The 121,896-nt window shown below is 36.3% G+C and overlaps 5 protein-coding genes across 5 annotated transcripts in view; 2 read left to right on the top strand and 3 right to left on the bottom strand.

Annotated features, from left to right (window-relative positions):
- Positions 1-850: 850 nt before the first annotated feature.
- Positions 851-16,819, top strand: ninaC (STKc_myosinIII_N_like and MYSc_Myo21 domain-containing protein ninaC). Its single transcript, XM_066281937.1, has 24 exons — positions 851-973; positions 6,340-6,472; positions 6,590-6,776; positions 6,830-6,934; positions 6,986-7,212; positions 7,262-7,429; positions 7,482-7,572; positions 7,630-7,908; positions 7,959-8,079; positions 8,144-8,306; positions 9,795-9,899; positions 10,620-10,888; positions 10,990-11,272; positions 12,491-12,783; positions 12,837-13,108; positions 13,160-13,284; positions 13,736-13,885; positions 14,085-14,344; positions 14,406-14,477; positions 14,522-14,700; positions 14,751-14,950; positions 15,006-15,341; positions 15,399-15,530; positions 15,594-16,819. Exons 2-24 carry the CDS (start codon positions 6,384-6,386, stop codon positions 15,871-15,873), a joined length of 4,386 nt encoding a protein of 1,461 aa, XP_066138034.1. The 5' UTR covers positions 851-973; positions 6,340-6,383; the 3' UTR covers positions 15,874-16,819.
- Positions 16,820-16,927: 108 nt separating this feature from the next.
- On the bottom strand, positions 16,928-35,408 carry LOC136339031 (protein Wnt-10b-like). The gene is made up of 7 exons (XM_066281940.1): positions 34,914-35,408; positions 31,658-31,827; positions 31,483-31,596; positions 19,884-20,350; positions 18,705-18,913; positions 17,626-17,811; positions 16,928-17,461 (listed from the first exon to the last, which is right to left on the bottom strand). The coding sequence occupies exons 1-7, from the start codon at positions 34,970-34,972 to the stop codon at positions 17,296-17,298; spliced, it is 1,371 nt and encodes a 456-aa protein (XP_066138037.1). The 5' UTR covers positions 34,973-35,408; the 3' UTR covers positions 16,928-17,295.
- Positions 35,409-40,294: 4,886 nt separating this feature from the next.
- On the top strand, positions 40,295-42,202 carry LOC136339203 (phosphatidate cytidylyltransferase, photoreceptor-specific-like). The gene is made up of 2 exons (XM_066282251.1): positions 40,295-40,422; positions 40,904-42,202. The coding sequence occupies exon 2, from the start codon at positions 40,921-40,923 to the stop codon at positions 42,052-42,054; it is 1,134 nt and encodes a 377-aa protein (XP_066138348.1). The 5' UTR covers positions 40,295-40,422; positions 40,904-40,920; the 3' UTR covers positions 42,055-42,202.
- A 12,641-nt stretch (positions 42,203-54,843) lies between these two features.
- Wnt6 (Wnt oncogene analog 6) lies at positions 54,844-74,334 on the bottom strand. Its single transcript, XM_066282247.1, has 5 exons — positions 74,132-74,334; positions 58,377-58,600; positions 56,239-56,359; positions 55,581-55,758; positions 54,844-55,415 (listed from the first exon to the last, which is right to left on the bottom strand). Exons 1-5 carry the CDS (start codon positions 74,179-74,181, stop codon positions 54,954-54,956), a joined length of 1,035 nt encoding a protein of 344 aa, XP_066138344.1. The 5' UTR covers positions 74,182-74,334; the 3' UTR covers positions 54,844-54,953.
- A 29,886-nt stretch (positions 74,335-104,220) lies between these two features.
- wg (wingless) overlaps positions 104,221-121,896 on the bottom strand; it is a 22,423-nt gene continuing 4,747 nt past the window's right edge. The window contains exons 2-6 of the mRNA XM_066282893.1: positions 119,519-119,781; positions 114,518-114,819; positions 107,945-108,138; positions 107,506-107,702; positions 104,221-105,215 (exon numbers count right to left, since the gene is read on the bottom strand). Of these exons, the coding sequence (XP_066138990.1) occupies positions 105,028-105,215; positions 107,506-107,702; positions 107,945-108,138; positions 114,518-114,819; positions 119,519-119,781 (1,144 nt within the window). The 3' untranslated portion in view covers positions 104,221-105,027. The remainder of the gene's footprint in view (positions 105,216-107,505; positions 107,703-107,944; positions 108,139-114,517; positions 114,820-119,518; positions 119,782-121,896) is intronic.

The raw sequence follows: 121,896 nt of genomic DNA, 5'->3' as shown, positions 1-121,896 counted from the left end.
GGCAAATTTCTCAGATTAGGCAATACTTAGTTTTATCATTCACGTTTAGATGACGCTACCAGAAATTACAGATTTATTTATATTGAAAGGCATTTAATTAACCTAGCGGTGTATAGATAGCGCCACGCCTAACAATTTTTCTTCGGCTAAATCTGAACTAAGTATTTATTAAAAGTTCTGTGTGCAATTTAGAAACTTGTTTATTCAAATTCAAACGATAAAGTGAGCCGGCAATATATTTTAACTGTGTCGGATGGCACTAACTTTGGAGTTTTTAGAAATCGATAGTAAACAGAAGGATTTTGATTATGTAGTAACTTTTTGCGATAACACTGGGTTTTATAGATTTATTGAATATTTTTCTATTAAATTTCACAAGTATCATATACTTCGAACACAAGTTCTAACTTTGAGGATATTACGCCGATCAATAGAAAAACCGACCCTATATTAAGGTGTCAAAAGATTTGCACTCATTGCTTTAATTAACGATTAATAATTAAGGAGCATAAGTAAAAACTGAGATAAATAAAATTTTGACACATTTTCTTGCGAAATCTATAGACATTATACTGCCTATGTTGAGGTGATTATAATATCATCCTGGTTATCTGTCTCTTTCCATTTGTATATCGTTAAAAGACCGAAGTGTGTATAAAACAAGAAAGTTCTCACCGCAAAAACTTAATTACCCTATTTAACGTTAGTGTAATGTTTCAATAAAAAGCTGATATATCTTCTTCATACAGAAACACGGGAGGTTAATTCAAATCCCATTTAAAAAGCCTTAAACGGCTTCTATATAATTAGCTTAGACCTGTTACAAAAACGCTCTTGCAGTAAATTTCTTTACCTTCTGCGAATTAGGTGTGTAATTGATATGGGAAGTAAAAAGTCACGACGTATCGTGGATTTTTAGACGAGAAAGAAGGAATCGAGTGGAATTGAGGAAATAGTTTGTGTTGCTTTATTGGTAAGACAATTTTCAAGAGTTCTTCAAGAGAGTCTTTTTTCAGTTTTTATTGGCGTCTTGTATGTCCTTAATTCATTTTCTACCACATATAAAAATATACATGGTGTCCCTAAAAGGTCTCCACAAAATTCTATTACAGATTTCTGAGACGAAAACATTACGATTTCACCTAATTTATCTTTGTTTAAAAGTGGACGTTTTCAAAACAAAGGATGTCAAAGTGAAGATTAAAAAGAAAAAAAATTAATTAATTGATGCTACAATGCTACCAATTGAAAAAAATGTCGCTTTTAAGTGTTTTTAGGGGCGGAAAATGAAAATCTATTTACGTTTTCGACGTAGATTGTAGAGGGCGCTGTCGGTGCTAGGTGAACTCTAAGGAGGTACAACTTTTTATCATGCGGTATAAAATTTATTTGCAGTTAAATTTTTGTTTTTCTACATATTTCATGAAAAAATGATATTTTTGTATAAGTCTCTCTTGAGATATGTGAAATTTAATGTTCGTCGCATGCTTCAAAAATAACTTTAAAGTACTTATTATTTACTCGCATAGTACAGCAAAATAAATATTTAATAAAAAGTTGGTATTGTTAAGTAAAAACATGAATATATATTTTTTAAATACAAGAATCGAAGATTAATTGAATGTTTTCATTTTTTTCGTTTTATCTGTATGTATAAATATGTACTTTAGAATTATTTTTCAAAACACGCAGCGTATTTTAAACTTCAAATATCTCAAGAAGGAATGTCCATAGAGACTCGTATCAAGATACTGTTTCTCATGAAATATGTTGGTAAATACAAATTTAGCACAAAAAAAATTTATGTCAGCTGATAAAAAGTTGTACACCTTTAATGAGAAATCACTTAGCGCTGACAGCGCCTTCTTCAAGGTACGTCAAAAATATAAACTGATTCAGATTTCTCGTCCTTAAAAACCACCTGATGCGACATTTTGTTCAAATAATGGGATTAACAAAGAAGTAATTAATTAAAAAAAAATTTTAAATCGTCACTTTGACGTCATCTATTTTGAAAACCGTCAACTTTTGGACTTAGGTTAATTGGATTAAAAAGTCATGTTTTCGACTTAGAAATCTGTGGTAGAATTTTTTACAGACCTTTTACAGACACCCTGTATATTTGTGGCGAGGTACCTGACAACATTAAATTTTATAAAATAAATATGAGAATATATATAATATCCGTTAAAAATATGTGCGTAACCACGTTTAGCCATCTTTCTTGGAAACCTGAAAAACATGATATTGTGCGTTATAATGGACATATCGAATTTAATTTTTTATCCTTATATTTTTGATACAGCTAAATGCGGAAATGCTGATTCCCGACTTGTTATCTACATCATAACTATTTAGTTAAATTTTTTCTATGAAAATCATTATAATGTCCTATTATGGTGTATGAGAAGAAAACAACTTACGATAGTTTCATTTGTTCTCAAAATGTAAAGTGAAAGTAGTTTAGATAGATTATTTTGATCGGAGGTGACCACTAAAGGTCAGCTGGGTACTATTACATTGAATGGAACAATGTAAAATCATGTACAAATTAGTCAATTAGCTGTAAAAGCATGCCGATTAATTCGATCTATCTGTGTTAACGACAGAAATGCAACATTCAACATTTTTCAATATGAAAAAGGCTATGGCTAATTGACCGGCCATGTTTTAAATAATTGCGCTGTTTTCCTTTAATTAGCAAATTGTTCAGAAGATAATTGAGACGATTTTTCCATTAATGGACCAACTATGTCGATTTATCGGGAACCGCGGATTGCGGCGCAAATGGAGTAGTTATCTCGTTATGTAATTTGCGGGAATTTTATACCTTCTAGACGGCACAGATGACATGGAGACATATGGGGCTAAACATTCCCTGCGATTGGATTATACAGGGTGTCTCAAAAGGAATAGAACAAAAAGCAACGGCATATTCCTGCCATCCAGATATTAAGATACGGAGCAATTGTTCTATTCCGAAACTTCATATGTATGAACAAAGATACAGGGCGTTAAAGTTAAAATTTTATTTTGACTTATGGTACTGAAATTTGGTGTATGGGTATTTCGGGACGTGGCAAACAGGCTAGTGTTGGCTGCTTTATTGTAGGTAATAGGGGGCACCACTTGAAACCGTCTTGGCTAGGTAAAAGGGCTCTAATTTTTTTAACGCGGGTCTAGTAGTCCTATTCATAAAAAATATTATTTTGTGGAAAATTCTAGATAAAAAAGGTATACCTATTAGCCGCCGTGAAACTGGACCGTTTTCGATATCAGTCGTAAGTTTAATGTCTCATTAATGTTTAAAATTTAATATGCTAATAACGTATAAAAATACAGGGTGTCCTCGAATTACGTGGCCAAAATAATACCGCAGATTGTTTGAGTGAAAATAAGTCGATTTAACTAAACTTCCCTCAGTCCAAAAGTTGATAATTATGGAGCTACAGGGTGTTAAAGTTGAAAAAAAAATCACATTTTCTTTAATATCTTTCGATTTCTTTGATTTAATTTCACGAAATTTCATATTTGACGGTGTTTTAGGATACGAAATTCAAATTTATTAACGATTTAGTTGTTTCTTCTAGGGGGCGCCACAAGCGACCATTAGGATACATTTAAATCTCTGTAACTTTTTCGTGCCACGGTGTATATTATTTTGGTATTTAAAAACCTTTTTCCCTACCTTTTATACTTAGAAAAGGTATACTTTATTGACGTCGCTAGAAGCAACGGTTTTGGAGAAAAACGCATCTAAGCCTGATGATGCATGCAAATTACCTTAAAATTATTTTCCGTTAAAAAAAATTAAGTTTTTCAAAAATAATTATTAGTAAAAGTATAACAATAAGTTTTCAAAATCAGATATTATTAAATAGAAAACAAAAATAATAATTAACAAAGAAACAACAACAAGCGAGAATAACACTTACTAATTAATTAAATTATTATTGGCCATACTTATGGATATTTACAGGAACAAGAAGCGAAACTGACAAGAAAAACTGAGGGCTAAATAAAAAAACTGACATTTGAAAAACAAATTCAAGTGTTAAAATGTCAATTAAAAACATAGCCAACTGAGTTATTTACTTAAAAGCGCTAACGCAAATATGCAGCGCATTAGAATTATGCGTTTTTCGACGTCAATAAAGTATACCTTTTCTAAGTATAAAAGGTAGGGAAAAAGGTTTTTAAATACCAAAATAATATACACCGTGGCACGAAAAAGTTACAGAGATTTAAATGTATTCTAATGGTCGCTTGTGGCGCCCCCTAGAAGAAACAACTAAATCGTTAATAAATTTGAATTTCGTATCCTAAAACACCCTCAAATATGAAATTTCGTGAAATTAACTCAAAGAAATCGAAAGATATTAAAGAAAATGTGATTTTTTTTTCAACTTTAACACCCTGTAGCTCCATAATTATCAACTTTTGGACTGAGGGAAGTTTAGTTAAATCGACTTATTTTCACTCAAACAATCTGCGGTATTATTTTGGCCACGTAATTCGAGGACACCCTGTATATTTCAATGTCTACACTTCACCCTATTTTTTTGCACGGTTGCCGATTAATTTTTTGACATTTGGTTTAATTTGACGTTTTAAGCCGTAGCATTCTATATTCATCAATTTTTGCCGTAATAATTGTACTTTTGGGAACTAAAATAGCGTTTCTGGTCATTTATTAGCGATATTGTTATTGTTGGTATAATGTCCAAATTCTTAAACAGTTGGTGTAAGAAGATTGTATATATTAATTTTGAAAAGATGTGGCATCACTGCTGATACGAAACTTGTGACATGCATAAAAACTTACTTGATTTGAACCATATGTACGTATTTTCGAATAGAGCCGAGAGCTGGCGAAGTTAAACGAAGTTAGTAGGTGTTTGTACTCTGACGGAGTGGTAGGTTGTCAAAGTCACTATTAATTTTTCCTTAAAACGGGTTGAAATTGAAGTTTTTCTGTATTATATGCATTGTACATTATATAAATATCTCAAAAATACTCAAGTTTTGAAATTGTTAAGAATTATACAAATATCCCTGAAATTAATATCTGAGGACAATCGATCTATTCAAACATGATTTAGTTAAGGATAATTTAAGAATTCTGGAATGTATTTAGTTAGCCAGTCGTAGTATAATCAATTTTGTTTAGGTTTAGTCTAGGCGATACCCTGAGACTCTAATTTATTACTCTGGGAATATTTAGAACCCTTTGTTAGTTTTTCGCCAAGGAACGACGTGAATGGACTTTGAAAGGACAGTTAGTTAGGTTTGAGACTTGAACACGAAGATCACGCATCGCAGCTCAGATGCTAACTCACAAATTATACCTGTCATTATATTGTAATCAATAAAGTTAAGTGCAATAGTAAAGGTTACCATCACAAACAGTTTCTCTGAGATTACAAAACTCAGAGTGGTCCTCCCGTATTAATCCAGTTAGCTACCAGCAAGGTGGTCAAGAATTCTGCACCTTAAAGGACCAAAACAGAAATTACTGACAGGTTATACACCTTCTTTGTCTAAAATATTAAATAATCTACAAAAAATTGGGTCTTTTTAACTTGCGAAGCCGGATTCAAGTGACACTCTTTATTAGCTGCAATAGAATTGATAGTACTAGCCTGTTTGCCACGTCCGAAAACCCCCGGATACCAAATATCAGCATCACAAGTCAAAACGCTGTGAAGTTTTTAAACAAAATTTGAACTTTAAAACCCTGTATCTTTGTTAATATTAACTTATGAAATACAACTGTGTTCGATCTTAATATTTTGATGGCCGGAATCTGCCGTTGGTATTTTTCGCATTACTTTTGGAACACCCTGTACCTATATTTATTGTACTGGACCACATTCCTTTGCGCTGATACAATTATTTATTGTGATTTTTAAGTTGGGAATTTCCTTCTACTAAGAAATATAACTAATAAATGAACATTTTTTTCTCTTGGCAACATCTACAGACCAATACTTTTTTCTGTAAGAATTTTTAAACTTTTTTTTTTGGTAACTGAAAATAGTTGTTTTTTAATTGAAAAATACCTATGAACTGCTATTAAAAAACAGGTTCAAATATAATTTCAGACAGCAAAAAGGTATTGGAACTCCATTTGTGTAGACTGACATAGGTTGAGGTACCCTATACGTTTCTTTGCGTATGCCAATTATCTTTTAAAAACTTTCGGCTTTAGAAATTTCAAAGTTCGTCAGTAGGAAAATTGTAAAAAAAATTCCTAAGCATAACAGATGAAATTGGGATTAATTAACTAAACCACTTTTGAATGTTAGATTGATCAACTGAGTTAATTAAGTCTTTCAGGATACTATATCAACACAGACATTCTTAAATTTAAATTCAATAAAATGCAAAATACCTTATTGGCCACAATACCGGATGTCGGCGACCGATATTCACTGGGTGACCTGTTGGGCCAAGGGGTTTTTGGCAATGTGTAAGTCAATAATTTTTAAACGTAAATGCCTTTCACAACTGCTTTAATTTCAACAACTTTGAGTTTTATCTTAGTAACTTAAACTGGAGCTTTAACTTAAATTTTAACAACCTTAAGGTACAACGCCACTGACACGAAAGCTTCATGTAAGAAGGTGGCAATAAAAATTCAAAAATATGACAAAGATGCGGCAGCTTTTGTTGATGAGGAGTATGAAATTCTCAAAGAATTGGGAAGTTGTATGTACATTGTGGGATTTTATGGCATTTTTAAAAAAAACAATGAAGTGTGGCTTGTGCTAGAGGTAGGACTAAGATTTATAGCTAGTAAAGCTGTTTAAATTCAGTTTTCTGGCAGAATTGTGAAGGTAACAATGCGTTGGATTTGGCTATTGGGTTGATAAGAAAGAACAAAAGATTGTCGGAGGAACATATTGCTTACATTTTAAAAGAAGTTGTGAAGGTAATAAACACTTTAGAACTTCAAAACACACCAAAAAACCGAAACTTTTAGGCCCTCATTTACTTACACGAGCATAAAATAATTCACAGAGATGTCAAAGCTTCTAATATTTTGTTGACTAAAGAAGGAGAAGTGAAACTATGCGATTTTGGCCTTTCTAAGAAACTTATAACAGCAACCGGAGTTCTATGTGAGACTGTAGGATCTCCATGTTGGATGGCACCAGAGGTAGTGACAACCAATTCTAAAGATAACCAAAAGGGCTTCTATGATAACCGGTTAGGGACAATTTTATCATAGTTTTTTTTGTGAATATACTGTTAACAGGGTTGATGTCTGGAGCTTAGGAATAACTGCAATCGAATTAGCTGAAGGGAGGGCGCCCCTTCAGAATATGCACCCTTCAAGGGTTCTTATTCAAGTCGCCAAAAATCCCCCTCCTACTCTGGAGAAGCTCGGGAATTGCTCAGAGCAGTTTCACGATTTTATTACCGAGTGAGTTGCTCCTAATAAGAATCCAGAATGATCTGATTGAAGAACTTTGCAGATGTCTAGTGAAAAATTTTGAACATAGACCCTACATCGTCGAAATAATCGAACATCCATTTTTCGGACAGATTCCGGAGAATAACTATCATGTATTAGAGGGAATGGTGATAGATAAGACGCATCTACTAATGAAAAATTCGTTATAGTTAAGCTTAGAAGTAAAATCCTTGATCCAGAACAATAGAGTCAGTATTTGTGATAGACAGTCAGATGTTGCAGTAGTCGGGAAATATTTAAAACGTTCAGTAAATGGAAATCTGGAAAAAATCCTCGAGGAAGATTTAGCGGATTTAGACACTATCACAGAGAAAACCGTTCTAAACTTACTGGAAGAACGATTTAAAAATAAAGAGTTTTATACCTTCATTGGAGACATTTTGTTAAGTTTCAACCCTTATCAAAAGCTCCACAATTACGGAACAGAGGTAGGTATTGTTTACAACTTTAAGCATTTGATGAATTTTGCCATTTTCAGTACCATAAAAAATATGTCCAGAAATCTCGATCAGACAATCCCCCTCATATTTACGCAATTGCTGACACAGCTTATCAGAATGTTTTGCATCATAAAATTCCCCAACAGATAGTCCTTACAGGTGTTCTTTGGCAACTCAGTAATTATTTTCTCATGGTATATTTGATTGTTTGTTGCTGTTTCAGGTGAAAGTGCCTCCGGAAAGACGACAAACTACCTTCATATTATAGATCATTTATTTTATATTGCGGGGCAGATGCCCGTAAATGTATTTAGAATCAGACATGGGGTGAAACTGATTCATGCTTTAACCCACGCGAGTACTCCTACTAATGATTATTCTACAAGGTGATGAAGGGCTGGAGCTGCGTTAAATATATGATGAAAAGTTTGCTGGGAAAAATGAGAAAAAATGGAAAAATTGTTAGATTGGGAGTGAAATTCTGAACATAAACTAGTTTAAACGAATTAAGGACCACTTTTATAAATGATCCTAAAATTAATTTTATATATATTTTTTTAAGTTAGCAAATGGGTTACTTAGGAAACCATCAGGCTTAAAAAAAACGTTTGGTTCGTAAAAATTGAGCAAAAAATGATAAACACATTAAAGAATTGCTGCAAGAATTGAATTATTTACCAAGTTCTATTGTTGAAATAAACTTAACAAATGCAATAAACAAAGAAAATTAATAATGAGTGCGCCTGTCTTGGGCTAATCAGACTTCTTGGCACCGTTTGGGCATAGAGTTTAGGTTTCCTATCATTTCCCTTGGAATATTGTTCCATTCTTCCTGGAGCATTTCTGCCAGGTATTCTGCCAAATGTTCTGTAGTTGGACGATTTCTCAATTTTCTCTGAAGAGCATCTGAAAGATGTTCCATGGAGTTCAGGTCTGGAGAATTGGCTGGCCACTCCAAAACTTTGAGATTATGGTCCTGAAGGTATTGCGTTCCTAATCGGGCGGTATGGGGAGCCGCATTATTGTAGTGAAGAACACGGTTTTGACCTTCTGCTGCAAATGGGATGATGTAAGGTTTTACAATGTCCTCTAGGTTCCGACGCCCATTTACAATGCCATCTAGAATGTGTCCTCATTGATCAAATTTCCAATCAAAACGGTTTCTGGAAAATTTAATCGTCCTCTCAGATATTCACGGGTTAACTGGGACCTCACAGCTTTGATCCTGGACCACATGTTGGCATCGTAAAGCCTACTTCTTAGAGTCAGGGCGGATATTCACCTTCCAGTAGCGCCGAAATTAATGTCAGCAATGCTTTTTGCTGTTCTTGATATATTTTGGAGAGCGGATTTTATCACATTGCGTTTTTCACGAGGTGTTGTTATCATTTCTCGAGCAGGTTACGGTCTTCTGGCGATTGCACCAAAGTTCCTATGCCGGCTAAGAAATCTAGAAATTACCGAGTGGCTTTTTTGAAGTTTTCGATCAATACTCGAAACGGAGTAAACTTTTTCAAACAGAGTAACTGCCCGGATCACTTTATTTCGATTTAAAAGTGTTCTTCCGGCAATAGACCTAGCTTTAGCATCAGAATCATCAAAGAAGAGAATGCAATGCACTGCACTGCTATGAACATTGCAAAGCAAATAAATTATTATTTTGAATATTTTTTAAAATGAGATTTTGTCGCCTTGTTAGGAAACCATGCCAACACAAAATTATCATTTTTGATATTCCTTAATTTTATTATTGAGAAGGTACCAATAAATAGAATTATACGGAACCTGTATAAAAGGGCACTAAATCGCAAGCGTAATTAAAACTGGTCCTTAATTCATTTTGACTAGTTTACAATAAGATTAAAATATTTTAGATGTGTCTTCAAGACCGATATATCCTTCGGTCAATCAGGAAAGTTAACTGCAGCAAAGTTTAAAATTTTATCTTTGGAGAAGTGGAGGATATCATCGACTGATTTGTAAGTTTAATTAATTTTTGCTTCTTAGGATTTCCCTTTTTAACGTTAAAGATGGCCTACACCTATAGCCTGTCATTAACCCTCAGTAGAATTGGTCCAAGTGAGTGTTACTCGGTCAGAAATAGTGAGTAAAACTTATCGTATTTTTTACTCTAATCCTGACCATTGCTCCATTTTGACTGTCACTGAGGCTCAATAAAAAGAGAAATCACGAGAAAGAAATTTGAACTTCTCGTGAGGTTCGTGTGTACTCAATTCGACAAGGGGGCCACATTGGTCACGGAAAATTTCCAAGCGTGCATTGTCCATCAAATTTCGTTTCGGTTCTGGAATGCCACAAGCCGCAAATATTTAATTAATATTAATTATTAAATAAATAATAATCGCGACGAAGCTTGGAAGATCAAGAGACCGCGGGGGCCTGCAGCGTGGTACTTTTTCAGTAATACCGAGTTTCAAATTAAAAGGAAAGTATTTCTGATTAAAAAGAAAATTCTACGAGGAAAATGTAGGAGTGTTATTGATTTCAAGGCCTAAGCTCATAATGGTTCGTTCCACGAATTAGACCGCTCCCCTCTTGTCCATGGTAATTTTTAAAAATTTTTGGGACGGAAATTACTAATTAAAACGGAGTCTTTCCATAGTAGAAATGTAATTGTAAAAGCAAAAAGTTAATAAAAAATGACTTATACGTACTAAAAAGCGCACGATTGGTTTCAGGTCTCAATGCAATTTTCACATTCTCTACTATATTTACGATGGAATTGTGCACAGCGATGCAACTGAGAAGTACAAGTTATGTAATAACAGAGACTACAAGTATTTGCGTATACTTGCTGATGGCAAACAACTTGTGAAGAAGCCAAGAGATGACATTGAGGGGAATATTATTAAATATAAGAAAATATTCAGCTATTTAGAAGAATTTGAGTTTACGGAAGAGCAGATAACAACTTTCTTCTCTGTGATATCTGCAATTTTAAATTTAGGTATGGAAGAAATGGAAACATTTCAAAGCCTCGTTTATTTAGATTGAAAGGGAGAATTCGTTTGAAATAGTAATCGTCAAGCGCGCTCAACTTAATTTCAGGAGAAATAAAATTTACTGAAGACGATGAAGACGGTTCAGCAATTTTGGAAAATAAGTGTTATGCAGCGAATTTCTCAGAATTATTGGGATTGGACGAAAGGAAATTTATTTGGTCATTAACCAACTACTGCTTAATTAAAAAGAGAAGCGCTATTAGAAAGAGAAACTCTTGGAATGAAGCCACAAGTATCAGGGACGCGTTGGTCAATAATTTATACAACAGATTTATTGATTATGTTGTTGGATTGATTAATGAAAAGTTAGAAATTGGAAAAGCAATTTTGTAAGTTAATGCAAATAAGAAACCTCCTAACCTAAATCACTTTGTTGTATACGGAGGCGATATTATAATTACACTCTTGACCATAAAAAACCGGACAACATAACTCAATTTAAATCTTGCATAGTTTTTTTAGTTTTATATCCATTTTGATAAATTGTAGGAGTTTTCATTTTATTCATGGCTGCATATTAATTTCATCAAAAGATGTAATTAATTTGTCATTATACAGGGTGAAAGAACTTCAAGATGCTATAATATATCTTTCCATGCAATTGTAAAGCGTTATGTTGCCTTAACCTTCCCTTTTTTGATTCATAGCAATACATCCATTTTGAAAAGGGTTGCAATGTTTTTAACAAAAAGATACTATTTATTAAAAAAAATCTAAATATGTCAAACAAACAAACAATACTAAAGAAACATTTTCATCAAGAAACGTTAGTTGTTGGCAATTACCTAAATCAGATGGAAATGCAAAGGTTAAGTTAGCCTCTTCGTAGTCCAGGCCTAAACCCAGTTGAACATCTATCGGACATGCTAGGGAAACGTATGCATAACCCAGAGCTAGAAACCTGAAATTGTGAACCTTCGAGTAGCTCTTCTTGACGAGTAGAAAAGTATTCCGCAAAGATTAATTGTTAATTGTGTCTTAAACTCACCTCCCCGTATAGCAGCTGTTAGAGCACAAGAAGATTAGAGGACAAGAAGAAAATACACGGTATTAGCTTTGATTTATCTTTAACTTGAATATTGATTTATGTTGTTTATTATCGCTTATTTGTTCGACATGTTTTGATTTTTTTTTGGTAAATCGCATCTTTTTCTTAAAAAAGTTGTAATTCCTTTTAGAATGGATGTATTGTGATCAATCAAAAAAAGGAAAGTTAAGGAAACATAAAATTTTACAACTGGATACAAAGACATCTCATATTGTCTTCAGATTCTTCCACAGGGTGTTCAAAAATCTAGGTCAAAAAGCATCTATTGGTTTGATCCTGTGTAATGATAAATCAATTGCAATCTTAGGCGAAATAAATATTCCGAAATGAGTAAAACGAACACGTCTACAATTTTCCAAAAAAACTTTTAAGTCGATATAAAACGAAAAAATCCATTTAAGATTCAAATTGAATAATATTTACGTTGCCCGATTTTTTCTCTAAGAGTTTATCTCGCCCTGATTTCTGGTAGAAACCAACAAAATTCTCTTTTTTTTAGCGGTAGCAAATATTCCATCCACTTACTAGACTTCCCGGGGTTTGAATGTTTCAAACAAAATCATTTGCCTCAGCTCTTCATAAATATTTTCAACGAACAACTGCAATTCCATTTTTTACAAAGAATTTTTGCTTGGGAAATGCAGGATGCTCAGGAAGAAGGAATCGATTTGCAGCCTTTCAGTTTTTTCAACAACAGAGCCACCCTTAACCAGTTACTTAACAAGCCCGAGGGCGTTTTGTCTATTATCGATGATGCTGCAAAACGAAATTTGGGAGGACAATATATCATAGGTAAAATCACCTACTTATCACCTGCAAGAATAACCTTGTCTTTAATTCTTTAGATAACTTACAAAACCAAGAATCCTGCAGGGTAATGATAACAAAGCCGATGGAGTTTGCTGTTGCCCATTATACAGGAATCGTCTCATATAACGTCAGAGATATGACTGAAAAGAACCGCGATTTTCTTCCCCCAGAGATAATTGAAGTACTGAGAGGTTCGGATAATTCGATCATAAAAGCGCTTTTTACAAAGAAATTAGATAGGACAGGGTGTTTAGTCACAAATTCAGCAGATAACAATACCTGTAGAACTAGGTCAGGATGCAAAAAGGTAGTTAATGGAATAATCCGTTTTTTTTTTTAGTATGATGATTTTTTGTAGATAGCTGATCAATATTCTCAAATTCGTAATATGAGGACCTCAGGAGCTATTTTTAAAGCCGTGTGCTTGGATTTGCTTAAGGAGCTGTCAGTTGGAGGTGGTTCTGGAGGTACACACTTCGTGAGGTATGTACACATGACCTCAAATTTTTAGCTTGCAAATACGGAACAATCGTGGAAGTAAATGAACATTAATCAGATCATATCTCAAAATTTGAAAGAATATTCTTCGACAGGTAGGTATTCATTTCTGTCCATTAGGATGATGGCACGGAAGCGATTTTTAACTTTCACTTGTACTTGCCAGGTGGCCCCCATCAGGTCCCTATACCCAACCAAGCCCGAAATCGGGTTCAGGTCTGGTAGTAGTCTTTCCGTGCGCAGGTTCAAATTATTTGAGAAAATTAATCATGAAAATTTTCAATAAAACGATGGCGGTGATTGAAAACTAATGAAAATGTCGGTTTTTAGATATTAGGGAAAAAAATTACCAAGAACTTAAGTAACTTTGTAATTGCTTGTTTGGGAGTATGTATTTCGTTGAAGATTAATTAATGCTCATTGGGTTCATTTACAGGTGCATACGATCCAACCTAAAGGACAAACCCCAAACTTTCGACAGGGAATTAGTCAAACACCAAATCCGCCCATTGACTGTTGTAGAAACAGCCAAAATCCGACAGGAAGGCTTTCCTCATCGAATATCTTTTCCAGAGTTTTTAAGACGGTACCAAATCCTTCAAAAAATTTATTTCAAAATTACTATATCATACTTCCCTATTTGCGTGCACTAAAGTTTACTTTTCCGCACGCATTTGGGTACAGGTGCACGGCGGATCTCTTCGCGTTGCTCGGACAATTTACAATAGCGTGCGGAAAAGTATTGCTTTCCGTACTTGTTAGAAAAATGCTTATTTTTATACTAGATATAAATTCCTGGCATTTGATTTCGATGAATGCGTGGACATCAACAAGGACAACTGTCGTCTGTTGTTGATCAGATTGAAAATGGAAGAATGGGCCATTGGAAAGTCCAAAGTGTTCCTGAAGTATTACAACGAAGAGTACCTATCGAGACTTTACGAGACGCAAGTGAGGAAAATAGTGAAAATTCAAAGCATAATGAGGGGGTTTCTTGTTAAGTGCAAGATAAATAAACAAAATAAAGAGCAAGAATCAGAGTGTAGTAAGTAGAACTACGGGTGCAGTTAGAATGAAATTTTATTGGTACTTATTGATTAATTCAGTTGAAGAGATCAGGAAAAGGCGTCGAAGCAGTGTTATGACACCTGAAGAAGCAGCAGAAGTTATTCAAAAGGGTACAGAACGTGTTCTTGTCTGATAAAAAAAAATTTTGGTTTAGCTTACAGAAAGTCAGCTCAGAAACATAATCAGGTACCAGACTTTTACGAACCTTTAGGCGATAACGACCGAAAATTCATTTTACCGTTTGCCAAAAAGTGGAAATCCCATAGTATTTTCCACGTTTTGATGAGGTATCGAGCAATGAAACTTTACGATTTGTTCAACTTTTCTCAGCAGGTGCGCCATTTTGGCATGAAAATTTTCTACCACAATGCAAATTGTTTTAGGTTCATTTTTATAATCAAAATGCCTTCTATCACGTTCAAAAAATTCAGAACTCTGTCGATTTCAATAGAATTGATAGAAAAGCTCAGGTTGCGGGTTGGATAGGTGAAGTGAAACCTATTGTGATGAAAATGAAATTCAGATTGAATGAGATCCCTTTTCTTGATACGGCAATACTACAAGACCCTTTGACGAATGTTAGGTACGTCAAAAAGAGGAGAAAATAATTTTCGAATGTTGATTTTATCGATTTTTAGAGGAGGATTGGCGAATGAATCTTGGGATACTCCATACAAGTGGCGCAACCATGATCCAAAATCCTCGTGTTCTTCGGGTAACGAAGAGTTAAACACTGATCTGATGTCAATCCCATATACGAGAGATCCAAAGCATTCCTTGACTGTGTTGTCAACGAATAGCAGTGTCCCGAAGAATGAGGAGAAATTTAAAGTTAAAAAGTTTGAAATCACCGATGGTAGCACTGATGATAATCGGCGAGGATATAAAACTGGAACAGAATTTAGGAGCAACGATAATTTCAAAGAGAAACAGGAGAGGTTTGGTTCGGTTCAATTGAAGAAGGTCGACTTTAAGTAAGTAAAAATGGTATATAAAAATATCATAATGATACAAAATATATATTTATGTAGAATGGAGTCGAAGGAGAACACCTACAACTCAACTCCAGCTAACAGCGATTTTCACTTTATCAAATCCAGCAACATAACCTCCAAGCCGAGAAATGTCGATCCTATTGCAGAGCTACGGACTATAGCTCAAAGGTATGATTCACTGCAAAACGAGTTATTATCACAGTTTCGTCTATTTTGAACTAAATGTTTCAGAAGAGACTCCGCCAGTGAAGATGATCCTCCTTTTAACTTCCAGGGAATGCTGAGGAAGACTAATTTTCAGAAGGACAACGAATGCTATTCCTCGAGTAGACGTGATTCATTGAAGCAAGTTTTAAGGGCTGTGAGAAGGTTTTCGATACCTACACCTCAAGAAAATGCTGAGAATAGTTCGGCGAATAGTGACGTGAAATCACCTACGTCAAGTTCGAATCCGGTCCATATGGAGCTGGTGCCTGGGCTCATTTTAGAGGGTGTTGAAGTTGAGCTATAAAGTATCTAAACCGAAGTTTGTCGACTTATACTTCTATATGTAACTGGATCATTATAGGGAAAATATGGAATTTAAGATGGTTTTTAGCTGAATTTCGTTAAGTCGGCAGTCGATCGGTTTACTATTTAAAGACAAATGTCGAAAAGGTTATAAATAAGAGAGAAAGATAGGGTGGGGGTAGCTCAGAAAGAGACAGGTAGAGGGGAGGGGGGCAATTAATATATGAAAAAAAACTACGAATCCTTAATGTTTGAGCCACCATGTACGGTAATAATGTCTTCATGCCCCGTATTAACATTATTAGCAGGCGGTAATTTACGCTACTCAGTGGTTTCCAGAAATTTATACTCTACATCTATCTGACATCGGTCCTCTGGGGATCTGAAGAAGCCATCAGTGCAATAATAATGCGCTGATTCATCTTAAGAGAGAAGTGTTAAAGAAGTGTGAGAAATTCAATCAAATATTTATTTTCAAATTTAATTAAAAAATAATAAGGGAATAATAAATATAGATACATAAACAAGTGTGCTAATGTTGGCAGTTATCGAAATTATACTTCATGCTGTTCTCTAACAATTCGATACCTGAAACTGTGTACATTAGATATTCGAATGGCCATTTGAAATCATTAACACAATCTACAAATTATCTAACAATAATAATTATAAATAATATTTTACAATAATTCAAATAAATAGTTAAATATTTATATTTAACAACTATACAGGGTATACACCTTGTATAATAGATCGATAATTTAAAGGTAAAAAGATAAATTATTATTATTATACGGGATCAGTAAAAAGAACCAGAACAATTTTCTTAGAGGTTCCTTGATATGATCTACCTTCTGAAAAATATTGTCATAAGTCCGGCTTTGCCGGTTTCACGTGAAACTTATGGCAGCATGTGAATTTTACATTAAACACATGGTGTAGTATAACATTTTTAATTTACCTTGGAATTCAAAGGCCGTATAGTGTTGTAACATTAAAATTTCTTTCTAAATACATCTGATTGGAACGCAGACCTTTTGTTGGGTGCTTCAGTTGCCGTACTAAACGGTTTGAGTTAGAGAAAAATAGACTGAACTATGCTTACTCCTTCTGGAGCGACATCTGGAGTGACTTCGACATAAACGACTTCTTCGGTTTTTCCTAGGTCTAGAGCGACTCCCCATGGACGGTACTACCCAGTAGGCATACCGAGTGGTCCATTAAAAATTTGCATGTCTCTTTTCAATTGGATAATTAAAAAAATATATTTGGTTCTAGTTCATTTTTCTAATCCTGTATACGCGTAAATAAACACAGTTGTGCGTTCGTAAATATTTCCAAATAAGAAAAAAAAAGAATTCGCTATTTGAATGAATCACATTCATATCCCTCTCGTCAAATAGATATATAAATAAATTATTGATCATTTGCACACATTTATCCATTTTGTTTCACTGCATATGTCGCACTTTACTTCACAACACCAGACAAATTCACAATGGCACCTTTCCAATTTGGTACGTTTGACTGAATTGTATCCTCTTCCACAGCAAAGAGACGTACAACTATTGGGACCCATCTTAATCGTGCTGAAGTAAAAAAGATTTGGTACAGTTCCAAAGAATTATTGCGTTTTTCAGCGACATGAAATCAAAGAAAAATACTTTAAAAAATCAATAGAAATTGATATATACTTGGTTCGGTTAGAATTCTCATTACCCTGATCCACTCGCCCTTAATTCCCTAGTCTTACCTATTACAAGCTCGTCCAGTAGTACCAGGTATATCCAACGAAGTAATGTTATCACAAAAGTTCGGTGATCTTTCATAGTAGAGAAGATCAAAGGTCAAATCCTGTTTTCTTTTGTTTCCTTTGAATTTCTTCCGTTTGGCTTGGGGTTGAATTGTTACCTTCTTGTATGGATTGTTTGAATTCACCCTATCGATATCAAATCGAAGCAGATGATATATGATTAAACAAAACCATCATATACCATGACCAACATGTTTTTTTATACAAGTTTTCTGGTCAGTGTATAACGTAAAATGAAAATGTGTGTGGCGGTGATTCAACTTATCATTTTATGGAACTCAATTGGTCCTACTATAACAAAATTAATAAAAATATCCTTTGAGTTTTTTCGATTATCCCTATGATGGTCTCTAGGTTTTAATTGACCCTACAGAACACGACGGGCCATTTTAGGCACATAAGTTTATAACTATGGAACTTTTATGGAACTAAATATGGAATACGGACCCGAACTCCGCAACCGAACACGATCCCCCAACTCGGAACACGAGCCGAACTCCCAAATAGAAATTCGAACTCCAAACCAAAAATGGATCCTTAAGTCGCAACACGAACCAAATTGGGAGAAAAAGAAAATTGAAAAGCCGCCAAGAACATAAACAAGAAGTAAACCGGTAAGCGATAAAAAGGAACTATGAAGCAAATGAAAACTAAATATACAGGGTGTTTCGAAAATGTCTATACAAAATTCTACCACAGATTTCTGAGGCGAAAACATGATTTTAACCCAATTTATCTCAGTCCAAAAGTGGATGGTTTTCAAAATACACGATGTCGTGTTTTACCTCAGAAATTTGGCGTAGAATTTTGTCCGGGCCTTTTAGCGAAACCCTGTATATTCAAAAACAATGCATTGCATAAAATTACTTCATCAACCGAATGCAAGGGAATGACAACGATAATTAAAATAATAATAACGTGATTAAAGGTTAAAGTTAAAGGGCAATTACAGGCACATTTTCCCTACATAACGGTATTTACCATTATGGTAGCTTGGAGTGAAGACCTTTTAAACTTACATATTAAATTTTCTCGAGTTTTTCCTTCCGAGATTTAAATCAAGACTTGGATTTTGGTTTGGATCGATCAGAATGGCTGATCCATACTTCTCCATTAACAGACGCCCTATTGATCTGAGATCGGGTGTAGCTCTCCAACACGTTTTCAGTTGACAACTTCCGGAAACTCCATGGCACTTACACCTCACGTCCATGTTATGTTTTACCATCTAAAAAAAAAAATATAATTAACCTTGCATACAGAATGGTAATGGCACAGGCGTACACTCAATAATTTCGTTTTCTTATCGTTAAAGTTCTAATATGACCACCGAAAATATTTAACCATAGAAAGTTCACTCAGTGGTAGCACTATGATTTAGTCAAAAGAAAGCATAACGACGGTAGAACCCCAAGGGGCCAAGTATTTGCAATTTACTCGCTTATCTTGACTCACTCTTATAAGCCGATAAAACGCTAAAGTTAATGAAGCTACTTCTCTCGCAGCTTTTTGCGAGTTGGCGAGGTAAGAGGTATGTTTCTGAAACACGCTGTATGTATAACATATTTCAAATTAATAGTGTCATAATTAGAGGCATGAAATTTGCGAGTCTTCTTTGAGAAGAACTGAGGACTTACTTTACGTTTTCTGATGTGAATTCTGATGTTTTTCCTGAGAAGAATTTGGAAATTTGTTTTTCCTCTTTTTTAAGTTTGTTATAATTCGGAAATTAAGTTATACTACTGACACGAACCCGTCTGAATATGGCACTCCTGCCTTCTTCAGATCAAAACCGACTTTCACCCAATACATATTTCTTAGGTTTTGCCAGTTTATAGACATGTGAAATTTGAAATTAATTTACCATACTGAATTTCCATAGGAATAAAATCAATTGAGTCCCACTCTGCACCGCTCTCACCTCGAGGATTCAAAAACAATGGTAATATCTCGCGTGTGGTCTTCATAATAATCTTGTAATAATAACCGATGTCCGAAATGCGATGGCCGAAGAAAGGGGCGGAGCCCCCGGATACCTTTTGTGTGAAAATATTTCGGTTTGTAAAGGTGGACCGCACCGCCGGTAGTAGAAAATAAATCATCCGACTGTTTGGTGGGAATAAGACACTTTCATATTATGCAGATGGGAAAGGTTGAATTCGAGTTTAATTAACTCCTTTATAAGCCTGTTAACTTACCATTCTTCCTACTTGATTATTGTGCAAATTGGTCTTGGAATGAATGTCGTCGGCCTTTTCCCTCGAGTCCAGGAACATCTTGGAGAATCTAAGACCATACTTCAAATTATGGGAGCACCCTCCCCATTTCCAAAAGGTTGGCGCTTCTTTATTTGCGGAATCTACCATCTTATTCGGAATATCGTTTGCACTACTAGACGACATTTTCCTTTCCTCCGAGTAGTATAAAAATGGGTTTGAGATTGTGTATGTACCATTGGCTTTCACCAATTCGCTCGATACGGGCCGTAGTTTCGTTTTAATGTTATAAACAATGTTTTCTTTTTGGATTTGCCGCGGTTTCTTCATTTTGTACATTTTTTCATCACATCCGCAATTGCGAAGAGATGCTGAGCTGCAGGCTCGGGCGACAGCGATTACTACTCCGGCCGATGCGAGGGCATAAGAGAAGGCGGTTTCTTTGTAACCTAGAAATAATGATAATAATAAAGGTACTAAATACAGAGTAATTGAGTTTCTTGTAATAATTAAGTCTTCGGCTATCGAGGTCCGACCGGGAAACCCCGGCCGCGACGCGGCATATTAAAGAGTACGCAAAACGAGAATTTTCCTGAGAAATTCCAAAACAGGTGTGAGCCCTAATATTTGTCAATTTTCAAACTTTAATCGTCAATATCTCGGGAACCCGTAGAGCAGTTGCCTCAAATAGTACCTCAAATTAAGCGTCACGGTGCGCTCTATGAGCGCACACAAACGGAGTCGCAAAACGTCCTTGATTTTTGAGATACGGGTAAGGGACGCTGATGGACTTTTTGTATATGTAACCTTAATGATCGTTCACTATGTAAAAGAGTGGTAGAAGCTGCGTGCAAGAAAGAAAAGTGTTAAATCTTAACTTATAACTGTATTGGCATTACTTGCACCACTTTTAACTTTTTCATGAGACAGTTTTTTTTGCTTCGTTTGAAACAACCAGAAGTACCAGAAAAATAAATCAAGCCCCGTCAACTCACAATAGCACAATAATTTCTCACTGCGTCATGTGCCCCATAATTAGACTCAATTCGCCAATGGCACCGTTGGCTTTTGAATTGCGCGAAAAAATCTCAACTGCAGCTTCTACGAAAAATAAAACAGCTCATTATTATTTGCAATTATCGACGCCCCAACTTATAGAATCACTATTATTAGTTCTTGTTGAAGCACTAAGTAGCACTCTATTTGCAAACAATACCTTTTTTCAGTTCCATTCAATGGCCAGGTGCGACCATTTAATTTGCCAGTGGCGGCGATTATTTGAGAAACTAAAATTAGGGAACACTAAAAATTTTAAGGGCAAAAAACATAAAAAGTAGTAGCGGATAATTCAAAATTAATCCGCATCGCCAGGAATGATAGAAATAAAAGGTCTCAATACAATCATATTAGGTGATTCTGGTTCGCTGGGCCCCCGTCACTGGCAGATCTGATGACAGCATACAAATCAATTAGGTGTGTCAAATGGTGTTTATGTCACCTCTGCTGTCTGGGATTTTGTATTGCGGCGTGAAATACACACAAGGGATAGAATATTGTCATATTTGTCCTATTATTGTGCCCTCGATTGTTGTGGTTACGTTGTTAGTAACTTTATTTTTTTAGAAAAACGTTACATTGTAATGTATAAAAATGTGCTTAGACTAAAATTCATAGGAGATTATCAGAGGGCAATGAATAAATTCGAACATAAAAAAACAATTTTTAATTTATCGTAATTAAAGGCTCATCACGGGATCAAAGGTGCCATTACACATGATGATGAATGGCATTCATTCACTGCATGTTTTAAAAAAATTAGCACCTCGACTATTAAAAATTATGTCGCTTTTACATTACTTGTTAGCTAAGTTTTCAGTCTCTTAATAAACATGAAAGCTTTTAGCACCGCATAATTTTACATTAATTACTTTTCAATTCCTCTTGCTGCATTTAGTTATCTTCGGTTTTGTCTATGGTTAGATGAGCAGGAACGACATATCGTAAAAAGAGAATTTCCTTTAGCTGAATTTATATGAAGTTGTAATAGCCATAGAGCCGGTCATAACCATTAATTTTTAAAACAACGAATTTATTTTTTCCACGGTTCCAGGTTTGTGCGACAAACATTCAAATTCTGTGATTGTCTGGAAAAAGCGGTAGGTGAGAATTCCAACACATTTCGCACACACGTTACGTTATGGACAGTAATTTTTTTTTGGAAAACGCTAGATATCTCGAAAACCGTAAAATTAAGGCATGCATTATATTTGGAAAATGTCGAATCGAAATTTGATATAATATACAGGGTGTTCCGTTTAAAATCCGTGAGTTGACACTCATTTACGGTGCAACCGCAAGCGGTATGTCCATAAAAATATTTTTAATCAAAAGACCACTTCCACTTCAGTATGATGTCCAAGTTACAACATTTTCCTAGTTATACTTTTAGGACGTAGGTGCGGACCCATATTCGCGGGACATCCTGCACCTCATTTGTTAAAAACACCACCGCACTCCCCGGACCTAAATCCGATTGAGCACTCATGGGAAGATTCGGCAAGACAGACAAGGAAAGGAGAAAATTTCGAGGAAAGTACAACTAAGCAACGTTATTTTAGACGAATGGCTCAAAATACGTGAATATATTATCTGTAATTTAGTTGAATCAATGATTCGTTGTTTGTAGGCTGCGATCGAGCCTAAGGAGCATCCCACCAAATATCAGTGACTAAACTTCATTGTTATTTAGAGTCGTAAAAGTTTGGTTTTCGCGCTGCATGAATCCTTTTTTGGCCATACTTAAAGACATTATTCTTTATTTTCTTTATACAAGGAGAGTTTCCCGGTTACATTTTTCATAAATCTGCGCAATGATGTCTTATTTGTGCAAAATTCATCGAACTCGAATGATTAAAATTGCTTTTGAGCTGCGAAAATTGCGGGAGAAACGCTACTAGCCTGGGCGCACGAATACTTTCTTGAGCTGCTGTGGTAGTGAGGCAGAGAGAGAAAATGTTATTAATAAAAATCTTTGATATCCTCAGATTTTGATTATGTGCGTATATCGCAGGATGTAGTGTAACATATCTCAATGAATGACAGGGCCGAGCAGAACAAAGACAGATGTCGCAAATAGGCCGAGGAAACAAGAGAGATAAATCTCGACCCTCGGCTACAAACAAGGTATGAAGGAGAGATAAAAATTTTGAAGACAAGACCTATATAGGGTATTGAATGGCTACTGGGGAATTGTAAAGAGCGAAGACTACACACCGATGCGCTGCCGCTGTAAATCGTCCGATGGACGGTCAAATACCATCCTCTTTCGTTTACTTGTTTATTATTATCGAAACTTACTCTCTTCGTTTTACCCGCAAAGATTCAATCTCGTACTTTAATCAGCATTATTGCCTGCTAATTTAATTTACTTTTACCGACCTGCGCAGGTGATTTCGTAAATCTGTCCTGTCATAAATGCGACCGCGGCGTATAATGAGCAATTCTTAGTCAATCACCACGTACGCGGTGCCGTGCTGCGCAGTTTTTTCTCGAACTGCGAGTGGTCGCATTTGCTGCATCTAAATTGCGCATATCGATGTTAATCGGAACGATATCGTTTCTGGCTTGTCGTTGTTGACAGCGACCACCAGCACAGATTGCGAAATCAAGACCATGATTGGAAACACTTGACATGTCCGGGAATCCGCCGTTTTAATGTCCTCCCTCCCCCCTGCGCTTTCGCTCTTGTAAAGACCGTCCATTAGCTGCGTTGATCATTAAGGGTGTTGCAATAAGAACGCGAGATTTGAATAGCTCGTCATTTTGGCTGTACTCTTTTGATAAGCGAACCGGCGTGCCAGATCGAAGGAAGACAGATGGAAGTTGGTAAACATGGAGCGATATACCGCGAAGCAGCGCGTCCTTTCTGTCAAGTCTCACTATCACAATAGTAGAAGCTCGGTTGGTAGAATTCGGTCGTACCGGTTCAGCTATCGATCCGAGAGGCACAGAACGACCTCGCAGCGGTCCTTTGGTGGCAAACGTCACGGCAGTTCGCCAGAGTGCGGGTGAGAATCCAGGGACCTCGACTCGTCGACGTGCTCAAGACTTGAACGTTTCAACAGATACCCTTCGTCGTAGATTTACGTTGCCATCTTTACAAAATCGACCTGAACCAACAACTTTTGCCCGCAGACCGTGCAGAGCGAAGAAGACAGTTCACCTGTTGGATCGTTGAACGGAACTGGTCGGGCCATCTCCCGTCATGGTGACAGGAATTGGCCTCCACGTTCGTCCGACCTGGCACCTATCGACTTTTTCCTTTGGGGTTTTTGCGAAATCTCATGTATACGCCAACAAATCTAAGACCACCCAAGCATTAAAGGCCGAAATTGTATCTGCTGTATCAAACAAATGCGGCCAGATTTATACAAAACAGTTGTTCGAAATTTCGAGAGAAGAGTGCATTTGTGCTACCGAAGCCGCGGCGGCCATTTATCGAATGGGTTATTTCGCATTTAATACCTGAACGTCTATATCTCAAATCAATAAAGAATTCAGCATTCTGCTGCAAAAAACGGTGTTTTCCTTAAAATTTAAATGTTGCGTTCTCGTTGCAACACCCCGTAGTAAGTCAATCGAGACACATAAAAAATACTCTCATCGGAAAAGTTCAAAGATATTTTTTTAAAATCATATGACCGAAAACAGATGATTTCAATTGTAATGGGTTGATGCATAGATAACGACGATTTTTTCAACAAATTTTATTCAATAAAACGAATAAAAAAAGTTAACAAAAACATGTTTAAATAGTTATTCCTGAGCGTATTCACCGTGGACTTCAATAACTGCTTGTTGGAGGCGACCCACCCTTTGACAATGACCACCAAGTCAACAAAATCTTCTTAAATTTTGATTGTTTGACAGTTTTTCATTAACTGACTGACGTGGTAGTCTATATGAGCTTCGGTCGGCGATTAGGGCTGTCGAGGGAGCAAATCCTACTCCTCATCGACGATCGATCCGACGACGTGTTGTTCGCCATGAGGACGTGCATCATCTCGATAGAAGACGATATGGTCTTTTTGGGCGGCTGTTCTTTCTCGATGGCAATGTGAAGGCGGTCAAGTTGACCCATGTAGACGCAGCTGTTGATGTTGAATTTCCGCTTTTTGTCCAGAGATCGCCACTCTTAGGCGGTCATACTACTCAGCCCACCAATACTGAGTGCCGTTCGAAATGATCTCCCAGGAGATGATTCCACTTCTGTCCTACCAGACACGCCACATAACATTTGTACAGGCTAGGTTCTTGCGGCATTCCTTTAGGTGAAGCACCTGGCGATACGCAAACCATCTTTTTCTTAACGTTTTTGACCAGCAACAATGATTCATCACAAGTGACGATGTTCTTTAGAAATGGAGTTTGTTCATTTCGTTGCAGCAAATCGGTAAAAATACGGATCCGTTCGGCTTTGTTGTTGTCGGAGAGTTCATTCATGTCCCGTCCAGTCAATTTCCACACTTTTTCGAGCTTTTCGAGACGGCGCACGTGGACATTGAAGTCTTCGGCCAGCATCTTGCTGGCTAGGTTTTCGTCTCGTTCAAAGTCCGTCTAACGTCTCGAAATCCGATGATCGTCCTCTTCCGTCTTCATCAGCGAGGTTTACGTCACCCAATTTAGACTTATTGAACCATATTTCCACTTGCTTTTGACCGAGTATTCCTTTGCCAAAAAATTCGTTGAGATCGCGAAATGACAGTACTTTCTTCCATCCCCCGTCGAAAGGACACAGCATAGCATTGCAAATATGCAGATAATTTTCAATATGAATTTGTATTGTCGACAAAGGGAAATTTTTCAAAAATAAAGCAAACCAAACGCCATTTTTTGCAAGAAAAAGCATTTTAAAAAAATCGTCGTTAATTTCGTATCAACCTAATAGTTTATACTATACCATATTAGCACTAGTCCTTACTGTGAATATAAATTTGAATTCATTGAAAAAATTTAAAAGTAAGTAAACAATTTCCTTGCAGATATGGAAAAGTTAGAATTTTGTACTCTGCAAAATTATCGCTCGATTTCATTCTCTTGATACTAGTTGGTGCTTAGCAGGTGCTTTGAAAGTACTGTGTTTTATCACGGAACGACAACATTTAACTCTGGATGAGACGAATGGAGTGATAGGCCTTCTTCAAGCTGGTTTAAGACAAGTTGAAGTAGCTGAGCGCATGCGTGTATCTCCAAAGTATTATTAGTCGATTATGGGGGCACATTAGGAAAACTGGGACTCCGGCTGAACAACATTCCGGACGTGGATGCATTACAACCGCAGCTCAAGATCGATTTGATTGGACTACAGTTTTATTCACTGATGAATCCAGAGCCGGATTTCACGCAGATTCTAATCAAACAAGAATGTAAAGACAGTCTGGAAATGTTGAAAGTTTACGACATGTTCAGAAAGCCTATTCGTATAGAGGTGGTACAATAGTAGTATGGGATGGAATAGTGATTGGCGGTCGAACCGACCTCGTTTTTTCGAATCAATTTCTAACAGTTCGATAGTACGTCAATACCATTCTTGACCTTACAGTCCCACTGTGCGCTGGCACTGTTGGCCAAAACTTTCGGCTCATGTATGACAATGCTCGTCTACAGGTCGACGAAGGAATCCGATGACCGATGAAAGATTCGTTACATTGCCTTGGCCAGCACAATCGTCAGATCTGAATCCAGTTGAGCGTGTCTGGGACATATTTCAAAGAAAAGTTTGGCCACATATGGCCAACATTCGCGCTGGCTTTAAATTCCGGGAGCTATTGTCAGAGGAACAGGAAAAATACCACAAACGGAAATCAACAATATAATTTTGGATTTGGACAATAGAATTAGGGCTGTAATTGATAACCGTGGAGGCCAAACTTTGCATTAGACTCATATTTTTTGATTGCTGAGAATGTTTCGTCAAGTTAAAGGAAGGGCATTTTCAGTTTTGTTCACAACTTGTGAATAAATGAATATAATTTAGAAATATATCAAACAAAAGCTTAGTTTCGTTCAATTTTGAACACTTTTTAATACTATAAAGGCATAACTTTATTTTTTAATTAATTTCAGAAGAACTTCAATCTATTTATAAAAAGAGCCTTAGACGTTTCCGATGTGTGCATTCATTTCCATAGGGAAAACCTTTTTCAATGACGGCAGTGTGCATTTTCTTCTGTTTCAAGCGTTGGTTGAGGGAGTGCGACGTAAAGTCGTAATGATGCTATTGAACACGGTCTGCCATTGTTCATGCTCGCATAATTTGGACGCCTGAGTGGTCAGTTGCGATCCGTCGGACATCGGTTCCTATTGAGGAAGAGAAAACCAGGAAGACACGGTAGTGGATAAAGAGGGGAAGAACAAGAAGATTCCTTATGATGAATGCCTCAGGCTGAGGATAGGTCTTCGAGAGCGTGGAGACGCACGTATAGAGGGCTTGAAACGGGCTCTGAAGGCGACTCTCGAAGAGTCTGGATCCAAATAGGGATGAAAAAAACTTGAGCTCAGAAGAGTCTCGGATCCTTAGAAGATGCAGTCAAAAGCTCGACTGAGACTAAATTAATATCAAAAGTTCTTAGAAAATCAGCAACTGGGTTTTAAACGAACAAAAGTCCCCATCTCGTTCTTCGGACATTGCGTCGTTGGATTTTCTCTTTTTTGTGGCTGAAAAATACATGGAGAAATGCCGCTATAACCCAGTGAAACAAAATTGCTTTCATCCACTGTGAGTGAGAATAAAGCAGAACTATTGCAATTGCATTATTGCCTCCTTCAAACCGAAAATAGATGGTATTGTTGGCATTTAACTTTTTCCAACAATTTCCATCTAAATAATATATTACCATATGTCCTAGATTCTACCGTCGAATTATCTTTGATTAATGTTTCAGCAGTCACACAAATTACGTCGATTACTTTCCAAACCTCACACGATATCAATCTTGAACCACTAATTATGTTTCGATCTTTACTTGATGATGGTTAAATGATTACATGCCATTATGGTTGCTTACGGGTACCACTGAGATAAAATATACAAACGTTTGATTTATGTATCCTTATTCGCTATTGATTAATTGATGAACCTTGTTGAACCCTTTGGAGCAAAAATTGGTCAGATTCGAGAGGTACTCGAACCTGATGAAATTTGATTATGCGTATTAAGTACGGAACCAAAAGTGAGTTGGCGATATTGGAATTTGTTTTATGCTGTCCTGATTGATTCCACCAGTGGTCATTATGCGTGTACCAATACCCAAATGGGGTACGAAATCCCATTATGCAGACCATTACAAATTCTAATTACCAAATGCCGTGTATATTCACATGGAGACACTTTCGATGCAAAACAGCGTCGTTTGTTCACGGGGACCTCGTCGGGTATCTCGCCATGCCTAATAAAGTAGTCACTTTTTCCCTTGACAGACCCGCTAAAAACATTCTCATTCTCTGGCCTGAACAATTAAAAAGCCACTGCCAAGTTAACAAAGGTTTGCTAATTAATTGACGTACCGATTTGGTAACAATCAGGTTCGAAAACGGCCTCACTTTTGAGAAAAAATGCAAATGAAAATGCCAATCTGAATGTTTGTGCGCTGCAAATGTGATTTTCAGATTATTCAAGTTCTTTTTCGGGGGTAATTATTATTTATTGCTGTGGTGATATTTTCTGCACGGCAAAATGTTTCTTTAGAGGTTTAGGCGACATTCGTGGTTGCAGGTAATTAAAATCAATAAAACATTTAAGGGAGCCGAGCAAGATTCGTTATGCGAAAGATTAATTAGGAGTAGTTTCGCGAACGAAAGAGCGAATGATCCACATCCAGGAACATCTCGATAACTTAAGAAAATCCTCTTTGTTGTTGACGATACACCCAACTCCAAAAGTCTTGTACTACCTTATACCTGACAGTACGAAATTAAAGTTCGTACCAAAAATAAAAATAAACAATATAATTCCTTCTTAAATAAGAAGAGGCTATCGGCCTACGTGGCCTTTCTGCCCATGTTGGTATTCACAAGTGTTATAATGATAGTAATCGTAGTCTCAACAACAGTATCATCCACAACAATCACCCCAAAACCACCAGCATATCAGGCACATCAAACATCCCACATCTAGTCTATGTCTTGGTAGTGTTCAATCAGAGTTGTGCCCGGTGTGAGGTAACGTGAGTTTTTAGTCTGTCGGTCAATGCACAGTCCAACAACGATGACCCAGTTTTTCTCTTTGTCTTTCCACTTTTTTTGTATTTGTAATAGTCTGTCTGAAAGTTCGTACCATTTAACGGGGGATGCTTAGCTGGCCGCGATAATTATTTCTGGAAAATATCTCTATATAAAAAAAATGGAACACTTTTCCAGAAGGTTTGCGGAAAATTCCTCAGGGAAAGGTGAATTCTTGGCCATTACGTAATGGCTCAATTGAGTTCATTCTGGCACGCTTTCAACTCCACAAAACTGTACGGGATGAGAAAGGCAATCTACGCCAATGTGTGCGCCTCCGCACTTTTGGGTTGGAGAAATGTTTGTTTTTTATTCTTTCTCCGAATTCTTGTTGGCAACTCTTTGTCGTATCATCAGTATACCGGGTGATTCTAGGTAAATGGGACAAGCAAAATCTTGAAGAAAACCTTTTTTATTATCCGGGAATCAACCTTTAATACTGTGAATTTTTTTTTGAAGATTCGAATTCCTTTCTGACAGCAAAAATGTTTTTACGTTATACATTTTCGACTGAAAGCAACAATAATAATAATAATAAAATAACAATAATAATACATGCATACAAAATAAACTCTTGCATTTAGCCTCGCTAAATTTCTCATAACAGTTGTATCAACAAGTTCTCGATCTTATTAAACTGCAATGCATCCTTATGCCAAACTCATGAACTCCATTATTTTTTAGCCATGCGCCCGACATGGCCAGATTATAGTATCCATTATTCTCCAAAACATTTTTTTCCTAGATTTGCCAGACCTTCTTGAAGAAGTTGATAGAGAGCGAAGGTTCACGATGCGGTTTCAAGATGATCGCTGCCCTGCTCATTGTGCCACATGTGTCAGAGAAGCTTGAAATGGACGTTTTCCATAAAAGTGGATTGGGCATGACAGTGCAGTTGGCTGACCGGCCCGATAACCAGATTTTTTTTGCAGGATCATTTGAAACATATCGTTTACGATCGAGTGCCAACCACTGCCGAAGACATGAAAATTCGAACCAGAAACGGTTGTCGAAACGTCACACCTGAAACGTTAGCAAATACCACACAATCATTTCCTAACAGAATTCTCAAGTGCCTCGAACAGTTGCGGCACCGTTTCGCACATTTTTTTTTTAATATAATAAAGAAAATGTATCACATAGCAAATAAAATTGCTCAAATACCTTAATAGAGTTCCATAAAGCGTTCGTTTTGTATCTAGTATTATCTTGAATTTGATTACTTTCGTCTAAGCATGTTTCAAATAAAACCATTTTTAGAGTGAACAAGGAATTTGAATCTCCAAAAAAATGGGTCCATTCGAAAAAACGAAGTTGGCCCTAAACGACAGGACAAGGTGACTTTGGGAAAAAATTGAAATCATAAAAAGTTGAGCACCCGGAAATGAAAAAAAAAATTATTTGAATTTTTTTTTACAGATTTTCTCGATTTCAAGACATTTTTGCGTTGAGAGACCGAGAAACACCAAACACCTGGTTGAATAAGCGATAAAGAACAGGGTCGCATAAGAAGTAGATTGCAAAGGAGAGAGGAAAGTAGTGCAAGGAACAGTTAAGAAAATTGATATGCTAATGCAAAGAAAATTAAAAGAATCGTGGAAGAATTTTAGTTTATGGGGCTTGGAGCCATACAAACCATTGCTGCGTTAGAATCGTTAAAAATGATCTGTTCAGGACATGGTTAATCAATTGTAAAACAATTCTTATACCATTTCTTGAGATAGCCTTGAGACAATCTACACATAATAATTTCAAAGTATTTTTACTTCTTTAAAACTGCTATTAGGTAACGAAGTATAAGCTGAAGCGCGTAATATTAACTTTATGGGAAAGATCGCTTTAAGCTTTTTAGAATAATTGGAAGCTATTGTAATGGGTCATTTACCATAAATTGACGCTTTTGGTTATCACGAGACCCTTGTTGGCATAACGGTTATTAATAAATTATTATACGAAACATGATTTAGCTAATTTTAAAATCAATTGATTAATGCGTTTTCAGGAAAGAGAGACTAGCGGGGAAATAGTAATTGGTGAAGTTGGAACACTACCATTTGACAAATAAATTATCTAAAGCACAAACTACTTAAAAAATATAATTTGGGATGAGACATGCATTGAGATCAAAAGGAATTTGAGACATTCTAATCTAAAGGTTATATATAAGAATTAGTTGATGCATAAAGGTCGAATTGTTACTGCATAGATTAGTTCCGGCGAGTCTAGCAGGAACATGTTTCAATCGTAGCTCAAATCTCGACTCATGAAGAAGTTACTATTAATTATTATAGTATCAACTTACCTTGTTGTAATATGGCACTTATGTAGGGATTCTTTCCCCTGGTTCGTAGTGCAGAACAGTTCCATCTGTAACCATCAAATTGATTCTGGCATTCTTTGACTGCAAGATTCAAGCCTGAGAAAGTTCAATGTTGTTTTTAGTTCCCTCATGAAAAAACAACAAAATCTATAAATACCTTCTAGGGCGACCACAATGGTATCCGGTTGGTGCCTGCACAACTCGATTTGGAACTTGGTTAATCCAGGGATTGTTCTACAGAAGTCTGTATCCATCTGTGGTGAAGTATAAATATCCACTTCCTTCTTGGATTGAATTCCTTGTGGAGATATCCTTTGAGATGTCAATCTGGAAACAGCACAAAATTTTAATTGAACAATTATAATAGAGGAAGGGAGGAGGAAATTTATTGATAAACTCATGGTAGGGTTTAGTTGCAAGTTAATGACAAGTTCGCAAATGGAATGAAAAACTAAACGCAAAGCTGAAGGTTAGGACCTTTAGAAGAAATATGCATAGAGATTACATTGGAAAAGGTCGTCTGATTTCGTTCCTGATTTATTTCTTCAAACTGGTCGACTGGTTAAGAGCAGAATGATGGTTTTTTCATAGCCCTACGCATTCGGTTGGGTTGTTCATATGTTGGTCTCAATGAGCTCTACTTTGCAGTTTGACTGTTTTGTAAAATCGTGTTAATGGAAGTTGTCTTGAAGAGGATGTTTAAGAGTGTACCAGAGATTCGTTTCGGTCATACCTCTTTGGTAAAAATGTTTAAAAGATTCTGCGTGATTTGGGGCAATATATGGGTGCGATTTCTGGGCTCCTTCTGTTTCGGAGCTTCATATTCAATTCCGCTCAACTGAATACACTTATTGTTAGATTGCGTACCTTGTTTGTTGATGGTGTAATTCAAATCAGAATTCGTTTTTCTCTATTTTCTTTCATATTTTCAACTTTTTCGTCTCTTTTGGAAGCCGAAGTCTTTTGAAAAAACAGCAAATTTTTACCAGATAGTAGCATTCTCGGGAAATCCAAATAACGACAAGGAATACTTTGCGCAGTAGTATGATGGTCTGTCCACGCAGAGGTATCATTTATCATTACAACATGCTTCAAGATATTCTTCTATGTAGCTGCTGAACGTGTAATATTTGTAATATGCGTCCGCGATCCAGAAATGACTGAAAAGAAAGTTAAGAATTTCTGGACACAAGACACGATAGGATTATTTTAAGGAAAATATGGAATTATTCAACCGTGCATTCGTATAGAGGATGTTACAAATTCGACCCATTACTATTTTGGAAATTGTGCGAGATCAAAAAAAAGTTAACCTGAGGAAAAGCTGCGCATTTTAATGCTGAAAAATTCATTAAAAAGGGAAAAATCAAATGTTGTTTTTTCCTTATCTACGGCTCTATTACTAATTGTGTTCAAAAATTGTTTTCCGGAAACAACTTTATTTGCACTTTTCACCTACGAAGCATTACAGTGTTGCATCGAAGAGTGAATATTGATCCTTGTCTTTTTTGCAACGTTGAGCACCTCTCAAGGTCATCATGCTTACTCTTTATGTTTTTAATGAGAGTCACAAAAAACTTATCGAAAATCAGGTTCGACTTAAACAGATAATAACATTTAGTCATTAGTTAACAAACAGGGTTTGTTTCTCGAAGGATATAAAAAAAACCTTACCGAGAAACATTAAATAAGAAATTGAAATTTTAACGTTGATTTCCGTACATTATTACCAAGCTGTGTGAGCAGTATTGTTGACTTATACATTGGTAAACAGATAGAGTTTTGCCTCATGTCAAGACCATCATTATAGGTAATTAATAACTATCTCCTCAAACGATTTGTTTATACAGTTAGGAAAACACAGCGAAGGGAGTGGAATATTGTGCTTTACAGGAAATATATTAATAAATCCATATTTTGTGAAGGCAAATACAGTCACCTATGACAACACTATTTTCCATGAGCAGTGAAATATTAGTACAGAGAGATATTTGTTCCTTATTTGACGCAACATTTACTTAAGGCAAGCTTAAGCTGCTTCTAATGAACTTACCGCAGGTAAATGTTTTTTTATCGAAAACTTTTATAAGCAGGTATTCAATATCTCAATCTTATTTCGTCCTAAATATCTTTAATGGATGTAGACAACCAATGATTTGTTAGGATGACGTTGTGGGTTCCCACGTTGGTTTTTGATTCAGCTAATGCCTGGTATTCTGGTTAGCTATACTGAGGCATTTAAGCAATGTATGAATAATGATGCTACTGATGCTTTCAAATGATAATTTGGTTATTTGTGAAATTACTTATCTACGGTCTGATTATTTAGCATATTTTTTACTCAAAAATTGAGAATCTTCCGCTCTCTCAAAGCTTCTAAGGATAAGCGATTTTTAGTCGAGGCTATCATCTTCCCTTCAGTCAAAGATTTGAAGTTTGCTTTTACCTTATTATTAAAATATACTGGAGATTTTTTGAGACTTCTATAGATGTTTCGAAGATTTTATTTGTTGTTCGTGAAACTTTTCGGCTCTAAAAGCTCTAAAAAGGCTTTCAGAGCCGAAAAATTTTTCAAAAACCAAGGAAACAATTTAAATTTTTCTAATTTTTCATTTGAAAAATTAAATTTTTTTTTTTTTATTTTCATTTGAAAAATGCAGCCTGATGTATCTAACTTACTTACACCAACAAAAACCTTCCAAATACTTTTACGTGGAACGTCGAATTGAAGCCACACGTTATATTATCTCTATGGGAGCATTTTTTGCTTTTTAAAGGGCATCTCCAATAGCAAAAAAATCCTAATCGCTCTGCTCCATAATTTATTTTCATAATCTTAAAATAAGAGACTTCAATGGTGCAGTATGAAAATAATCCTGTTTTAGCAATAAATTTTATATATTATCTAATCAAATTAATTGTTTGCCCAGAGGCCAAACGTGGATGATGTATTATGATTTTACTTACATATGTTGATGGTGGCTTAAAATATAGAAGCTGAGATGTATACAAAGAAACCAATGTAGTTCCTGTTTGATCTTAGTCTTACAACACCTCGATTTACCTACAGATTTGAAGGAAAGTTTCGTATTTTTTGCATTAAGAACACTTGATTAATACCAACAAAAGGAGGACCTAAATAGCCGTTGCCAGTTTTGTCACGCAGTTAGCGGCCTCCGGCACATGCAAAGGGGTGTGATTACTAATTAAATTTGCATAACTCATACCAAGAAAAGGTTTTGAGAGTATAATTTACTGGGTAATTTGCGGTCATTGTTATGGAAATTCTAGAAAACTATCGTTCTAATAAACACCTATAGATAAAGTGTATCTATTTGTACAGTGCTTTTAACTTTATTTTTCATGTCGAAAGTGTGTGAAAAAATAGAAAAAATACGGATATTCCCTCTTACCTCACAGCTAATACAATAATCAAAACTACCACGTGCGTTCGAATTTTTCGCAGTCCCATACTTATGCACTATTCACTTAACAAAATGTTTGCCAGTCCTCATACTTTCCAAAAGCGCAGAGCTCATCAATTGAGACATCGGAATTCATTACTAAAAAATTTATGAAAATTGTTTAAAATTTTATAATATATTTTTTTTTAAAGAAAAACCTAAATATCTCAAGAGCTTTAATGTTAAACGGAAAGCGACATGAGCGAGTCCGGAGCCCGGAAAGCGAATCGAGACGCACTTCACCCAGCTCTATGAATCGGATACCCGGAAATAGACACGAATCCGTTCACGATAATAAGAAATCGTGACTCTGGAGGATCATCGTGAAAGACACACGAGAATTATGGAATCGGTGTTGTCGGTGCGCTTTGAAGAAGACCGATGGGTTTGCCTCGGGCACGTGCAGAATCGGGGAGGAAGAGACGCTTCGTGGTGGGGGGGCGGGCAACCACTGATAGATAGAGAAGGGATCCTCCCTAAGGGGTGAAATTGCACGTGCGGTTTAGGACTGAAGGAAGGAGAGGCCTGTTACGGAATAAATAGTTATTATTGTTATGTATATGAAATGAATTTAATTTATGTACTTACAGACATGAACGTAATGGAATTTCTCATTTTTCTCAGTGGAAACGTTCTGATACCTCACTGTCAATTTCCAGCCCGATCGTCGTTGCTTCGTACCTTGGTAAATGCAAAACGATACCTCAAAGGTGCAACAAATTGCAGCAATAAATAAACCGACGGAACAAGTGTTGAAAAAACTTCTTTATACCATTTCCTGCAAGACTTTGTACCTTCACGACTATTATCATTTATTTGTAAATGTTCATTCATTAAAATGCAAAGAAAATAAACAATTTACATTTGGAAGTTCTGCAATAGAGTGGTCGAAGCGAGAAGGAAGCGGGATTACCCTTTTTATTCTTGAAATTCTAAGTATTTTCTGTGAAGAATAGTTTATTGAAATTTCCACGTATTGACCTATAAATTTAAAATTTCTTACATTTTTATGCTCTCAATTTAGCGGAAATTAATCAAAAGATTTCAGAGAAAAAACGTGATTTGTGGCGCTCATCTCAGTTTTCAAAGATCTATGAAAAGCATTTTTTTAATGTCTCTCGTAGCCGTTATTATTAATTCGGTCACTGTTTTTTTGATTAAAAAGATTATTAATCTTCAACGTTAAAATTTTATTCAAAAATTCTCAAGTTTCATTAAACTTCTAAAACTATTTCATTTTTTAGGCTTTTCAAACCCAAGATGGAGCCGTGGAAATCGTATTATCACATTATTAAATTCTTCCTGAAAACAACTATTTACGAGTCTCTGTCTTTTTTTTTTGGTCATATCTAAATTACACATCGCCGATCTGTTGATGTAAGTAAACTGTAATTCACATTGTTATACAAAGCTGCTCACGAATTGAACAGACGTTAAATTAGCCTGATGATTGAAAACGGTTTAAGTTCCTGTATAGTTGGAAAATAGCTATTGATTGTTGGAAAAATTTTTTATCTAAAACCATTTCAGTTGAAATGAATTTTTCTCTAATCACTTGCTCTCAGGGTACATTCTTCAACATAACTGCTTATTAACGTTCATTCCGATCAGTTATTTCTGTGAAGCTAAAATAAATTATACAGGGTGAATCACTTTATACTTGCAGGGCGCTGGCATTCGATGGAGAAGCTCATTCTAAGTCGAGAATATTTATAGAAGGTGGAAGTGTGATCGGTAATTCCCGATGTTGCTTTTAAATTATAAAGAATGAAGAAAAATCAATAAATCATTTCGCTTTTCAAAGAAATAATAACTATATTTATTTTTTCCCTGAGAATGTTTAAGAATTTTTTTATGGTTTTTACAATTTACTACAAGTCATGAAACACCATTTGAAGAACTAAATATGAATAGGTACTTCTAGAGATACGGAATTTTGACCTTAATTTCTGTAATACGTACATTGTTCGACAAGTTGATTTCAGAGCGAGAAGGAACTTGTTGCCATTAAGAAAATTCGTAAAAAATGATTAAATAAAAATGGAACTTTATTTCTCTTTTTTGCTCAAGAGCGCCCATCTTGCCTTAATTTGATTAGGAAAGAGTATTGAGAAAAATTTGAAACATTTTTTCCTTTTTTTAATGCAGTTTGGCAAAGCATGTTCTATGTAAAAATTATCCGGAAATGCTAACTATAATTGGTTTTTTTACACACGTCAAAAACGAGGAAAAAATAGTCGCATGAAAAAATTGTATCTGAAGACAGTCTTCATGGGACGCTATTTTTGAAAGTTTCTTTTCTCTTTCGTAGTTAAACCTTCTTTAAAGTTCACCTATGTGTAAGTTACACCTGGTACAAATTCTTAAGCTATAAAACACGATTTTCCATTCTTAAACAATAATTCCAACCAAAATCCCATTTAAACGTCAGCTTTGTGAGCTTAATTTGGGCCATGAAAATCTCGATTCGCTTCGCCGATGATTTTTCATACGGGAGTCAACCTAACGGACCCCACAGAATCGACAGGACGCTTTTAATCGCCTCACTTTTGTTGCATTTTCGTATTATCCCATTTGACCGTTTATTGTATTTGTATTTATTATATTACAGGGTGCACATTGTTCCGGCATCTCCCTTTTGTACCAACGAACCAAGAGCCCTTTTGTGAACCGAAATGGATTTACACGGTTTTCACTTTGATACTCTAAACTCAATTTGACGAGCTCTCTGAATGTGTCTGTTAATTTATGTAAACCATGAATTCTGAAATGGATCAATGGAGCAACACTCTTAGGAAAAGTGTCTCGCACCTCATTGAATTAATTGAAGATTTAAGATATTCACAAGCACGATTAACTTGCTTGCACCAGGCACCTTGTAACTCTGCCTAGATGGATCGGCAAATCTATACAAAGGTTCTAATAAGGATAAGTGGGTTTAAAAAAGCTCTAAAAAGCATACTCGAGGGTAGCTCCGGGGTGACGACAATTCTGTTTAATCAATGTGAGGGTAATTAGAGGGAGCAACCACTTGCTTTGTCGGTGTTAATTCCGAGGGAGAATAGAATTTGATTTCACGTTGTCGCTGGTGCAATTTGACCTTTCTAGGCATACATGATGCTAAAAATGGTTATTGCTAAATCCAATTAAATAAAAGCTTATCGCCCTTAGAGTGAAATGTCGCAGTTGAAGACCTTGGTGGTTAATGATTGTAATCGTGCAACGCCATATGTGAGCATCTCGTATCGTTTTTGCGATGCGGTGTCGGCTCATTAAAAATCAAGCACGTTAGCACTCTCCAGACCGAAGAAAAACAAACATAAGCTAATTGCTCTTCGACTTTTTCAATCATTAATCGATGTCAACCAATTAATTACTATTATTATTTGCCATTAGTTTTCAGCCAACGAAGTTATCTTACCACCATTACCACTGCCATGGACGCAAATGACTAATAATTAGGAAAATAGAAGAGAAACCTTTTCAATAAAAGTTAAGGCTTCTTAAGAGCAAAAAATTATAATGCGGATATATAGGGTTGTCCAAAGAAAGCTGGCCAGAAGCCAGATCCCTAATTTTAAACGCCGCTCAGTAAATTAGCTAATTTTTGGATATTAGATTTTACCACCAAAATACGTCATTGTATTGCTAAGTTGAGCAGGCGAATTTTTTTATTGAAGTTTGCGAAAAGTTATTTTTTTCGTCTCCGTGGTTTTACGACATACATTAGCTGGCAGAAGCAAAATAACCGAAATTGGAAAATGGTTTTACCGATCCCTTAAATAAGTAGAGGATTGCGGCTACAAAAAGCGAAAAACGCAATTCGTAAAATAATAATTAAAAAAAAATTTTTTTTAAAGAAGTAATCGCAGATCTTCTGGATAATGTAGGGAATAATAGGAATAATGCTAGAAAAGTTCCTGAGTAAAAAAACATTAACTACTTGGAAAACCTGGGTAAATCCGAATTACCTTGTTTCCCTGTGACAACTTTCATAGTTCTGAAAGATGAATCAAAGTCAAATATAAATTAAAACTTTATTATTCAAATCTAGATAGAAAAGGGGCACCGACGCATCAAGCGCACTTACGCATGTACGAAAAGCGATTCTATCGTCACTCTGTACAAAAATGAGTAAGTTTTCCATCCATTCATTCCATATGTTGAGCTTGACTCATATTTCAGATCCAAATCGCGTTTTTCGCACGGTTTCTTCAATTATCTGCTTCATTTTATGGCTATTTATGCTCAATTTCATTCTCTATATGTGTGTAATGTTGAATTGCAACTGATTGAATGGTCGTGAAGCAGATTTGCTTCCAGTTGACCTACTTTGTGCATATTTTGCACTAAGATTTATTAATTAAGCCACAAATATTGTGGTCAGTATTGGGTCAGTAATTCTGGTTTACTGTTTCCTGAAAGAACTAAATCGGCTTAAAATTTTACATAATATTTGCTGCAAGGATAATATTTCTAATTAAATTTGTAAATCCATCCCTGCCTAGTAATTCTCCCAGTAAAGCCTGCATTCATGGGCAGAATTCTTGAAAAATTTCCTTGCCTTTTTGCTACATCCGCAAAGGTATAAATTACAATGTTGGCATACTTGGACCTGAACGTCAATAATGATGGCGATTAACGGATTGCAATCAAAGGAAGAGAGAAAAGATGATTGTTTCTGGGCGGATGATCATTTGAGATATTCTAAATGGAAAAAAACGCTTTCCGTAAACGGGAGAAGCTCGAAGATGGCTCGAAGTTGCATAAGGGTGAAAGAGTACATTACATACCGAGGTGGAAAACGTCTCATTCTTGGCAATTGACAGTAGCTATATCTGCTAATGCTAATGATGGCCGTGTGAAATTACCTTTCGCACGCCCACAGGCTCTTAAACGACGACCATGTTATAAGAGCCTTTTGCGCGTGCGAAAAGACAATTTATTGCGTTCGATATATGAAACTGTCTCGATCAATAGGGCTTAAGTGTGATTTGTATCGATTAATATCACAAGGCCAATTACGCATTATTTCGAAATATCATTTAAATGAAGAAGTCCGGACTTAGCTTAAATCCTAATCTGACTTAAAGATTTGCAACGCATTAAAAATATGTATTTTACGGTTGTTAAGAACCTCCTGCCATTTGACAGGTGCTGGACAAGAACAATTATTATCAAACGCAATAACAAAGCAGTGCGGTAGTCAATTAAATCAATATTAACTCCTAAGCCTGACGCAAACGTTGTTACGTCCGCTTATGGCATTTATCGCCGCTATCTCTGGAAAGATAAAAGTTGAATGTGTTTACATCCGAAACTATTACGAAAGTTGTGTGCATGTATCAGTACTACCTTAGGATATTTCCACTTTTCCCTGAATTGTTCTTTTGATCTCGAAATAATTTTTTTTTTATTGAGACTGTAGGATGTGAGCTGTGGATATTTTAGCAAATAGGTAAGAACCAATTTAATATTATTAATATACACTTGGAGCGTTACATATTCAGCTGGTTGAGTTATATTTGAAAATTCACGACTAACGATAAGAAACAGATATCTCTACAGGTTAATCCTTACTTCGGTAATATTATTAAAAATAAATAACTACAGGTTCAACCTTTGCTGTATCTATTTTAATCGCTCGGGTTAGGAAATTTAAAGATATACTATATGGTTGTATTATTTACGAAGATATTAAAGATACAAGGTCTTTACACGGTATAAGTGTTTGTTATTCTTTTTCAGACTACCTAACAAATAAGAATAACCAAATATTCTCTAATAGTAAAAGTCTTTGGCTATTCTCGCTGAAGTAACCTATCTTAACAGCACATCACCTTATGACGTTTGTGTGGCAGTACAACATTTATATTTTATTTCAAATTACTCCACAACTTTCTAGCAAATGTGTTATGATCTTCCATTTTTTCTGGCAGGCTCCAAAGACTTTAACATGGCCTCAGAACCAGACCAACCTGCAATCAAGAAAAATTGGGTTCAACGCTCTTTGACAGCAACCTTCCTAATCCTCTACTTCATAGGGATAACCTACATCGGCCTAACGCCAATATGGCTCACAAGCCTCGTCATTCAAATCAAATGCTTCCAGGAAATCATCACGATCGCCTATAACTACAAGAAACTTCCAGAAATACCCTTATTTAGAACCCTTAACTGGTACTTCCTGTTCGTGGCCAACTATTTCTTCTGCGGTGCCACTTTTGCCCAATACTTAAAGGTTTTTGCTGCAAAGTACCTTGTGGTTAACTTGCTCTTTAAATATCATAAGTTCCTGTCTTTTTGCTTGTATATGACAGGTATGATTTGGTTCTTAAGCTTGCTAAGGAGGAAGGTTATTAGGCAGCAATTTAGCCTCCTAGCTTGGGTCCATTTCTTGTGTATCATAATAGTGCTGCAAAGTTACATGATCATTCAGAACCTGTTCGAAGGGCTCGTATGGGTAGTAATTCCGGTAACTTTAGTGTTCGTGAACGACATTTTTGCATATATTTTTGGCCGATTCTATGGGAAAACTCCATTGATCAAGGTATCTCCGAAAAAAACCCTTGAAGGCTTCTTGGGAGGGGGATTGGGTGCTTTGACGTTAGGAATTCTCATATCCTGGGCGGTTTGTCATATTGACCATATGGTGTGCCCCACTAAATTTATTCCTGTGGAAGATTCCATTAAGATGACCACTGAGTGTACCAGGAGCTTCATTTTTCAACCAATCAGCTACAGCTTAGGGCTGTTCTCCGTAAACTATTATCCTTTTCTTTTTCATATTATCATCTTGACTCTCTTTGCCTCTCTAATAGCCCCTTTTGGCGGCTTTTGTGCGTCAGGGTTTAAAAGAGCTTTTAACACCAAAGACTTCGGCGATTTGATTCCTGGCCATGGCGGAATGATGGATAGGTTTGATTGTCAGTATTTAATGGCAACTTTTGTTAATGTTTATATTATAAGTTTTGTTAGAAATTACAGCGTTGAGAGGATTTTCGTTCGAGTGCTTTATTTAGAGGAAGACAACCAAGTAAAATTTTATAATTTGTTAAAGAACAGTTTGACGTCACAAGGAATTTTATAGGGTTTTGAACTGTATATTTAGATTGTCAGGGATATCAAATCGCACCTGTAATTGTTTGTATCCGACAATGTAATAAAGTAGTAAGAACGCATTAATTTTAATTTAAGAAATATTTTTAGAGAATTGCTAATAAAATATTTTAAATACTTTTAATTAATTTATTTAATGGAAATGTTAAAGAGTGGTACCGGCTATTTAGCACAGCTTGTCGTTCATCGTAAATCTTGGCCCTGATTTCATCCGTGCATGCTCACCACGACCGGCCGCAATAAAAATCGTGGTGATTTGTAAATATACGGGGTCCCGGAAAGGTCATGTTATAAATTCTAGGGGTTATAAAGAACGCTAACGTAACGCTAGTATCGCATATAAAAAAAAAACCTAGCGGCCTTTGTTACTAAGTAATTCGTTCTTAAAATAAGAATTTGACAGAAATATTGTTGCTGTAACTTTCAAATAATTGTCATGGTAACAACAAAAGTTGGACGGTTTCAATAGCTCATAGCCGAGCGTATTTTCATATGTCAACAGATGTTTCATGTGTCGTCCTTCTACAGGGGAAGTTAAAATTTCTCATTTAAGCATTCATTTTTTTTAGCGAGTTTGAGAGAATCAGTTTTTTTTCGTAGCTTGACTTTTTCACCATTTTTCTACAAGAAAGGTATACCTTGCCCTAATCGATATCTCGTACCGTTATTGAGAAAGTCGCATTTTATCATCAACGTGCACCATACACGTCAACAATTTTGAAATCAATTGAATTACGAGTTTATTATAAAAAATGGTATGTTTTACAGTTGAAGGTACCAAGAACGTTTAATATGAACACCTTGAGCTGCAACAGAAGAGCTTCGACATCACCTTCGGCATATCAGAAAATTAGATGCATATCTGCATACTCCTCGATGCTAAGCTTCAAGATATTATCGAAATACTTCATGTTGATGACATTGAATGTTGGCATGAACTTTTTTGATAACTTTACTTGTAATACATACCATTTTTTTTTATAATAAATTACTATTCAATTTGATTTTCAATTATTGGCCTGTATGGTGTATGTCGATAATAAAATCTGCTTTGCTCAAAAACGATACAAGATATCGATTAAAGTGAGCTATCATTTTTTGTAGGAAAATTACGAAAGAATCAAGCTATGAAAAAATATTGATGCCTTTCACTCACTAAAAAAATTAATGAGTCTAAATGAGAAATTTTGATTTCCCCTGTGTTTGGAAAGACATATGAAACCTCTGTTTACATATGAAAACCAACACGATCATGAGTCATTTAAACCGCCCAACTTTTTTGATTAAAAAAAACACTGATTTGTGTACGCTTTCAGTAGATTCTAAAAATCATGTGTTCACCATGTATCATATATTTCACTGAATTACCCTGCACTGGGTAAGCTAGCGGTTGCTATGCTTAGTTACGACATGGGTTGGCACAAAACCTTACATTTACCCTTGTCCATGAACCAACGGTGAATGTTTAACGAATTTATTCGTTTTCATCGTTCGTTACACTAACCCATGGGAAAATGAAAATTTAGTTTACTTAACTAGTAATAAATACAAAATAAATACTTGAGGTTCATCGAACTTTCATTGATTCAACCTTGTGCGCAAACTTCCCATACACCATTGACTTCTTCAACTGGTATCTGCAGGAGGTAAAAAGAAAGCTCAAGCTTTGATCATCGACTGCTTGATATCTGAGTCATTTCAAACAATATCCGCTAATAACATCGCTAATCCCGAGCTAATTAGCTTCAGGTAGGATTCCTGCAGGCCGATCGGCTAATTTTCAGTGTTGGATGTTGGTATATGATCGAGCCATAAGGTCTCACGTATGGAGACAGCTCTTTGCACCATTCAACTTCGAAGCATTTTATATTTTATGAGGTAACTATCTGGTGAGCTCTCGAAATAGAAATGTAGCAATTTTCTGCTGAAATTAGTTATTGAATTAAAAAAAAAACGAAAATAGCTTGGTTATGCAGCTGAGCCTCTAGAAAACGGAACTCAAGAGACCCGATCACTAATTTGACCATAATCGAGACCACGAGTATTACCCCGATTGAATTCCGATGTTGGAGAGACATTTGCGCGAGTTTTTCACCGATTACTAATCGGTTATTTATTGGTCATGAATTCCGCACGCCACTGAATTATTTATGGTCTCAGCGGCAGTCTAAGCAATTTTATTCTCGGGGAGAAATTCAATGAGGATTTCGTGGGAATTTCCATAATCGCAAATATAGTATGGATCTAGTATGGATCGAATATAAGGAATCCCCGTTCTTCAATGTTAAGCAACAATTGTAACCATAACAAAATTTATGTCGTTAAATTTCATTTCAAAAGTTCACAATCAACAGGGAACACTCTATTGCACCTGAACGGACGCGGTTCACCAAGACTACCGTGAGTGTGGGCGGTAAGAAAATATTAGAGAGATAGAAATTATCTAATGTAATAAATGATCCAATAACAACCACATTTACGAACTAATTGTAATGTACGAAATACAAAGATGTAAATTATGTGAAACGCTCCGAAAATTCCTCGTCTAAATCGCTGAGGACTGAAAGACCAAGACGGAAACTTCAGTCATTCCTCAGCGATTAAGGCGAGGAATTTTCAGGGTCTCTCAGAGTTTGGCACATCATGATTTCTTTTAACCTGGACTGGACAACAACATGGCGCAACCAGTTAAGAAATGCGGCAAGTGTGCTCAAACTCCCTTCGAACCGTTAAAAGTTCCTGTTTGCCCCTGGACCAAGAAGTCTCGGCCCCTTGCCTAAAAAGGATTTGCCCTAAGTCACGACCTGAGACCAAGAACTCTTGGTCAAGAGTATTCTTTGGAAGAAAAATTGGAACTCCATTGAATTTAGTCGATCCTACTCATTCGGCTAACACATTGTTCGATCAAACCCAGACTGCTATGAAGATCCAGCTCCATTCAAATCGTGGTACTTGAAAATGTCGTTTTCAAGTTGAGGATTAAGTAACAAGCTAACTGCAGAATAGCGAACGTGTCAAGGGCGAATCTCCATACGAACAGATTCCGGTAAGAAATGATGTTCATCGCCTGCATTCAACCAAATCTAGAAGAGTCACGTTAACACTGAAACACCAATCCGTAGATCTATTTAGTTTCTGCGAAACATTGCTGGATCGTCATCAGCCGGTGAATCATTTAAAATGACGAAATTTACATAAAACTTGGATAAATCACTTAGAATTCTTTAATTGTCGAAACAACTTTTGTGAGAGCCCCTTCAGGTACACGAGGAACGCAAGTGCGGTATTGAAAATGAAGGAAATATCTAATGTAGAATCGACAAAGAGAAGAATTGTGATCTTTCTTAAAGACTTTTTAATAGATACATTCACCTTAATGGTCTAGCTTTTTCAGGTTCTATCTGTATGATATACCAAAACTCAACTTATCTACCTATGAATACAAAAAGGGCAACACCGATTACCCTGTATATTGGTAGCAGTTACACGATCTCATCTCCTAATCAAACTTAATTGCTTTCGGGTCATAAGATTTCATAAGAAATACTAATTGACTCTTCCTGTGACTTACATACGTATATACAGGGTGTCCCACAAGTGTTTCATTATATTTCAGTGGGTAATAGTACATTGAAAAATAATATGACTCCCTATATAAACCATATTCCAATAATGCTTCATTAAGAAGATACAGGGTGTTAAACTTTACTTAAAAAATCTAACTTTTATTGATATATTCAAAACCGTTTGAGATATGTAAGTGAAATTTGGCATGTTTTGAGAGTTAATGTAGACGCATTTATTTATGCAAAAGGGCTATTTTTCGTTTCGCTAGTGACGTGCGTGCGGACACCTCTCAGCACATTTTTAAAGAAAAACATAGTGCGCCACTGCTTTTTATCAAAATAAAAATTATTTTTAGAAGTTTAATTTCATTTAGAAGAAAAATTCTCACTTGATTCTTTTTCGTCCGACGTATCGTTTGCCAGTAAAAAATTGAATACCGTCTATATGCACGATATTCTCTAAATGGTTTTAATAATATTAAGTTTGTTTTAAATATTATTAATTTGCTATAACATTATAGAAATTGTTCAAATTGGTGGCCATTTTGTTCAATACATAATTGAGTTCGCCCGTTCATTGATACTCTCATACGTTGAAATATTCCAGGTGTGTTTTAAGTTTAACACCCTGTATCTTCTTAATGAAGCATTATTGGAATATGGTTTATATAGGGAGTCATATTATTTTGCAATGTACTATTACCCTCTGAAATATAATGAAACACTTGTGGGATACCCTGTATATGGTATATAAACAGGGTGTTACAAACCCCGTAGGCCAATCCGTTAATCACAGATTCTCTGAGGAAATATAATGGGACTTTTGTTGTCCTATTTTTCATTTTGAAGTCTCGTGCTTGCTATACAGGGTGCCAAAGTTGTAACTTTTAAAACGTTTTAATTTGATAACTCACGTATTTTTCGAAGAATGAATTCCATATTTTGGTAAACGTGTTTGGCTTAAGAACCCTGTATAGTACGAAAAAAAAAGAAGTTTTATGTTAATTGCAAGATAACAAAACTAAGGGGGTTAAGGCAAATTTCGTAACTGAACTTGATTGGTTTTACGCTAATGGCTTCCAATCAAGATTTATTTTTCACAATTTTCTGCTCTTATAAAATTTTTATATAGTTCTTTATTTGAGAGTAAAGTTGAAATTAATGCTCGTCTGCTTGTAAAAAGAGATTTTTATAAAATATTCGAAAGATATTTCACTGCAAACGATAAAATTGATAAAACTAGATTTGCATTTAAACGAAATATTTTTATTATATGGTATGCACATATACTTATATATATATGTATATAAATATATATGTATATATGCATACCAGAAGGTTTAATTTGTAGTTTCTTCTAGACATATTTAGCACTCTGGACTAACTAGAAATTCTTAAGTTATAGCTATGCGATTTCATGTAATTTTCAGTCGATAAAGTTGTTCCTGCTGTTTGCAGTATGTGTTATGTATCCTCATGATAACATGTTCTCCAACATTCGAACAAGGTTTGCGGGTATTGCTTTAGTAGCAATAAATTTGTTATATGAGAGTAAATTAAATCGGTGCATACAGGACATCAAGAGTGGTCTAAGTTGACTCATATAATAATTAATTGTCCAGAAGCACTCCATGCGGAAGGGTATGGCCTTTCGTTTAACTGGGCCGAATACGAAATTATCATAGACAGATTAATCTAAAAAAAAACTTAATGAACAAATTAGAAATCTTGAAAAATCTAGAGAAGTTCCAAAGGAATTAGTGGAAGAAGAGCGTGACTCAGAAACAAATATTTCCTCATTTTAGTCGAGAATAGAAAACTGAGATGAGCAGGACAGGACGGAACCTATTCGACACATTGGAAAGAAACATAAAGTAAGCACAGATTGGAACGCATGACAACTTCGAAAAGAGTAATAAAAGGGAAAAAACTAGTGCGCCTTTCTTTCTCATATCGCCATAAACTTTTATTCTGTTTCTTCAGCAGGAATAACTGCTTACAAAGATTGAACACCCGACAAGAAAAAGGAGTTTTAATGTTTCTGCAGATATTGAAACACAGCAGGAAAATTTGAAGAGTAACCGTAGTCATTTTGCATTTTCTGATGATTAACTCCGGTAGGTTGAGGAGGCTCTGGTAGGGTTGAACAAAAATTTTAATGTTTACTGTTTGAAAAAAGTGCCTACAGGAAATAATTCATTATTGACTCTCGACAACACACTCACAAACTCTAAGATCACAGAGATACTTGGGATATGGGATACGGAGAAAATTATTGCAATCGTTCCTCGGCAATTTCGTTGGTTGCGTTCCTCAACACATTCTTGTGAGATGATTTAATTCGCATGAAGCTGTATACATTCTGGGTGGCAGACTAAAAAGCGTCAGTATGGGGCGGGCCGGCCGCGTAGGCCTATAATCATCAAACCGGCCCTTTAGCCAGGTATAGCCCGCACAGATTCTCCTATTTCCTCGCAAATTGCACTGAATGCAGGGGCAATTAAAACAGCATCGGATTTAAAATTGAGTAATCCAAAACATATCCAATATACAGGGTCGGCCAATGAAAATAAAACAAGGCCGATTGCTGGTATTTAACGGTTGTAAAAAAAATTGCTGGGACCCATCGATGTTTGTTTAGGGGAGGGAAGTCTTTTGCTCATATTTTCAACTTTTCCACTTCCACTCCTTGAAAGGTTAAGATGCGCCACTTAAATCTTGAATAGGATTACGGTTCAAGTGATAATTTATTTTAAAAGTCATCGAATTCTCTTTTCGAGGCTTTCGAGTTATCTGAATTTCATGTAGTAGTTTTCAACAAAACACGTTTTAAATGGTACGCTGGCCAACGTTGAAGAAGTAATAATGCCTTTTCAATACGTAACGTACATTTTTTTTAAATTATATTTTTTGTTGATTTTGAAAAAGTGAAACTGTAAACAAGCCACTGAAAATTTATAATAATTTCACAACTTTAACGCGTAAAATAAACTTTTCTTTTAAACATATCAAAATAGGCTATAGGTACATTTCATTAAGTGATAAGGAAAATCGACATTAAATACTTCCTTGCTGCGAATTGGTTCAAGTGGGATAAAAAAACGCATTACACACTTCTTACCTAAAAATCACGCTAATTGCAAAGACGACAAAAACGTCACTTTCTTTTGTTGACCGATTTTTTACAAATGCGTTTGCTCGAAAACTACTGCAGGAAATTCAAAGGACTTGGAAGCGTTGAAAAAAGAATTCGATGACTTTTAAAGTGAGGTATCACTCGACTTCTAATTCCATTTAAGATTTAAGTGCTGTATCTTACCGTCCCGAGAGACTGGCAAAGTTGAAAATATGCACAAAATTTTACCTCCTTCCCAAATAAAAATTGACGGATTTCAGCGATTTTTTTTTCAAGCGATAAATATGAGAAATCGGCCTTGTTTCGTTTTCATTAACCCACCCTGTAAATATGTTTCCTATAGACGATCGGTAAAGTGCTTTTACGGCATTTATTCGCGAGCTGAAATTACCAGCTTATCGCACGTTATCTCCCAACGACGAAATAACGAACGAAGCGAAGTGATGTTCAGTCAGGGATTGAGTGCGGTAAAAACACGTTCGCACGTGTTAGGTATAATATTTTTCGCACGACTCCCTACGAAAGCAACAATAACCAAAGTAAGTATTAGTCGCGAAAATAAATTATGTTACAAGTGTTTGTTAAAAAAAAGTGGCTGATGGAACGTGTATGTGTTAATTTTAGGGTTATTGTTATTTTAGGGTTTATGACAACACCTCTACACGAGCATGTGGGTTGCTTGGTCCTACCACACGCATGTCAATAGCTACAAAGATTTTTGACATCGACACTTCGCGTGCGTTCTGCGGGACCATTTTGCCTTGCGTGCGCTTCGTCGTAAAGTGCTATTTTTAGCTTGCAATCGCGGGAGGGAATGCCGCTTTACGGCATTGCTTTAAAAAATTTTATCCCACGTCAAATGTAGCGGCGTGCTTCAGTGTAAATAATATTTGTCGGCGAAAACACAAATTCGCGGCTCTAGCTTCATACATATCAGTGTGGCGATATTTTGCAACTTTTTTAACTTGTCTAACAAATATATATATATTTATATGCGTACGACTCAGTGCTTTTACGTCATGCTGATCGCATCATCCATTTTCTTAACTATCCAATCTAATCAAGGAATGAACCTCTGATCATTTGTTGTCGACCGCGCAGTCGATAGCGCAGATCCAACGCAATGTACCACGCGTTGCTGGATCTGCGCTAGGCCGACAACAAACGTAAATTTTGGAAATTTTGAATGTTGCGAAACACCTTTTTCGAGGGTAAAGCGCCTGTAGCATTCTTGATTTCATAAGTTTACTCGCATTTTACATGAACCATATTTTAATAAAAACAAACTCGAAATCCGGGCATCCAAACAATTCAACACGGGCACATAATCGGCCTTTTCCCCGGACGCATCTCTCAAGAATGTCGGGAATTCCCCGCTTCTCGTCGGAATGCCGTAACGAACTAATTTAATTTTTGTGATATTGCGCCTGAATATTTCACTCGACGGTTTATATCTTTCGGAAACATCGACAACGCGCCGTTTCCCCATTTAAAATGCTCTCTTAAAATGCCCGGAATTCTTTCAGATTATGAAAAGTGATGATATAAAAATGATCTACCGGGTCTAGACTTGATGATTATATCGATTGTCAATGGTTCCATTGCGGACTGGTACTACAACTTTGATTTATTCTGGATTAACAACTGAACTAATTTGCACGTGGATGTAAATCCTTTAAACCATAATGAAATTATCGATTATATCTCTAAAAGTATTCAAATTCTAACGTCAAATTAGTAAGGAAGCATTTCCTACTTAGTTTCTGTCATTATCATTATCGTTGTTGAAGACGTGCCCAGCTTGTTTACCTGGGATCTAAAAAAATGGATTGTTGCGTAAATTTTTGACATAGTGAGGTTAAAATTTCAGAACTTGTCTATTGAAATTTGACATTTGTGAGATTTCTAACCTCATTTGTACGTCAAAATCGGCTACTCCCGCTGGCATTCATACAGGGACAAAAAAATTGACCGTCCAATTTTTAATAGGTTAGAATGGCATTGTAAGTCCAATCGTTACCCTCAATGAGCCTCTAACAGTGGAGATTGAAATTCTCCACTCATTGCGTTAGCTCGTTACATTCGTTTGGTTGATGGAGTTGTAACCAAGCGGGAATATTTGAACAGATGTGTTTGATGGAGTCGTTCATCTTGGGGCGAATACGATTTAATCTCTTCCGGACGATCATTTAGATAAAGTTACAGGGCCAACTTTACATTAATTTAATTTAGGGTCGTTGTTCTTAGGCGTTGCATAAGTATAAGTTCGCTTTATTTTATACTACAATAGGTGGAGAGAAATCCTTCGCTAAGAAATAATTTTTTCGATATGGTTTTCGTTGTTATTGGATCGATGAATTATCTCAGGACATGCCCTTTGGACGTAAAAACAAGTTCTTCAAGTATATCGGGGTCCGAAACAGACAGTTCCCCTCTGGTTTTGCTGTGCAGTCTGGAGAGGAAGGGGGGCTATTGTTACTTATGGTGCCATTGTTTGGTGACCCTCTGTAATATGCAGCAATGTGAAGTAAGCTCCAACCCCCAAGGATACCGAATACGACCGAGGAAAATAGTTTTGTCTAGTTTTGTAGGGAGAAAAGGTCACCTTATTCAGGAGGCTGTCGCAGAACGATCTAGAAACAGTGGACACAGCATTGTGTTTTCTAGTCCTGTCCGCCCTTTTTGGCAAATTAGGCATTATGTCACATTTTACATATTCGCATAATGCCGAAAGTTGCTTGTTACCTTCAATCGTCTAAACTCGTTGTTGCGTCCACTATGTTCTATGTGAGTTTGATATTTTGTAAACTGGAATTTTCTCCCAAAAAAGGCACAAAGGAACAAGGCAAAATTAACAAAAATCATGTTTTGATAGTGGAGGCGCCGTTCTTGGAGATTGGTGTGGAGGAGATATGCGCGAAATCAGTATTGCAGTTCAAATAGATCGCGGCACTCTCTTTGATCTGACCGCAACAATAAGATCCGCCCCATGCGAGCATCGAAAAACTGAAGCGCTTAGTGGCCTTTGTGAGGATCCCCAATGCCACGATGGCCCCAAAAACCTGAGGACAATCGTCTAACCCAGTTTTTTGGCCGCCAATGTTTCACACTCACCAACAATGTCTGAAGGGAATTAATGAGAGTTCTGAATTTAGATTATAGTCATCCGATGATGAAATGCCGAGACACAAACAAGTGCAACACCTGGAAGAGCGATCCCTTTTCGCACTGCAAGATGGAGAACTTACCCTCTGGTAGCTCCACAGCCTTTAGGTGTGGTGAGGTGTAATGATCCGAGTGATATTTTTGAGCTCCGTGAGTCCATGAAGTGAAAGGGAGTTGTTATACTTACATAATTGGGTTGCAAAGTGTGTGGATTGTCTAGATTCATTAAAATGGTGACGCTGATACGAAAACTGATAGATTGAAAGTCGTTTGGACATAGTCGGGAAAAAGGGCAGAAAAACTATACAATTGTGGACGTCTAGTGGTCCTCTACTTACACGACGTTTAAGTGCTAAAAACTACATTGATTTTTTGTTAATGCTCTATAGTTTAAAACAAAAACGTTTCTGAAGGCATTGTGTCCGCTTCTAGGTACAGTAATTATTTCAACTAAAACGAAAAATGCATACTTAAGTGAACTTAGGGTCACCATTTTTAATCCTGTCATAATGTCAATAAACTTTTCTTATTTATTAAACTCATTTGAAATAATTATCGTGTATAAAGACCACCCAATTTTGACTGGTTCACCACTTCCCAGGGGGCATGTTCGGACATCTTCATAGGCCGAGGACATAAATTTTGGATCAGAAATAAAAATCGTACCTTGCCGCAGGCGTTGTTGCCAAACTATTGTTGTTTCAATCTCAATCAATAAACATCGATATGATGCAATAAAAATTGGAGTTAATAATTTTCTCAATTGTGCATTTGTTTAACTATAAAGTTCTCTTTAATATAATGACGTGAGGATGTTCGTTCGTTTAAACCAACGTGCGCCTCGATGTCGACACAAAGAACATTCTACGGGTATGTTTTGGCGGTATCGGCAATCATGCCGACCAACTGGCACTTTATATTGATTAAATCGGTCGAAATTCAGACCCACGGTCACATTATGTTTATGAACATTAACGGTCGACTTTTTAATAACTTCATATTATACAACAGTTAAATCAACACGGACCTTTTAAAAGCTCTTAATATGCGTTCGCGTGACAAGCATTCACAACTAAAAGAAAGTTGGAATTGTTACGTGGGTGGTCTCAGAGATTTTTTTAATACGGTATGATGTTACTTGTTTTTGGAAGAGTCGAACAACAGCATCTTAGATAAATTCACTTTTTTACTGGCGAGCACCCAAACTCGGACTTAACTGGCAGGTCCCATGATGCCTCAGGAACAAATTCTTTCATTTAGTAGCGGTTGCTCATATGGACCGATACCAATGGCAAAGAAAACAGATGTATTGAATTTTCATAAGAAAAAACTTTTGCCAACAAAGCGACAGATTTCTTAATCAAAACCTGTACCAAACTAGTAAAAGTATTACCTTGGTTTTTTCACTCAGTTGATGAACGGGGCGGGTCACCACTAAAGTTGTTCTAGTTCCGCAGAGACAGGTTACAACTTAAATAATTTCAAATTTCTATATTATTTCTTATTTCTTGAGCAGGGATCAAAACTGGAAAAAACATGTATGAAACCCTTTATTAGCTGTTTTGTGTAACTCGTGTTGTATTACGAGACTTCGGTTTCTGTAACACTTTCCTGACTGATAATATAAGTAATAATATAAATATAGCCAAAAAAACACAATTATAGGAACTCTCCCGAAGTAACGCCTAACGGAGGCTCCGATGGGGATTCGGGGTGAAGACAGGGAAGGGGTTTAGCTTGTCGGTATCCCGAAAGATACCAACCCGGCGTTATGAGGACAAACAAGGTTCGCTTAGTATCACGCTCACATATCTGGTTACAAGTTTTCTAATCTTCTAGAAAAAGTCCAGGAGATATTCTGTTTTTTTTACTTTGTCATAGCAAAGAAACGTGCTAAATTTGATTGAAGTTCAAAAATGAAAGAATAACTGGGAATTTCCCTTAGGGCCTTAAGCTTTAAATGCATTCTGACAATTACACTTAAATAAAATGTTGACTGATATAGGCCGAAGCAAAAATTATCTAGAAAAGATAAACGTAAAGATCGAGAACCAAGTGATTCCTTTTTCACCCTGTAATTTTAAAAGTTTGATGATTTTTAGGCTGATTTTCCACTATGGAAGCAATAATTTACTTAGCTTTACCAACGTGCCCATTGTCACTGGACCATCACCTGTTATCTTCTAGGACATATTGTTAATAACAAGCACGAGGTATGATTAAAACAGACTCGTGAGGTAATGTAAAAAAAGTTTTTTTCGAAGATATCGAGGGAAGACAGTTTATACATGAATAAAAAGACTCTATGTCCTAATTCTATAGAATAACCAGCGTCTTGGCACGAACAGAACTGTTAGATCACGATATACGGACACCTCTAGGCTCTTCCATTTGGAATCTAATCTAATCTAATTTAACTTTTAGGGTCACCGCAAACCACAGACTTTTGATCGGCGGACAGGTAAGCTGTCCCACCGAATCACGTATTTATTGACCAAAAATCGGCTGATAAACATGAACGTGATGATGTACCCCAATTTGACGAAACCATCGACCGACTCTTCAGAACTTGTTTATAGTATTTCCCATAATTAAAATGTTTATTAGCGAATTTTTGCTATAATCAAGCATTGCGAATTCAAAAAATACTTAATAGAAGGGTTTCACTATCCATATGATCTTTTTTAGACTGAATTTACATTATCTGATAGATAGTCTACTTAACGCTATTGAGATTCCGAAAAAAGCCTGAACGAGTATGGGATTAAGGCTTGTGCTCAGCTTTCCTCGTATTTGCTTATGACGATAGACGTTTTGATAGTCTCCATGTTTTATGACTCGATTTGATTTGTTACGTTGAATCACTGACAAACAGAGAAATAAAACCAATCTATTAGTATATACAAGCTTTTATTAGTAACGGAAAAATCACAAGTAGAGACAATACGATAAATAATTACAATTATATACAAAAAGTCCAAATAACTTTCACAGATCACAAATTCAGTGACAAATGCTGTACCTGACAGTTTCGTTACAAGTTTTACATTTGACGTCACAACAGAAATGAAATTCGCAATGGCAGCTCTTCTGCTCTATCTGACTATAAGATCGATGTCCCCTGTTACAGCATAGAATTCCACAACCGTCTTCACCTGGAGAAGTCTCATTGCACTCCCTGCCTGAAGTTCCGAAACTTCCCAACGTGGCATTTGCAGAGCAGAAGTTTGGAGATTCCTCTGAGTAGACTAAATCTGTTCTGCTCGGGGTCTTGATGGTGGCGCCCTCTGGGATGAAGCTCTTCCCGTCGTTCCCCGGGATAACTTTCGCTGCCCCATCGAAACGTTCTTTCAGTCTATTACCCACCTCCCGAAAAGTGGGCATTTTCCTTATGCAAGTTTTGAGGGCGCATGAACCGGACAAGCCGTGACATTTGCATTCTTTGTGCATGTTGTTTTTGATTGCCTGAAAAAGATTTAATTGGATTAGTGTAGTCAATAAGATTTATAGAGAATTAGGTCAATAATTGGCGAGCGGATGTTAAGTGAATGTTACCACAGCAAGGCTACCATTTAATTCGTCGACGAGATACAAATGCGTACTAATAGGCTAAAATTAAGGTACACTTACTAATCGACCAGCAACATAGTTGTGTAATTTGACTAAAGTTTTCATGTCACTCTTCTTCTTGTACCGGGTATCGAGAAAGTCTTTAGACCTCTTGATTCCATATTCTATGTTTTCTCCACAGCCAGCCCATGCCCATTCATTTTCTGGCACGTTTGACACTTTCTTTTTCTTACTTTTTCTGTAAATAGATAATAAAAGTTCAAGCGTGAGAAGTCGAGGAAAACAGTAAATTTTTTTAATTATAATTCTACATATTGCATATACAGGGCTGCCAAAAGTGACCCATACTTGTATTTTGGGATTATTAAATGGGACCATCAACAACGAGAGTCTCGAGGACTGGATGTTGACTCAAATTTATACCGATTTCTTGTGATTTCATGGGGAAGACCCCCATCAATTCTCATAACAATATACAAGGTGACGCATTTCAAAAAATTTCGATCTGCCAGCCTTTCTTCGTACCCTGTATATTCTTTAGATCTTTTCCGTAAAGAATTTTTATCGAAAATCAAAAATAATCAAAAGGGGGATTTAAGAATTTCAAAGTTGGTTATATTAGACGCAATGTGCTGTGTATGATGATAAATTTGGATCATTTCGTGTAATCTGAGTATTCTATTATCGATATATTCTATGCAAATGTGAAATTACTTACTTCTTATTTCTAACTTTATCACATGAACACCCAATGTGTTCTCCTCTTGTACAGGCCCTAGTTACTTGGAAGGTAATACCAGCTGCTAATATGGCATTCACAAATCCAGTCTCACGAGTATCTGGAAATAAATGCTCTCTCTAAATATCTGGAGACGAATAATATACATATGTAGAGATTGATAGAGGCCTGACTCAAAAACCACTTTCACCTATTCACACCCTGTATTTCGACAACAAACAATTGCCCACCTAGGTTTACAGGACTTTCCTTTTCAAACAGAGAAACACTGAACGCAGTCAACGGAAAAGATATATTAAAAATAGGTGCTTCTGAGGAATCAAATCTCAACGAAAGATTCATTGACATGACTATATCTGACATTATTTATTAAGTAACGACGAATTTAGACTTAACGAAGTGAGAGGTAATTTGAATTGAACAATATGAAAACTCTTCTTAAATTATCTCTCTTTAATATTATTAATCTTGATTAATGCCTCGATTGCATTATTGGTAGCAAATTTTAAATCATTCATTAATTTAAAATTGAATTATATATCGTCCTAAAGCTTTGAAATACTACACTAAACAAAAACACGAATCAGACTCATCCTTGTCAAGAAAAAGTAAGCAATAAATTAGCTTTACAAGGTGTAAACTGCCATAAGTGACTTCCGAACCCCGAATAGAGATTAACATGCAGATATAACTTGGCAGGTAAGAGATTCAAGATAATGTTCACTTGTCAACAGCCTTTAACAGATATCTTCAGTCTGAGCAGTTATTAAGAGGCCCCTCAAAAAATGCCTGAGCTCTAGATAAAGCCGTTCAAGTGCCACTTGAATTTTGAATGGGCAATTATTATAGTTGAAAATTGTTTTTTTTAGATATTATCTTTCAAAGGTATAAGTATGGTAGTTAATTATGATAGTTGAGATAGGACAAATCCGTGTTGTAATCGTCAGAACATGAAAAAAAAACATGTCTCACTGTCAGCAAACACCCCGTAAGTACATGTACTTGTAATTTTACGAGTGATTTTGTAACTTTTTGTTTTTCCACAAAAATGCAAAAATGTGGAAAATATTTGTGATACGGACCTGACTTTTCTATAGTACGTTTTTATCAGTAAATATCTAGAGAAGTACGATACATGGAAATAACAAGTATAAATGTAAAATCGAAATTTTGAATAACATACCCAGTGACAGGCCGAGACTACGCACCATATCCGTTTTTTTATTTGAATTTACCAGAAAATTTTATTCTTGGTTAAAGTTTGTGCATTCCTGCACATTTAACACGCAGCTTGCAACATCTATCTTATCTATGTAGTCTCATTTTTTTCTATTCCATAAAACACTTTTTTGAATTTTTTTTTAGACTTATCCCGTAGAGAAAATAAGACAAATTTATTTAATGTGCAAGTTTCGTATCAAAACACAATATAATACAAAATAATACAATAATACAAAATACAATATAATAAAATGTAAGAGTACAAATAATATTATTTGTATTTTTAAATCGTCTCTGAAACGAAAATGGCATATCAAATGAATTTGTTGTACATTCCATACGGAGTAAATCATTAAGAAAATCCGAAAAACTGTTTTATGCAATGGAAACTTAAAACTTTATTGTTAGACTTATCATTTAATTCCAAACAACTTTCTTTAATATATTTTTAATCTAAAATTAAAAATAACGGTACTCTACTCATGAGCCTTTTTCATATTTTTCGAGTCTCCCCCGTATTAAATGCGATATTCAAATTTTGCAAACTGCGTTTTGAGTTTGCAGGAATGCACAAATTTTTATCCAGAATAAAATTTTCTGATAAATTCAAATAAAAAAAAAAAGTCCAGTATCATGCGCACTTTTCGTCGGTCGCTGTATAATTTTTTAATAGACGAAATCCGTTGACAGTTGTTTCTATTAACTATAAACCTTAAAATTAATTAGTAAAAAGCCGGCGAACAAATATTAAAATGGCCTTAATAATGTCTTTCCTATTGAGTGCGCAAAGTTGATTCTGTTGGTAAGATTACAGCAGTTGAATTTCCCGCATAGAGTTGAATATTTCAAGATTATTTTTCATGTACGCCCGTAAAAATATACATCTAGGTACTTACCTCTCAACATAACTTTCTTAATACTTTTTTTCGCACTGGTGCAGTTCCAGCGCCTGTGCCTGAACTGGTGCTGGCACTCCGACTGAGCCAATCGCACTCCATCGGTGACAAAGTCGAAGAGATCATGCTTTTTCTTGCAAAGTTCTACCAATTTGAGTCGCTGTTTTTCATGTTTTTTATTACACATTTGGGATGGATTAAAGATCAGGTCACTGCCGGAGGCCCTGAAACCAAAGGAAACATTTTTTTCGGAAGTTCTTGAAAAAGATGTCATAAATTCATCACTGGATTGACACAATTGAAGCCCTCTGTACAACGGATTTTTTCAGACACCTTTTGGTTACAATTTTCTTCGGCGAAAACTATTGCTCGGGATCACGTTCCACGGGTGTCGCCAAGTTAAATTTGAACTTAACGTGTTACGACGGTTTAGCCAAATTAAAGTTAAACCGTGTTCAACCAAATCACGCTTATATTCACTTGCACCAAAGAGTTTACCATCAAATTCTAATTATTAATGAGGCAGCGGTAACTTTACCAATGAGGTGGCAGCGACTTTACCAAAAATAACCATTTTAACTTGAACCCAACCAAACATTTACTTTCTAATTAAATAGAGTTCATAATTCCGCGATTTTAACAAGGAAACGTTCTACCAGAGGCCTATAAAATTCACCATTAAAACATTCACAAACTTCTGCTTTAATAATCTCTTAATGTGAACCAGAATTCTATACTAAAAAAAAAATGTTTCCCATACATCCTCTCTCAAACCGAATAGGTACCAGTTTCGGGTTCCTGGTCAATGACCATCAGTTCGATGAGGGGAGCAGGGCGGGACACATGGTTCGGCGGCTTTTCCTTATCAAAGGCCTTCGGGAGGTGTGAAGTATTGATTTCGAATTTGCCTCCAATAAGAACGAAACAGGCGAGCTATTGGCGACTTTGTCGGACGGAACCTGATACGGTACCGTTGAATTTGAATGGTGAAAGTGAATTTGTCGTTTAGGTTCTAGTGGATTTCACATGATGAAGTAGATCTGCGTCGCTCGTAAATTTTAGCTTCAGACTGCTGGATTTTCAACAAAGAAACACTATTTGTATATTTTCCCCGAATTTCTTTTCTTTCAACAAACATGTCAATCGCACCCGCTTCCAGGAGGGTGTTAAAAGAACACGTCTTTCCAAAGCGCTTCCCATGCACATTTACTTTGTTTGTTTCTATTAAACGTGTGTTCTGAAAACTTGAGTATTATTCTATGATACATAAAATAATCGTGTAAATTTCTGCTTTATGATACAAGAAAATAATTACGAAGTTTTGGGATCGTATTTGGCGCTTTGGAATTATAATTTACTGCCAGGGTTTTGCCCAATTTCCACAAAAATCGTAATGAGTCTATGTCGATCCTAACAAGATCATTAACTAATCCAACTTAACGGATACTTAAGTGCTTTGGGTTTATAAACATTCGGCTCAGTAAATTCTGGCTTAGATTCACTCGCGCCATCAAAACGTGATCCAGTCTGCTGTTTCGTTTTACGACAGGCTGCGTCGTAAACTATTTTTAAGATGGATTTTTATTTGTTACCTTCAGAAATTATCTATAGATAATCAGGCAATGTTATCAACGAAAAGAGGTATGCTGCGACTGCGGGTCACTTTCTTTTTCAACTGACTTCTGAAGTTGATGACAATTGTCGAAAGTCGAAACGTGGGATTTCATATATGATAGAGTCACATTGTAGAAGAGAAAAACTCATAATTATGGGGCGGCACGGAAATAAGGACGTGACGACCCCAGAACGGTGAATCAGCGATAAAAACTGTATTCAACAGAGCCAAGAACAGTCTTTGGATATGTCAGATCTCGTCAATTTGAGTCATCTCGGGTTAGTGCAGTCAAGTGCGGCGAGAAATCGGCAATGTCAAGGGCAGGTATGTTGGACCTGCAAGAATATATTCTGCAAGCGCCATCTCTCGTGTCCTTTTCGTTGTACCTCGAGCTAAGTTTCGAGCGCAGTAGGACTTCGTGCGGAGAGCTGACTTATAGTAATGAAGATGAATGCAAACAGTCGCAGAAAAAATATGAGAAGATTAAGCCCCATTACGCCTTTATGCCTCATTCCAGCTCTGTGTTTAATTAACTCGATCACCCCAAAGACCGGTTTCGATCCTATTAGATCTCGTCAGTCTGGTTCATCTCGAGTCAATTAAACAGTCAATTAGTCTCAGCTATAGCTCGACTCTGTGCACTAAGTCCTGCCACTTACACTCGAAGACTTGGTGGAAGTGTAGGAAAAACAACACGGTAGATGGCGTTGGTGAGATATTTTCCTGCAGGCCCAACATCCTTGTCGTTGATGCAGCCATTTTCTGGAAGCGTTTGTTTTGCGTTGCTCTTGTCCTTCGTGTCCCAGGGGGTGTCAACCCTAGGGCATAAAAGTACCATTTAACGCCCAAAAGTGTGCCCGTATTTTTCGCCCCCCTTATTTTCGTTGATTAAGTAAAAAGGAGTGACGTCAAAACGGGCAATCGCGTTATGAAGACGTTATGTCGCGACGCTTGTGAGGCCTCGCCTGGAATGTAGTATGTGTGTAATTTACAATTCATGATATACATACGTTAGAGTATTCAAGTTGAATGCAATGCATAACAAACCTGAGTGCGTCCTCTCGTTTTACAAGAAAAACGTAGTAAATATCTTGCTACGTATTTTTGCAGTTAGGGGGTGAAAAGGGGGCACGCTTTTTGCGCCACCGTTTGTTTCTACCTATTCGGGAAAAATTGTGAAGAGATAAAGAAATCCACAGGTTCGGTAAAACACCGGTGACAAACACGTTATATTCGTGTACAAAACATAAGATTACGAAGGTTCTCTAATAAAGGCAACGTAAAATTTTGTGTGGCAACCAAGTAAGAACTTCATTCTAACCTTAATCACATGCACTTCCTTACATTCAATCACTCGACGAGTCATTTTCTCGAATAAATCAGGGCTCTGCTCAACGTAAATTAAGCACTAGTTGACATGTTATGTCAAACATGTCGGTTCGACGGCGAAGCTGTGAAAACAGTGTTGGACAAGTGCCTTCTTGGCAGTAGACAACAGAAAAGAAATATTTTTTTTATTGGTGAAAAATCGAAGCCTTAATAAAATTAGGACGTCTATGGATAGCTGGTTGAAAATGCACCTCCGATTTGCGAGGAGAGCAATTGAGACCCTTCCAACACCGCCTTACCGTATTTTTTCCAAACACAATTCGGTAAAACATGTGTATATCTAAATACATTTGCGGAACTTTCTGGTCTAAAATGCGAAAAAATTTATTTCGAATTTCACGCAGGCTGTCTTTAATAGCACACCCATAAATTACTTTACGATACTTTAGTGTGGACTGAACTTGTCTGCAAAATGATTAACACAACACAGACCATACATAACCATTATAAAACGGCCATATCCTTCACTCCGGCACGACACTTTCAACGAGCAACCGCCATAAATAAGCAATTTTAGAGCTTTGCATATGGCATTTAAGCCTATTTTTGAATTGTTTAATGTATCAAATCAATTTTTGGACATCGTACTAACAAATCAGTTGGACCCAATAATTTATCTTGTCAACTTAATCGTTCATATATTGCGTAGCATCATTGGATGTTCAAAAATGCTGTGTAGTAAATCTTGTAGGCGAGGGTTACACAGGGTGTTCCAGAAACGTTACAGGTTCAAATAAGTGCAGCGTGTCAGCGGAGAAAAGATTAGAGCCGTTAAACTAAATTTGACTCCTTTTGAAGCATCAAATTTGGCTTTTCTCGTTCTACAAGGTGTCAAGGCGTGGTGTTAAACCCTGAGTGTTTAATGCTACTAAAATGCATTAATTAATAATATCAACGGCTAAATAAGTAAAAAAGCGAAAAACTCCAGAAAAGGAAATCGGACGGACCTAAGTCAGGACGTCACAGTGGCCACAGTCGAACGAAAACAAGTAATATTTGTATAAGGCAAGTTTGGTTGATTCGCTCTATTTTTTGAACCGTTACGTCCAATTCCCGTTTGTCTCACTGTTTCTGAGACAGCCTGTACGCTTGCCCATTTTCAGAACTCGTAAAAGTTATCCTTGTAAAGTTATTACATGTGCATACCTGCCTAGCTAGCTCAAGAATTTTGCCAATAAATATTGTGGCAAGTTTGGAAAACTATTTCACAAGAAGTAGGCTTTCGCTGACACGGTAAAACCCGTATATTCACTTATTTATGTCTTTAATAAATTTTCTAGAGGCAGCGGAACCTAAAATGGGCTTAAGTATGACGAGAGCAATAACTACCCATAATTATTTTCACAAAAGAAAATTCACAATAACAAATGTTACACCATCGTCATTTCAAGGCAAAATCATCGGATTCTCGAAGCGGATATAAATTTTAATAAGACAATCATTAATCAGTCACCTGTAGCACACCACATATTCTGATGCCAATCTCCAAAACAATGGATTACATGAGCATTTGATGACCTTTATTTTACGGCAAAATAGCGAGGTGTGTTGTAGACATATCATTATGTAGTAGCTATCATTAACACCGATGACACGATCAAATGACATTAATGACTGCCATTTCACTTTAACGATTTAAACGATTGTCTACTGCTAACGATGATAAATATCGTTATTAAAAATTTATAACACAAAGAATTTCGAAAACACACGACACGCGTCAAAACTCACTTGCTGATTGCTGTGATGGAGCACAACTTAGTTGTTTAGCTTGGTCTAGATCGCTGATTCAAGAAACACTCGAAAAAAATGTCGGAAATCGATGTACTGGTCCACGGACCAGATATTCCTTAGATCCAGTCCGAAGGGACCTATCCTTCCCTGATGACGTGAGCCTCCGATAATTTCGATTTTGAGCTTATGGAGGGACCGACTGGAATGAATTGCTCGAACAAAAAAAAAGTGCAGTTATCCATGTCTTGAGTAAATCAGGTAGGTGGGAAACTCAGCAGAATGCACGTAAGAATGGTCTAATGAGACATTGTGCAGTTTCAGTTTTTACACAGAATGCTGCTTGAAGCAACAAAAATGCACGAGAATTGCACTGGCCGAGGAACACAAAACCAAACATTAATAAAGTATCACCGGAGCAATGTAAACACCTGTGCTGGGACTCTTATTATACGAGATTATAGACTGCTTAAGCCATTTAACATACTTAAGCTCTTTAAGAGCTGCTCTGTAAAATTGCTGCAATAAATAACAACAAAAAAACTGTCTATAAAATATTTATACAGGTAATCCAAAGCTAATTAGCGCAAAATATTGCCACCAATTTGCTTAAATCATTCGAGATGGCCATAAAGAGTAAATATTTTCTGTCGTTAAATCGATTCACAGTCAATTTGCCTTTACAGGCGCTTTTATAATCAATATCAATTCGCATTCCTGCGCAATTTTTGTGTCTCTGGTTTAGTTACACTTTTGTCTTCTTCGGGAATCTATTGGTGCACCGGCATGATGAAGAAACATCTTCATTCATTTGCGACCAGTCAGACAGCCGGCCACCTGTCAAAGGCGTTAAAGCCCCCATAAAAAGAAGTTAAAGTTGTTTTTCGTGTAAAATATCTTCGGCAAACACTCGAACTGTATGCACAATCTATGTGGAAGAAGTGTGTTTGTTTTTAGGCCGCGTTTATACAATAAGGACCGGTCGTGAGAAATTCCGCTTCAGATGGATACCACTGAAAATTGGAAGGTCAGGGAATAAGCAATTATTATAATTCTTGTAATTATCGTATCTAATAATAAGTTTCATCTATTAAATTTTTGATTCGGCGAAACCACGAGCGATTGCTATTCTTACGGTTCCGCTTGTTTACAAACGTCCATTCGAGTTATGATTATACCAATGTTAGCTTAGTAAGTAGACGTTCTCGGAGAGTAACGTTAAGAGTAATTCTATCACATGACGATAATCGCGTTTATACAAAGCAAATAAACATGCTTGCTCATTAGGGGTTAAGTATTTCAATTCTGTCACGTCGGTGTAATAGATAGGTGTAAATATGAATGAAACACGAAGCTCTAAGGTACGTAAAACTGAATGAATTTGGCCCATTTTTGATCGGCCTCCAGCAGCTTCAGCTCTGCCGAACAACGAAAAAAAAAAACGCTTTTGAAATGTTAATATTTCAACAGATATTTCTGAGATGTCACGTGACCAAATCAATTCCTGAAGGCAGGTAAAAGGGCTCGCGAGCCACGCGAACTAGCTCCTTCCACATTCATCTACCTTTGCTCAGAAGTTTTTCCTTTTTTCGTTAAGCGAGCAACCACTTCGTAATCCTGAACTAGCGTTTCGTTCGAAAGTTTCTGATGTAGACGCTCCCCACTTCAACGGGCGAGTTCGGAGCAGTCAACAGTTGTGCAACTGTTGGAATTTCTACTGATTGACACGTTACCTTTCGAAGAGAATTGCATGAAAGCCGATGTCACTTTTGCTCCGAACTGTTGCAAAACTGTTACGTCTGCTGAATGAGGCCGATCTTGGATTATAAATGGAAATTCAGTACTTTCTGCCGTTTTGTACATACGAGACACTTCATGTAAAATTCATTCGGTTGTTCCGCGGCACAGGTGGCAAATATCGTTTAATCACAACCAATCCCATGGGACACAATTGCCCGCAGAGACCACTGTAACCTCCCTACCGCTGCTCCTAGTCAAAGCCCGCAGAGATGTCCGATTTCGGTTTTGACGCTGATCGATAAGCTTTGGATGCCAAATGTGACTTAATGTGAAACCAGAAAAACAATAAATACTTATTGCACAGTGTAGAATAATAAAGCTATAAAATTAACTAGAAATACTAAAGACGTACTTTCGTTACTCGACGAGAAATACCAAACATAAATTGCGTTACTCAACAACACGTTCCACAACCCACTGTGCTGAAATATAATTTATGTAATTTATGCCACTTAACTGATTGACAGTCGATTACCGGGATTTTTAAAACGACATTTAATTACCATTTAATTAAACGATTGTTTATGTTAATTAATTTGTACACAGTTCCCGAGAAGCATTATCTAATAATTTATTGTAGTTTCTTGCTCACATCTGGCCGAGGCTCGATTCATGTTTATTCATAAGAGAATACTTACTTGTTTTCATTTACTTTTTCCCTGTTGCACTGCTCCGGTACAGGTGCCGATGCATTTTCTCCAAGTAAACCGGGTCTAGCAAGACTCCCGCTTAGGCTAATTAATTCCAATTTGGCTCCCAAGTGACGGTAATTAAGCATTATCATCCCTCCATCCTGCGCTCGTTCGACACCGGCTCTTTTCCATTTTTAATACCCATCATATTCGATGTTTAAGCAAATAGACAAACAAGCACTGAACTCACTGCGTCACAGCCCACATCTTAATGCCAAACATACAGTTAAGAAATATATAAAAATTACTCCATATCGTATACAAAACCTGTCAAAATATCCGATCTTGACGAAATCAGTGGTATAAATTTTCATCACAAGTACGAGCCATTTGGGTCTTCTTCAAATTTACGATGTTTTGATAATGTAAACTATCGCACTTAAGATGTATTTGTTTTTGTGCTTACGGGGCCGTAAACGTTTGGTAGGTATACACAATATTTATATGGTGTACGTGTGGCTGACGTAAAACACTTGTTTTGTGGAATCGTGCCCAAAAATGTACTAAATTGCTCATTAAAGAGAATGGGACTCTAATTTGTTTCCACCACTCAAAACCAACCCCACTCATCCATCAAAATTAAAAAAAAAAAAAAAAAAAAAAAAAATTAAGTTCTTCGCTAAAGCGTGTAAAAATTAAAAACTGCTCCTAAAAAATCCTTTCTACATCTAGCACGGAAACACTCCCGATCTTCGCAGCTAAGATTATATTTCGTTGAAGTATTGATGAGATTTTTGGTTTCCATGGACACTAGCCCTAAGGGCTAAATTATCAATGTGCTGTGAGACGTAACAATTCGTTTCCATAAAAATATAGAATCTGAGCAGTATTAAGTCTCTATTTCAACGTTTCTATGGAAACCAATTTGCAATTAACATTACATTAATGACTTGACCCTTAGGACCGGTTCTTCAGTGCTCTGCTGAACTGCACGTGGAGTGACTTCAGGCAAGGGTCACAATCAGGCAACGTATCTCTCTTCATTGCGGAGGTATTTCAAAAAGCTCTTCTTGCTCCAATTTTTCAGCTTTAACTTCAGTTTAAAAAACACTTGATCTGCAAGTTAGTTGTTATCTGATAGCCGTCGCTCTCTAACTGGCCATCGAAGAATCGGCTCTTAGCCGTATAGCCCGGTTAGCCGCTATAGGATAGTTGCATGTAATTTTACATAGTAACACATTTTTACGTTATTTTCACCCCAAACCACCTGCTCTAAGTGAACTGGGAGTGAGCAGTTTTTATTAGGTCACTGTAAAATTAGCTTTTGTTGAAAGCTACTTCCTGCAGCAATTTTATGAATTTACGGAACATGAAGTTAAAAGTTACATCTACAAGTCGGTTAAAAAAATAGCTTTAATACTGCTGAAATTTTCAAAAACTAACGAAATTTTTAAATTGACAAAACATTCAAAAGTCCATTAAACTTTTTAAAGATCATGAAGTTTTTAAAATTGCCCGTTTAAATTATGATTTAAAACGGATATTTGCCAAAACGCGTATTTTGTCGTAGAAAAAAAAATAGACGCGTGCTTAGACATACCATGACGTTCGGGTTTACAACCTATGAGCTTCTTGCGCGTAGTACTTTCGTAGCGACTTCTACTCACATACGAAAACTGATTAGTTTCCAGTTCCAATGGCTGGATCTATGGACTACGATAACCCACGAGCAGTACCGCATGTTGTCCAAGGTAATTGAAGGCGTAATTATGAACGCAGGAGGCAGTAGAACCGTGAAATTTGAACGTTTATACGTACGAGCCTTCGTCCTTTTGAAAAATCCATGGTGACCAAATTAGAACCGCATTCCAGAAAATGAGGTGGTTGCTAGGGTCCACTAAACTTAGAAGATTTCTGAAGATACGCAAAATAAAACTGGCTTGCAAACTTCACTTTATAATTTTTACTAACTCTTTCTTGCATTTTTTTTTAGTTTTGAATGGCAGCGCGAAATGACTCTGTACATGATGTTGTGCAATCGCCGAAAATATTCAGAAACAAAATATGTCTCGTTTGTGTGGGTCATTATAAAAGCTCAAATTAAACAAAGTCCATGAACTTAATTTTCGAAAACCTTTCACCAACGCTGTATTATCGTCCATTATTTTACAAATATTCAATTATTCACCTAATGATGCGTTTACTAAAGTATATTTAAAGGAGCAGGCCCGATCAAAGAAGTTTAATTATGTAGGTCAGTTATCTGAAAATACCCAACACATAACTTCAGTCGATGCTATAATTCATAGTCGGTTTACATGCTCTTGGTGCGAGTCCTTAGATGAGTGGCACTGAATTCGATTAATTAAACAAAAGGACCGACTAATTAGTTTTGCATGATCGTAAAGCTAATAAATGAACATGGGTTACCGTTCCAAATAAATCAGCCTTTAACGTTTTTAATGTGGAACATGGGAGGTTTGTACGCTGGTGTTCTAGCTATGGTCTCTGGGAAACTGGGGTCAGGACAGAATAATTAATTTTATTGATTGCTATTAGTTATGTTTGTTCTGGAAATGCATTTATCGTAAACCAATGCTGAATTGTTGCTATACGCGTAATACTTCGTGTAGCACCCCTGTTCTCAAATACCATGTTATCAGTTATCAAGAGCATTTTTCACCTGTCTCACACCTCATTGTGTTAAAGCTGCTCGACATTTTAATTAATATCTACAACCGAAAAGGTGTTTAGACAGTTGTGTGCCTTTTTGTTTATTAAGCTAATAAACATGCTCACATTACCTACCGAGTTTACCGTTACACGAAACAATGAATTTAGCTTAGTAGGATGGAATTTTCATATTCCCAAGGATGCTTCAGATGAATGTCGGGGTGGTGCTGTATACAAGTGCTTTATTCATAATATTTACCTTAAGTATGGCTAAATAAACGACTGGACGGAAAACTAACACGACCTAACTTGACTGGCACATAATGCGAATACGAACAAATCATTGGTGGACAAGATAATTACCTAAAAGCTCCTTGAATATCAAGACAAACATCTTGAGTCTTCAATTTATTATTTCACTAACAAGTATACAAATACGGAAGAGCGTGGGTAGCATCTCGGACCTTGGTGATCGTACAAAATTAGAGGAAACGTGTTTCTTCACTCAAACCGATAGAAGAAAAATTTGCATGATTTTTTAATAATTCGTTCATGTCAAACCAACGTTGAACTCGTCAGAAGTTTAACCGTTGACGATACTTACCATCATTTTCGTGACTTGTCAAAGTTGTAACGTCATAATCATTTTTTTATAACGATAAGATTGTGCCGTTAGGCCTCCGAAGAAAGATTTTTCTACTCTGAATACGTTTGAAAATTTTTCGTTGAATTTGGTTAAGCTCAACACGCGTGCCAACATGTCAAACATTTCAGATTACCATACATGCATCTATATACAGTGCGTACGAAAAGTCAGGAAATTATCTCAATTATCTCAAAAAACATACAATATATTAGCCATATATAAAATTTGAATTAGCTCGAAAATATCACGACTTTGTGGTATTCGGACACGCAAGAGGTGCGTCACAAAGAAGCAGTGAACTGAAGTTGCATTTTTTCCTATGAAACGGCAGACTCTATGATATTTTCTAATTCACCCTCGCATTCTGTACAGATTTCATATAATATGTTCTGAAGCTGACGCTAGCGGTTCAGCAGTGACTGCAGGTATGAAGAAAACCAAACAAACTTAGTTTTATTGGATTAAGTGTTCAAAATGTTCAGATGCGACAAATCTGATGATCTGGCATGCCATTCTAAGGATGATAGTGGCTTGTTCTTTTTTTGTGTCTAATCTATCTAGTAATCAGCTTGCTTATTATGCAGTTTGGGTAGGATGTAAAGGTGAAACAGTTTGGCTCCCTAGATCATAGGACTTGACGCTCCTTGACTATTCTCTTTGGGGCCACTTAAAAAGTAAGGCGTATGTCACGAAACCGGCAGATTTAAACGAGTTTTGAAGAATAATTACAGACGAATGCCGTCTCATTACGGCTGAAATGCTGGGACATGTCAGTGAGAAATTCTATTACAATTTAGCTCATTGTCAAGCAGTTCAGGAGGCACATTTTGAGCACTCAATAAAAATAAATTCATTTCCATAAGAATAATTTTGTTTCCTTATTCCTTTCGTTCTGCAACAGCTGCTGAATCACTAGAGTTGGTCTCGGGGCATGTTATACACGAAATGTTTTGTGATTGCGAGGTTGAATTAGAAAATGTCATAGAAAGTTTGCCATTCCATAAGAACTAACATAACGTCAATTAACTGCTACTTTGTGACGTCCTTTGTATATTTCTGAATATCGTAGTTTGGCGGAATTTTTAAACTTCTTCATTTTTTACACAAGACATTTTCAAATAAACTGCGTATTTTTCGAGATACTTCAGGGTTGCTGGACTTTTCGTACGCAGTGTATATATCCAACGGTCATTTTTAACTTACCAAATAGCATTTTTTAATAAATTTCCTACATGAGCATAAAATTGAGATTTCTTGAAAACTATAATAAAAAAAATCACATCAATGTTCGAAAATAGGGTATAAATCTCTCATCAGCAAAGGCCTCAGATGCTTCTGAAATGGATTGCATAGCTCACGTGCTATAGCAAGATGCCGGTACCTCGTGTTAATTTGGAACATACTATGTACATGCAAGAGAAAACGTTATTGCCACTCTCTTTACCGCTATATGGGGATGTTTCACTGTGTTTCTAGTTTTAAACAGAGCATTTTTGAGCCATAATATAAACTATAAAATATATATATATATATATATATATATATATATATATATATATATATATATATATATATATATATATATATATATATATATATTTGTGCTTTATAGAATAAAAACGTCAATTTCTCAACATCAATCCGAGTGCTTCAAATACAATACCTTCATATGTAACATTTGTTGTCGAGTGTGGTGTTTTGAATCCATTTACCACGAAATATAAACTTTACCATCGCGTTAAAAAATAAATAATTATGAGTATTTAAATATACACTGCACTCATGTTAATATTAATTACCGACTTAGGAATAGCATCTCTTTAAATAACAATTTAGACAGACAATGAGGTTCCAGCAAGCGATTGTTAGGCGTCTGATACCTCAAATTACTGTGTTCTTTCCTCGTTTCTTTTATGCGATTAAATGAGGATAAAGCAGTAATTTGAGGAAGGGAGGGTAGTACCTCGTGCCTCGAGCCGGTTAAAAATCTCCTCTATCATTCACAACAATGTATTAATAACCTATTAAATATCGTTAGAACTATGCCAATTAATAATAACGTTCTGAGTTAAAAATATTCCTTTCAATTTATTCGCGTTGGATATAGACCCAAATTGCAACAACATTCAACTATGTTCGCACTTCATATAACAGACACCTAGATTTAGCAACTATTTATTGTTGTTTGTCAGCGATTGCCATTTGGCTGACCCCCACAAAACTAAAATTGTCTGCCCTTTCATATTTAGTTAAATACTGCTTAGAAATGGTCAATTAAATTGTCGTATTGGTTGTGAAATACCCGGTACTCTACCAAACATTACGAGTATAACAATTTCACGGTTAATTAATAAATTACGGAGTTTATTTCTGCATAAATTTCCAATAGAATTTTTTGTTGTATTGTAAACAAAACAAGGTGGGAACACTCGTCTAATACTTGTAGTATTATTAGGAGTGATAGGCTTTTAATAGTTCCCAAACCTGTGTTGAGAGACATTTGATGTTAAGTAATAGCTGTTAAGATTCCTGAAATGTTTCAATTGTGTTAAGTAAGCACATACTCTTGTAATTTATAGTGAATCTAAAAATAGGCAATTTTTCCCGGTGAAATTCTCTATTGTTTACATACGTAATTGACAATAAAATATTCTGAATGATTTGTCGAAAGTGGTTTGCCATTCAAATTGATCAAATTTTGTTTTAAATTTGCCAGAAAGAGAAGTTTTTACACCATAAAATTAATGCGAAATTCGTCTGCATGTCTTAAACTGATTTAGCTTTAGAGGAGGAAATACTGAAAACAAATTCTAGTGTGGTAGTCCAATATCCAAAAGGAATTTTTAAAATAGCTAAAACGGTCTCAATTTGCTTGGACTTGTGAAGTGTACCTAACTCAGCTACGGATGCCATCTCCAATGTTCTTTCTATTTAAATTCGTAATCGTAATACGTTTGTTTAAGCGACAACAGAAGTCGGAATTCCCTAGAAAAATGTCGTCAACAAACACTGAAAATAAAAGTAAATTCTACTAAGCCCGATTTGTGGTAAGGACCACAAATATCGCGTTCTCAAAAGCCCTCATGCGAGAGCTGAAAGGAGATTATGAGGGATCCTTTGTAAAATCATTAAGTTTCTTCTTAGTTGCTAGTCGAGATGAAAAATACTATTTCGATCCTTCTTATATGCAACAATGCCTATATTATTCTAACGATTTGGTCGGAAAATTGTAAAGAATGGAAGATCCGATAATCACGACAAACTGAAATTTAGCAAGATTCATCAGCCTTATTGGTTGGTATAAGCTCTACGTCCATGAAAAAAAAATCTCTTGGCAAAAAATTGATTGATGTTTCTCAGTTTTCGATAAAATAATTAGATAATACCCGGTAATTTGTCACTGCAACATAAAAATCAGCGTTTGCGTAAACATAGCGAATCTGGCTTAAGTTAAGTGTCTGGTAGATTTAGATTAGAGAGTTGTTAAATCTCTGTTTCATATTATTTATACATACAGTGTGTCCAAGTTAGGAATGTCCCGCGTGGGAAACTCGTAAACGGTAATAAATACAGGTTTTGTTTTATGGGGGAAAAGTCGCACGTTCGAGGGACTAGTTTGATTGTATCAACAGATCTAATAATAATTGAATTCTTTTTATTTTGGAAAAACAGAAATATTCAAATTTCAAAAAATTCTCCCGAATTATGGAAAGAGGTACGTGAAAATTAAACCAATTTTTCCATTTCCATTTATTATAAGCCTCAACATGACCATCTTGACTTTATTTTAAGACATTTCGTTTGTTGAGAATAATTAACAACTTTTTGTTCCGAAAACGGCCATAGCAAATTGATCGTTTTTAACATTTGAATTTGTTACGCACTCCGATCATCTAATGACGAAAGGCAAACAACATTTCTTCATTGCTACACACAATTATGTGGATGATGAAAGTTTTCTACATAAAATGATTTCATCAAATAAGTCGATAGATAAACAATGGAATTTTCTGTAGAAGAAATGCCTATTACTAGTCCTGGAGAAATCTCCATGGCTGCAGGATTGCGCATGACCAATAACGGTTTGACTTGAGAATGTGGATTGAAATATTAGAAAATCGAATAATTTATCTTTTTTTATAACTATTTTGTTTGAAAGAGATTTGGAGGAAGTTTTAAATAATATCCCGGTGTCTTTACCACATAACTGTTGACTTCAATAGGATGACGTATAACCCCAGAGTTATGTAGGAATATTTATCAGATAAATTTCCTGCGACATGGAAATGAGATGCTACTATGTTTGCCCAGAAAAAAATTGTTCCACAGTTTCGTTTTTTTTTTGTGTATGAACATGTTGAAATTCATAGTAAATGCATTTAGAAAAGAGTTGGAGGGTTTACCATAAACTTTTCTTATAAAAAAAAATCGCCAATTTTTTAAATTTGTTTCATTTTTATACCAGTTCACCCTATATCATATCAATATAGCTTGTAAAAAATTATTATCCTCCAAACTTTAAAACCATTTTGCCCTACTTGAACGTGCCAACCATCCGAAGCAACTATGGACAAAACTTCAGCGGCGTATAACATACTTGTTGAGCCTTATAATTTTATCAAAACTTCCTCTGTTTCTTTTACAAAAATAATGAAACATTTTTAAAAATGAAAATATTGTGTAAATTACTAAATGCGCCAGAGCCGTATTTAGAATAAAGAGGCCGATGCTCGTTTTCGACAAACGAGATGTGATACAATGAAACTAGAACCGTTTTGTTGAAACTTACAAAACATTGCAATGGCAAAGTGATTTTAGTTTCTATTTATCCCTTACGTTTACTCGGAGAAAACATTTTTAATTAGAAAAATTCGATTTTTCCGAAATAAATGAAAACCGAAAATAATTTCGTAGGTCCGTTTGCACCGTGAAATCACCCTATTGGATGCGCAATTTTTCCTCAATTTAACCAAATTTGTATGCAATTACTGTTTATCAGATCCCCATACCTTATCTTGACTACACTTTATATACGAGATATTTTTCATGCGACTTAATTAGCAAATTACCTACTTTGTCAATACAATTTCGCAAAAATGACGGCAAATATTCTTCTTGGCCAACATACGCTCATTACCCCATTAAACTCGACCCACGTTCCCAGAGATTGAGCATTATTCAAATCCCCAACCGGTTTGTTGATTGTGGTGGTGCCGGTACCAAATTGGTACCCAAGGGGATGTGGGTAGAAAGGGGTGTAAATACTTACCAGGAGGTGGAAATGAGCAGCAGACAGACGGGCACGAGGACCGCGCGCATCGCATCTCACTTTGCCGCGTGCCCCATCACTGCACGCGCCGGGACAAACGTAAGCGGTGATACCACGAGCACAATGAAACGAACAGCAACTGTCTCGCCGAGGACTAAAACTCTATAACGAACGCTTGCGCCGATTTTCGGAGTCAGAACGACTTTAGGGTGCTTAAGACGCCGCGCCGCCAATTACTGAGCACGGCAGCGCCGTCAGGTGCTCGGGAATGATCTTGGGGAAGCAATTTTTGCGCTCCCACTTGTGTAAATGAGACATGAAACATAACTTTCGATTAACGGGTGCCTGGTACTGTTTAAGACGTCTTGCAAAGAATGATTTGATGATCAAAGGAACATAAACATGGGGGTGCTCTTACGTAGAAGAAACGATCGTTCAGATGCCGATCTGGAATTGTTTGTTCATATCTGACAAGCTTTCTTTCCCCTTAGGTCACGAATATCTAACACCGTTATGAAAAAAAATCACAATCTCCATTTGGCCAATGGCAGATATAGGGTGCGGCGTGGGAACCAAGTGTTTTTAAATTGAACAGTGCTGGACCATTTACTACGGAAGGGTTATGTTTCTACAGGCACTTCGTTCTTTGGCTCATAGCATATTATTATTTCATTCAGTTGCCACCATGGAGCCCTCGTGGACGCTAGAACATCAAATATTCGTTAATGATTGTTTAGTTAGGAGTGGTGTGTCTGTGATTGCAGTCTCTTCGGTCGCCTGACTTCTTCTATGATTTCTTTTTATGGAGCTTTCTGAAGACACGCCTCTACGAGGCGAAGCCTCGTACATTAGAAGATTTAAAAAGAGTAATACAATATCAAATCACCGAAATCGACGGAGACCTATTGGAAAGAGTAGAAGCCAATTTTTTTTTAACGTTTTCAACATTGCGTCGACGAGAACAGGCAGCACGTGCCAGACGTAATTTTCTCTTCATGATTAGAAAATGCCATGTTTTCGACCACTTTATAATAAAAAAATTATATATAAAAAACTACCGATTCTATGATCATTTCAAAAACACCGAACTCCAGTGCCGCATCTTGTGTTACGATGCGGATTCATTTGAAAGATTAGCACGATGCTGAATGGCTTCCTGCTGAATAGACCTTCTCTATTAACGTAAGAGACCCGATTGTCCCGTTTATTGTTAGGTGAGGTATGGCTTAGTAGAGCGCATCACTGAGGAGAGACCCGATTAGTGAGGGGGCACTGCGAGAATGCACCCACAAAGGTGCTAACCGGCAAAATCGAGTAATTAGCATAGCGACATAAAGTAATTAATCAAATTCTCTTCTCGATGCGTTATAAGACATCTCTTTCTTATTGTACGTAATTTAACCTGAATGTGTGCTCATCGAAAAGCGAAATCATCTCACCATCAATCTAGAAGGTAGGAATAACGCAAGGGCGATCGCATGTTATTAGATAAATAACATATAACATATAACGTGTGGTGAATATAAATACTGCTCGAAGGCCTAAGGCAATAGAATTTCAATCGATATCGCATAAAATATGACACACCACAAGAACAATATCTGCGTAAGTTGCTACGACAGAATATTCTTTTTTTTCCGTGTGTTTCGTGTGAAACTCAATGAAAATGCATAATAAAAAATTACAAACAACATGGAAGTTCAAAAAGATCGATCGCAGTCTTAGTAGTGGTGAGGTGTTAGGAGTTTCAGTCCCAAAAATCTCACATTTTGGGTAAATTAGTCATTGTTTGCCGCGACAATCAGCCGCGAATTCGTTCTCCCAGATAGGTACGACCAACTGAGGACCCATTTGCGATTAACTCCCATGCATCGACAGTATTCAGCAATTCAGCGTTTCTTAGAAAACATTTCTTAACGGATTGATTATGCCTCTCACATGACTATAATATGTCATGCATCATACAAATACCCGGTATTTCTGAACCAGCACGTTTGCGCAGCCTCTTGATCTCTCTTCAAGCACGCAAATTTTCCATGGGTTCGAAATGAGCCTAAGAAATCCCCAGCGAGCATTGTATCACCAATATTCCTGCAAGATAAATCTTCAGCTAAACAAAAGTCAAACGGTGCTAAACCTGGTAGATAAACTGGCTGCTGTCACTTCAGCGGCAACCGGGAATAACTTTTGGAATGCGTGGCCGATTTTCTTTTCCTGCGTGGAGTTTTCTGCTGATAGGCGTTTTTCTCAAACTTTTCGGGGAAAATTGATTCGGTTTAAAGCAGGATTATAAAACGATCGTAAAAATAATTGTTGCCAGTTCAGAAAGTTCCAATGACTATTTCTCACGTTTGTTTATCGAGGGGTTTATGTCAAAATACGTCATTAGAAAAATTTCAGGTGTAAACAATATTTAAGTACCGGTGCAAAATTGAGATTTATGGGCTGGTTATGAGAGATATTTGTTGGATAGTTTCACAGTTTGCGTCTGGAGCGGTTTATTTTGGTTACCAGGAAAAATACGTTAATACACAGAACCATAAAAACGAACAAATTCAGCGTAGATTGTACGGTTAGGATAATGATTTCACGTTTAACACACATAGAATTAATTTTACATTTCATGAGTCAGTCATATCAGGTTTCACACTTACAAATTTGAGGTTCTTTAACTGTGTGACCTTTTGCGTCATGCTCGATTACGCATTATGTTGCAATATGAATTGGGTTCCCATTTGAATGTTCACTTGTCTTCGTCTCTATCGGAGAATGCACAATAAAATATCCTTTAGCTGAGATTATTCGACATGCACGAAAGGAAAATTTATTGAAATGTGTGTTAAGCAATGTTGTGGAAATACGAGTATTCTCGTAATTAAGTTTTACACCTAGGTTGCAACCATTTTAATAAATATGTCCTCAGTTAAAGAACTATTTGTGTACCGCCATGCTTTCATTTAGCTTGGGCAGTGTCAATTTCTTTTTATGGAAGAACGTATATTAATGGAAAAATAAGGATGTCGGCAATTGATAGGTTTAGTAATTTAATTCATTTAATTTAATATTTAATAATTTAAGCTACTGATAGTTAATCGTTTAATTAGTAGGCAATTCGACACGACGAGCGTTCGCTCGTTGGAGCTAAGCATTGCATACGCTGAACGAATTTCGACTCTCGGCTGGTATCAAGTAAAAGTGATCATCTCCATTTCTTGCTTAAGATTTCGTCGATTTCGGTACTTTGAGTCATCGCCTCCTGGAACGACTGATTAATGGACATGAACTTGACTTATTCAAACTTAATCAATTTTTCTGGTATTTTTTTTCGTGCGACTATACGAAATTCAAGAACAACATCCACCCTTCGGAGTATCCGGTGATTTCAGGCTCCGCAGATCAGTCAACAAGTAGCAGGATTCTCGAAATCTCGACTGAATTTAGATTGGTTGTAGTTTTATCAGCTTTACTAAGTTTTGGTAACATTTTGTAAAATTCGCGTGCAGGGCTGGGCGTGAGCCCGGGATAAAATTAATCTGTCTTCGACGATTGGCATGAAAAAACCTGCTTAAACACGTGAATTGATTTTGAGTTGCGCGTATTTTTCGGCAGCGAAATGAAATATTTTCCTTCGACCCCTGAGCTGTAACTCCACCTAACTTTTTGTTTTAATGGAAACATATGTCATGTGTGGGCTTGTTGTAAAGCTAGTGAAAAATTAAATCTTACCACACCATTTTTTTTTAAGTTAAGGGGTTATTTGGAAATAAAAAAAAAACCTTTTAAAACCAAAAAAAAAAATTTATACCTTCTTAGCTCTATCTACAGGTTATTTAATGTGGCAGGTGCTGAAAATGTCCTCTTCCCTCTAGTTAGCATGCTCCCGGGCAATGGCACACTCCAATAAAAATTAATATCGATGTGCTGTTTTTAATTTTCAATGAGTTTTTATTTTGCATCGATAAAATAAACGAGCCAAGTGGTATTTAGCATATCAAGATGGACTTCAAAAAGCGAAAAAAATTGCTGCCTTTTTTGTGCCAAGTTTATTGCCTCGATAAACACCACATTTTTTTAATTCCGTTTTAAAGCATAAGGATAACATATTAATTTTTATTGGGATTTGCCATTGCCTGGGGACATGCCAAGTATAGGGGGGAGGACATTTTCGGCATCAACAACGTTAATTGAACTGTTGATGCGACTGAGGAGGTATTCGTAATTTTTTGTCTCCTCAAGGGAGTGGTATTATTTTCTAATAATCACATAACTAAACGAAAGGGAAGGGTATGGAAGGATTCCATTTTTCACGAGCTTTTCAACGAGCCAACATCGACGTATGTTCTTCCATTTTAAAAAAGTAGGGTAGACTTGCAGCCAAGGGGTGGAAGGAAATGATTTCATTTTATTGCCGAAAAATGCGCACAATTCAAAATCAATTCACGTGTTTCGGCGTTTTTTTTATAAGTTACTCGTTGAAAGGATATTAATTTTATTCCGGACTTTCGCCCAGCCCTGTGTAAAAATGCAACTGAACCTGATAAAATGCGAATCGATATTGGATTAAAATTTCATAAAGCCGGGTGCCGAATTTGGCGATGTTTGTGATACGTTCGTGCTTGAATGAAATTGCAGCATGAGTACGAACCTCGATTAGTGTCGAGAGAACTGATTTGATGCATAATTTGACGAGTTTAGAACTGAGAGCCCGATATTCCACCTAGCTGAGTTCTTCAGTAGTCGCCAAACCGGAGGAAAGTCCCATTCCGGACTCACCGGAAACTGCTAGGGATGTCGAATTTTGCATCGCAATTTTGGAAAAGGAAGTATAATACGCTCCTTTCACAGTTTAATTGAAACCAATTATTTCAGATATCCTCAGGCCAAACAATCAATTAGTCCTAATGTAAGCATCATTTACAACAAACAATCAATTATTCATAACGAAACATTAAACGCGGCCTCATCATAGAAACGGTGGAGTCGACAGGAACTAATCCACCTCTGCTTATAAATAAGAAGATTATGTATGTATTAAGCAGGCGAATGATAAAACAAATCTTGTATTATTATTATTATAATCACATGCAATTTAATCTCGACATTGAATGGATGTAGGATTATTATTAGCCACCAAAACGACAGACGAAGTAGCATAATTAAATCAGATGGAGCGGGCAACCGGGCAGCAAGTTGGAGAAGATACGGGGGGATATCTCCTGTCAATCGTAAATCGGGCGAGGCCACTTGTCGAAGGGCCCCATTTCACCGCTGCTGCTCCGAATTAACCTTCGCAGCAGCGAAATAAACCAGCAGGAGAAGTCGTTTTTTGTCGCCGGTGACAGCAAAATGCGAGCGCGAACCGAGACGCAGGAATTCGCAGATTCCTGCTGCCACCGCGATTGCGAGTTTGACGTCTTGGGAACGGAACCTGGAAGAATGACCCGAGCTTAATTGACGATGTAACGGTGCACCAGACTGGGTACTGCCGAAATTCGAGACAATACAATTATTTATCTCTTGTTACGTGGAGAGGTTCGGTTGAAAAGTGAATAGGACCAACAATTGAACGATATTTAAGTCGAGGTTATTAGATATCGACAAGATCTAAATTTAAACGGAAGGAATGGATTTCATGTTACGCGCGAGCCAGACTGGCCTCGTAAATGGGTCTTGCCATCCGACATGCTAATTCATAGCATGCGACGATAATCGAAAAGGACTAGATACGACAAACAATCGCAGACGTTCCACTAAAATTTTTCCATTCGTAACGAAGGGATGTCATGATTTAGTACTCTCGTGACGACATTTTGTCGTCAGAGGTGCGTGGTGCGCAAACGTAACCGACCCCTACGTCAGACGTAAGTTGTCACAGTGACGTCACTTCCTCCGATTTCGTCGGCTTCTACGTCACTGACTTGGAGCACATATTATAGGTAGCTTTGCCCACCTATATATTGACAAATGACTCATCAGATCCTTAACACAGCTCTAATTTGCGCGAAATAAATTAATCACTCCAGCATCACGTCTAGCTGAATGAAAGGAACGTTTAAGACGGACGACTTCATCCATCTTGCTCAGTGAAATCTGCATGCTTGGCGCATCACTCTATTGACAAATTCGCCAACAGGACATCAATACTCTTCTTCTTCTTTTCTTGGTCTTCAACATTTACATACGGCTCCCAGTTCGATAATCTATCTTGATACCGCTCCTAATAGGCAGCCCGTCTGATTTAGGAGACAGGCACGAGACAGCTCGAACCCGAATGCCTTCCATTAAACATACAGGACTTACTTCATCTTGGCAGTTCTTCTTTCGGTCGGGTCTTCTTCTTTTTGTCTTCTGTTCTTCTTTTTCACATCAATTGCTAGTGGCACTTTGTTCTGCCGTTGAATAAACTACGATATGCAAATGGCTGCCTGAAGGGACAATGCACAACGTAAGACGTAAAGCAGTCGACTGAAGGATGAGAATAATGCTCCTGAGAGGAGTTTATATGCCGATTTGCTATGGCTTTTCGAGGCTGTGTCGCATTTAAAGTACGAACAACTTGTTTCGTTCTTTTTGGTATAGAAACGAATATTTTTTCTTCGACGAAAATAAATTAACTGACACACTTGAATTTTCTAGGGATTCCTGATTGGCTTAGATCAAAAAGTTCATGGGCTCAAGGAGCCGCGCTGTTATTCTAAATCCTAGAAGGAAAGCGGTCGCATGCTTGCGAGCAGTGTCTTATTAGCGAATGTTTACTCCTGGGTGTTCCCGCTCATCAACATAGTCGATCGTTTTGTAATTCTGTCTGTTTTTGTCGTTCACAAGATCTCCTTTTCAATAATTTCGAATCAATAATTTTCGATTTAAGTCATAAGTTCTGTTCCTGCTTATCCCGATTAACGTGCATTCAACTTATAACTTTACCGCTTGCGCTGCTCTTCGATTTTGCTTTATCGCTTAATTTCTTCCCGCATTTCGCGGTCAAATTTTCAATTTTTTTTATTAGTCTCATTTTCCTTGATTACGTAACCCCCGTTTTTTTTTGCGTCTGTTTTTTGTTCCTTATTTTTAGGGAAAATTAGGCGTAAAAGTAGGTTCTAAACTCGGATTTGTTGAAAAGCATGTCAGTGGATTCGGGCCGTAAATTGACAAGCACCCCCTCATCTTAGACGCACAGCTGACACTATTGGGGATTCCTAGTCGTTTGGGCCCCATGGCGTATTTCCGAAAATGATTCGTTTATTCGAGATTTTTTTAGGGTATTGCGTATGCAACCCACAAAACAGTTCAACTCCGTTGGAACATAAATATCACCGCAGAAATCAGCTATTCAATCGCGATCTTCTTCAGTGGCAGTGGCCTGATTATGCGTAACTCGGTTTAGGCTTATAAAGGTCAGTGGGATTTCAGATCGGCATTGACAAGGGAAAAGATCACCGTCCAGCAGAAGTAAATTTATTCGCGATTGCACGAGAGATGTCTTTTCGAATTGATGCTGTACGCGAATTCCAATTCCAACTTTTCCCGGCTCTCACTATAGTTGTTGCCTCTTTGTGCTGAGTATTGGGTTAATAATACACTTAAATTTTCTCGGGCATGTCCGCGCATTTTAGAGCCCGCTAATGAAGCAACTTTTTATCGAGCTGCACGCCATTCCACAGGCCTCCAAAACATTCGATTCAGGCTCAATCTGAACCCGGCTAATGTCCTGTTGCCGGTCAGACGCGATGATTAAAATTCTCAATTAAGTGTAAAACAAAACAAATCGCCTATAATCGCGGTCGCTTCGGACATTTTAAGGTCCAGGGATGCGTTTTTGCCGTACTATACCAGAACCGTTTTCTCAAGACATTTTTGAGTCCGGTGGGAACCGATCTGACCTCATATGTCCCTACTTCAGGCTCTAACTTAAAATCGGAATGTAGCGCAATAGAAGCTAGCTGCTAATTATCCGAGAAGCTTTTAAATTTGATTGAGAACGTCTCGAAGATAACTTATTGGCTGGTAATGAAGCTTTTGAAATGACCCACAATTACAATCCTCCGAGGGGCGTCGTCCTCGAGTGCATACCCACATCACCAATAAAAACACACACGAAAAGAAAAAGCCAAAGACAAAAAGAGTGATTCGAACAAAGGCCGAGCTTTTGACACCTTCCACGCCTCGCTATATGGCCTTATGAATCCATTAACACCGATCGAAAGAAGATGGTTATCTCTTGTGATAATAAAGATTCTTGCAATTTCATTCTTTCGATTCCATGGGAACTTTTTCTGTCTGTGTCATTAAAAAAATATTTGGTAGATACTCATCGTTAATTGATTATTAAATGATAGATCCGTGGTAATGTGAAGATAGATTCCATCGAATAGTTTACCATTAGGGTATCAATGTCGACAAACCGATAATAATATTGACTTCAATAATATTTTTAGTTCTTTCAGGTATTAGCGCAGCTAACATCGCGGGCAACGAACGGAGCGTGTGGCAAAGTGAAATGGAGAAGTCGAATAGGAAATGGAGATTCTTGTTTGTCCACGAAGCCAAAAATTATTGCGTCAAATTTTATCAAGGTACAACTGAGACTTTACTTTTACAACATCCTTGCTTCATACGCTGAATTTCATAAATGAAAATATGTAGCTGGCCTGGCGGTTTGCTCAAGGATATTCATCATTTTCCACAAATCGCACGTGTCAAAGAATATCAGATATTTGATTAATTTCGGGAAAACTCTTCTACCTTCCTCGACGACTAATGGAACCTTCAACACGTTTCCATTAAATGCAGTTTACTGTTTTACTCGCTGACAGAGTTATGATTTATTGAAGACTGTAAAAATAAGAAAAAATCGGTTTATGGCACTGATCCGATGATACCCTAAATAAATACTCGTCCAAATAAACAAATCTCCCTCAATATTTATTTTAAAATCGCGAGTGTTTAGCTACTAAATGATTTGTATATGAAGTTTGGTGAAAATTAGCCTAGACTCCGTCACATAAATTTTACACTTTATATTAGTTCGTGTTATTGTTTGAGAACCACTCACAAATAGAACAGTTTTATGTTGATGACGACCTGCCTGGATAAACAAGTGTGTTCTTGATTTTTCATAATTCGAGAATTAATCGTTGGTTTGTTCCTCATTACTGCATCAGATTTGTACCGAAATTTCCAAATTAAATCCAGGTTGAACTGGATCTAAAATACTTTACCACCGTACGTCCAATGTAACAAAGCTTGAGCAGTCGCGGCTCATCACTGCTATTCATCCTGCGTGCTATAACCCTGGTATTGGTTGGTGTGGATGGAGATCGGTTATCAAAAACCGAATGACCATCCGAGAGCAAATACGCAGCTGTAGCAGATTTTTCTTTTTCTAGAATTCTACAACTCCTTTTATGTTCCTTAATCCTCGTAACTTACCTATCACTTTTTGATACCACTTGGTTGGTCTTCCCACTAACCGGAGTGAAGTTTCACTTCTCCGCTACCTGGTCAAGTGTCGTTTCGATAATGAATGTTCACTCTCCTTTTGTATTCATCCAGGGAAAGTGACTGGAATTGGTACAGTGGCATCTACCGAATGACTCTTCGTTGGGTCTCCAATAAAGATATGTAATTAACATCACGACATACGATGTTGCACATACCTCATCACTACATCACAAATTGACAATTTTCATATTTTCGGTACATGGGCGAATTTTTGAAGATCTGGATATTCGATGGAGAATCGAAACTTAATTGATACGTTGGGTGTTGGGTTTCGGCAAATTGCTCAACAGAGTGACCGGTTCGAACCTTAAATTATGTAATTTAATAATTAAAGGTGGGATAATAGCAGTGTAGAAGTGCCGTCGAAATTCTAGTCCATTCGGAACCTTTTTGGGGATTTGTGGCTTTTTGGTGGGCTCGGACAGTTTGCATCACCTGATCGAAAAAATACCAAATTTAATTGTTTTTGTTGTTTCGTTATTTTTAATAACGTAGTCTTGCGAAGACGAAAATTTTATGTGAAATGTCAAGATGAATACAACAAAACTCTGTCTTCTACGGAGGAATTGTCGAATTTCCTACTACGTCAAGGCAGAGAATTGAACATCGGAAACCTTCGTATTAGTTAAAAATCGGATACGCAGACGATCCGCTAATATTGAATGTTTCTATCCAAGAGTCGACGCCAGGAAGAACCTGCCTTCGGAACGTAGCTGAGGACTTCTGGAACATAAGTTAACACTAATACAGAATAGTGTTTAGACTTGGACGAAACCAACGACCACTTTCGGTTTCGATTCGACGTTCCTTTAAACTAACCTGAAGCAATGCTCAACATCGGCACCAATTCAACATCACTGCTCTTCTGGCACCAGAAACTAAAGTTCAAATCATAGTCTTCGAGAAGGACAAACTAAAAGCAATGAAACTAAGTGCACGAAAGTATTTTAGCTCACTATAAAATTAAGGTAAAAACATCAATCATTTGTGAGTCCACAATAAATTTAATCCAAAACGTCGAAAACAAAGGCAGATTTCTAGCATCACGTTCAGAGACGCTAATAAAAACATTAAAGCGCACAACCGGTTGTGATTTCACGAGTATAAAAACTTATGATTATGTGTTCAAGAATTCATTTTGATGCTGATATTATCTTATGAGAAGTTATTACAGCATTATATCGAGAGAGCCCCGGAAAGGTTACACATAAATATCGTTTAGATAAATGCGATGCTGTAAAAGCGAGCTCGGCCAAGTTTCTCGGCTTTTTGTCGAGAGCGAAATCGTTTCCTCTATTTTTCATTGATAACTTGCATAAAATGCAATAAATTTTCTTAACATTACATGATTTCTGCGAAAATTGTTTTCAGGCATTTAAACCGTTTTATTCACAGTAAAGTGGTTTTAAGCAGATGATTTACCACCGGTGTCCGGCCAAGCTGCAGAAGTTAAGGATGTCTTACTCCTGACTGGACTAATAAACTTGCCACAGTCCCACTTTCCTCAAATTAGTCAAAGAACACTCGTCAAAGTATGTAAATACCGGGTAGGAAGGAAAATATGAATCATCAATGTCCAAACGTTTACAAAAGTACAGCGCCATAACATTTGTCTGAAAGATTAATCCCTAAATAATAAACCGAGAATTAATCAAATTTCAGGATTTACAGCCGAAAGTTAAGAATCAATAAACACGATATCCGCGAAATTGGGTGAATTTCCGACGATTGACTGGCATAAATTTACTTTTCAGAATATGTTTTTCGCAGTATCAATTTCGGTTCGGCAACTAAATTGACCAGATTTGTTGCGTAATTGTGAAGACATGCCATATATCACGGATTTTATTCTGCTTAAACTAGCCCACAGACAGGAATCGGCAAAAGAAAGGATCAAAGGGGGTGTGCCCAGACCAAGAGGAAGCGGAGAACCGGAAGACCCAGGAATCAAGCGACGATGCAGCAACGAAATGCGCCACTGCAACAGTCTCAGCAAGATGCTCCAGATAGTCAAACATAATTAAAATTTTTATTATTCAAATTCAGTTAGAGAAAATGCCTGCATAAAACTGGCGCACAATCATCAAGAAAATTGTAGTCTTCAAACTCTCCTCTTCCCTTTAATAGAGAAACTCAGCCTATTCTCGAGAAAATTATGTAGTTACGTAATATATCATGGGAATAGCAGGGCTGTTTGGAACGTGTCTATTATTACAAATTTATCATGAACTGTCTGGATGGAATAATTTATTAACAAAATTACTCGTCTAATGGAACAAATCGTTGTAATTTCGCATGAAAACGGAAATGAACTATTAATAGTGATCTAATACTTGCTTATTGTTTTATTGTGCATGAAATTATAGGGTGAACCGTATTCCTCATTCTCTCGAGTCACTTTAGTAATCAAATCCGAGGATCATCATTAAGTCACCTTTTTTCGAGATATATTTTCAATAATGGGTCTTTACAATGTGTTAAGACTGAGTAACATTGTTACTAATATAATCCGGTTGGATGATTAATGATGACTGGAATCAAGTGGTGGTGATGAAGTTAACGACGAAACACGAAATCCTAAAAACGTTCTGTCATAATATACTACCTGAGAGAAGCGGCATTTTTTACCTACGTCCGAGCTTCTTATAGCAGTAAACCCATCGTCATATAATAAATATGTTAAAAAATTAATAAAAATCGAATTAATTAATAACACAGTTTCGTTGGTATAATATGAATATTTAAAATAAATATAAAACGAATGGCGGACGCCCTAAAAAAGCCAATTTACCGGGTGATCGTGTGAGGTCTATCCTCAACGAATGACTTTGCTCAGGAACACACTTTGGAACGGATAAACTGCATGGAGCAATAACGCAATATCCATAATTAACGGAGATCAAATTAGTTTACTGATACTTTCTTATTACAATACCGAAGAATACAGAGTGAGCGAACATATCGAATCGGGTCATTGGCAATGTCTCTCTCATAACATTGATACTTCGCCTCGATCAAACTGTTGAATTATTGTCATAATTCAGATCAGCAGAAGCTGGAGGCTCTAATTTTTTTTGCTCTTCTAATAAAAAGTTTACGCTTAATAGTTTATTTTCAAGTTCGGAATATAAATATAGGTTTCGTGCAGTTATATGCCAATAAACTAAAAATATTGCTAATTGTTTGCTAATTTCATTTAAACGATGAAAAATTGTGTCATTTCCCCAGTTGAGTATGCAAGTAATGTAACAAAGCTGCTAGAACACAAAAAAAAAGTAAAAAGCAGAGGAATTAACTTCAACGAGGAGTTGAAAATTTGGGATATTAACGATCAATCAAGCCACAGAAAAATGGGTTCTCCGGAAAAATACCACCCTGTAACAACGCTGTTTAAGGTTCACGTTTACTTTGGCTTTCTGCATGTTTTGCGAACGTCGAATTACCCTTTAAATTTTTGGTATTCATCAAACTCTGAAAAAAATAATCTCGAAGTATTATTTCCAGATGATTTTTTTCGGACAGCCATTGAGAAACAGTCCTTGAGAAAGGGCTGTAAATTTGCCTGAAAACGTTTGTTGGAAAAGGAAATAAAGACGCTATTTTAGTTTGACATGAGGAATGGTACTAAATCTAAGTAGAGACTTCGCCGTCATTACCAACGTTCCGCCTTGTTTTGCTGGTCCTCTTTAAAACGGTGTTTCGTCAAAGAAGAAATTTCTGAAGTTGAAACTGATGACTGACTGGATCTCCAAAAATAAGGAGAAAATCAATGATGATTTTCTCAATTTGGAATTTAATGGATATTTTCATCTCAGTCTCCATGGTGGAAACAATGAGTTTTCGACAAGCGATCGTTCTTGTATTTTTTCGGCTCCACGAAAACGGGCCGTAAAGTAATAATTAAGTGCAAATTTTTTAATCGCCTTTTACACCTGAGAATTGACACAGAAGGGCAGTTATGTTGGACCAAAATTTTTCCTCTCTCCCATATTATAGTAATTTTCATTTCATACAACTTTTACCTAGCAGGTCGACATTTTCCGCATATTTCTCGCCCAATACTGACAGATTGTGCAATATTTTATGTAGAAATGCTCATTGCATATGCTTTCACATAAATCAAAGAGAAAAACGTAATTAACACACAATACGTAATGCCGTCATGCATAAAATCGATTAAGCAGTTCGATGAAATGCAATAATTTGTAGCTTCACGTTGCAAAACAACAAATTACTTTGAAAACACATTAATTAATTTAAAGAATTCCATTAGTTGTCATTAAAATGAGCTCAGTGTACAATTAATTAAAATACCTGATCAAGCAAGAAAAACCTCAGAAATTTATCATGAGGTGTAGGTATTTCGTAAACTTGTGTCCATTTTTCTGAAACATCGCCTCTGTCTGATATTTAAACTTTATTTATTTTATTGCTTGTAAATTAATGTAAATCAGAATCAGTTCCTTTATTCGTCGTAGAGATTTATTTTTATTCTTTTCTAAATTTAGGTAATTCCGAACCGGTTCAGGTTTGTAACCTATTGATTAAATCTAAGTTAAGAGTGTAACGTAAGACGTAGGCAAGGTAAGTTATGTTATTACCAATAATTCGTCCATTTTTATTTCAGTTCTTCATTACCGTATGGTTTATATTAGCAAATATTATGTTTGGACACCCTGTACAAGATGGTAAGTTTATTATGACTGGAATATCAAATGTGATCTATTGTTACACTTCACTGTAAATTACAATTACATATTTAAACACTTGTGAAGTATATGAAACGTGAAAGTTACTTTAAATTTTGGTAAAATTCAAATGATTTAAAAAACCTTAAGTTTTAGCTATTCTAAGCCTTATTAAAACACAAACTTATTTCGGTCGGCGAATTGAAAAATGCAATAACTTGCAGGGAGTTCCATTAAAAAAACTTAACTTTAATACTTTTAGGGCTTTTGGGACATCCTGTATGATATGAAATTAATTTTCAAAAGTAACCAGAATAGACCCTCACATAGCCCAAACGTAAAACTTGTCAAAAACTTCGCTTTTTGACCACAATATTCCATGCCGCATAGCGTGAATAACCCTGTATACATTTCTTTACCCAACATTCTTGTTGATACTTATCATTTTCGATCATGTTTACATCTGCTTGTACGTGCTATCATAAATTGAGGCACATTTTTGCCAACAAATTAAAACAGAAAATCTAGCCTGATTGCCACCACCTATTTTTGAAGCAGATGGTAGACATTATAGTAATAGAAACCCTCACTTTAACAAATGCTTCCTTTTGTATTTTAATTAAAAAATATTGCTATACCCAGATGAATGAAATTATAAAGGAATAAAAAAGCAATTAAAAGCTAACTCAGTTTTGACTTTGGGTGTGGCCGAAAAACACCTGGGGTGGGTTTCTCCTTTATTGAGGTAACAAATATATTAATGGATAAGTAAATTGGCAAAGAATACTATAGATGTAACCAAATTATTTCTCCATCGGATCACTGAAATAACTTTTTTGAATGTGAGTTTTTGTCTTCACCCTGTACATTTCACTTCTTTGGAAATAAACGAGCTCCAAAGATAGAATTTAAGAAACATGTTTTTCCACTAATAGCTTTATAATACACCATTATTGGGTGTGTTGAATGACTGTGAAATGCGTTTTCTTGCCTTTTCTAAAAAGCACCCGAATAACAGGTTAATAATGACACGTGCCTGGCTCATCATTTAGAATGCTGTTTTTGTTTGTAGTTGTCATGGAAATGAAACTCCGTTTGTTTACGATGCGTGCGATAATACTATAAGAAACACTGAGCATTAAAAAGAAGAAATTAAGACATTGTTAAGACTTTTTTTGCTCTGTCGCATATAGAATAATTGTGCTCATGCTTACCTTCTCTTAAATACTATTTTCAACTTGAACATATGTATGTATAGGAGTTGGCAAAACATGAACAGAACACTTAAAGCTATGATTCTCCAATATAATGAATTTTGACTGAACCGTAGAGTGAATTTTACGAAATTTCGTAGTTTTCTATCTAACTGGCAATCGACTTTATGGCGTCGTCAGAATTTTTCTGAGCGTTGTAAATTTCGAGTAACTATCGCCAACCCGAACTAACCTGAAACCGCTTTTTATGGATACGCAGTATAAAAATATGATATCCCATCTTAGACACTCTGTATGATGTTTACAGAAAATTATTATACAGGGTGTACGTAAAGGTCATGTCAGAAATTTTAAGGATTATATTGAAGGTTCTTTTTGGAAGTATTTCGTAGTAAAAAAAATTCCTAAGGGCCTTCGTTATCCCAGTTATTCGCTCTTAAAGTAAGAAGTTAAAAAAGGTATTTTTGCGGGAAATTTTAAACAATTATCATCGGAAGAAAGAAAGTTATGCGGTTTAAATAAATTTTTATTTTGCTTATTTCCATACGTAAACAAATGTTTTATATGTCTTCCTTACAGAGGGAAGTCAGAATTTCCCATTTAAACTGATTTATTTTTGAGCAAGTTAACCATACCAGTGTTTTTTGTTACCTTAATATTTTTTGAAAAAATGCTGATTTCGCTCACTAAAAAAATTAATGAGTTAAAATGGCAAATTTGACCTCTGCTGTATACAGAGAAAACATGTGAAACATCTGTGTACATGTGAAATTGAGCACAACTATGTGTTATTAAAACCATCGAACTTTCATTGTTACACCGATAATCATTTAAAAATTAGAGCAAAAATACTTTTTTCAACTTCTTATTTCGAGAGCGAACAACTAGGATTTTTTTTATATGAAGCACTAGTATTACTTTAACCTTCTCTATAACCCCTAGAATTTAAGACATCACCCATCCGAACACTCTCGCAGCGCCCTCTGCAAGTTTTTTAGAGAGGGCGCTGCGAACGTTGTTAGATAAAAACTTGTATATCTCGGGAACGGATCGTGTATTTGTCCGCACTGGTCCAAATCTCATTTTTATTAGAATGCAGGGGCGAAATTTGACTTCCTAACTGCCCATATTGGTATCCAAACTTGCCACAAAAGTCCCAAAAACTGATCTTGAAGAAAAAGCTCAGAAAATTAGTAATACAAATCGATAATGAGTTTTTGCGGATTAAATTTTGCCGGATGATCGGACAAACCGAGTTTGATTGACAGAAAGGTTTTTAATATGGATGACACAGACTGCGTATCTCCTTTTTAGACTGCTGAGTTACATCTTCCATAAATTTCGCCAATGCGCGCTCGAAATATTTATAGATGTAAATATACAGGGCGATTTACATTTTGCGCTGTAGGCTTTTGACAAAATGTCGGAATAATGAGGTATTGAATTGTTGTCGTCCCAGTGTTACCCATCAATATCGATGTCAATTACTGAGTTTTTGTTTCTTGGTATTCGACGTGATGGTTTTTTGCTTCATCACCGAGGAATGCTGCTCTCGTATGGATTTCGTGAGTATTTTTCGGTCGAGATTAATCGTAACATTTATGGGAAGGGATAAGAAATCTGTCTTTAAGTCGTGCAACTAAAACAAACTATCAGCTTCACTCCCATCGAACGAAATCTTTGATATTTACAGATCGCTGTCTGCGAAAGAGTCATTAAGTCCGGTTTTAGTTATCTTCTCGGACGATTAGTCAACTGACAGGTCGAAATCAGGCCGCCAAACGGAAAAATGACTGGTAACCGATTTAATTAACACTCAAGATGAGAATGAGATAATGACGCGATTTGTATTAAATATAATTTGTTTTCGGTGTTTTAGATAAACCCTAATTAAGAGCAATTATTTAAGTCACTTCTTCAATTAAGGGATTAAATAATTAAGCGATGGAATTGATACTTTCCAGTAATGCATTTCATTAGGTTAAAGATATTTAAGCTGATGACTCTATCAGCAGGAAATATGTTTAAATATTAGCGTTGATGGTCAATTAGGATTTTTCTTTATGCGTTTATTTTGTAGCTTTCGGCTTCGTTAAAAGTCAAACTTGTAAATTGAAGTTGCATCGGATGTAGACATAACAGTAACTAGTGCCGAGAATAGTATTTTTCGCACGGGCAAGATATTGTGTCAACTCGTGCCGAAGGCGAGTGGCACGATGCCTTACAAACGCGATAAGTGCTCTTGGCACGTGCCTCCCAGTCGTAGATTAAAAGTGAAACGTCCGTGTGGTTCCTTGTGTGTATTAGTCCCAGAATTTGCATGAAAATTCCTAAGTTTTTTTAATCTTTAAATATCTCTTTGCGCGATATATAATGAATCTCTAATGATAAAAAAAAATGAAACAGATTCTTGAATTTTCGGCAAAAATCAAATTGAATGAATGTGAGTTAAAGTTTCCACCTCTTTACATCCATCGTGCCTATATGATACATGAAAAAATAAACCACATTAAAGTACTCAAGAATAACTTTCCAATATATTTTTGCAATGGGTTCTCAAAGCCTCACCTTTTCATCTTTTTCACTTCAAAAATCATCAAAACAATATCCCATTGGTTACGTAATATAACGTAATATAAATTGTACCTATGAATTTTTCGAGGTATTTTCGAACGTAGTTCTCTCATTGCATGTCGGTATTATAGCGTAGCAAAACATACACGCAACCAAATTTATATGGAATCACTCAGTAATTACAAGAAATAAGTGTTACACTTGAAAAGAATCATTTTAAGATAAACAGAGGTTTATCCAAAAATATAGTGTTTTAGGAAAAAAGTTATCAAAACGCATTCTAAAACTGAAAAAATTATGACAAAAAATGTGAATTTCTCTGTAAATTTAACGTAAGGTAAATGAAAGTTTCGGAAAAAATAACAGATTTTTTTTTAATTTAATAATCTGTATTGTGTCCTCTACCGATAATACAAAAACGAATTCGATGAGGCATGCTTTCTATTAAGATATCAACGACGACTTGGGAAAAATTTCTCAATTTTTCTAATACTGCTTACATTAATTGTTCGGCGTGGCCATGGTTATTTTGACGAGCTCTAATACTTCTTTTAATCTATTCCACATGTGTTCAAGTGGGTTAAAATCTGGTGAATCCAAAGGCCAATCGAAAACCGTCACATCTTCTATTTCTAAAAAAATTCTACTAGGTCCGCTGGTATGTGGAGGTGCATTATCGTGCATGAATGAGAGAAAATCGAAAGTTCCTCTCCAAAGCCTTACTACGGGTTGCAGTACTAGATCATTATACTTTGGATCTGTTAGTATTTTTTTTAATAAGACTTAAAGGAGTTGTGTGTCAATCACAATGCTTCCCCAAAATATTACAGTTCCTCTTTTATATATATTAATTATCGTGTCCTGTGGTCACTTTTCTACAAGTCCTCCTAGATCTATTCTTTAGATTTCCCAACTTCAGAAATCTTCAATAAGTTTTGAAACAATCTCTTGTGTACTCTCACCGTTCATATAATTTCCCTCTGGGAGATGCCCTGTTCCGAAACAGTAAGAATGTTCCTCCTTTGAATGTCTGATAGCCCCATGTAAAGAATTGAAAAAAAAATTGCGCAAAGAAAAATCTTATAATTTTGCTGAGATTACATAGGAACATTAAAACCAACAGAACAGGAATAAATCTGTTCATGTTTTTATAAAATAACCGTTTTTATTAGTAAACACATTCGATTTTTATTCACTCGTTATGTTTTCGCAAGATCATTTTTTCCCCGTAAATACTGGGCGATTCCACATAAGTGCGGTTATGTGTTTATTGCCGGTCCATGTGGCAACATTAGTTCAAATAAATTGTTAACCTCTAGATAATTACCTACTTATACCTCCTAAAGGTCCAAACTATAAATCGCCTCACGTTTTACTAATACCTAGAATGTCTACCGCCTATCTTAGCAGTCAGTTTTTAATCCAAAATATCAATCTCAATCATACCAGATTTATTTGACCATATCTCTAGATGCCCATTGGGCTATCATCGACCCATCGCTAATCCTGGGTGCACCGATCCGAACCTGAATAAAATTCGACAGTAGCGGTCTACGACTCAAAAGAGAGTTCCCACGGTCTAAACGGATATTTCCAAGCAGGAATTTTTGGGTCAGGAATGCCCAATTTGAAATACAGGGAAGAGATTGACCGTTGGCATGTATGGTGAAGGACAAATTACATCAAAAAGTTATGTAAATAATTTTTAATGCGATTCATCACACCGTCGGTTTTCGTTAAATCTATTATAAAAAAAAAGACGTATTAAGCTCCGTTGCCATGGAGCGATCCCAAGTTTAAGAATAAAGAGGGTTCGCTCTGTATATTTGTCGCGTTTTATTTTTCGTCACAAACGAACACCGAGTTGTAAATTTCCTGCTGTCTGTCACCGTGAGGAATGCTGACAGGAGACGGGAAATGTCCGCAGAATTTCGACACAAAAACATTATTTATTACTGTACAAAAGGTCTTTGGGTATGCCATCGCTGAAGCAATGCGTTTTTGTGACCCGCTAGAAGAAGCGAAGACTCGAAGTTTGGGCGAAATGTACCCGAACCAAACAATATGTTAATTAGTTCATTCCGCAGCCATTCAATTTTGAACACCTCTATCTCCGTCCTCCCTTAATTATCCCCAATTCTCCCTCAAGGTGCGAATGAGCGATCCCACAGCAGTGGTTCGCAATTAGTCCTCTCGAGATGGACCACCCACAAAAGGGAGGCCCCCGGGGGATCGACACGATATAGATATCACCCGGTGAAGCCCCGAGGAGAGAGCCTGACTTGCAAAACGACCGGATGCTGAGGCTTTGTTTTTGTTACTGTTCGACTTTTAATGAAATACTTCGTAATAATTGAGAGGATTAAAGAAGCAAAACTAATTATTGATATATATATTCGATCTACCTGGTTTGCAACATAACAAATCAAAAATACCAAGAGTCAAAACTTGCAAGTGATGGTGGATGTCTACAAACGATATTCTAAAGGATCTTCCCACATGGTGATATAAATTTACCATGAGATAACAGTCTTTAACAAACATAAGATTCCCTACCATAAATATTTCAAAGCAACATTTTTCTACATAAATAAATATTATAAATTAGGAAAAATTGACAATATCACGAATAAATTCTAAAAGAGATATACCTAGTAAATCAACTTGGGACTTTGTATGACTAAATAAATTAATAATAAAATTTATAGGTACAATCTCCCTTAGATCTTATACAGGGTGGCGCACTTCTGCTCCCGCTTTCCATAGCTCGATCACCATTGGAAGTGTATACTTTGCCTGTGTCTTAAGACATATTTCAGGAAAATACTTCTAACTACGCAGGGTGCCTCAAAAAGCTTCACAATATCGAACGATTTTTTTTATGGAACACCCTATACTTTTTCACATTTCTGTACATCCTCCAAAACCTTGTCGAAATTGGTTGAAAAATACTGGCGAACAAAATTAAAACTACAAAAAATAGCATTTGCACCGCTGGATTGAAGAATTAATAAAAAAATAGAAACAATGTTCATTTAAAGAAACTAAACAAGGAGCTTATTAAGCATATTTTAACAGTTTTATTTAAAAAACTGCAATGACCGATATTGTACAGGATGTCTAAAATTTAGAGTAAAATTTTTTAAACTTAAAGTACCTTATTTTTCTTATTTTAAATTGGAACCTCCGTATTTTTCAATCTAGTTCGTTGTAGAGTTCAAAAACAAACATTTTTCTAACCATATGTCTGTCGCAATTCCCAATACGCCAAAAGTTATTCATATCATAAATGCTCCAATTACCATCGACAATACCATTGATGCTTGAACGGCTAACAAGCTTGAAGCCTCAATACTTATTAAGAGCTTGACCACAAGCAAATCTTAAGTGAAGTTTTGTATAAGTTAAATTTCAGACTTTCTTTCCAATCAGGACTTATGACTCAATTGAAAAACCATCAGTTCATTTGCGAATTGACAAAAACCAGTCCCTGAATTTTGTTATTTGGATCTAAAATCGTCCTTTTAGAGTGGTTGTCACCCATGTGTTGGTATATTTTTCTATTTTTTATTTTTTGAATAAAACCATTCCATGCAGCAAAATTGAAAGTATTTTTGATATCTTACAAAATTAGAACGTGAAATTCTTCATATTAAGTCGAATAAGTATTTCTTGAATTTTTGTGTCGGCTGTAGATCACTAAGCAGTCGTTTCAATATGCTCCTGTAGACATGTAGTAAATTGTGAAAAATTTCCTAAACAGGTCTAAGAATCGTCTCAATGATGTCTATAGGTTGCTATCTCATCTCTCTTCGCCTTCATTTTATCCAGCAGTATTAGCCTATATGTCTTCCATATTTCTGAAAATTTACCTTTCCTAAGGACCAGGTTTATTATTTTGGATTCCCGAGCTCATGCAAAGTAGGTTCAAGAAATTCATTGATTCCATAAAAAACCAGATGTGGAGCTTTCGACGTGATACCATACGGTGGAAGGTAATTGAAGTAAATAGAGTCGGATTCCATTGCATTTACTTCCTCCTCGGAACGGTAATATCTCCGAATTTTCATGTAATTGCGACTTAGTTTCTTGCTGTGTTCTCTTTTATATAGGTTATGTAAATTTTGATGTGGAAAGAGGCAATATCATCATTCTTTGACTAACATGGGAAAAGTGTACTTTTCACACTCATATAAGCGTATAAAACAAACACATGATTTGTTGTTGCTGGTAATATGCAATGTGCGTTTTTGAGAATGTAGTATTTGCGTATTTTTTCTATTTCCAGGGTATTCATAGAAAAATAACTATTTTTACGAGCGGGCAGCGAGTACGCATTTTCCATTACCAGAGAGCTGGGTATTTCGAGGTTTTTTGTTTAACGATCACCCAGCAAAATGGAGAAAGTTTTTCCTTCATCAATCCGTCAAGAATATTTGAATTAACATGAAACGTAATAACGTATAGGTGGCAGAAAGAGTAGGGGTAAAACTAGAAGTGAGTGTTTACAAGAAGCTGAAAGGTCTCTCTCCAATCGGCGGCCTATCTTCCGTTCTATTTCTTTGTTCTCAACTGATTTTCTTTGGTTACCTCCACGGAGAGTCTTTCTAAACTCAACCCTAAACCATTCTAGCAATTCAACTAGGAAACTTAATATCCACCCTGTGGCTTATGGCAGTAAAAAATTCTAATTGCATGGTTTCGTCATCTGCTTCATTACCACTTTTGCTGCCGTTACTGCTACTGCTTACATGTTATTAAGTGCCAAAATTCCGGTTTCATATTTATTTGAAATATTCTTGATTGATTGGTTAAGAAAAAGTTTTCTCAATTTTGCTAATATTATTAGCTAAAGAATGATCTCTAAAGACAACCTTACAGTAAGCAGTGAACTCGAAACGTAGGTCATTGATTAAGCCATCTACTATTTACACACAAAGATATATAGCTGAGTTTAACCAAGACATGGTTGAGCTACTTAAACTCTTAGTTCAGTTTTTTTCCAATAGTCACCCGTTAGAATATAACTATGAATATTCTTTCTTAATGGGGTTGAGAGGGACAATTTGGTAACCTATCTCGACATAATGTAACTTATTACTAAACATGAATCTTTCTAATGGCAAATTCAACTGACACATACGTTCACGTGATCAAAACCAAAACGTTTTCCATCCAGGGTGTTTGATAAAGTTGTTACAAGAGTTGAGGAGGTGAAAGTAGAGCCAAGTAGTAAAAAAGAGTTCCTTTGAATATTAATCCGACGAAGCACCGTTTCTGAGATACAGAGTTTCAAAGCGATCTTATCCTTTAAATATTTTTGTAAAATAGCTTTCTTTTCGGTTAAGATAATTTACTGAAAATTGTAGGTAATAATCACACCATAAGGGTCTTTAACTATCACAAATTTGATCAAAATCGACTATAAATAAAAGTAATTTTTGTAACTACCTTTAACAGAAAATTTTAGACGTTTTTCATTTGTCTTGTATTATCTACTAAATAATTTCTTTTGTCGATTAAACTTTTTTGAAGAAATAATTCTCTATTTTTTTAGTATTCTGCGTAGTTTAGTCATAAATAATAATTTTTTAAATAATGTATGGCTCAGATCAGTAAAATTTTTTTTTTAATTTTCACATAGTGGGCATCTTTCGCGGTGACAGGGATTACAGTGATTATCACTTACATGTTTTTTGAATGCATTTTATGATTCAAAGTTAAAATCTAAAATTTAACATAACAATTTATTTCTTTTACTCTTTTGCTTTATTATGTTTATTAACAAGCAGCAATTAACTAGTAACAGGTACTCCTGTGGATTTCTTTCAGCACGCGGACTATTTACATTACAGAAAGTGGCAATCACTACAATGAAACTGTCGCCATCAAAGATGGTTACAATTTGAAAATGTTTAAAAAATGTTACTGTTTTGAATGAAACATTATCTAAAAAAATGACTATTTGTGACTGAACTAAGCAGAATTCGAAAAAAAGTCGAGACACTTTTTTTCAAAAAAGTCCAATTCATTAAAAAATTATATTATTTGCTTGATCATTCAAATGAATAAAAAATATTCGAAAATTTTCTGTTAAGGCCAGTTAGAAAACTTCCCTTATGTATAATGAATTTTGATGAAGTTTCTAAATGTTAAAAATCCATATGGTATGATTAGTACCTACGTTTTGCATTCCATTATTTTAATCAGAAAGAAAGTTATTTTAAAAAATATCCCATTAATAGAACCTTTTTGAAGGGCCCGATCTCAGTAACAGTGCTTCTTCGGATCAATGCTTACAAGACCTTTTTTTTTAACTATTTTGGTTCTGCGTTCACCTCCTCCAAAGTTTTGTACCATCTTTTCCAAACACCCTGTATTAGCGATATTAAGATTCACCATAAAAAGAATCTATTATTAAGCGACGTCTTTGTTGTTACATTTAATATCTTCATCTAAGAATCGGGTGTTTCGTCATAGCGGATAATAAATGACCGAAGATGACAAGTGGTAAAATATCCGCAAGTCACCGCGCAAGATCTCCAGGTGGCTGATAGCAATGATATCTGTATAATCATTAGTTGTAAAGAAAGAATACCACGATGAATACCTTTTAGTTGCGAGCTTGGTGGGCAATCGTTCAATAGAAGAATTTAATTTGTTAAATTTATTCATCGAATGCCGGAGATGTTTGGCTTTGAATTACGAACCATAATTGGTCGATTCAGAACTCAGAAACTGCTCTCGCTCGAATAGACTTGAGACCAATAAATTACTCGTTATCAGAGGTAAAGAATCCACAAAAATGACATTTCTCGACTAGTTCTTGGTGCGCCACCAGAATCACAATGAAGTTTCAGTGATGGTGTACAGGATAACCACCGCACGTTCTTTCACAAACTTGTAGGCAGGCGGCTGCGGTGCGTTTATGATAGATATATCTCGTAGTCTTTTGGGTTTATTACTTTTAGGTTTATAGTATGAAGATTGCTGATTTAATTAAGTAACCAAGGACTTTGTCTATAAAAATGTCAGACAAATTATAAAATTTAGAGAGAATTAACAAATATTATTATCTCTTAAAGTTTTTGCTCTACCGTCTGGAATTATGTATTTTCGAAGTACTGGTCATTTCGACTTTCACAGGTATCGAGTGGTATACTTACTGGCCCATTTAGAAAGTGATTAGTTTTATATTGGTCCGAACTAGTCTGGACTTGCCCATTGATGGCTTTTTTTAAAGGTGAACTGTTCCGAGTTTTAGGAACATTTATTGGTATAAAAAAAAGATTTGATTATCTGGGCCACCAAAGACAATTAATACTTAGTTTTAAAGGATGTTTTCTATACATAGAAGAACCTTCGGCGACACGTGTTTCTACATATTGGCTTCATCAACCATGCTTCTGCATAAATACATATAGGGTGGTACAAAAAAGGAGGTAGACATAGTAGGCATGAGTTTAGTCTTTCTTGAAACCACCCCAAGTTTCTCTAATTTCAAGCTCAGGATATTCATAGCAGCTTCGCCAAGGATTCCTGTTGTGATTCGCTCGGTTAGGAATACGAAGAAATGTTAAAATTAAATGAAAAAATTCTTTGGTCCGGATGAACATAAGCGTAAGAAAATTAGTGATAAGTCCAGAAAAGGTCGGAAGCTCAAGTGCAAATTGAAAGATGATATTGAGTAACCGACTTCATCTGCTTCGTCAGGTTATCAACTTGAAGTAACCTGAACTGACCTGAGCCAACTTTTGCCATATGTACGTTTATGTATACATAACTTTACCATTTTTACATATTCTAGTCTGGATACAGCACAGCAGGTATTCATGACGAAGCTGTTGTGGATATCCCGAATTAATCTATGATATTGGTAAAATTTTGGGTGTTTCACGGAAGGTTGGTCAATTTTTGGTTCCCTCTTTTTTCGTTCGTGTTTTGGTCGCCAATTTGAAATCCACTTTGAACATTTCCCTCTAAGGGAGATCGCAAACAAACAGTTCAGTCAACTGCCTCATCAATTATATTATCCTCCCACAACAATTAAACAATCATCGATATAAGCAAGAAGATTTTTCTTCAGTATAGTAATATGAATTTGCGACATTCTTCCCAAAGTTATTTTTTTATCGTGCTTCAACCAGTGTGGAACCTATTTTATTTTATACAGGGTGTCTAAACAAACCCTGGATATAAGAGATTATTAGCATGAAAAATTGGTTTTCACTTTTTTGCGCTTGCACGGATTATCCATTGGAAAAATTTTTAAATGGAGATAGTTTTGAGCAGTTTTGGCTCAAAAACTATTCCAAATTTAAAAAGTTCGAATATTCCGCGTAATCGTTCGATTGGTTGGTAAGAATTAATGTCAGAATTTAACCAACAAAGTCGACAATAATGCAAGAGTAAAAGCCCCATGTGAAATAAACTTTCTCTTTTTTCTATTTAACCTTTTATTTAAAAGCAACAATAATTTTGATTCTGACCAATCGCGGCCACGAACGGTTACGCCGGACATTCAAATTCTTGAAAGTTGGAGACGTTTTGATTCAAAACGGTTCTACTTAGAAAAACGAAAAAATGGTGGAATGATGGTCTTGAGTACCGTAATCTCCACGTAAAAATTATTCAATTGTATAATCATTGCAAGGATAAAAAAAATAAAAACCGATTTTCCATGTTAATCTCCTACGTTCAGGGTTCACATGGACACCCGGCTTACAAACGAGGCATAGACGTCGTCTCTTTTCCATCACCATCTTTTCGGTATAATCTCTTTGGACATTACTGTTCCATCTGGAACTTAAACCGGCGATTCGGGAAACTTAAGCGGTTGTTTTGAATTTTCTATAATTGATCGAGTTTGCTTTTCTTTCTTTAAGGTTAAATCCACATCTCTCATTTCCACCGCAAACAACGCCTGTTGTTCCTGAGATATGGAGTAGGCCGAAGAAAACGAGAACAAATTTAAAATTCCGCACTTGCGTTCATTTCAGGAAAGATTACTTGATTCCGTTTTTGTCGACAAGATGCACTTGATGTGAAATTCAGAAGAGCCTTCCGAGATGGGCCGTTTTTGTGGGCGATATTACCATCGAAATGACATGTTTAGACTTGTAGATTATCATGCTTACAACTTGTGTACACTGCCTGTCCATATTTTTGTACCCGTTTGCTCATCCTTTTTCTCACGCCGGGCATCCACAAGAACGGTCTCATATTTTTGAAGCAACCAAGTTGAAAAGCTGAAAGGTAAAAGTGAAGAAAACAAATGTCTTGCTGTATGAACAGTTATCTTACTTTCTTGAAGGTATGAAAACTTATGTTATGACCCGTTTACATAATGACCTACTATACGCATTAAAATGTCCCCTCGGGGTAGCAGTAGTAGTACGTAGTAGTACTGTGCAGTGGCAGCTAGTATGTTTAAAAGTCATTTTCGGCTAGTGTATGTTTGCTTCATTCCCGTTCACACAGCATAAATTTGCAGTTTTTCAGTAGTGAGTTAAAGAATGAGAGTGCCCGCTGACGGGCGTACATCAAGTCCAACTGTTCGCTTTTTACTGGCGTCTCGACAATAAATTGCAACTTTTTTACACCATGCTTTATTTATCAGTATTTATTAATTGTTTATTGGCAGTTTGACAGCTTGAGGGCTGTCAGGTGCCCATATTACATTTAGCTGCTTACCCATTGGGAATGCATTGCAACCTTTCGAGGAATGCGAATAATTTTAACCAAATAATCAGGTGCAATTTTCAACGTACTGTTTGGTAATTTGTTCACTGTATGTAAAGAATTTAAGTGGATAAATGTGTTATTTTAAAAGATCGATAAATCTGGTTCAAGTAACCGGAACAAAAATTCCATGGTTGGTTTTAAAATGCATTCTTTCTGTTAATTTATGGCTTTGAATTATTTATGCTCAAATGAAATAAAAGTAAATAATTTTATATTTTAATAAGCGTTGAAATAAATTCTAACTTTAACGTACCTTCATGAGGTTAGAAAAGCTTTTTATCGGAAGTGAGCTGTATGATTTACTCCTAAAGTATCCTCTTCTGATCATAGAACACCCTGTGTGTACTGATATTTTAGTTTACATTTACATCAAACAGCAGCATTATAATTAATCACCTTCGAGTCTTAACCCTCATCTTAACAATTCTCTCTGCTGACTCGACCCTCCATGCACAAAGTTATATTGGGTTTAACCCAATACCAAAAGAAACCTCGATCCCTGCCTCTGTGGTTTAGTTTTAATTAAATTGTTTGGCTCTAGAAACCAGAGATTAAACCAGCTTTGCGTTGAAATATGTCTTCATTCGATGTTCAAATAGTTTTAAATTCTTCATGCCTTGGTAGCTCTCTCCTTTTTTCCTCTTTACAGGCTTATTCAATTATATAACGTTAAAGAGTTGGTAAAGAGCCGATCATTTGCTTTAACTTTGTTTACAAATTGTTCTTTAAGCAATTAGCTGAACTTGTTGAATGGGGACATATTCAAATATTTCATTGCCTAATACGTAGCCCAGAAAATTTTGAGGATAAATATTAGTTTCTCATTTTAAAACAGACTGATTTAAGTCTATCTTAAAAAATTCCGAATTGCATACAGAATGTTTTGAACCTTTTTATTCGGAGTTCAATATATCCGAAAGTAAAAAAAAAAACGATCAATTAGGCGCATCTTTGAACTATAGGACAGGGACACTTCACCATACATGAAAATTCCTCATTGACTCTTTCTCCTATTATTTGATATATGGGCTCTGTTGCGTGATAGTCTATGATATGGAAAAGCCCAAACGTGGTTATGTTTCCCAGCAAAACAAAAGAAAGTTTATTCCAAAAAATTGCAAAAACCAACAAATGGATTATTCGACATCACTATCAAGGAGGTAACTATTCAACACAATTAAATTTAATTAAACGTGATTATTAAATTTACAACCATCCGAACATACAATTTGCACGTCCCAAAACACACCAACTTTTTTAACGTATTTATCATGACAAATTCTTATCTACTGCGAACTTTTTAATGAACTCCAAAAACATATTTAGATGGTAAAAATTGGACAGTTTACGTAGTACCGCCCGGAAATGGACCCAAGGGCGATAACCACTATTCAGAATTCCTTTCACGAAGCAACACACAAAGAATTAAATGATGAAGGAGATCTGGAGGCCAGATTTGATGCAAAACAGACAAGAAACGTATTTTCAGATCGAAGAAATGCTGTTTCAACGCGGTGTCGAAAGACAGTAAATCGCTTTCATTTTTCTTCTAATAGGCGTCATATTAGATTTCCGAATTTTTCCGTTAGTTTTTAGTTTTAAGCGTTCAGCAATGAATCACTCACTGCTTCATCGCCACATTTTTGTTTGTGGCCAGTCCTCTGTATTAAATAAACATAACTGTGTCGTTAGAACCTTCCGATTACGTTAGCGCTTGTTGATCCTCGTGCTCTAGAACTTAAATCCTAAACCTCGTTTCCCATTTATGCCTATTCTTTAAGTGTTCGCCAAAACGTCTGTCCGTAGTAACTTTAATGGCTTGAAACTACATTAGCAACTTTGCCATAAGCAATTGCACCGGCACTAAACGTTAAGAAAAAATTGCAGACAAACCAGTTGCAATAGTTATAGCGATAGCTTCACTGCAACTATTTAAGGGGCTACATTACATCGTTTTTGCTACCAGTTAAAATATTTGTTACCATAATTTTAATGAGCAATATAAAAGAACCCATATAAAAGATCATCTTTCTCTCGGTTTAAAGAGATTTAAACTGTTTTTATCTTTAAGCTTAGATACTCGTAAAACTAAAGTGGCTATAAAATTTAATTATTACGTTTATTAAAGGGATGGAATCACCACGGTCATTCAAGTTTTTAACTTAATTTGGCTTGTCCGGTTTTTACTTGAACGTACTTACCTGGTACCGACGGCAAGAATAAATAGTGGAGCTTTATTCATTACCATTGGTAATTACTTATTTCAATCTAACACAATTATACCTTGGCTTGCGCAAGTTTAATTTGAATGTAAAGCGTCTTGAGTTGTTAAACACCTTTACACTCGAGGGTGATAAATGAACAGCACTTATAATTCCTAATAGATAGTTTATTAAATTATTCTATACAATACTTAATAATATACAGAACTAGCATAAATAACTGGTTGAAAAGTAAAATTACTATCTACACGGTCTAGGATCTAACTATTTACAAATCACTTCTAGAAATTTTCCTTTCACATTCATCCCTTGAGGGCTCTCACAGAATGGTTTTAAATGAACCTTGAAGCTAAAAATTATATTGTCATTGGCACATGAAGGCAGTTCTCAAACTAACTACATACTTACGAAATAGGAAGAAAAACGCGTTTCCTTTAACAGACTTTCAAATAAGTTACCTTAATAGGGGATATTAAATAGACTATTATAGACAATTTTATGAGATGCTATATGCTGATTCTAAAACGATATTTACAAGAGGGGTAAATAAATTAGAAATAAGTTAAAGTACAATCTAGCATTATCACTGGGCGTTATACTACGTTTTTTTTGCCGAGTATACAAGACCAATACGGATTCTTCCTTACCTAAACTATTTTGTCCGTAGTATTTTGCAGAGAAATATACACGACATAAAATATATGTACAAAATTTTAGAGATAAGCCAATAAGACTGCATAGAAGAATAAATAAGTTAAAATATTCTGTACAGAACCAAAGAACTGTTTAAAATACGTTGCGAATATCGTGTATCAGTCTTTCTATTATTTTTACACCCAAAAGAATATCTGTACTAAGTAATACTGGTCAAGGGCAAGGAGTACATACTTATAAAAATTTAGTGGCATTTTGTGCGCAACAAATATGCCACTAAATACTAAATAAAGGGACTACTAGACGCAAGTATGAATTTTTTTCTTCGTTTTGCATTTTTCACACCTCACTTCGCAACACCAATGGAAAATGCAATTACACCGCTCAGTTACCACTATTTCTTGTGTTTTGTAACCTCTTCCACAACACATAATAGCGCAGTTATCCACTCCTTCAGATGTGTCGTTACATTGTCTTCCATAAGTGCCTGAAAACAAAAAGAAAATTTTCAATAAAATTGTACTAGTTACGCTGAAATAAGTAAAACTGAAAAGGTAGCACAAGGTTGAAGTAAGAGTGTTCCAGTGTTCCCTCCCACTGTTGTTCAGCGTCTTTTTCCAGACTAAACTGCTCTGTTTCTTATTATATACAAGACCATTGATCCCTACAAACATTAGCACGTAGCAAAAACTAAATGCAGTTATAAATAACGTAATAAAATCAATCTTCTAACAAAAATTTCAACAAACATTTTTGAGGTTAGGATGGGAACAAAAAAGACATTTGGGCGGAGCTTCCCTATGAAACCATCTTGTCTCTCTCTGAGTCGTATTATTTGTAAAGCCGAAAGAAAGATAGATATACTGTTTCAACTGTTTCACTGCGACACTCGTTGCCGAACAATGAATCGTCGGATCAAAGTTACATATGTGACATCCTTATCTGACATTCGTCTCGACGTTTCGGTACTCTGTCTTACCTACAGTGACCGATGGACGTACTTTACTTCAGAGCTATCTCTTTATTAAATAGGACATCCCCTTTAACTGGCGCTGAAACACATGGCAATGGAATGTTTGGAATGTTGACATGACCTATATTGGGAAGCGCCATGTTTTGCCGTTTAATTAGCCATCTTCATTCACCTTTAAATGACCTTTGCAATAGAATGTGAAAATAATCGTTTTTTAGCTTGGAATATGAAAACGGTTTCCATGTAATTTTTCAAAAAACTAAATAAGATTATATATATATACATATATGTTCACTTAATTATTAATTAAATATTTCTACTTAATTATATTATCAGACTTGTGTACATATAATATAATTAAATATAAATGTCCTTTTGTTCATATTTCCGCGGCATTATATATTTACTTTCCTGAATTTAGAAGGATCATTTCTTTGTTGCAATTTTTCCATTTCTATTAAACAAATATGGTATTGCTTTGATCTTGCCTTAAATAACTCTTTTATGGACATCAGAATAGTGAATTCTGACGTTGAGTAAACACTTATACAGTACATTTAAAGTGAGAAGATAATTAGAATTAAGAGTAATGGACTCTTGACGTTTCTCTCACAACTGCGGTGGACATAACCAAATGTAATGTTAATGTACTTCAAGTGTGCATTAAGCCTGTGCCCTAAAATTCTGCCCTCCATCACCCAGAGAAGGGCGAAAAAGTATTCTCTAGTTACTGCTTCAGCCAACACTATAGAGTCGTCAAGCGATTTTATCTTGTGATTTAACCCTGGACGAAATCATGAAAATCTTGAAGAAAACTTTACTAGATTGTTGGGAAAAGTAAGAATTGTCATGGATTGGAAAAAACAGACATAATCAGAAAGGACAATAAGTCAGAAGAAGTTATTTGAACATAAATATAGACAGCGAATAGATGGCAGCTGACCCTAATGTGACCTATAGCGTTTGTGGTTCAAAATGAGAAAAATGTTTATTTGTTCAAATACAGAGTGTTTCATACCTGCTTAAAGTCAAAATTGTAAGGACAAACTCCTAATTCTCTGATCGTAGATGTATAACATTTTAGTTCAAAATGAAAATTTGCGAGACAAATAGCATTTTAAATACAAGTCCTCTGTATTCGTTAGGGGTGACGAGAACCACCGCATACTACTTTCTTCTCCTTCCGATTCATTAAGAATGAGTAGTAAAGAGGTTAATACACAAACTTAAACAAGTGGAACCGGAAGACAGTCGTTCAATGAGACTCAACAAGCAGTTTCAGCCGACGGACGGATATAAGAAGATGAAGTGTCATGTGGAACAATAATTGAGAATCAAGGAAATTTGGAAAACGAGAATTCATTAGACTTGAGTACCGAGACAACTAAAAGAATTAGTTCTGATTATCGAGAAGAAATGAATATTTATGAGATAATCAAAAACCAATGGACATCAAAGTTCAGGTGCAAAGCAACTCAGAATTATAGTCAGAACAACCGAAATTTGGAATTTTTTAGAATAAGTATTTTCAAAAGGGTATGTAGAAATAGCAGTATATTTTTTAGGAGCCGTTGATTTCCATGCAATGGAAGCAAATTATACCCAGTTGAACGTGTATAAGTATGCTGATACCTGTTAAGTTTAAATATATGTATGTGGGGCTAAAACCGTTATAATATATATTTAGGAAAAATGAGATATCTTGAACCCTGCAAATGGCTAATATTCAGAGTTATTGGAATCATTACAAAGTTACAAATTTGGAATATCTCAAATACGTATTTCTTAGTGTACTGCCACTCACCTTGAATACCCAATCCTGGGTTCCTGTCGCAAAACCCAGGCGACATTTCGTAGTAAACAAGATCTTCCATCCCTGGAGGCTTCAACTCTGAGTTATACGGTTTCAGCTGGAAACCATATTTGTGTTTCCTCTTGTTTTCCCTCTTTGTGTGGAGGCTGTTCGTCATTATGCTATTTGATTGTGAATTTTTCGGTAGCCTGAAACAATAAATATGATGTTCCAAAAATACTTCAGACCACTCCAGGTGATGATAACTACGAAGGAAATAATTGTGAAAAATTGGTACGTTTAAACAAGATCAACCGTTAAACAACTCTTGGAATATCTTCTGATTAAGTGGCTACACTTCAAGCACCCTGAATAAATCAGGACTGATGTCATTTTTCTACAACTCTTTCTTCCTTTGAATGCTGCACTTAGTATATTCAGTATATCTTACCGATTGGCATGATGTTTATTGCTCTTGAGAGTAGCGGAATTGTGTCCAGTTACATGCGTTGCCCCGTCATATCTGTCCTTCAGGAGATCGCCAATGGCTCTGAAGGTAGATAACCGCATCCAGCAGGTTTTCATGGTGCAGGACCCGGACATTCCGTGACATTTGCATTCTTGTCGCATTTGCGATTGAACATGCTGGAACCAAAGGAAGGATAGATTAAAATGTGGTTTCTTCGATCCGAATAAAATGAATATGTTAAAAATATGTGACGTAAATCCGTGTCGTAAGTGAGTGTTGTGTGTGGTCCGAAAACGGGCACTGCATTAAAATGCATATTAACTCGTTCGGAGCGACCATTACTAATAAAGTGACATTTGCTCCAGGCCATAAGCTCGGATGGGCTCTTATTAAACCACGACCAAGTGATGTGTTTATTATTCTTAAGCTCTCGGTGGGAGATTCTGGTCTCATTTAGCTGTTTGCTTTCGTTTTCTACTAGTTTATAGAATAACTGTTTTGACTATTTCGCAGGTCTAAACAAACACTCTTTCGCTAATTAGATTTCGCACTTTATCGCTCTCGGTGCAAGAGAGTTCTTTGGAAGGACTTGCATAATTGCAAAAGCTAATAAATAAAATATCGAAAACAGGTCTGCTCTTAACAATATCAGAAGCAGATTGGCCATAAAATGCCACACACAGTAACCTTCCTAGGTTTAACTACTCGGATGCAGCAATTTCACTTATCCATCTGTACGTTCATGTTCTAATATAGGGGCCATTAATTTTAATAGATTGTTTACCGCGCTACTTTTGATCTCCTTTAGGCTCTTGCTTTACTTGCAACTACTTATCTTTCACTAATTAACATTGGGCGATAGAGTACCTACAGTGTAGTAAAATTAGAACTAAGTACCTGTTCTAAAACTTTTGATTTGTATGGAAAGAACATTCGTGATGTGTAGTGGCTCTCCAAATTTAAATGGTACGTATTTCATTCGGTTAACGATGAATAATAACAAACGAAAATTCAGAATAAAAAAATATATAATAAATACACACAAAACTACAGACCTATTACATTACTTTTGACGTCAAGTAAAATATTGGTACACACAAAAAAAGAGTTCGAAAAGTGATTAGAAAGCATATACCGAGCTATCAACTTGGCTTTAAACCAAAACCTTCGGCGATACACCCACTCTTTGTCTTGAACAACATACAGACAACAGAACTAAACGATGAAAGAACAGCAAACCTATTTGTGAACATTAACAAAGCCTTTGACAGTGTCTGACACAGAGGTCTGCTACACAAATTACACAAATTCTAAACGCCAAAATACTCTACCAGATTAAAATCTATTTGAAAATCGACATTTTAAAGAACGAATCGATACCGCTCTGTCTTTTCCTCTCTCTATCTCCTAAACAGAGTGGAGGGAGAGTGGTGAGTCCTGTTTGAAGTCCAACATGACTCTCCACTCTCCCCCCTGCTTCCCAATATATACTTCCACGGCAAATACAATTATGATCTTCTGGATAAAAAAATACACGGGCAAAACAAAGATATGGTTCCGGGAAGAGAGGTTAATACCAAATGCCACTAAGAACCAGCTCCTACTGTCAAACCACCAAATCAAAGCCGATTCACTCACAATAATAAGAGACGGACGCACAACGTAACCAAGGAATGACGAGAAGTATCTGGACATACATGGACAAAAGGGTGAGCGCTAAAACTGCAACAAAAATATACAAATCCATTTGCCGACCACTGTTAGTCTGCGGAATCATATTTAGGGCAAATACAACAGAAAAACTAAACGATATATACAGGGTGTCCCGAAATTAAAGCACCATATTTAAACAACGTAAATTAGGTCAAAAAATAACACCAAAACTTTAAATAAAACAATGTCGGAAAATGCTTCCTTAATGAGGTATGCCTCTTTAAAGACGTAACTCTGATGATGGTAATTTTGAAATATTTCCAAAACGGTGCAAGATAACTTTATGAAATTTGGTACGATTTTATACCTTATAAGCCTCAATTGACTGATGTGGCTGAATGGAAATTATTTCGTCAGAGGCGTGCTGCACGGGTAGTGTCGGGGTTAAAAAATGCTAGATTTTTTTTATGTGCCCCATTTTTTAGTTGCTGATGCAAAATTATGAAACCATATACGCTTCCAGAAAAAAAAGACACTCTTGGTTCACGATGCTAGGACGCTTCGTTTTCGAATAAAATGAATTTAAACATTACAATGCATGACAAATACAAATGATGCTTAAAGCGATATTTTATTAAACACATCAAAACGATTAAACAATAATAAAAAACGAACAAGAAATTTAAATGACGCACTTTCAAAGTAAGTTTTCAAATAAGTTTCCGTTTTGTTGGATACACAGTCTAGATCGTTTTTTTATGCTCTGGGAGGCACGGGAAATTTGAAACGTATTTTCTTTTATTTGATTAGCAGCTAAGTTGATTCTATCCAACAGTTCTTCCCTCGTGTTTATTTCTGTGGCATAGATTATGCTACACATAAAGCCCCAAAAAAAATAATCCAGGGGATTAAGGTCAGGTGATCGAGGGGGCCAGGTTATTGGACTACCTCTTCCTATCCACCTGCCTGGAAACTTTTCATCAAGCCAATTTTTCACGTTATTTCCAAAGTGAGCTGGTGCCCCATCTTGTTGATAATACATTTGCAATCGGGTATGCAATGGTATATCTTCTAATAGGCCTGCCAGCTCATTTTGAAGAAAATGTAAATAGTGTTGTGCTGTTAACCGGTTTGGAAATACAACTGGTCCTATTAATCTATTTCCTATGATACCTGCCCAAATGTTGACAGAAAACCTATGCTGAAAATGTGTTCTCCTTACGACTTTTGGATTTTCATACTCCCAATAATGTGTGTTATGGATGTTAAATGCTTTGTCTCTCGTAAAACTAGCCTCATCAGACCACAAGATATTATGTAAAACATTTTGGTGATTCAAAACCCACTGGCAAAAATTCATCCTAACTGTAAAATCTTCCTCTCGTAAGTCTTGAACCCTTTTATAGTGAAAGGGTATCAGTAGTAAAGTAAATCATTTGTATTTGTCATGCATTGTAATGTTTAAATTCATTTTATTCGAAAACGAAGCGTCCTAGCATCGTGAACCAAGAGTGTCTTTTTTTTCTGGAAGCGTATATGGTTTCATAATTTTGCATCAGCAACTAAAAAATGGGGCACATAAAAAAAATCTAGCATTTTTTAACCCCGACACTACCCGTGCAGCACGCCTCTGACGAAATAATTTCCATTCAGCCACATCAGTCAATTGAGGCTTATAAGGTATAAAATCGTACCAAATTTCATAAAGTTATCTTGCACCGTTTTGGAAATATTTCAAAATTACCATCATCAGAGTTACGTCTTTAAAGAGGCATACCTCATTAAGGAAGCATTTTCCGACATTGTTTTATTTAAAGTTTTGGTGTTATTTTTTGACCTAATTTACGTTGTTTAAATATGGTGCTTTAATTTCGGGACACCCTGTATAAACAACAGAAGAAATTGTTCTACGGCTAATTACAAAAATAAGATACCTTGAGAGCTCGTTATACAACCCACCCAACCAATTACTGTACGAATGTACCTACATGACGAAAATAACAGAGCGACTATTACAACTGTAGAAAAAGTAGAAGAACAATCTCTGCAACTCGACTATACTTCCACCGCTTTCCTTAACAAGACAGACACGACAATCCCGTTTCGTCTTTCCTTCGATCACCCTGTTAAACACTTCCAGGTGTAGATTATAAGTTTGTTTCGTAATAATGTTTAGTCCCTTAAAGTTCAGAACTGGTACCGTGGGTGGACAGACCACTTTAGTGGGTGGCCTATTTCTGAGTAATTTTTTTATTATATGTATATATACAAGGTGATAGCTACTACGTGGAGAAAATTTAAAGACGTAATTCTCTATTTTGAGGCCGTAATTACCCCCTTAAATTTGCTATACCTAGTCAGGAAACACCCTATATATATATATATATATATAATAAAACTACAAATTTATTTGATGCCTATTGAGCTTAAACTAATGCTGCTGACCTTTTATTTTACGAATATACACAGTTTAAACTAATCTCCTGGCCGAAACTTGAAGCTTAGAGTGAATTATTTTTGCTATTCTAGATAGATAAATAACGAAATTAAGCATAACCAGTCCCAACATGAAGTATATAGACAGAAAATAATATAGAATATATAATACATATATAGTTATAAATGTGACACACAAATTTTCAAAGCTTCTAACCAACCTCGAGATCTTGAAGTTGATTGCTTAAGCGATGGAAAGATTCTAGGGATATGCCGAAAGATGATCGCAAATAAATAAATAAATCAACTATATCGCACAACTGAAAGCCTGGGCTTATTAAATCAGATCAACAGGAAACTCGCAAGCCCTCGAGACACGTGCACCATCTTTCGATCTACGTATGATCGACTGGAGCATCCCGAAGACCGGTTTCGAGTCTTTAACACTCATCAGTGCGGTTCATATTGTTCGTTCAAGGAAAGCCTTTTGGATTTTCAATGCTCAATGGCATAATCCCAGACAGAAGTTCAGAAACATTAACAACCATCTAAAATACTTTTTCAAACGCCCGTACTGAATATAGAATGGCCACGAAATCAAATCTACTCTGAGGAATTACATGAGGAGAGGGGAATTTAAAATAAATAATCTGAGATTCAATGAGTACAATATTTGTAAAAATGTTTTAACATTGTGAAGCAAAGTTTTCCTTGAGGTCAATGAGCATCTCCAGATATCATTAAGATTCTTTAGACCTTAACCGTCTGAGTAAATAATTTGACAATATGTAAACCTGCTTATAAAAAACTAGATGAAGTCCCAAGATATTAAAAAAAGCTAGTGGAATATAATAATTTCAAAATAGTGTTTGACTAATATCTAAATTTTCTGGTTGGACTTTAATGTCTTTGTCCGATTCCTCATTGCGAACTGATGATAAATGATTTTTATAACTTTCGATCTCGTTTCCCATTACGTCAGTTTGTGGAATAATAGGATAATAAGAAATAGCTAATGAACTGTTATATAGGCAATAAACTTGGAACAAATTTCCTCTGTCTCACTGCGTCTTTTAATGTATGAAAATAAGCTAAAGAACAAATCCTCCATATAGGAATATATTCCCCTTGGTCGGCTTTGATTTCGATATGGTTAATGAGTTCGAAGATATCGAGCTGGGATTTATCAAGACCAATTAATTCCGCGATAGTCAGTGACTTACAACCAGCTAATTTTGGTTTATTAACACTGGTTAAGATAATCGGCTCTTGCTGCTTGAGTGCTTTTTAAGACGTCTCATTCCGTCCGCCGTTGTTTGAGGAAGCTTGGAGCTTTCTTTTTCTGGTATATAAATTGATGGCATGGACAAGAAACATTGGTGGCATTTTTCTCGGAAATTAAAAAGGCCGGCCTTACAAACAGATTTGTCCCATAGTGACGTAGATGGTTAACTATAGACAGCGACAAGGAAACGCATGTTCTTTTTGTCACATTACCGACGTAACACGGTGTTTTCACAGCAGGCACTCTCAGAGACATCTGTACTCGACGGGGGGTATGTCCGCGGTCCAATCTTAGGCGCATTACGGTCTACGTATCTCGCATATTAATTTCACTAGAGTTCTATCTCTTGGTAGGTTAATAACGGTTTAAACGAAGCTCACACAAATATGAGTTCTTTCTCGAATGCCGTAGAAATAACCGAAGCGCATAATTTTCCAATTCACAGTGGCGTGAGTGTGCGAAATGTACTTTGCACACACTAGTGACGGAAGCCAGAAGTTCCATTTTCTCGTCTTGACTAAATATTTTCAATTTCGTTATTTACAGATATGAATAGCATAAATTCGTATAAATAGGAATTAGTATCTCCAAATGGGGCGCGTAAATCCATCTTCGCTCTAGCACTCACTGCCGTAACTAACCGTAAGAAAATAATTGACCGGCAAATTAGAATTGGCATAAGGCCATCTTCTTGTACAAATATGCGCCATTTTAATACAGCGGAAAATTAATATAATCTCGAAATACACATGGTATCAGTCTAATGAAGTCTTGATTCTCAGCCCATTAAAGCCATATAGGCCTATTTAAAGAAAAGAATCCCAAGCACGCAACGTAAAACTTTTTGCCTATACAAAAACGACCCTACAAATCGGTAACGGACATTCCATACGCTAGACCACGTCTGTACTTTTATTTAATACTCTCAGTTTCGCGTCCATAATCGTTAATCGAAAATAAAACCGTCCCAAAAGGCTATAAAACGTTTTCTTGCCATCGACTGCAAATGGCATTTTGCAATGATTTTTGCATGTATAGCATAATTGCCTCTGCAGGCACGTTCGTCAAAAGAAACGAAAAAAATATATATAGAAAATATTTCCTCGCATTTCTGAAGCAAATCTAATAAAAATTTGCTACGATTTAGATTTCCAAGTAGCGCCGTAATTGTCAAAACTTACCAAACGTCCTGCCTCGTTATTGTGCAGATTCATCTTCTCCCTTAAGCTTTTTCCTCTCTCACCAGTGTCTACGAACTCTCGACTTATGCCAACTCCAAAACCGATGTTGTCAGAACATCCTCCCCACTCGAAATCTCTGACGTTCACGACAGCTCCCGCATTACCGTTGGTGAAGACTTGAGGACGTCGATAGTGCTTCTCACAGTAGCAAGTTTCAATGGATCCCTCCGAGCACGCACGCGCAATTGAGTGGGTTACCGCAGCACTTGTGATTGCGTAGATGAATGCTGTTTCTGGACAACCTGAAAGGAAGTTATAATTTTGGTCCTCCATATAAGTAAAAGTGTTTACGTGTATTTGGGCTACTGCTCGACATTTAAATACTTCTACAGCTGCCGTGCTTTTGATTGGGACGAACAAGGAAGTACAAGAAGGGTTTTATCGGGCTCATGCCGGTAGCTACGGACTAACAATGATGATTTTTGGTCAATAACGGTGCGGCATTTTTTTTGCGATAAAATACTTTTTTTGGAATAATCTACGAAAATTTACAGGAGCTAAACACAACATTGCAAACGCTTTAGAAATTCACAGAGAAGAAGCAATGACTACTTGTTTCTGGTAGTGCTTAAGAAACCTAAAAACCGAACAAAATAAAGCTAATGACGTTCATTACATTTTAATGATAGATATTTAGTTCAATAATAGTTCAGCCTTTATTGTCTAGTGCAAACTTCAATGACAACGCAACTCGAATAAAAAGCATTCATTACCTTCCCCTTCTGAAACTCTGAACAATCCATGAGAACGAATAGAGAGGTCATACATTGTCATGCAAATACGAGACAGCTTGACACTTAATCTCGATTTTATGAACTTGTCGACGATTGTCGGGCGGCATTATATACATCGTTATTACTTCATAAACACAGTGTTAATGGGTGTTTGAAGGCATTTTTTCCTCACTGACTCTCCTTGGGTCGTATAGATCAAGTTATTGGTTTGAAATGAGTGAAAAATTGCCCAATGCGGGTGGCAACCAACAAACTACCTCGCGACCTTTCGACAGGCGAATTTTTCAACAAAGGTGAGACACTCTGAGGTATTGAAAGGTCTATAAACAAAAATAATAAATGGGCCACTAATGGGGCCCCAATGAGCTGACACTATGGTGCGCGTGGGCCCCTCACCACAGGGGGCGCTGTTCGGAATTTCTTCTTTGGTGGCTTACTCTGAGGTGAATATATGTAGAGACAGGACCGAAATCTTCCTGTAGTTGTTTCAATTCTCGGTTAAATGTTAGTTCATTCCGCGCGTGTGACTCTGAACAGGACTTTGTGTATTTTTGACCTTTAAGTGTCCTTTTCGAATAGGTGAAAGGAAAATTTGAAAGAAAATATGAAAATTTTGGTGGGGACTTTTGTTAAACCCGGGCCTGCAAATCCAGTCCAAAATATCCAACGACTCAATAATTGGATATAAATTTGAAATATATCCCTATTAAAAGCTGATAATGGTCTTTTCTCATTCATTGGGAACGAAATTTATATGAACATCCTTAGTGAAAAATCTTTATTGCTACTGTAGACCATTCGCCATTTAAGTTAATTAAGAGCTATCGGTTTTGGGGATCTTAAAGATTTTTAAACAGTGCAGCTTTAGAACAAAAAAAACATCAAAACCTTATGGGCATTCCTCCAACACTTCCATCATTGTGTTTCACATAACTCCGTTCCACTTTAACATCACCCATGATGGTTTTACTACTCTTGCAACAATAAAATTTAACCTCCTGTGTTCAGATTGTTATTGAATGGTTCAGTAGATTTATTACTCCCAAGGTGTGCCTTTATTCCTGGGTTATTCAATGTAAACGGTAGCCTAAATGCCACCATTAGCCACAGTGCTGTCAATTTGAAACCCCCTATGAAATAAGTATGCCACTTGAATAACACTCTCTATGACTATTCGAAGAAAAGCTTCATTTATCTCTTTTCCTGGGCGTTAATAATTTCAATCTTACCGGCATATTGTCGGGTTTTAGTTAATTTTTGTTGAAAACAAAGCCAAGTACATACTTCTGGCTCAACCAAATTGGCATGTCCAGTGAATCAGCACTAAACACAAAGCTAAGAGCCCATACCCCATCATTGAAATTGACAAATTAAGAAAGCACAGCATCTGGACAATTCAAACCCTTGCTATTGTATTCTGTCCCTCCGACATGCACACAAGTATATCCGGACATCAAAAAAATCCCTTTTATTTAAATTAGTTTGGGCCACTTGCAAACATCAAAGGGGTAGTCTGCCAGGGTTTAACCTTGTCGTGAATTAGGAGAGTGAATCATTTTTCAATAAGTTAGGGGTTTTTTCGCGAATTTTTGATAGCGCAACAACAGAAAGTTGAGATTAATTTAGAATTGAAATTCAATCATTGTTCACCGGCTGGAGGCATTTGTCCTACCTTGTAATCGTTCCATTCGGGTTCATCTCTACCCATTCACATCAGCCGTATAATTACTTATAGATCGCTCATCAAGTTAAATACACGTCTAATAAAGAGGGATAACGCCCATTCCATGAATGAATTTCGACATGTGACATATGAATGAATGGGGTCGATGTGTGGTACGACTCGTAACGTGAAACCCGAGGGGTCGAACCGAAAACATTTTCGCAAACGTTTTTGGGGCGTTAAGGATGACTCCCCGGGGAATAATTGGGCCCCTCGATATCTTGGGGGTTTTATGGGAGAAACGCGAGAATGGGTTTTTGTTTGTTTGAGGTTATTCGGGTTGATTTTTTTTTTTTCGGTTCAGGTGGCTGTAGAGGGTGTCTCGTTCCAAAATGCCCAATTTAATTGTTAATAAGCGTTATCTGTTCAGTGCCTAGTGGGAAAAATTACAAATACGGTGATTGAACGGTGAAGTTGCGTGTTCTTGAAGAGAACGGTCAGAGGGTACATGGGAACGCGACGTACCAAAATCAAGGATCCGTGTAGGTCAGGAGCGACAAGTCACCAACAAGAACGATAATAAAGTAGTTGAATTGAAGAACGGTCGGCTACGTGGGAACAAGACTGTCATTAATGCTAAATTTTACTTACTTAAATACTTAAATTTTTGCACGGTGGTCGGGAACGATTAGGAAAGAAGCGGCAAATTCAATTCAACTCATTGTCACTGTGCGGGCACAAAGGACACGTTAGGGAAAGGCGGTCGTCAGGTAATTAACGTTTCAGGAGCCGATTTTTCAAGTTCTTAATGGATTTTAGATAGGAACATCTTTTACATTCTTTGCGTAGGACGGCCTGGACAAGAATCCCTAAATATTGAGAGAGAAAAGCCATTCGAAAGATTTTTGTGAGATATCTACTTAAGAACTCTCCTTTCAAAACCACATATTTCGTTCGGAAGTGTTAGCGGACAATTCCCGCTCTCGCACATGCATATGCACATCTCATGAAGGAACATCTCGATGGATATTTGAATTTAGAATAGAAGTTATGTAACCCGTTCGGCTAATTTAACCTAATGACCTTAAAGCAACAGTTAGACTCAACAGCATCCTGTCCAAATAGAAAGAAATGCACGTCTATTAATCGAAATATCGCCAAAGCAAACCAGACCTACAACCTAACAAAAACTCCCATAAGTGAATAATTCAAACGAACAACTATTGCTTTTTCCAATCTCTTCTTGCGTTGATTCGCAACTTCCAAGTTAGTACGATTGCACAAAAAGAGAAACAAAACAAAAGTGATGAATTCCCCGCACTAAAAAACCTGTAAGACACGGTCGATATGGCATAATAAACTCACAACTGTGCCCATTTGACAGGTTCGTATGATCCGCGTTGTTTATGGCAATGTTAACAGCCCGGAATGCCATGTCGCGTGCAGAAATATGTCCGCTATCGATACTATTTCAATTTTTTCGATATCGACATTTATCGGCCCATATAAATCATATCGACGACTTGGCGCGAGGCTGATTTCTACAGGGTGTAGGGTGGAAATTGTGATTCTGCCCATGCGGAAGAATCCCTCCTAAACAAGATATAAGTTAAATGTCAGATAAATCAACACAAATTAAAACCAGTCGTCTCAATAAATAAACAATTAAATGGCTATCGGGTTTATCTCTCGCGACTTAAACAGTTTTAAATGGCCGACATGTTATTCAAATTTAGGTAATGGGCATCTATTAGTGACATTTCAGGATTTATTTTCGATAGTCTGTCGAAGCACATCAATTTGTCACTGAGTTAATTAAAATAATTCGAATGACAGAATTTAATCGATCGGGTTTATAGGTACAAAATTGTCGAATTAGGAAGGCGTTCTTCGAAGTTCAGTGTCGTGCCGAGAGGTTTGAACCGTGCAAACTGCAAATGAATTTTCGTGAAAGGTAGATTGAAATGTACGGCACTGGGAGCCGCCACTTAATCCTTTCAGGCCTCTTGAAACTAGCGGACTTTTATCGGGAACCTATCTTTTTAATCCGATCAACGGGATCGACCGTGTTATTTGTTATTTTACCTGATCTGTCTAATCTAATAGCTTTAATTTGGTGTAAACCTTTGTTTTTTGTTAAGTACGTTTACATCGCAGGCCTTTCGAGGGAGTCGAAATCTAAATCACTGCCGCGGCTGTTTTTCAGCGGTTAACACAAGTTCGTCTCGTAAGTGGACTTGACTTTAATCAGAAATTATCGTACGTTTCACATCGTTGTACAACCCAGGCACTATGGACAAGTGCGTGTAAATGGTAGATGTAAACCATCCCCGTGACATTTTCTCTCCCTTTTGAATTGACAGCATTAAAAATCGGGTAACCACAAAATCTTCTGAAGTGTCGGTTTCATTTAAGCTGCTTTACTAGCCTCTTTGAGTTTTTGATAAACACGTCAAGCAAATTTGGTGCCCTGGCTTAAAGATCTTAATCGTCCCTACCCTAATCGTTACGGCTAACAAAAAAAGGACGTACTAAGCTACTGACCTTTCTCTACGATCTTCCCAAACAAGTTCTTTCCTTTAGAGAAATTCTTGGTACTGCAGTTCCATCGCTGGTTTTTGAACTGGTATTGGCACTCGTTTATAGCTAGATTTGCACCCCTAGCGATAGCTTCCAGTAATCCAGTGTTTTCTCTCGCCAATCGACGCTGTTTTCTCCGAAGGGTGGCGTGTACTGAGGCGTCCATATAGAGAACGCCTGGTTGAGTAGGGGAGAGGTTGTTTGGTTCACCAGCCTTGGCGATACCCCTAAAAAAATTAAAAAAGTATTTTTAAAAATCATCGTGATGTTTAGTTTCAGATTGAACAATTCATAACTTGACTGCTCTATCGGAAGATCAGCAATAAAAATACTTCAGTTCGCTTATCGTGATCTACCCCTTTCACAAATTAGGCTTTGGACAGTTGAAATATCGAAGGGGCTCTCAAGCAAATAATGAGTCCTATAAAAATAATGCTGCCTGATAAGGGGAATTTATTTGTTGAGAACTTTTAATTTGTTCCAGAGATGTTCACCCTTAATTTTTATCTTATTAAATACCAGATCTTTTCAGACCGGTTCGGGTTTTAAAACGATTTTTTTTTTTCAGTCTGTTCGTTTAGATACATATATTCAGCATTATTTCGAAATTATAAAATTATTACATTTCAGTCTAATTGACTAGATGCGACTGCCATGTTAATTGCGAAAAATTGAATTGAGGTGCCAGACCTGCGGAAGGGTATTTCGAGCCGCACTCCTTTTAGAACGACTTTGAAATCGCGATAGAAAACAGGTGTTAATATGATCCAATGTAGAAAGCAAAAATACATGTTAAAACGTTAAAAAAATTAAAATTTATGAATTTCTGCCGGAGGATTAGTTTAAGTGTTCCCGAGATATCGCAGTTTGCGAAATGCGGGAAAAAACTTAAGAACTTTTCGTAATTTTTTAGGTATTGTTTATAATGAACGGCTTGCTCTTAAGGATTAAAATGAGATTGTTTTCAGATCATTAAATTTGGTGTTTCAGGGATACTTTCTACTTCGCTTTCAATGCCAGACGTCTGGGCACAGTCTTTATCGGATATATGGAAGCGTCGACACCTATTCTTCGTAAAATTTCAGATCCTTCCTCAATAAACACCGACTGTGCACTTCTTCAGAAATCTTTATCTATTCCACTAACCAAAACTAATAAAAATAGTTAAAAACTGAGTAACAAAAGTGAGAATTGTCGGCAAACACGAGTGCTATTCTGTTTGCGTGCGGTAAACAGAATCAACCCATGGCAAACAACAAACTTATCGTACGGGTATTTGAAAAATCAATAGAGCGTGGTTTAGTGTTTAAGAGCGGCTTCGCGTTTAAATATTACGGCTTCATATGTCAATTACCTTTCGGTGTGTGTATTTTATTAATGGCAATTAAATGGCCAGAGTCGCGCCATTCATTTCCTCGAGTCTCCAGATAAATCTTAGGATAAAAATATGTATATAATTAATAGTGAAAGTTCGAATTCAGAATGCCCTGCGCCGACAAAAATAAAGGTATAAAATGACCGTATCTCGAAAACAATTCAGAAAATCTCGGTTTCCACTTATACAGTAGTAATGCCGCATTTTTTGTCGGTCCAGTAAAATAACTCTTCAACAAGAATTTCAGATAAAAGATTTAACTTATGACCCAATATTAGAGAGTTTTTGGACAAAAAACCGCACCACTAGAAACCTAAACCGTCAGGTAAAAAATAATTCATGACAGAAAAATTAATTAAAACCCAAAAATCTGTTACTTGGATAATTTATGATTGGCGGTGTTGCTTAATAATATGGTCCCACGCGGGCACATTCTACCGAACTCTGATACAGATCTACTATCTACCTTAGCAAAAGAATATAGCCGCAAATACGAAAACTCCCCTGATACAAAGTGATCCTCGCATGGCATGGTTCTCACGCGTCGCCTCTTACTTTCTCATTCTGGCTCCGTAACATTCAGATTGTCTTTTCGCAATTAAGATTCTGATAGTGTTAAAACCAGCATTTTTTTTTCAGTTTTCTCACTGAGATAAATTTGAGATCATCTCTGAAAAAGCTACAGTTCGCTCGTCTAGTTTACGAGTTCCACGTGTATTTCCAACCATCGCATACATCGACCGAGGAAAACGTGCACATTCGCAACTGGGTGTTGGTTGATCTAGTTGGTTGCTGTGATGGCCCGAACTCGGCAGAATTTTGATTTTCGATTTTCGCGATGTTGTGCAGAGGAATAATTTGATTTGTTTCCAGTGACAGGGATGTGTTTTATGTCCGGGAGATCAATATCAGGTCCTGAACTAACCTGGTTGCAGATTAGACATTAACCTATGAAGAGTATCGAATA

The sequence above is a fragment of the Euwallacea fornicatus genome, chromosome 5, assembly GCF_040115645.1.
Source record: "Euwallacea fornicatus isolate EFF26 chromosome 5, ASM4011564v1, whole genome shotgun sequence".
NCBI lineage: Eukaryota > Metazoa > Arthropoda > Insecta > Coleoptera > Curculionidae > Euwallacea > Euwallacea fornicatus.
This window is presented reverse-complemented; position numbering and strand designations above follow the sequence as displayed.

What these genes read in the sequence shown, in the direction of transcription:
- ninaC (XM_066281937.1), top strand. Translation starts at nt 6,384, where the DNA reads ATGCAAAATACCTTATTGGCCACAATACCGGATGTCGGCGACCGATAT. An exon ending in GAAATTGGAAAAGCAATTTT is followed by an intron (nt 11,273 to 12,490) that starts GTAAGTTAATGC and finishes TCTTTTTTTTAG; the next exon opens with CGGTAGCAAATATTCCATCC. An exon ending in TTGAAGAAGGTCGACTTTAA is followed by an intron (nt 15,342 to 15,398) that starts GTAAGTAAAAAT and finishes ATATTTATGTAG; the next exon opens with AATGGAGTCGAAGGAGAACA.
- LOC136339031 (XM_066281940.1), bottom strand. Translation starts at nt 34,972, where the DNA reads ATGGGACTGCGAAAAATTCGAACGCACGTGGTAGTTTTGATTATTGTA. An exon ending in ATAATCAAGTAGGAAGAATG is followed by an intron (nt 18,914 to 19,883) that starts GTAAGTTAACAG and finishes TTTTTTTTTTAG; the next exon opens with ATGGTAAAACATAACATGGA. An exon ending in AACTCGAGAAAATTTAATAT is followed by an intron (nt 17,812 to 18,704) that starts GTAAGTTTAAAA and finishes TGATATCGATAG; the next exon opens with GGTGAATTCAAACAATCCAT.
- LOC136339203 (XM_066282251.1), top strand. Translation starts at nt 40,921, where the DNA reads ATGGCCTCAGAACCAGACCAACCTGCAATCAAGAAAAATTGGGTTCAA.
- Wnt6 (XM_066282247.1), bottom strand. Translation starts at nt 74,181, where the DNA reads ATGCGCGCGGTCCTCGTGCCCGTCTGTCTGCTGCTCATTTCCACCTCC. An exon ending in CTGCTCATTTCCACCTCCTG is followed by an intron (nt 58,601 to 74,131) that starts GTAAGTATTTAC and finishes CTTTGGTTTCAG; the next exon opens with GGCCTCCGGCAGTGACCTGA. An exon ending in GATAAAGTTAGAAATAAGAA is followed by an intron (nt 55,759 to 56,238) that starts GTAAGTAATTTC and finishes ATCTATTTACAG; the next exon opens with AAAAAGTAAGAAAAAGAAAG.